Genomic DNA, 127,662 nt, shown 5'->3' on the forward strand with positions numbered 1-127,662 from the left:
CATTTCATAACATGTCAAATATGTTCCATTTATTGTAAAAAACGAAGACAAGTGTTTCAGAGATTTAATGCAAAGTTCTACCTGTTGCATTTTACTGAACAAGAGTTTGCCAATTGATGGTATAAAGTAAAAATAAAAAACCAACAACCCGCAAGCTCTTCATTAACCTTTCATGCCAGTAATGTTCATGTCACTTAGCTACGTTCAGTTTTGGATGGCAGTTAAATGCATCCAGCAGGAGTAACACCTGGACAGGGGACAGGTAGGTTCTATGCTTTCTCATAGTGGCGAACAGCAACCACATCACCAAAGGTGAGAGTCTGCAAGTTGGAGAAGAAATAGAGAAGTTAAAACACCATACCACGTTTCATAACCATTTTCTACTTATTGCTAAATCTAAAGAGGTTGTTCTAATGCAAGGGTTCTCAAACTGTGGGTTGGGACCCCTCAGTGGGTTGCAAGGTTATTACATGGTGGGGGTCGCAAGCTGTCAACATCCACCCCAAACCCTGCTTTGCCTCCAGCATTTATAATGGTGTTAAATATATAAAAAAGTGTTTTTAAATTATAAAGGGGGGTCGCACTCAGAGGCTTGCTATGTGAAAGGGGTCACCAGTAAAAAAGTTTGAGAGCCACTGTTCTAGTGGATGTAAATCATATAAAAGTAAACAAAACATGATCGTGCACCCTTAATATTGAGTGAAAACATTCAGAGTTGTGGTTCCCACAGCAACCATACCTTTCTTATTGCTGTTTTCAATACAGAGTAACTCATGATACACTAGATCAGAAAGGGGACCAAAATAAAGGATGTCTAGGAACCAAAACAGAATTTCCTAACTTTTGTGCATTTAAACTCTCAGCCATAACATTGAACCTATATTAAAAAATTTTATTAAAACAAAAACAAACAGACAAAAACCACACTGATCCCATATCAGAATGTGCAATGCACTATGTGTATATTTCAATGTTCATATGCAATACTTATTATATGTAGGGGGTATATGTAAAGGGAATCAAGTGTTCAATAAATGTACCATGTCCACTGATTGTATATGTAATCACTGAATATGGCTGGTAATTCTAATGTATGGAACTCCCAATATATTGCCTCTTGGAGGTGCCAATCGTGAAGACTGAAATTTTCCCAAGTTACTGGGTGGGGGCTCGAGCCGGTTTTGGTTATATTGTTGAAAAGGAACGCCCTAGATATTAAACCCTTCTTGCTGCCCACTCCCACTGGCAGAAGGGATAGCTGTTTGCATATCTGCAATTTTGCATCCCAAATTCCTGTTCAGATTTCTTGTAAGATAGCTTGCTGCACACGGGCAAATATCATCGTTACTTGCTTTATAACAAGCAAACTTAAGAACACATATTTCTCATTGACCAACTACATATTGTGTCTGCACTTTTAAGTTTAAACTATTTGGAATTCTCCACACACGAAGAGAGAGAGAGAGAGTGTGTGTGTATCTGAACAAAAACAAGAGTTAAAGAAAGTAAAGTAGCTGAACACACTTCTTTTTCATGCCAAGAACAAACATGAGAAATTTCAGCCCAGAGGCTACATTTCCAAACCCCCTTCCTCCCAGTGTTATAAAGGTTTAGAACATGTGCACTTTTCAGCCATAGCTTTAGTATCACTGCCACGAGGGCAGTCTGTAGACTTCCCACCACCTGGTGAGTGCAGGGCACACCCGACCCCTGCTGCAGTGCCCAGGGACATAGCTCAGGGGAAGGGGTGGAGTGGGAGCATGGCTGGGGACGGAGCAGGGGCGGGGGCTATGGGGAAGGGGTGGAGTGGGCATGGGGTGGGAGTGGCGGCAGCTTTCCTGGCCAGATCAGGCTGGCCATTGGAGCAGCACGCAGCTGTGTAGTTTGTGTATGGGTAAGGATGGCCCTGACTGCCACAACATTATAATCCTATTCCCAAAGCATCACTGGAGGTAGGTGGGTTAAAAGCATAAAATATTACTCTTTACATGAACCTCTTCCCCTGGTCATCATTTTGGAAAATAATCTAAGCAGGAATACTCCATTCATTATGAAATGCAAAAATCCTCAAGATATATTACCCCAGAGAAATACTTATTCTAAGTAACTAGTTGCACATGGAAGTATAAGACAATTTTATTTTAGTGATCTAAAGTACCACCTGTTTAAAATGGATTGATGCACATTTAATCAAATAGTTCATATTTTTGCAGTTCCAGAAGAGTATTTTGTTTCATTTGGGATTAGTACAATGCTGTATTTAACTCCCCTCCCCTCAAAAGTCTAAAATGTCATTGACTTTCTGAAGACTGTTAACTAGAGCTGGTTGAAAAATGCTGAAAGTTTTCCATTGTCCATAAACAGATTCAGAGCAGCATATATATATATGTGTGAACTTTTAAAAATTCTCAACCAGCTTTACAGATAACTAGCTCTAGATTTTAAATAAAAATAGCATGCTCTCGATAGATCTAAACAAATAGTTAACCTGATACATATGAGCTCAGTGATCATTTTACTTACCATTACCATTTTGCCATCCTTAATTTCTCTAACAAAGTTTGTCTCTTTGCCGTCCCATTTCTGTACATGAACTAGTTTGTCTCCATCCAGGGTCACAACTGACTGGGATATCAAAATATACAAAGAGAAGGATTAATTTAAAACAGTAGCAGATACTATTCAGATTTCTAGGGAATGTATTCAATAGCCTCTACTAGATTCTCTTCAACAAACTTACTCAAACCTGGCATAATAAAGGAGTTCTAGGCATTTTAAATCCAAACCCACGAACCCTCCTTGTTTAAAATGAAAAGTCCATTTGATTCTTGTTTGTACAAAAAGGATTAAATAAATCCTGCTTTGTGTGTCCCAGTGACATTTAAATGATAATTTCACATTTGCTCTGGTTTAGCAACTTTTTAAAGCCCCCAAAGTTCAGGAAGGATGTACTTCCTCATTTCAGTTGAGAATGATGTCTCCTAAACTGATTTTTGGATTAAAGTGACTGGTACAAAAATATGGATGGGGTATCTAGCAGAATTCCTTCATACTGGAAGGCCAAAACGTATGTCATAACATCCAGACATACTTTTGTGTCTCTAGATGAGTAAAATGCGGTCTTGTCTTTCCTTACACTCCCTTTCTGTGCTACAAAACTAAACTAACTGTGACAAAGAAGTTGAATCATTCTCCCTAGTCCCTCCCCCACCAAAAGATAAGACTTTTCAAATGCTACAGCCTGAGAGGGTGTTCACTTACTTTGCAGTTTCTGTCATCTGGGGTAGTTTCCTCAAACTCTTCTCCAAGCTTGAAGCTGATTTCAGTGTTCTTGAAAGTGCTCTGGGTCCTGATCACTACTTTGTCCCCTTCATTGCTGATTATCACCGTGGGCTTAGTGACGTTCCCCACCTGCCGAGTAGCAAAGCCCACTCCTAACCCGCCAAATGAAAACAAAAATCCATCAGACCCTGATTTCTTTTACACCCTGTTTGCCAAACAATGAGGTGAAACCTCCTATCCTGTTCTGCTCCTTTCACTATCACACTACACTTTACACTTCTCTGCCCAGTCATCCATAACTCATCTATCCACTGTCCTACAGTCTAGCTCACTGTATATATTTCTGAGTCCTCAGGTATCCACTTAAGAAACACAATATATTGTAATAATGACCCCTTAGGTCAACAGTGTAGTACATCAGCTTCTTGTCACTGAATTAGTGACAGTTACTTTTTGCTTATTTAGATGGCAATCTTTATCATTCCTGTACAATGACAGGGACCTGTTTGTTTATTTGCAAGCAACTTTTGTTGATACAGTTGATCTCATTGTCTTTTCCTAAAATAAAGTTTTAAAACAGGCTCAATGCATTACCACTCTGTTCCCCCGCCTTCCCCGCCCCCCCTTACAAACCCACCATGCAAATTATATCTATATCACGTTAACTTTGATAAAGAATGAAACAATGATGGAAATAACAGAGCAGGCAAAGCCAGGGCACTTTCACATTCACATTCTCTGCAGCAACATTCAGCTCAGCTAGACAATGATTCTTTTTTTGGTTCTACTCAGAAATCACTCAGAAGCTTTAATCCAGTGCAAAATCCCAAATCCCACGATCACTCTCCAACCTATCTGTGCTGGAAAACATCATCAAAACTTCAGGAACAATTTCAGCAGCCCAATGGGTGATTAGCAATAGCTCCTTTTACCTACCCAGCGCCTTCATGTATTCATCAAAATTCTGGCTGTCAATCAGCTTCCAGGTAGCACAGAATGCCTCAACCATTGTGGCCGCAGGAAGGGTTAGACAGTTGGAATGAAGCTGGCAGGTGGGAGGCTGTGTCCAGTCCTGTTGGGATTTTAAACCTAAGAGAATCTCCTGCACCTCAACTACAGCTCAGCCCCCTTCTTATTGGGACTCGGAGAAGGGGCGGACAAAGAAGAAAGGACCTACATTGCCACCCTCGCCTCCTCCCCCCGCCCTCTCCCTCTTCCTTTGAAGTAAAGGCGAGGAGGGGCTGAAGGGTTTCAGTCCTCTCTGTGATTGGATCAGGCCACTGGGTCAGCAGAGCAAGTCTTGTGCCGCCCACCCTTTACCCTGAAGCCCTCTCCTGCCTAAGAGGGGGGGCGGGGGAGGGCTCTGCTGCTGCTGGGGGAGCAGAGTGGGGGGTGGGGGGGAGAGAGAGAGAGGGCGTCATTCAAGTCCTACTTGAAAACTTGGCAAGAGCAATTTCAGCCTCAAAGAAAAGATGCACAATAAGAAATTCAGCTTCTCTTCCGTTGCACTGTAAACTGGTGACAATTTAAAAAGACACTAAGGAAACCGAAGTCTTATCCTCTTGCAAAGAAAACTCGGTATTTTCTCTTACACATTCAAATAGCAAGGCATAAAAGGGAAGTGTAACAGGCAGGGATTCAGCAAAGAGGCTCTACAAAAGGGGGGATTACACTCATGTACCGCGAGAATTATGTGTGCCAAGTCTACCCCAGTAGACATCCCAGTTAAGAGAGGAGACCATTTGAAACGGAAAACCAGATACTGAAATCAAAATAAGATGCTTGACTGAATACCCACAGCAGGACGAAAAAAGGGGTTCTGGCTGCATTTCACTTTATCTTTATTTGGCAATTTTTGTATTAAGATCAGAGTTTAAATTTTCAAGCCCATTTTTACCACCCAGTTTGGCATTAGCTAGTGAATCCCCTACATGAAATTGTGCCAGTGCTATCCCAATTACATAGCAATCACTCTCCTTCGTTGTCACTGCCTGAAAACATCTTCTCTACTAAACTGACAGCGTTTGGAAACTATTTTTAAAAACTGATCTTAAAATTATTTCAGTTTAGCACTTTTTTGTTTGTTCAAGATACTAGGTGGTGACCTAATCTCCTGCAGGTTTCTCATAAAGCAGCCTGGTTCTGTCGGCCAAGATGATGTCAGCCAGTCAGACAGACCTAAAACTTGGAGGGATTCCAGAGCCCCCTGGGCTAACACCTTACAACTTGTTAGGAAAACTCAGGGACTGAAAGAATGAGCTATTCTGTAATTCAAGGAAGCAAAGCTTGGGGACCCTTTGCCTCGACCAGGGTTAAGAGCTTGTACCTTTATTGAGGTATAAACAGATTGGGAACAAATGGGGAGATAAGTTTGAATTCTCTGTAAATGGATTCTTTGTAAATGATTAACATTTGTGTTACTTTCAGGCACTTGAAATACCGCATAGTCCTTAGGGCTAGGATGCCTAATTTGGTAAGTCTCTGTCATTCGGTGATCAGGTGTGTCACCCTTAGGGTATGTCTTCACTGCAGAGTCCCAGTATACAGAGTGCAAAGATGGCCTTAAGCCACCTTTGCCTTCCCACCCATTCCATTCCTGCCCCACATGCAGGACCAGAGTAACTGAGAATCAGGCCCTCAGCCTGGGGAGACAGACTTCAATCCCCCATTCACACGTCAGCTCTTGCAACAACATTTCAGGTGTTGAGACAGTGGGGGCAGGGGTGCAGTACTGGGCAGCTCAATATGACTACCAGATTCACATGGTCAGGAGAGTTGAGAAAGAGGTCCACTGCCTTGGGTGCTTGCTTAATTACCTTGTTGGGAACTTGATCTATTTGGCCAGTTGCTTAATATTCAGGTTGCTGAATATATTTAGATTGGAACAGTCACTGCCCACATTCAACCCCCCAGTTCCCCGCCCCCTGACAACCACCCCGAACTCCACTACCCTCTATCCAACCCCCCCTGCTCCCTGCCTCCTTACTGTGCTGCCTGGAGCACCAGTGGCTGGGTGCTACAGCCACACTTCCCAGAGCACCAGGACAGGCAGCCGTGCTGTCCGCTGGAGCCAGCCACACCACCACGCAGCACAGAGCACTGGGTCAGGCCGTGGCTCTGCAGCTGCGCTGCCTGGCAAGAGCTCGCAGCCCTGCTGCCCAGAGCATTGCACCAGCAGCCCAGTGAGTTGAGGCTGCGGGGGAGGGGGAACAGCCTCCCGGGACAGGAGCTCAGGGGCCAGGCAGGACGGGCCCATGGCCAGATGTGGCCCATGGGCCGTAGTTTGCCCACCTCTGGTCTAAACCAAAGATTTCAGAGAAATTCTAGCTGGAGCTGACTTGAAGGCAATGACCTACAGTAACTCCTCACTTAACATTGTAGTTATGTTCCTGAAAAATGCGACTTTGAGTGAAACGATGTTAAGCGAATCCAATTTCCCCAAAAGAATTAATGTAAATGGGGGGGTTAGGTTCCAGGGAAAAATTTTTCACCAGACAAAAAACTATATATTATATAGATATATATACAGTATACGTTTTAACCAACAATTTAATACTGTTCACAGCTATGATGATTGTGAAGCTTGGTTGAGGTGGTGAAGTTAGAGGGTGGAAGCGGGAGGGATATTTCCCAGGGAATGCCTTGCTGCTAAATGATGAACTAGCACTTGGCTGAGCCCTCAAGGGTTAACACACTGTTGTTAATGTAGCTCTCACACAAGACAGCACGAACACGAAGGAGGGGAGACAGCATAGCAGACAGAGACAGACACACACCTTGTGTGTGTGTGAGAGAGAGAGATGCACACTGCCCCTTTAAGTAAGCTGACCCACTCTTAAGTGCATTGTCTTTTTAAGTGGATCAGGAAGTTGAGACAGCAGCTGCTGCCCCAGGCTCTCTCTGTCCATGTCCCCTCCCTGCTCTATATGGAGAAGGGGTAAGCGGGGTGCAGGAGCAGGGGGGAGAGGGACACCCTGACATTAGCCCCCACACTTCCCTCCCTGCACAGCAAGCAGGAGTCTCTGGGAGCAGCTCCAAGGCAGAGGGCAGGAGCAGCACTTGACAGTGGCAGGAGGGACAGCTGAACTGCCCAGCAATTGATAGCCTGCTGGGCAGCTGCTGCACAGGGAACTTAGGAGAGCGGGGAGCTGAGAGGGGGGCTGCTGGTCCACCCTGATTACAAGCCCCCACCAGCTAGCTCCAATGGGCTGCTCTTCCTGCAAGCAGTGGACAAAGCAGGCGGCTGCCAAACGACGTTAGAAGGGTGCATTGCACAACTTTAAATGAGCATGTTCTCCAATTGATCAGCAACATAACAACGAAAAAATGTTAACCGAGACGACTTTAAGTGAGGAGTTACTGTACCTGGTTACCTTCCCTGCCTTCTCAGCAGGACAATAGCCCCAATAAAACAGAATCATTTCACTAGTTGGGGTCAGACCATCCTTTGTAGGTGGTATTTTTTTAATTATTTGGGTATCTTTACATGTTGTAAGTCACTTTGATAAGACAGTGATGGCTGCATTATCTAAACGCATCCATTATACAAAAAACTTACTCCATTTTTCCTGTTTAAATTCTGCAGTTAACGTGTTGTTTAGAGCATAGCAAAGCCTGCCTAAAATGAGACTAAATAAGACATCCTGGGACAAAGAAATATGCTTTCAATTCAGATTAAAATTTGATGCATTCTGGAGAATGACACATATTTTCTATTCCCTTTTGTCTTGGGCATGCTGCCAGACTCTCACTCTGCAGCATTTCTAGCACACATTTTATGACTAGAATTTTTTCAAACTCTTACTTGAAAAGAGGAACATGTATTTTTAGATTATTATTAATGTAACCCATAAAGAGCCCAGTTCAGATCAGCGCCTCATTGATACCTCAGTCATCAGAGATGCAGAAACAAGGGATGGATTAAGACAGGAGCTGTGGATTCATGGAGTTGTGCTTTGGGCTGTGAGGATGTCTGTGTATCCACAAAGCATCCTGCAACTTGTGCTGTATGCGCACAGGAGTCTGCCTGTGTCAAGGTTCCTTCCCCACTCTGAACTCTAGGGTACAGATGTGGGGACCTGTATGAGAACCTCTAAGCTTAACTACCAGCTTAGATCTGGTTTTGCTGCCACCACCCAAATTATTTATGAGTTATTTGGGAAACTCTGTCTACCTCCCACCCAGAGTATCTCCCTCCCAAGTACTATAACCCTTCCCTGGGTAGCCTTGAGAGACTTCTCCACCAATTTCCTGGTGAACATTGATCCAAACCCTTGGATCTTAAAACAAGGACAAATCAATGAGATTTTTAAAAAGAAGGATTTTAATTAAAGAAAGAAAGGTAAAAATAATCTCTGTAAAATCAGGATGGAAAATAACTTTACAGGGTAATCAGATTCAAAGAGCCCAGAGGAACCACCTCTAGCCTTAGGTTCAAAGTTACAGCAACCAGAGGTAAACCCTCTAGCAAAAGGAACATTTACAAGTTGAGAAAACAAAGATAAAACTAATACGCCTTGCCTGGCTGTTACTTACAAGTTTGAAATATGAGAGACTTGTTCAGAAAGATTTGGAGAGCATGGATTGATGTCTGGTCCCTCTTAGTCCCAAGAGCGAACAACCCCCAAAACAAAGAGCACAAACAAAAGCCTCCCCCACACCAAGATTTGAAAGTATCTTGTCCCCTTATTGGTCTTTAGGTCAGGTGTCAGCCAGGTTACCTGAGCTTCTTAACCCTTTACAGGTAAAAGGATTTGGTGTCTCTGGCCAGGAGAGATTTTATAGTATTGTACACAGGAGGGTTGTTACCCTTCCCTTTATAGTTATGACAGCCTGCATGGAACATTTTCAAAACAGACTTAGGCTCAGATTCTCAAAGGTACTTAGGTACCTAATTCCCATAGAGAGTGAATAGAATTTGGGAACCTATGTAACTTAGGCACATCTGAAAATTTTAATTTTAGTCCTTTTGAAAATGACCCAGCCATAATTGAATTGCTGACTCCTCTGATTCGTATGTTGAAACACATAATGGGTTTTCTTTTGAATTAAGGTGTATGAAAACATTCTGCATGGCTGAATACATGATATAGTTCATATCTTTTATTGTCTCCTTGTTCAATGGCTCAGCCAATTTTCAAACCTGGTTTGAATCTCTGTTGTGAATCTCAGTATAGTTTTATTGTGAGTAAAGAATGCACATAAACTGATTTTAACAGCAAGTTTGGAGCATACACCCATACAATAGGAGGACAGAATTGTGTTACCTGAGTGCTGAATCTTATTCGATCTCATGTTCTGCTTTTCACCTTGGTTGCAGACAGAGAATCTTATGAAAATCCAGGCAGTAAAAGTGTCCTCGACTGAAATTATCTCAAGTACCTTCCAGTTGCCTAAGTGATTGGCTGATTCCATTAATAAAGATAAATTATTTCATTGCTGCTGATGAGTCATAGAAAATAACACGGTCTAGCTTACTGGTGTGCTGCTCTTTTGAAATCCAAATTTAAACACAGACAAAAATGTCTTATGGACAAGGCCACATGTGCTGTGCAATTATGCAGCTGCACAAGTGATCATATAATGCTCCCGTTTATAAAACTGCTGCATAAATCCATTTTTGTGCTCCATAAATGCCAACCAAGGGGCGTGGTAGAAAGAGGACCAGACAGAGGGCAAAGATGCTGAAGAAAATGCAGATGGATTGGGAGTAAGGCGGGCGGGGAGGTACTTGCTTTGCAGAACCCTGACAGAGCAGAGTCATAGCTCAGGAACTTTGCAGGAGAGGAGAGGAGCTATCTCTTACCCACCATAGACGTTCCCCTGTAGTGATGCCAAGGGAGATTAGCAGGAGCGCTGCCAGCTTTTTTGCCGCCCTTGGTGGTGGAAGGTCCCACCTCCGAAATACCGATGATGACTGGGACGGCCGAAGATCCGGCTGCCGCGGTCGCCGCCCCCCAAATGTTAGCACCTAAGGCGACCGCCTAGGTCACCTAATGGATTGTGCTGGCCCTGGGGATTAGCTAGGAGTAGGACAGGCTGGTCCTTATCTTTTGCACTATAATTCTGGGTCTTGCTAACTCTTGCTGAACCAAATTGATTAATGATGATGGTATGACCTCTAAGCATCCTGTGAGGTTACAAGTTAAATGGCACTAGGAATTCCTTGAAAAGGAAAGAAATGGCCATATATGAACTTCCAGACATTTGTTTTGCTCAGTCAAACTAATGGGACAGTAAGGGTTGACCATGCCTCTTCCAGATATTTTAAAGAGGGAAGCATAATGGGATGTTTAACATCTTCAGGATCTTAGAGTCCTGGAGGTCCCCATCTCATCCAACAATTAAGCAGCATCGCCTTCCTGACTCTCTACACCACCTTCCTGAGATCCAGATATTTTACCATCATAGCACTGGGCCTTCTTTTTGCCTGATCCTGAAAGCTGTTCTGACCAGACCAAATGAGGCAAGAGAACCAGATGATACCATCACCACCACCACCATTAGGTTGGCTGAATCCTAAGAAGCTTGTAGGATGTAGTATTTTAGTTTCCTGTCAGGCCCTTCCACTATGTGTCACCTTCATCGTCTTCCTGTTCTATGAAAGAAAGAGGAACTTTCCCAGAATTAATGATCATTTAACTTGAATTCCAAGTATTTTAATGTTTTGTTTTGCTCTTCTTTTCCTGTGTTTAAATTGAAAGCAGTAATATTTTTTTTTAATCTAACAAATGGAGAAAAGGGAAAAGGATAACAATGGATATAAATTGGAAGCTAGGAATTATAGAAAATTGATAAGGTAGCAGAAGGACACTAGGAGAAATATGTGGCCAGCAGAGTTAAGGACAATAAGAAGGCATTCTTTTAAGTATATCAGGAACACAAAGAACATAACAATGGTATTGGGCCACTACTAGATGGAAATGTTAGAATTGTCAATAATGCAGAAAAAGCAGAAGTGTTCAATAAGTATATCTGTTCTGTATTTTGAAATAAAGCCAAATGATTATTAAATATTTTCCATGCCAACAGTAACTAAGTAAGATGTTAATCAGCAGCTACTAAAGTTAGACATTTTTAAGTCAGCAGGTCCAGATAACTTGCATCCAGGAGTTTTTTAAAAGCGGGCTACAGAGCTCACTGGACCATGAATGTTGATTTTTTTAAAGAAGTCTTGGAACACTGATAAAGTTCCAGAGGACTGGAAGAAAACCCATGTTGTGCCAATATTTAAAATGGTAAATGGGATGACACAGATAATTATACTCCTGTAAGCATGACAACAATCCCAGGCAATGTAATGGAATAGCTAATACAGGACTTCCTGAATAGATAATTAAAAGAAAGTGATATAATTAATGCCAATCAACATAGACTTATGGAAAATAAACCCTATCAAAATAACTCGATATCTTTTTTTTGATGAGATTACAAGTTTGGTTGGTAATAGTGTTGATAGGATATACCTACGCTCCTGTCAGGCATTTGACTTGGGACCACACAACATTTTAATCAAGAAACTAGAACAATATAAAAATCAACATGGCATACATTAACTTGATTAAAAAGTGGTTAATGGATAAGGCTCAAAATGTAATTGTAAATGGAGAATCATCGAATTGATGTGTTTCTAGTCGGATCACACCTGGATTGATTGGTTCTTGGCCCTACTCTATTTAGCATTTTTATCAATAGCCTGGAAGAAAACATAAAGTCATCACTGATAAAGTTTTCAGATGACAAAGATTGGGAGTGGTAAATAATGAAGAGAACAGGTCACTGATACAGAGTGACCTGGATCACTTGGAAAGCTGGGCACAAGCTAATTATATAAATTGCAGTGGAGCCAAATGTAAAGTCTTATGTCTAGGAAGAATGGATGTAGGCCAGTGAGCCTACCTTACCGGAGGGGGTACTCTGATGTGGGAAGAAGTGACTCAAAACTTGGGGGTCAGAGTGAATAATCAGCTGAACATGAGCTCCCAGTGCAATACCTTGGCCAAAAGACTAATGTGATCCTCAGACACATGAATGGAATCTCAAGTAAGGCCTGGTCTACACTATGACTTTAATTCGGATTTAGCAGCGTTAAATTGAATTAACCCTGCACCCATCCACACAACAAAGCCATTTATTTCGAAATAAAGGGCTCTTAAAATTGATTTCTAGACTCCACCCCGACGAGCGGAGTAGCGCCAAAATCGATATTGTCATTTCGAATTAGGGTTAGTGTGGCCACAATTCGATGGTATTGGCCTCTGGGAGCTATCCCACAATGCACCATTGTGACCGCTCTGGACAGCAATCTGAACTTGGATGCACTGGCCAGATAGACAGGAAAAGCCGCGAACATTTGAATTTTATTTCCTGTTTGCCCACCGTGGAGAGCACAGGTGACCACAGATAGCTCATCAGCACAGGTAACCATGCAGGCCGATAATCGAAAAAGAGCACCAGCATGGACCGTACGGGAGGTACTGGATCTGATCACTATATGGGGAGAGGATTCAGTGCTAGCAGAACTTCGTTCGAAAAGACGAAATGCCAAAACTTTTGAAAAAATCTCCAAGGGCATGATGGAGAGAGGCCACAATAGGGACTCAGATCAGTGCTGCATGAAAGTCAAGGAGCTCAGACAAGCCTATCAAAAATCAAAGGAGGCAAACGGTCGCTCCGGGTCAGAGCCGCGGACATGCTGCTTCTACGCCGAGCTGCATGCAGTTCTAGGGGGGGCCGCCACCACTACCCCAGCTCTGACCGTGGATTCCAAGGCGGGGGTAATCTCATCAGCTACACCTGAGGATTCTGCAGACGGGGAAGAAGAGGAGGAGGAGGAGGAAGACGAGCTTGTGGAGAGCACACAGCACTCCGTTCTCCCCAACAGCCAGGATCTTTTTCTCAGCCTGACTGAAGTACCCTCCCAACCCTCCCAAGCCAGTATCCAAGACCATGACCCCATGGAAGGGACCTCAGGTGAGTTTACCTTTTAAAATATAAAACTTGTTTTAAAAGCAAGCGTTTTTTAATGATTACTTTGCCCTGAGGACTTGGGATGCATTCGCGGCCAGTACAGCTACCGGAAAAGTCTGTTAACGTGTCTGGGGATGGAGCGGAAATCCTCCGGGGACATCTCCATGAAGCTCTCCTGGAGGTACTCCAAAAGCCTTGCCACAAGGTTTCTGGGCAGTGCAGCCTTATTCCATCCTCCATGGTAGAACACTTAACTGCGCCATGTTTGCAGCAAGTAATCTGGTATCATTGCATGACAAAGCCTGGCAGCGTATGGTCCCGGTGTTTGCTGGCATTCAAGCAACATCCGTTCTTTATCTTGCTGTGTAATCCTCAGGAGAGTGATATCGCTCATGGTAACCTGGTTGAAATATGGGAATTTAATTAAGGGGACAGAGGTGGCCGTTCCTACTGGGCTGTTTGACTGTGGCTGAAAAGAAATCCTTCCCTGCAGTTAGCCAACCGCAGTGGGGGGAGAGGGAATTGGCCCTGAGCTTTTCGCGTTTGGCTAGCAGGAATCTTCCCTAATACCAGCCACGCAGTGTGGGGAGGGGTAAAGCGATCATCCCAGAGAATTCATGGCGGGGTGGGGGTTGTCAGTTTGGTTCCTGCAGGGATCTTCCCTGATACCAGCCACACGGTGGGGAGAGGGATAAAGGATCATCCAGAGAATTGGATGTGGATGGAGGGGGCGGTTAGTTTGTTTTCTGCTGCTGAAAGTTAACAGGAAAATCGCAACACTTAAAGGGCTTTGCTTGGTATGTGGGAAAGGAGGGCGCAGAAGCCGAAAGACAATGGCTTACCATGGCCGCATGCAAGCCGAATTCTGTTGCCCGGACCTGCGTCTGTGATCTCTAGCAGCAAAGCCACAGGCATTCAATTTTAAGAGGCAAAATGCGACCTTGCACAGAAATCACATGTGCTATGTAATGTGAATAGTGTTGGTCACCGTGAAAGAGTATAAGCATTGTTCTGCAAAATGTATCTTTTTAAAAAATTCTCTCCTTTTTTCCCTCCCTCCAGCAGCTGTTTCAAATGTTTCAAGCCTCCCTCCTCCGTCCCAAAGGTTATCTCAGATAAGGCATCAGAAAAAGAAGACGCGAGACGAGATGTTCGCGGAAATCATGGAATCCACCCGCAGTGAAAGAGCTCATCTGAATGAGTGGAAGGACACGGTTTCAAAGTATAGGAAAGAAGCCAGTGAACGTGAGGACAGGAGGGACCAACGTGAGGACATGAGGGACCAATGTGAGGAGAGGAGAGACGCTCGAGATGAGAGGTGGCGGCAGGAAGATCAGAGGAGGCAGGATGCAATGCTGGGGCTGCTGCGTGAGCAAACAGACATGCTCCGGCGTCTGGTGGAGCTTCAGGAACAGCAGCAGGATAACAGAGTGCCGCTACAGCCCCTGTATAACCCCCCTCCCCACTCCCCAGGTTCCATAGCCTCCTCACCGAGACGTTTAAGAACGCGGGGGGTGGGGAAGGCGGCTCCGTACACCCTCCCATTCCACCCCAGTGGACAGCCCAAGCAAAAGGCTGTCATTTTTTTAACCTTTTTTTAGTGGCCTTTTCCTTCCCGCCGATCCTCCTCCCAAACCCCACCCGGGTTCTCTCCCGCTTTTTATAATCAATTAATAAAGAATAAATGATTTTTAAACGATAGTGACTTTATTTCCTTTGAAAGCAAGCTGGGGGAAGGGGGAGGGTGGATTCCTTACAGAGAATGAGTCAATAAAGGGATGGGTTTTCATGAAGGAGAAACAAACAGAAATTTCATGCTGTAGCCTGGCCAGTCATGAAACTGGTTTTCAAAGCTTCTCTGATGCGCAGCACTTCCTGGTGTGCTCTTCTAATCGCCCTGGTGTCTGGCTGCGCGTAATCAGCAGCCAGGCGATTTGCCTCAGCTTCCCACCCCGCCATAAAGGTCTCCCCTTTACTTTCACAGAGATCGTGGAGCACACAGCAAGCAGCAATAACAGTGGGGATATTGGTTTGGCTGAGGTCTGAGCGAGTCAGTAACGATCACCAGCGACCTTTTAAATGGCCAAATGCACATTCTACCACCATTCTGCACTTGCTCAGCCTGTAGTTGAACAGCTCCTGACTCCTGTCCAGGCTGCCTGTGTATGGCTTCATGAGCCATGGCATTAAGGGGTAGGTTGGGTCCCCAAGAATAACTATTGGCATTTCAATATCCCCAACGGTTATTTTCTGGTCCGGGAAGTAAGTCCCTTGCTGCAGCTGTTTAAACAGATTAGTGTTCCTGAAGACGTGAGCATCATGAATCCTTCCCGGCCAGCCCACGTTGATGTTGGTGAAACGTCCCTTGTGATCCACAAGTGGTTGCAGCACCATTGAAAAGTACCCCTTGCAGTTTATGTACTAGGTACCCTGGTGCTCCAGTGCCAAGATAGGGATATGGGTTCCATCTATCGCCCCACCACAGTTAGGGAATCCCATTGCAGCAAAGCCATCCACTATGACCTGCACATTCCAAGCCTTTCGTAGCAGCAGCTCAGTGATTGCTTTGGCTACTTGCATCACAGCAGCCCCCACAGTAGATTTGCCCACTCCAAATTGATTCCCGACTGACCGGTAGCTGTCTGGTGTTGCAAGCTTCCACAGGTCTATCGCCACTTGCTTCTCAACTGTGAAGGCTGCTCTCATCTTGGTATTCTGGCGCTTCAGGGCAGGGGAAAGCAAGTCACAAATTTCCATGAAAGTGCCCTGAAGCATGCAAAAGTTTCGCAGCCACTGGGAAACCTCCCACACCTGCAACACTATGCGGTCCCACCAGTCTGTGCTTGTTTCCCGGGCTCAGAATCGGCATTCCATGGATAGAACCTGCCCCATTAACAACATGATCTCCAAAGCACCGGGGCCCGCAATTTGAGAGAATTCTGTGTCCATGTCCATGTCCTCATCACTCTTGTCGCTGTGCTGCCGCCACCGCCTTCTCCTCTCCTCGTTTTTCTGGTCCTGGCTCAGCATAAACTGCACGAGAACTTGTGAGGTGTTTACAATGTTCATCACTGCTGTCTTGAGCTGAGCGGGCTCCATGCTTGCCGTGGTATGGAGTCTGCAGTGTTCACCCAGGAAAAAAGGCGCGAAATGGTTGTCTACCATAGCTTTCATGGAGGGAGGGGTGAGGCTGTACCCAGAACCACCTGCGACAATGTTTTTTGCCCCATCAGGCACTGGGATCTCAACCCAGAATTCCAATGGGCGGGGGAGACCGCGGGAACTATGGGATAGCTATGGGATAACTACCCACAGTGCAACGCTCTGGAAATCGACGCTAGCCCCGGTACATGGACGCACACCGCCGAATTAATGTGCTTAGTGTGGCCGCATACATTTGACTTTATACAATCTGTTTCCAAAATTCGAATTATGTAAATTCGGATTAATCCCGTAGTGTAGACATACCCCAAGAATAGGGAGGGAGGGTGTATTGCCTCTGTATTTGGCACTGGTGCTACCACTGTTGGAGTTGCTGTGTCAACTTCTGGCACCTACAGTTCATGAAATATTTTGAAAAATTGGAGAGGGTTCAGAGAAAAGCCACAAGAATAATTAAAGGATTGGAGTGAGAGACTCAAGGAGCTCAATCTATTTAGCTTATCAAAGAGAATATTAAGGGATAACTTGATCACAGTCTATAAGCATCAACATGGGGAACAAAAATTTAACAACAGAGGATTCGTCAATCTATCAGAAAAAGGAGTAACGTGATCCAATAGGTAGAAGTTGAAGCTAGACAAATTCAGATTAGAAATAAGGTGCACATTTTTAACAAGGAAGGTAATTAATCCTTGGAACAATTTAACCACTGGCCATTTTGAATCAATCTAGTTCAACCAGAGCCATTGGACTTGAAGCAGGAATTAATTCAGGGAAGTTCTATGGCCTGTGTTATATAGGAGGTCAGACTAGATGATCACAATGCTGCCTTCTGGCCTTGGAATCTCTATATAAATGTTTAAATGGGTTTCCTAGTGATGTGCTTGCTATGGTAAAAGCAGGCTAAAGTCTCCCGACACCAAGTGAGATGTTTAATTAATGTTATATTAGTAACATGAGGCTTCTAGTAACATCTTCACACCTTGGAGCCAATTACCCCTTCATCAGTACAGCATCTTAAGAGATCTACGGCTGACATTTGCTTGGTCTGCAGAGTTTCTAAGCTCTACCAGAGCAGGCAATCTGTTATGGCAGAGCTCTGAAGCTTTGCAGCACAGGAGCCTATTCCTGCAAACCTCCCCCATGCCTAATTTTAACAGCTCCTAAACTCTGACTCCTTTCGTAGGCTGCCTTGCATCTGACTATTGGCCTGATCCAAAGCTCACTGAAGCCAATGGGAGCCTTTCATTTCACTTCAGTGGGCCAAAAGTTGTGTGAAACAAGGAAGGTCAAGTGAGTGCAACAAAGAACTAATAATTAATAATGGAATAAAGCAGAAAAAGTCTTTCATGTGTTCATTATGCCAAAAAGGTATACGCTCAGGGGTTTAAAAATCCTGGCTCAGCTTCTCCTTGCTGCCCCTAGAGAAGACCAAGTTGCCCATCTTCTCCACTACAGAGCAGACGACTGCTCACTTCCCCTGCCCAGGAAGAGAATGTCCTTCTTCAAGTCCTAGTCGAGCCCTGTTGCTCGGCATAATTTATTAGTACAATTCCAAACCTTAGAAGATCCCTCCAAGTAAAATAAACACCCAACCCAAAGTAAAACAAGTAAAAAGGCAGTAGTTCTTCATCCTCACTCCTGGGACATCATCTCCCAGTCACCTACCCAAAAGTCTACAGCTGGTTTGTTCCCTAGTTCTTCTGCCATTATTCCAGGGGGCATTCTCCAAACCATCTACCTGAGTGTGAGCAAGCCCATTCTGTAATTCCTGTCCCCCTGTTCCAGGCTCTCCACACCACTGGCCATTCTTCTAATTGCTGTTCCAACCACAACCCTCCCCTCAAGCTATTACAAGAGGGCTCCCTATATGATTCCACTCCCCAGACCCCTTTATCTATGAGTCCTCTGAGCTTGTCCAGAATTACCATCTTAATTTTAGGGTCAGCTAGCCCGTGGCTGAGCCACTTCTTCCCCTGAACCTAGTGGCCTCTGCACAAACCTTCTGCTTGGCGGGGTTCCTCAGCTCTGGCCAGTACAGTCCCACCAACACTTTTCACTGTTGTCTTTGTGCCAGCTCTTTTCCTCAGCAGCTCCCAGCTACTGTTCACTGGTGCTGTTCATGCAGATCTCCCACGGAACTCTCACTAGTGCCCTGCTACTGCATCCTGTTCCTCCATTTACCACCTGGCTCTTTATAGAGGCCATTGGCCTTTATCAGGGCCCATTGGGAAGCAGCTAATTAGTCACAGGTGAGCTGAACCTATTATCTCTGAAGGGGCCAGGCAATTTGTGACACTGATCCTTCCACAGTTCATCTGAAAGGAATCCAACTCTGACTCATCAATGAATTGGGTATCACTGGTGAACCTCCTCAGGTTTGCTGGAGGTGGGGAGAGGGATATGGGAAGTTGAAGGTTGGGGGGAAGACCGGGTGAGAAGCACGGCTGGAGAATGATGGATATGGCGATATCTGTGTAAAAGGAAAGGGTTGTGATTAGAGGTACATAGAGGATGGAAGTTCTGTTTTACAAAATATTTTGAGATTTCAAAATCTGTCTTCATTCCAAATCAGAGCAAAAACTGAAAATTTGGAATTCTCCATGAAGGAAAATTCCAAAGTATTTTCATTTCTCATTGAAAGAAACATTTTGTTTTGACAAAAATCAGAACATTTAGTTTCACTTTAGACTTTTTAAACTTTTGGATTATGATATATGATAAAAAACAAAACTTTAAAAATTTGGAAATAATGTAATTTCAAAACAAAGAATTGGAACATTTCAACACTACCAAAACTTTTTCCAATGGTTTTTGTACTAAACAAAATTCCAGTAAAATTGACACCATTTTGCAGAGCATTTTGATTTTAATAAAATCCCATATTCTGATGTAATTAGGTGCCATCGAAATTCCTCCAACCAGCTGTAATTGTGATGAAAAAAAGTGAGTAACTTTCATAGATTCATAGATTCATAGATTCTAGGACTGGAAGGGACCTCGAGAGGTCATCGAGTCGAGTCCCCTGGCCGCATGGCAGGACCAAATACTGTCTAGACCATCCCTGATAGATATTTATCTAACCTACTCTTAAATATCTCCAGAGATGGAGATTCCACAACCTCCCTAGGCAATTTATTCCAGTGTTTAACCACCCTGACAGTTAGGAACTTTTTCCTAATGTCCAACCTAGACCTCCCTTGCTGCAGTTTAAACGCATTGCTTCTTGTTCTATCCTTAGAGGCTAAGGTGAACAATTTTTTTCCCTCCTCCTTATGACACCCTTTTAAATACCTGAAAACTGCTATCATGTCCCCTCTCAGTCTTCTCTTTTCCAAACTAAATAAACCCAATTCTTTCAGCCTTCCTTCATAGGTCATGTTCTCAAGACCTTTAATCATTCTTGTTGCTCTTCTCTGGACCCTTTCCAATTTCTCCACGTCTTTTTTAAAATGCGGTGCCATTTCTTCCATTCAATTTTAAAATCTCTATCGTGACCTGTGTTAGAGACATGATGATCATCATGTCTGGGCGATTTGACTTGAGGTTGTGTTACTGTTGGTTAGTTACAGAGAGAAAAGGAAGAAGGTGAAATTCTCTGTGATGGACACATTTCAAATCTGACTGTTCAGTCATTGTTTTTTGTTGCAAACTTAATCATTATTTTATGAAAAACTAATGGAAAATTAAATTGTCTTGGACCAGAAATTGTAGTAAATTTAGAGATTAAATTCAATCCCTGAACTGTGAAATTGAGGGATTTTAAATCCTGCTTTAGGTGAAAAAATTAATATGATTAAACTGTGAAGTCAATAATTAATGTCTCCTTCATATGTACTCCTGGCACATGTAAGATGTGTTAGAGTGCCCTCTGCAGACAGCTGTATTGCATTTCTTACCTTAAATTCCTAGCCAAAATAAAAGAAGAGAATCTAGCTGCTCTCTCTCATTTATTCTCTGCCACACTATGAGTTCTTTCTTTCTTGGTTTTAAACTCATACAAAAGGAGTTTCAAACAAATGAGAGAGACAATGTGCATGAGGTAATATCTTGTATTGGACCAACTTCTATTGGTGAGAGAAACAAGCTTTCGAGCCTACACAGAGCTCTTCATGTCTGAAGAAGAGCTTTGTGTAAACATTACCTCATCCATCTTGTCTCGTTAATATCCTGGTACCAAAATGGTTACAACAACACTGTATACGTTCAAACAAATTGTCACTTGATAAGACATCTCAGACATTGGAATAAGATTCCCTAGTCTGGATGCGAAAAACATTTGGATTGCAGATGTAGGTAAATTGCAGTGTAGCCATCCTTCTGCTTGAAATGTGCTTGGAGTGCCACCTAGTGTTTACTGTCATGTATTCTCCTGGTGCATTGGGCACTGGTTCTGCAAATCAAATACAGCTTCATCATTAGAACATTCCTGATTACAATGCAAATGTGATACTTTCATTTCAGAAAGAGCATAACCATATATGTCAATCAGACAGTAATGAACTGTGGAAGAAAGATATTAATATGGAGAAGGGCTCTACTGTGTTTTTGTTTGTTTGTTTGTTTGTTTGTTTGCTCTGGTTTATGGTAGTTGCTCATTATGGCATTGCAAGAGCAGATCCATGAGGATACATATATGGATATCCATGGGTGTACACAGAGGGTACATCTAGACTACAGGGGGGAGTCGATTTAAGATACGCAAATTCAGCTACGTGAATAGCGTAGCTGAATTCGACGTATCGCAGCCGACTTACCCCGCTGTGAGGACGGCGGCAAAATCGACTTCTGCGGCTTTCTGTCGACGGCGCTTACTCCCACCTCCGCTGGTGGAGTAAGAGCGTCGATTCGGGGATCGATTGTCGCATCCCGACGGGACGCGATAAATCGATCCCCGAGAGGTCGATTTCTACCCGACGATTCAGGCGGGTAGTGTAGACCTAGCCAGAGACACACACACACAGACCAGCACCAACAGCACCAGCATTAGATTCACAAGGCTATGATGTAGCTGTGATAGCACTTAGAATCGACTACCATCTTGAATGGTCCCTTGCAAGTGTTCTTTCTTCAGAAAGAATCAGTATGGGAGAATTTAGGTTTCTCAAAATTGTATCTTCCAATCTCATTCATGGTTGGCCTGGTGTGCTACTACCTTCCACCTCAGTTCTATACAGCTTCTGTAAAAGGGTACCTTCTTCTACATGTTGGACATGAATCCTACCATTGCAGTTGTCTTGTTCTCAACAGATGCAAGACTGGAATTTGCCAAGATCGTCTAAATATCTCTTTGTGACAAACTCAGACCAACAGATGTTAAGAATACACCATAACTTTTAACACTGAAAAATGTTTAGTTTCCTCACTTAAACTGTTTTTAATGGCCATGTTTCGGCTTCATATAACAGGCTTGTCATCACCACCACAATGAAAACTTGTATATTAGTTGTCACACAGACCTGTCACTGTCCAAACAGAGGCCTTTCAAGATGCTGAAATGCCATTGACACAAAACCAATCTGATATGACTTCTTCATATTTAGAACCTGCTACTATCAACCGACTACTCAGATAGATAAAACTATTCACCCATTCAATGCCACTGCTTTCTACGTGCAGTGTCAGCACGCCATTTGTTTCTGATTTATAGGAGGCATGCACAGCTTTGATTTTATCATCCTTGATCTTAAGTCCCATGGAATCTGCAGTCTTTCACAGTTCTTCCAGCATTAGCTGTAGTTGGTCGGCAGCTTCCAAGAAAGGCAATAATCCATATACTTGAGATCCTCTAAAGACGAATCTTTAAATTTCACACCTTCTACTCATACACCTCAGTCAATTTTGTCATCAGATAGTCTATTAGAACATTAAATAATGTAGGTGAGAGAATGCATCCCTGGAATACTCCTGATTTAACAGAAACCAGTCTGTAATACAACTGTTAAATACACATAGCTAAATGGCCTGCGGTACGGTTCCTCCACCAGATACATTAAGTCCTCTGGCACCCCGTATTGCTTTAGTAATATCCACAGTGCTGATAGATGCACTGAGTCAAAAGCAACTGCAAAGTCTATAAACACAATGTTAACTTCCTGTTGTTTCTCTAGCTGTTTAACATTCCGCAGAGCATATATAGTATGGACTGTAGATTAACCTGTATGGAAACCACACTGGTTGTCTCTCATTTTTGGGCTGAGATGATATTTCAATCAGTTCAGGAGTACGATCATAAACACTTCTCAGGGATTGACAGCAGGGTTATTCCCCTAGAGTTTGAGCAAGCTTATCACTCTCCTATTTTGAAAAAAGATTTCCAATCTTCTGGAATGTGACCAGTTTCTCAAACTTTTAAGACAACTCTATGAAGGCAGAGAACTAAATCCAGGCCTCCACTCTTTAGCAGTTCTGATGAAATAGCAAGACAACTGTTTGACCACAAGCATCACTTCCTTTAACGTCACCAGCCTGTTTTCTACTGGATTCATTTTTTGATTACACTGTAGTTTACCTGTTGGTGGGGATCTGTTCATTAATTCACACATATGCTCACCCCAGCATTTAAGTTTGCTTCAATATCTTGGCAATATTATCTATTTTTGTCCTTAACTGGTGGAAGGCACAACAATGGCCGGGCATTTAGCACCTTTAACATCTCAATTACACATTTCTGGTCATGTCTTTCAGAGGCTTCCTTGATGCACGGCACCATACTATTCACACACACACTCTCAGGGCTAGTCTACACTACTGTGCTACATAAAACCTTTATATCACACTGCACCATCATATATTCTGGATTCATGTCTCTGTGTGACGGTGCACAGACATTTAGACAGACAGGGTGGGTGAGGTAATATCTTTTATTCGACCAACACTTTGTCTCTCTAATATGCTAGGACTAAACACAGGTACAATTACACTTCACATATCCAGACATTGTCACTATATGGGAATGATAACAAAGGATGTATAATGCCTTGTTATGTAACTCTGATCTTCAGCCATTAGGACATCATGACATAACCGTGAATATGTTGACAATGTGAAAATTGCTGTAGTAATACTAATTCCAGCTGTGTGATGTTTACACAAGAGCATTCAAACATTTTTTAAATGACCTGTCAGTGTAAATGCTACTGACATAAAGTAGTAACACAGATTGTACAGAGTATACAGTACATCATCTGACATTTATTTCAATAGCATCCATTCAGGGAAGATAATAGGATGATATTGATTTCTGTTGAGGTGCATTTCAAGATTTATTGAGGAGCATGGTAAACACAGACTTAAGCAAGGTTCAGAACTTCTTAGCCAAATCACCCTTCTTTGTATTGTGCACTGTTAGCAGCCATTTTTGTCTGTTTAGAACGCATATAAGGTTTAAGCCACCGCTACTACATCTGGGTTATGATCCCTAAACAGCAGCTGCAATTACACCCTGAGCCAACTTTGATTGTAGTCAATGGGCAAGACTTCCTTTGACTTCATTCCCTGGGAGCTGAATGTGACCTTTAGTTAGATATAATGTGAGCTAGTCTGGAGTCTCTTTTGAAATGTACTGCCATACAAACCTTGTGTACTTTGCCCATTCCATCAATCACCTATTTTCTAAGCATGGTGGATACAATACTATACCAATACAAAACATATGGCATAAGTCCAGCTGAGGAATAGATCTATTAAGTGCAGATAAGTTGCTTTTTAGAAATTCAAGAATTCTACTCATTAAGTTGCTTTTTCTAATTTGAGAAAATTATAATAAATCTCCCCAAAAGTATATTTGACCATTTATTGCCATGCAGGATGTAAATGGAAATACATCTATTTATACCAGGAGAAGATCCAGCCCAATATGTTTGCTATATATATCATATGTGTCTTCTGACAGTAAAGCAATAGGTCATAGCCAAGGCCCATTAGCTTTCCAATGAGATATGTGAGCGTTCATGGCTGACTCTGTAAGCACTCAAAATATCCAAAACATATTAAATATATCTACAGCATAATGAACTAATGCTTTTTTCCTATTGAGTAGTTGAAAATGAATAATTGCTCCATTAAACTCTAAAAGCCACATCAGAATAGATACATTTTTCCTGCTTTGTAGCAGAATTGCTCTCTTTGCTCCATAAATCCACAGAACGCCATGCATCATTTATGCTGACAATAAGGAAGCTTACAATAATACACAGCACTTGGACCAAATTGGCTGGAGTGGAAATTGGGTTCAATGCTTTGCAATATGTATCAGACTACCCCTAATAAAGGCTTAAGGCTTTGATTCAGCTAGGATCTTAAGCATGTACTTAATTTTAAGTATGTGAGTAGTCCCATTGACTTCAGTGGGATTAGTCTCATGCTTAAAGTTAGGCATCTGCTTAGAAACCTGGCTAAATCAGGACCTTAAAGTGGTTACTGTATAAATGAGAAATCCCATTGCTGACTGTTAGCAATGTTGCTCCTTGTATATAAAGCTGGCACCAAATACTTTCCAGATAGATTAAATATGTTGACCCTGTTGAATTTAGTCATGTTAAAAAAAATCCTGTTTTGTTACTGTTTCATTTTTTCTTCTCCTTAGATGAAGGTAACCAGTTTTCTATTTTAGATTTACTCCTTTCCCTTGTTTATTTCTTTACTACATTTTCTCACTGGCATCTGTAGCCTGGCAGACCAGGCACCAGCTCATGCCAAGGTCCCCATGTCTCAACTGAAGACTGACAGATACGTAGCTGAAATCTGTCTGGTTCACTTGTGGTTTAATAGTGATAAAATAAGTATTAGAATGACAGGAAGTTTTTAGTCTTTGGACTCAGTTGAATATTTGTGAGTTACTGCATGCATTAACTTTAGTTGTAATATGTGTATTCCATATTATAATGTAATATTTGGGCCGGTGTAGTGTGACCCCCCTCTGTGACTGTATGCATAACTGTACAGGAGAGAGACATTAATTAGTGTGAAGAGCTGCTCTTCTACAAAAATTGTTACACCCCTTCCCGAAAGAGGAGTCCCATCAATACCAGACAGGCTATTGTTGGATCTTACAACTGGAAACTCCCTACTTCTAGTTTGAGGAACAGTCAGCAAATGGACTAAAGACTCTTATTGTTCTGATCTCCTCCCGATGAATGTGAATCATTCAAGTGGACTCTTCCCACCACCAGAGTGTGCAGTTGAGAGCCCATGGCAGGCGTGGGAGTAAAAACCCCAAACTAAAGGAACTAAGGATCTCTCTGGTGCTGGAATTCTGTGGGGGGCAAGGCATTTCCTAGGCCTATGCAAGAAAGCCCCAGCTGGTTAGCTGGGGTGAACCCTAAAGAACAAACAGAGCTTGCTGATTATAGAAACCTCTTTTACCATTTAAAACCTATAACTCATTCATGTGTCTATATTCACTTGCTTTACCCTTGTAAATAACTCTCTAGTTTCCTTTTCCTATTTAATAAATCTTCATAAAATGTATTATAGGATTGGCTACAAACCTTGTCCTTGATGTGCAAGGTACAGCGCAGTTGACCTGGGGTAAGTGACTGGTCCTTTGGGACAAGGAATAACCTGAATATCACTGTGAATTTTAGTGTTAAGGGCCATCCATCACAGAGATATGCTCATGTGGGTGACAAGACAGACTGGAGTATCCCAGGGGACTGTCTGTGACTCCATTGTGCCCCTGAGGAGTTTGCACTTACTGCAATTGGTTGGTGAAATCTCAGTTTAGAACTCATGACCAATTTGGGGTTTGGGCCCTAGTTTTTTAACAGTCTGCCCTGAGGTTGGTACCCAGGCTTTTGTGTCCCTCTTGGGAACGTCACAGCATCTTTTTACGCATCCCAGAGAAATTAGGGCCCAACCCTGCAAGGTTCTGAGTGCCTCATGTGAGTTTCTGAGCATGATCCTAACATTACACATGTGAGCAATTATGGGACTACTGTCATGTAAAGTTAAGCACATGCATATGTGTGTGCCGTATTGGACCTTACGTCCCATTGATTCATTTCATTAGCATTCTAATAGAAAACTCCTGCAAAACACCTTTGGTTAATGAAAGCATTTGTTTAGCATCAATGTACGTAACCCGGATTTCACTGTCAATGTCAATGTCAGTGATTCTCAAACTTTTGTACTGGTGACCCCTTTCACATAGCAAGCCTCTGAGTGTGACCTCCCTCATAAATTAAAAACACTTTTTAATATATTTAATACCATTAATAATGCTGGAAGCAAAGCGGGATTTGGGGTGGAAGCTGACAGCTCGCGATCCCCCATGTAATAACTTTGCGACCCCCTGAGGGGTCCTGACCCCCAGTTTGAGAACTCCTGGTCAAAGTACTGTAAGGTGCAGTTTTCAAAATAGCCAGTGCTCCAAATGTGAAGAAAAAGGAGAATTCATATAGGCTAAAGCACCTGCTTCACTTTAAGCATGTGAGCAGTCCCATGTAACGGTACTTCACTGCTTAATTTCAATGTGACTTCTCAGGTGTTCAAAGGTAGGCACATGATTAAGTACCTTGCTAGAGCAGGCTGTCATAAAGGCCTGAAATGGGGACTGGAACACAGAACCAAGTCAAAGCAGGCATTGCAAGTGCAATACAACTTTGAATTCCTCTTGTCTAATCCTTCTGCTTTGCTTTTCTGTTGCCATTTCCTTTGCTCTTTCAACCTTTAGCAGTGCTTTCATCTTGTTTTAGTGGAACAGTGCTTTTATAACTTGTGAAAAGCTCTAGGACTTAGTTTCTGTTGGACAGGGGTCGGGGGGAAGTGGCGGAGCTCAGCTCCCACTCAGTTCAGGGGAAACTCCTCCTTTGCTGAAAGGCCCACACAAGGCATGCCTGGACTGGAAGGAAAGAGATGTGAAGGCACAGTATTTGTGCAGGGGTGCCTCTGCACACTCTGTGCACCAGGAAAATGTACTCTGTGCAAGCTAGGAATGAGCTAATGTGGAGGGAATATAGTAGTTGGGTTATGGAAATAGCAACTGAATTTGCACTTATGTAGTTCAATGGCCAGTGATGTCTGCATAGGGGTTGCACAGACACAGCAGTCACTACTAGGGCTTGGCAAAGTTTTGGGGAAAATCATTTGTTTGATGAAAAATTCAGTTTTTGTTGGCCAGAATCTAGTCACCCATTCCATATGCCCATTTTGGCAAGGGAAGAGATTTTCAGATCTAGCAAACAGCATATGTCCCCACTTTATAAACTATAGCCCAATAGCTAGGGGATTTGCCTGGGATGTAGGGAAATCTACATTTGAATCCCTGTTCTGAACTAGGGATCTGAACTTGGAATTCCCCTAACAACTAGGCCGGGGTGGCTATCCTGAGCCTGAGAAGGAGCCATAATTTACCAATGTACATTGCCAAAGAGCCACAGTAATACGTTAGCAACCCCACATCAGCTGCCCCCACCCCCACTCCCAGTGCCTCCCACCCACCGGCAGCTCTGCCAATCAGCTGTTTTTTGGTGTACAGGAGGCTGGGGGAGGGGGGGAGGAAAGGGGAGGAGCGAGGGCATGGCAGGCTCAGAGGAGGGGATGGGAAGGGGTGAAGTGGGGGCAGGGCCTGTGGCAGAGTGAGGAGTTGAGCAGTGAGCATCCCACAGCACATTGGAAAGTTGGCGCCTGTACCTCCAACCCCGGAGTCAGTGCCTATACAAGGAGCCACATATTAACTTCTGAAGAGCCGCATGTGGCTCCGGAGCCATAGGTTGGCCACCCCTGCTATAGGCTATTCTAAGGTGAGCTGCTCTCAGTTTCTCCTGTTGAAGTTGTTCCACTTTGAAGAAATACTTAAATATACATTGAACCAAAAAGAGAGAGAGTGTGAGAATGATTCCGTATAGGGTTACCATATGTCCGGATTTTCCCAGACATGTCCGGCTTTCTGGTCCTCAAATCCCTGTCTGGGGGGAATTGCCAAAAAGCCGAACATGTCTGGGAAAATACTCCCAGCTTTGTTTTGCCGGCACCCCTGTCCGAGTCCCCCGCTTACCTTAGAGCGGCTCCAGCAGGCTGCTGCTGCACCCCCCAGACACCTCAGCTTTGTGTAGCTGAAGAGGCGAGCTGCCCAAGCGCTACCGGCTTCACGGTTAGCCGGGCAGCCCTCAGACCTCCAGACCCTGCACCCCCGGCCGGGCGCTTCCCCAGCACAGCCGGAGCCCGGGAGGGGAAGCACCCAGCCAGGGGCGCAGGGTCTGGAGGTCTGGGGGCTGCCTGGCAAACTGTGAAGCTGGTAGCGCTCGGGTAGCTGTTTCGCGTGGCTGGGAGGGAGGAGGGGGAATGAGGGGCGCTCAGGGGTGGGGTTGGGGCAGGGACTTTGGGGAAGGGGTGGAGTTGGGGCGGGGTGGGGAAGAGGCAGGGCCGGGGCCCCGTGAGTGTCCTCTTTTTTTAATGTTTAAATATGGTAACCCTAATTCCGTAGCCTGGTGATCAAGGCATTCACCTGGGAGGTAGGAGATGTGGATTCAAATCCCTCCTCTGAATTAGGCAGAGAAAAGATCACTTTGCCATCTTATAGACTGGCCTACTGATTGTGATGCAGCTCTGCATCTTGTCTCTAGGCTAGGGTACGCATCATGCCCCTATCCCTCTATAGGGCAGCCAGTACATAAAGCCCCATTACTCTAGCTTCATGTGGGATTTATGATCATCATCCTTTGAGTACTGCCAATACCCATGTATCATTAATACCTCCACCTGTAAGCCATACTCCAATAGAAACACACTATGCAAATAGAAGTGCCTGATTATCAGAATTAGCTGCACTCTATACCTTTGTAAGAATTTCAAATGACCATTGACTCCGATTCCAACACAAGTGCATGCATTTATGTGACTCTATATCCTGAATAATAAAGGGATCCATACAAAATATTTTCAGGGATACAATCTTTGTAACAAAACATGAATGATCTTTTAGTGCAGGCAGAGAGTCTTTGTTTAAATATGTTTAGTAAACCCAGAATGAATGGAATAGCTCCGTCATAAACGGACAAACCAAAAAATCACAAATGAAACAAAAACATTGTGTATTATGGTACTTCTGATTCATTCCTTGCCATACAGGAGAGACATCAAAGATTCAAGAACACAAAAGAGATGGGATCTATTTAATATCCAGGATGAGAGTAAACAATTTAAATCACTTACAAATGTTGTTATTTTATTTTAAATACATCTGAACAAATAGAGTATTGAGGCTGTGCACAGAGAAGACAGAAGGAGTATGATTGTTGGGAATAGAAGAACCCAGAAATTATCTGCCTGGGGATAGGGCTGAATAAACTGAAGAGATTTTCAAAAAGTTTTTTTTGTTTTTTAAGAAGAATATAGAACATTTTGGAAAAGAGGAGGTGAAAAATGGTTTTGTTTCAGGCTTTTTCACCCTATTTCTCTTCCCAAAGAGAACAAAACCTCTGAAAGTTCCAAAAGTTTGTACATCATGGATGTAGGTGTTTCTTCTATCTTTAAAGGTCAGAAAAATCCCCTCCCTATCTGCATCCCAATACACTTGACATAATCTCATCTTGGATGGGAAACAAGACTTGGTGTCACTGAAAAAAATAATTTGGAAAATTAATTAGGAGTTATATTTAGCACAGTTATTGTCTTTTGTACAACTGTTAACCATAATCATTGAAATGATCAAAAAAGGTTTGGTTGGATTAGTATCAATATGGTGCAACTGATAACAATTAAAAAACACCACATACATTCTTTAGCTTTTTCCTGGTTGTGATTTGTAGATTACTTGCTTTTTAATGGACTACAGTAGAAAACAGCATGAAAACCCTAAGTAGTAGCTGCAAGTTAATGTCATCCAGATACAATTGTGCTGAATAGTCCTGCCCAGACCACTACAGTTTCTACTAGGGCTTGGAACCTGTGAAAAGCAGAACATTTGTAAAGTCTGTCGATGGACATTGTAAATCCAGCAATCTCTAGAGATTAGGAGGCACTGCTTTTTCCTTCTATCTCTGGGTTTTCCAACATGGCTTCGGATGATATTTCTCCACCCTCTGCTTCTTCATCTAAAGAGACATAAATACATGATAAAACACCTCGCACATGCATTCTCATGCAAGAGATTGGCTATTTAATCAAAGATAAATATTTATTGATCACTGCTAGTATCAAGTGGCTCTTAACTACCACAGTGACAGATGTTTTAGCAAAACCATTCAACAGCTAGAATAGATAGGACTTGCATCTCATTTTCCAACAGCAATTCCCTGTTGATGCTGAGTTGCTTGTCCTGTGCTTATACTGATCAATGGGTATTTGGTTGTAAGATTAAAATTGGAGATAATTTCTTTGATTTTTCTCTTGTCATTTCCAAAGATAAGAAAGAATTTCATATCTCTGAGTGTTGCTTGGTTGCAGATAGAGAATGTTACAATGTATGGGGGTGCCAGTTATGGTATGATTGACTTTTCTTAGCATTGAAATGCTTCATAGACTCCACTTTGCCTTTGCAAGGTGAAGATTTTCTTTCTGATTTAGAAAGTTCACTCTTTCATGGACTGGGTTAGAGTGATTGTTTGAATACAACAAAACCATGGTAGCCTGAAAAGATAATTAAAATAGAATTCCACTATATAACTTCGGATGTATTGTACTGTTAATTCTTTACTACTGATTAAATATACAAGTAAATGTAAACTGCCCTCTGTTTTGTTTTCTTTACTGCTCAGCAACCGTTTCTAAAACTATACTGCCCTCAAGCCACATGTGGCGCAACCACTGATGTCAATGGGATTTGCACACCCAAATCTAGGCCAGACTATGGCTTTTAGGGATCTGTTCAGACCAGGTAGTTCTGATTTAAACATACAGTACTTGCTCTCTGAGTCTTATGAAGTTTGACTGTCAGACCCTAAGGGGTAAATTTTCAGCAAGCAGTCCTGAGAACTTGCCATAACACTAGCATTAGCAAGAAGAACTGTGTATCTTATATCTGCCAGAGTGAAAATATGCAACTAAGCATAATTCCGGAGCCAGTGCTCCCTAGCATTACAAGCTCCATTCTGCAGGATTCTGATCAACTGCTGTAGGTGCTGAGCCCCCTCAACTCCCAGGGAAGTGAGTGGAAGTTGAGAGCAGCCCCTTCATGAGTTGCTTAGCACCCTGATTGAGCTGCTCATGCTTGCATCCAGCTGCAATGAGCTAGCTCTAATTCTAGAGCAGGGGTTCTCAAACTGCAGGTCAGGAAACCTCAGGGGATCATAAGGTTATTACACTGGGGGCCGCAAGCTGTCAGCCTCCATCTCAATCCCACTTTGCATCCAGCTTTTATAATAGTGTTAAATAATAAAAATGGTTTTAATTTATAAGGGGGGGGTTGTTATGTGAAAGGGTGCTATGTGAAAGAGGTCACCAGTACAAAAGTTTGAGAACCACTGTTCTAGAGTGACTGTGGTGACAGCTCATTTATCCTCTGCTCTTAGTCCTTGCTCAGCCAGCGCTGATTGGCTGAGAAAGAAGCCATATTGAGGTCATCTGCCAGTAAGAAAGAACTTTATTGAGCTGACCACTAGGTGGTTCCTTCACAGGAAGCCAATTTCTAGGTAGGCACAGAATAAGTTATTCCCACAAAGGGGAAGAATCTGAGCATTAACTTGATGTGATCTTTACAGCATACTGGGCTACACCATAGACCAATGTATGCAGCTCCCATCCTTTGCTCCATGTGGAAGAGCATCTGCAGATCCCATTCTTGGCTTTTCACCAGTATTACGGTGGTTTACAGCATCCTGGAGACAATGTAAAACTTATGGCCCACAAGCATTAAGGAAGGACAAACCTATTTGGATAAAGTCTCCAAGATCACCACCCACATTTAAACCCAAATTGAATTTCCTTTCAGGTACGGAAAAGTATGGCTTGCTTTAAAAAATAAAATCATTCCCCTCTTCTCCTCTCAGCTGGAAAAGAGGCTGTTCTTGAAGTATTTCTCGCACAACTGGATGGAGGAATTGCCAGAAACCTTGTAAGAAAATCCTTTCATTGTGAAATTTCCAGCTCTGTTTTACAGACACAAAAGGTGCAGATGAGGATCCAAACTTTTGAGTATTTGACCCTAAAAACTTTCTGGCCATTGTCTTGTCCTAAATTTACTTTCCAACAATGTATATGGGCTACAATCTGTTGCATACATTGAGAATTCTTGAAATGGGTTTATGTGGCATTTACTAGAACGGGGTCAGCAACCTAAGGCACACGTGCCAAACACGGCACGCAAGCTGATTTTGAGTGGCACACTGCTGCCTGCCGCGGTCCCGGCCCCCGGCCCCACTCAGCCCCCCTGCCCACCGCTCTCCCCTGCGGGGACAGGAGGCAGAAGCTTGGTCCTGTGGCAGCCAAGCTTCCCCCTCCCCCACTTCTTCCCCCAGTGTGGTGCTTTCCTGCCCCTCCTCCTCTCCTTCCCTGCACCGATCAGCTGATGGCCCTTGCGAGGGGGAGGGGGACGAGTGGCAGCATGCTCGCTGCTCCATAGAAGAGGCAGAGAAGAGGTAGGGACGGGGCCTTGGGGAAGGTTGTGGAACAGAGCATATCCCTTCCAGCCCCCTGCCATGAGCCGCTCAGGGCAGAAGCCTGGGAGCACCCCCATGAGCCGAGTACTCCAGCCTTCTGCCCTGCACCCCGACACACCCCCAGCCCTCTGCCCTGACCCCTGAACTCTCCACTCACCCAGCCTTCTGCCCTGCACCTCCCACACACCCCCAGCCCTCTGCCCTGACCCCTGAACCCCCACCCCAGGTCTGGGGTCCTGGCTGCCAGCCCCTTGTCAGCCGGCGTCCCGGCCGCAGGCCCCGCTCAGCCCACTGCCGGCCGAGGTGAACAGAACCCCAGGCTGGAAGGAGGCTGAGCAGGCTGGCGGTGTAAGATCAGCATTTTAATTTAATTTTAAATGAAGCTTCTTAAACATTTTGAAAACCTTGTTTACTTTACATACAACAATAGTTTATATAATATAGACTTATAGAGAGAGACCTTCTAAAAAATGTTAAAATGTATTACTGGCACGTGAAACCTTAAATTAAAGTGAATAAATGAAGACTCGACACACCACTTTTGAAAGGTTGCCGACCCCTGTACTAGAATGATACAGAACCATTCTGTAGCTAGTGTCAGGGAAACCCTCTGAGAACTCTCTGCTCATACAGCACCCCTGAGTCATCCCTAAAGTTAGAGCCAAATTGACCCCCATCCTGTGCAAACTTCCTATTACCTCATTTTCACCATTGCAAATTACTGATATCAGAAATGGAGGATTCAAAAGCAGCCCTTTTCAGAAACAGCACTGGTCTACAACAGTGTTAAGAGCAATTGATAATTCATTGTTCTTCCAATCTCTGCAGATTACATCCCTGTATTCATGTGAAAGAAGCAGCACATTTTGCTGGAGCTACTGTATCTCTGTTTTATTTGTTCTTAATAATAGATTGGATGGGCACCAGGAGTGGATGATTATTCTGTCTCGAAGCCTAAATACTTATGTCATTTTGTGTAATGCCTTGGCATTTCTTTTAACAAGGTGATCACTCTTTCATGTTCATTTTCATGTGGTAAAAGACCAAGGGGAGAGGCTCTGTGCTGTAAGAAGCACTTTTCTTTTTTCAACAACTAAGCTTTCCAGAGGCTAAAATTAAACAAATGGGAGGAATCTTTCTTGATCTCCAGTTGTTTTGTTAACTCTATTTCATTCAAGTTAGTTATGTGTCTTTCTCTTAAGGGTGATTGTGCTGAACTATATAAAGCTTAATAAGATTTTTTTAAGCCAATGAATATTTCATTGGGCTTGGCTAATGCAGTGTTTCCACCTCCACAGCTCCAGCTGTGACTAACAGCCCAAATCCACATTGTTCTCAGCTACATCCCATTCAGTAATGGAAATGGCAGCTCCCCAGTGGTGTAGTGGTAAAAAAAAAGAAAAGCGGGTAAATGAACCTAAACTACACTCTATATTCCCCAAATGTGAAGTTGGTAATCTCCATTTACCTGCATTTACCCTCATTACACTATTGCAGCTCTCCTTTCCCCAGTCTGAGCATAAAGGGAACCATGCTGAGCTCAGAGTAGAAAGATTTATCACAGTTCTTGTCAAATGAAATCTTATACGTTGACCAACATAAATAATTCTCATTATAATATGTATCAAGAATGTGGTGGAGTGGATTCTTGGGGTATGTCTACATTGCAATTAAAAACTCATGGCTGGCCCATGCCAGCTGACTCAGACTCAGGCTAAAGGGCTGTTTAATTGCAGTGTAGATGCAGGGGCTTGTGCTGGGGTCTGGGCTCTAGGATCCTGTGCGGTGGGAGGGTCCCAGAACTTCAGCTGCAGTCTGAGCCTGAACATCTACACTGCAATTGAACAGCCCAAGTCAGCTGGCACAGGCCAGCCCTGGATGTCTAATAGCAATGTAGACATACCCGTAGTGCTACAAGTACTAAGGCCAGTCTCTTTTATAATGCAAATGCCTGCAGGGAGAGGTTAAGATCTCAGTTTCTCTAGAGGTCTGATCCAGCTCTCACTGAAGGGGAGTTTTTCCATTGACCTTAGGGCCTGATTCAGTTCCCATTACCTGCCTTCACTGCTGTCAGACTCTTAGGGCTGCCAGCACTAAGGCCTCCGCTGCCCTCCCCTAAACCTAAGGCAATATCTTTGGACCACTCCTACTGTCTTTCCCTTCTAGCTAAAGCAATCTTGGAGCCATCATCAATTATCTTTGAAAACTCATGGAAGACGGGTGAGTTCCCAGAGGACTGGAGAAGAGCAAACATAGCACCTATCTTTCAAAAGGGGAACAAAGGGGACCCAGGCAATTACAGACTGGTGAGCCTAACTACAGTACCCGGAAAGATATTGCAACAAATTATTACATAATCAGTTTGTCAGGATCTAGAGGATAATAGGGTTATAAGGAATAGCCTGCACGCATTTGTCAAGAACAAATCATGCCAAAACAACCTAATTGCCTTCTTGGACTGGGCTACTGGCCTAGTGGATAGGGGAGAAGTAGTCATGATATATCTTGATTTTAGTAAGGATTTTGACACATTCTCACATGATAATCTTATAAGCAATTTAGGGAAATTGGGTACAGATGAAATTACTACAAGGTGGGTGCACAACTGGTTGAATGACCATACTCAAAGAGTAGTTACCAATAGTTTGTTGTCAAACTGGGAGGGCATACCTAGTGGGGTCCCATGGGTCAGTCTTGGGTCCAGTTCTATTCAATATTTTTATAAAGGCCTTGGATAATATAGAAGAGAATATACTTATAAAATTTGCAGATGACACTAAACTGGGAAGGATTGCAAGCACTTTGGAAGACAGGATTGGAATTCAAAATGACCTTGAAAAATTGGAGAATTGGTCTGAAACAAACAAGATGAAATTCAATAAAGATGACTGCAAAGTACTACACCTAGGAAGGAAAAATCAAATGCACGACTACAACATAGGGAATAATTGGCTAGGTGGTAGTACTGCTGAAAAGAATCTGGCGGTTCTAGTGGATCACAAATTGAATATATGTCAACAATGTGATGCAGCTGCAAAAAAGGCTAATATCATTCTGGGGTGCATTAACAGGTGTGTCAAATATAAGACATGGGAGGTAATTATCCCGCCCTGCTCAGAACTGGTGAGGCCTCAGCTGGAGTATTATGTCCAGTTCTGGGCACCAGACTTTAGGGAGGATGTGAAGAAATTGGAGAGAGTCCAGAATAGAGCAACAGAAATGATTAAAGGTTTAGAAAATCTGGCCTATGAGGAAAGGTTAAAAATATTGTGCATGTTTATTCTTGAGAAAAGAAGATTAAGGGGAGGACCTGATAACAGACCTCAAATATGTTAAGAGCTGTTATAAAGAACTCCTTGTCAGAGGATGTTGTGAAGGCCAAGACTAACAGGGTTCAAAAAAGAACTAGATAAACTCATGGAAGATAAGTCCATCAATGGCTATTAGCCAGGATGGGCAGGGATGGTGTCCCTAGCCTCTGTTTGCCAGAAGCTGGGAATGGGCGATGGATCATTTGATGATTACCTGTTCTGTTCATTCCCTCTTGGGCACCTGGCACTGGCCACTGTCGGAAGACAGGATACTGGGCTAGATGGAACTTTGGTCTGACCCAATATGGACGTTCTTATGTTCTTATATTCTAAAGAGGACAGTGATCATTTGTTTTCCATGTCCACTCGAAGTAGGACAAAACGTTATGGGCTTAATCTTCAGCAACGGAGATTTAGGATAGACATTAGAAAAACAAGTTGGACAAATACCTGTCAGGGATGGTCTAGGAGGTTTATTTGGTCCTGCTTCAGCATTGGGTGCTGGACTCGATTACTTTTCAAGGTCTCTTCCAGCCTTACATTTCTATGATTTTTCTTTCTGTGCCCATCTCTTTCTCCCTCTACTTTATAATGCTCTGCCCTTTAACTTTGTGCTTCTGTTCGCCAAACACATACATCCTACATTTCTGATTCTTTTTCCACCCTTCTCGTTTCAAGCCAGCAGGTGGCAAATTGATACCTTTTTACTCCTCTACTCAAGTGCTCTATCTTCCTGTAGGATCTGCTGAGAAAAGGTCTGCCTGTTCATTACCCTCTCACAAGTCCCCTGTGATCCGCAGTGGGTTAGAAATATCAGTTATAGAACCTCAGAGTTATATGAAACTGCAGATAAGACAATCATGGAAAATAAATAATAGGAACAGCTTCTCTCTTTGAGAGCACCAAAGGGCCAGAAACTAGCTGAAAATCCCCGTTGGTTGAGCAAATTCTCAGCTGAGGTAAAGCTGGTGTAGCTGTCTCCTCACCACCCCTTCTCCACCCTGGCAGAGGGGGACAAGGCAGAACACAGCTCTCCTCCACAAACTTACAGCTGGCATATGGTCTCCTGGGGTGATAGGTACATCCCTAGATGGCTCTGATTTATGCTTGAGTTGGGGCCAAAGCTGCGGTGGTTTTGGAATTGGGGTGCTGTAAGTGGCTTCATGACACCTCTTGCCCTCCTGTGCTGAGACCCCAGTGCAGAAGAGAATCTGGCACATAAGGCGAGTAACCAACTAACAAGATGATCAGAGGCACAACGGTGTTGTGGTGTGGGTGGTTGTTTTTTGTTGTTGTTGCTGCATGGATTTGGAATTCATCTTTTAATTCCAGCTCCCCAGCTAGTGACCAACAGGGTGGATATGGCAAGTTTAGCTGAAGTCTGGTATAAAATTAACCTTTCCCAATTAATGGGCACAACTAATGGCTGCTTTGGAAAACAGATGCAGATTTAGTTCTAGCTAGAGAAGAAATACTGCCATTGCACTTGACATCATAACTGAAAGAAGTGGTAAAAGTCTTGAGAGAAAATGGAGGATAACTGCATGTTATCTCACCAATTTGTAGGCATTACCTTTTGACACAGAAAGTTCAGCTAGTTTGTGTGGCAGGTCTGAAGTCCCTGCCCCAGCCCCAGCTGGAGAACCCAGAATATCTGGTAAGGCATTTCGGCGGCCTGCCCTTCCCGATGCTGCAAAATCTGTGACCACAGGCTCCACATCAGTCATTTCTAACTTCTTTCTTCATAGCAACATCTGCAGACAGAACACACACCAAAAAAAAAAAGGCTGTAGTCTGTTTTGAAACATGCAGTAATCCTGTTACTTAACAATGGAAGGTAGTCAGCTTCTGAACAATCAAATACCAATGGCTTGTGAAAAGTGACTAACTAGTGCTTTCTTAATAAATGTCACATACTTCAATACCCTGCTGCTATAACTTTATCTATGATCTGAGAAAACATTTCACTGTTCATTTCCTTCTGTTTCTATTTGTACTTTAGCATCACAAACACAGACTAGCATAATGGATAGCTCTCAGTACCAACAAGGTACCTATAAATAGAGGCAGCCTTTCTATGAGCCACTTGTATAGGGTGTGTGTGTGTGTGTGTCCTGATCCCTTTTCTTTTTTTTTCTCTTTGTAGGTGGTTTTACCACACAATCACTTGGAAGGGAATTGAAACTCTGCCTTGCTATGTTGTCTCTGAGGAACAGTCAGTGGGTTGTATTAATTAATAATTAATCATTATTATTATTGTCCTTATTTAGGCTGAAACAAAATCCTTCCACAATTGGAGCAAGGTGTAAAGAAAGGACTCTGTGCTTTAGTTCTGACAAAGAACTAAACATAAAACCTCACAATTCCACAAAAGTCCTTTATCCTGCAAGTACAGGTGCTTTTACTTTGCCCTGTTCCCATAGAAATACTTTTAGTAGGTTTAAATAAGACATGTTGTCTCTTACAAATAATGTCCTTGTGTAAATAAGTAGAACCAGTATTTCCCTATGCACTAGAAGCCTGCTTCAAAGCCCACTGAAGTCAGTGGAAAGGCTCCCATTGACCGCAGTGGGCTTTGGATCTGGCCTTAGGGGACTGAGAAAAGTTATTTGCATGCAAAAGTGTTTGCAGGATCTGGCCGTAGCATATCAGCTGAGGTGGGAGTGTCTGCCCCCCCAAAGGGGCATGACAGGGTGGGGTGGGGGGAATAGTGTTTCAAAGTGTAATGTGTATGAATAGTTTGTAACAATTACAAATAATAACTGAAATTAACAGCAACAAAACAATTTGTCCATGATATAAATAATTTGTGGTAACAATAAAAGTAATTTTTATCAAATATTAATTGCTCCATTTAAAGTAATATTTACTTCCTTTTGGGGAGTTTGATTGTCTTTTTTATAAATATGGTCAATTGGGGAAGGGAGAGGAGGCGTGATCTGAAGACTAGGAATTTTGAGGTTCTTACCCCGACATTATTCATGGCAATTGTCCCTATTTAAAGAGATTTTTTTAAAGGAAAATATAAATCATCTTGCCACTCTATTTCTCCTGTCTAGACTGCTGCTTATAACATGTTTCATTTCTATAGCACTTTTCACTTCAGAAGCATATAGCATTTTACAGTCACTAGTACTGTCAGCTTCACAACACCCCACTGTGGTAGGGCAGAGTTAGTATCTCCAACTGAGGCAGGTAGATTAAACATGATTTGCTCAAGGTCACACAGGAAGGCTGTGGCAGAGCCAGAAATAGAACCCATTTCACCTGACTCCTAGTCCTGTGCTTCAGCTACAAAGATTATTCTTCCTCCCTTCTTGTAAACTCCTTGCAGTTGTTTAGCTTCAATTTCAAGCATAAATATTCTAAATTCATCTTTGCATTTGTCAAGAGCTAAATATACTTTAATGGCCAGTAGTGACAGGCATGAGCAAATTGTTTCACACAACATGAATGTGTAAATGAACCACGCTATTTAAACAAGTGCAGCCACCATAAGTGCAGGTTTGGTGGGCTAGTGGAACCTCCCTGCCTTGAATGCAAATGGTTATAGGTTCAAATCCTCACCAATCTTGCCCAGATATGATTTAAATAAATATAAACTGATATAATTATCTATCTAATATGCTACCCTGACAAGAAATACTGAGAGGAGAGATTATGTATTGCATATACATTATTCATCATAAATATTTGTCTGTTTTTACTTACTTCCTAGAGGAGTTCTGCAGTTATTGCTCATGTGCTTAGTCTTCTCATGGCAGCAAGGAAAGAGGCTGGAAATCAGATTTCAAAACAGAAAAGAGCAAGACTCTAATCAGTGTCTTCCTTAGCCATTAAACTTTTAAACATTGTTACTTATTCCTGGTGCCCAGCCCACAATACCACAGCAGCTCCTTCCTCTTTTGAGCTAGCCAGTCAGGTATTGTGGTGGATCTAGCCAGTCCAGTATTGTTCCTCTTTGACTGCTGTTTTTTAAAGATAAGTAAAATAAAACAGATGCAAACTGTATGTCAAAATGCTTTCCAGAGTTACAGAATACAATTACAGTCATGTTGGCCCCAGGATATTAGGGTGGCAAGGGGGATGAGGTAATATCTTTTATTGGACTAACTTTTGTTGGTGAGAGAGATGAGCTTTCAAGCTGCTTAGCTCAAAAGCTTGTCTCTCTCACCAACAGAAATTGGTTAAATAAATTATCTCACCCACATTCTCTCTCTATTTATTTAAAGATGCAGTTCAAAATTGGCCTCTGTTTTTAAAGGCCACAATGGAGGTCTTCCAATCTACGTCATGTACCTGATCTCTCTACTCTTTTCTCTCAGGAACTGGCACCTCTGTCCCCCAATATAATTTATGTATAGGAACCTCCCCAGCTACAGCTCCTACCATCTGAAACAAGCTTCCTGTATGGTATAGTCTCCTTTCATCTACCTCGTTTCAAATTTCATCTGAAAACCTTTTTTCTCCATTATTCCCTCTTTTTTCTCCCTGATACAGTTTATCTGACTGTAATTGTATTCTGTAACTCTGGAAAGCATTTTGACATACAGTTTGCATCTGTTTTATTTTACTTAGATTTAGATTTATACATTCAATAAAAATATATCTGGCTCTAGGCACTTCTGAGAAAAACTGAAAACACAGCCCCTCAGTGTCCACCAGTCCAGCATCCTGGTTTTGTGGCCAGTGTATTGCAGTGTAGCCAGCCAAAAATTAATCAAAAATACCCCATGCTACCCACAAACACCTCCACTCATTTCCTCCTCCCTTTCCAGCATTGCTGAAAGGTCAGTAGATTTAGGATATTTCAGATCAAAGGGAGGAGTGAGCCAAAAAGTTGAGGGCCACCCAAAACTTCCTGCCTGCAGCCCCTTCTCTTTTAACCCCAGGGTGCTCCAGCTCAGACTCCTTCTCTAATTACAGCTGTGGTTATATGGCATGAAGAGAGAGGTTGTCCCTCAGGTAGGCAGATTCTAAACTTTATAGGCCAAAACCAACACCATAACTCCACCTGGAGACCAACAGGCATGTATGAAAGACCCTATTCAGAATAATAAGGCATTGTATTGTGTAAAAAAGCCCATATTTTAATATTGTCAGAGATTTATTTTCCTAACTCTCTTTTACTATAATGCCTTCTGTGGCCCACTTCCTCCCCTTCCTATGGTACCCTTGTACCCCTCTATTGTCCTAGCCTGTGTAGGTAGAGCTAGGAACTACTATGTCACTATCTATTGTAGCCAAGTATCTGAAAAGATCTGGTGTACCGTAATGTCTCAGTTTCAGTCTCTGGGCGGGGGAAAGAAATAGTCAATTACAGTGTGATTTGTCCATAGTCCAGGTAAAATTCATTATTGTAGCTATCAGAAATTAAACAGGTATATTTTGGATACTTGGACAAAATATTGACAGGCTGTCATAACTATAAAGGGAAGGGTAACAGCTCTCCTGTGTACAGTATTATAAAATCCCTCCTGGCCAGAGATTCCAAAATCCCTCTACCTGTAAAGGGTTAAGAAGCTCAGGTAACCTGGCTGACACCTGACCCAAAGGACCAATAAGGGGACAAGATACTTTCAAATCTTGGGGGAGGGGGGAAGGCTTTTGTTTGTGGTCTTTGTTTGGGAAGTTGTTTGCTCTTGGGACTGAGAGGGACCAGACATCAATCCAGGTTCTCCAAATCTTTCTGAACAAGTCTCTCATATTTCAAACTTGTAAGTAAACAGCCAGGCAAGGCGTGTTAGTTTGTCTTTGTTTTCTCAACTTGTAAATGTACCTTTTGCTAGAGTGTTTATCTCTGTTTGCTGTACTTTGAACCTAAGGCTAGAGGGGGGTCCTCTGAGCTCTTTAAGTTTGATTACCCTGTAAAGTTATTTTCCCATCCTGATTTTACAGAGATGATTTTTACCTTTTTCTTTAATTAAAAGCCTTCTTTTTAAGAACCTGATTGATTTTTCCTTGTTTTTAGATCCAAGGGGGTTGGATCTTGATCCACCAGGAGTTGGTGGGAGGAAGGAGGGGGGATGGTTAATTTCTCCTTGTTTTAAGATCCAAGAGGTTTGGATCTGTATTCACCAGGGAATTGGTGAAGAATTTCTCAAGGCTTCCCAGGGAAGGAAATTAGCTTTGGGAATGGTGGCAGCGAACCAGATCTAAGCTGGTAGTTAAGCTTAGAAGTTTTCATGCAGGCCCCCACATTTGTACCCTAAAGTTCAAAGTGGGGAAGCAGCCTTGACACAGGCAAACAACCAATATTCTTTTTTAAGTGAGCTCGCTGGCTTATTGTTACTTAGCTGCAGGACTTTCTGTCAGTGGCATACCCACCATTCCAGTCTCCTGAGAGAAATGATTCACAGAAGCTGACAGGGTTTATTAAAAACAAATGCCAAAGGAAGAGACCAAATTACTTTCTTTAAAGTCAACATCACTCTCAGGATCAAGAATAAAGTGTTTCATGGTGAATGGGAGTAATAGATGCCCTGACCCATATTCACTGTCAGCAATGTCTCTCTCTCACTCTATCAGGAAGCAGACAAATCACTGATACACATATTTTTGAAGCCTTTTTTCTCCCGTCTTTTCCCTGAATGCAAGGCTTACTCACAGACACATTACTGTGGTTATTCTGCTTGGGAGGACTGACTAATCCTCATGAAATGTCATAGTGCCTGACATTGGTATTGCTGCCAGTTCACACAAGAAACAGAAAGAAAAAAAACATCTCCACTTGGTATTCTTAAACATGTCTGTCTTTTCTAAATCTTTACACCTGGTTCTTAGGAAAATACACTTTCTGCCCACCATCAAAGAGAGAATTATATTCCTTAACACTGTCACCTTTTGAAAGTCCATTTTTTAAGAAGCCTTCCTGTATCAGAGAACTACACTCAAGAACATCTGGAAAAGATGGTATATAGTAACTAAGAGTTAATGGACCAGAGCCATATTAAGATTTATTCTGTACCTTGATGGACTCTCAATGCATGGTCAGCATCATTTAAGTCATAATTTATTCATGAAAAGCTTTGCATTGTTTTCATTTGTAAATAATAATAATACTTTGTGCTCTTATAGCATTTTTCTCCAAAGTTCTCTGGCTACAAGAGGGTTTTCATGTGACAGCAGCCTAGGCCCCTATTAAATGATATACTGCCTGCAGTGCAAACGAGAGGAAAATGACACCTTTTTAGCTATGCAGTTCCTGTGTTTTCATAACCTCTTATGTTGTGATACGCTCTGATGGCATTACTACCTACTCCTAAGAATTTCTTCTATACTTAGGACTCCCTCATAATATATGCTAATACTATTGCTGGTGGGAAGAGGGAAACATTTGAAGAGCTTGCCACCATCATTGTATCTCCCACCATATGAGGAGTCTGCTATCAAATATTCCAGTTAGACTGTATCCTGGGAGTTTGTCTCAATTCTTCACTGTTTCTGGATGCCAAATTAGTTACAGCTGCCAAAACCCTGTCACCTGAGACCAGTAAAGTGGCTGCAGATGATGGCTTAGCCAATTCTAGCCATTGTGACTTCCAGGCTGGGTCCATGCATCTCGCTGTACTTGGCAATGAATGTCCTGACTTTAAAAATACTCTGATTGTTCCAAAACACAGCAGCCTGGCTCCTAGGCAACACCGGCTTTAAAGAGCTCATCAACCCACTGCTCTGTTCTCTCCACAGACCTCCCTCCCCACAGAAAACCAACATATTGACCCTCTTTTTTAAGACCTTCTATAGCAAGGAGCCAATGTGTGTTCTCAATAAGGGACCAAGACCTCCCTCAGTGGTGACATTCCACAGGAACAATGACATTTTCACCCTTGAAGTTGACACTCACAAGAAAAGGGGAGAGATTGGTCTAAGCAACAGTCCAAAGACTCTGGAATTCCAGAGGAGGGAAGAATGATCACAGACCTCAAGGCCCTTACAAATAAATGTAAAACTTATTTCTTTATCCTAATCTTTCCCCAATAACACCCAGAGCAACACCAAAGAAAAAGAAGAGAAGAAGAAGAGAGGAAATTACTTTCCAGCATCTTCCTATGCAGAAGGGAGAGATTGAGCCAGGGTCCAACAAATGAGTTCTCATTAGTTCATTTTGGGGAAATATTCAGCTATCTATAGTGATGGGTACCAAACAGGAACCTAGACAGATAGATACATGGATAGCACCTTTCGTCAGAGGATCTCAGTGTGATTTTCAAATGTGAATAAAACTCACAACACACTGGGAAAGAGAGCATTGTAACTATTTTACAGATGAGTAAAGGGAAGCACAGACAAGTGTAAGTGACTGGCACAATGTCACACATGGAGTCAATAACCAAATCCAGGTGTCTTGAGCTATGCTAACCACTGAACAACACCCTTCCCAATAACTAACACGCAAAAGTGACTCAAACCACAGAAAAATTAAAGCAGAAAGGAAAATAAAACCCTCAACTTGGATTTCCCCCCATCCCTTTAGTTTCTTAATGAATGACGACAATGAAAGCAAGGACATGGCAAAGTGGTTTTCCCCACATCCTGAGCGCTGACTACATGGGCCTCTGCACTCTACTTTGTGACTCAGAAAGAGAAAGCACAAGTGCCATTCCACACAGTGAGACTGAGTTACATCCCTGTGTCATCCTTTTCAATCCATTAACAATGAAGCAGCATGTATGAGTTTTTCCACAACTCCTGACATATTCTTAGTCTTATGTAGTTATACTGGTTACTTATAAGCTTGGGGATAACATTTAACCTTTGTTATTTGTACTCAAAAAACTTTTCATTTCTTTTGGCTCCCTCTGTTCTCTGAAGCTTGACATGTTTGTGTTCCTGCTTGGGTCTTATGTTCTGGACCTGACACTTACTTGTTATGGCATTTGTGCACTGTGGAATTTCCAGCTATAGGGCTTCTTTTGGATCTGCTCCAAGCTGATGGAATGCATTTCCATATGATTCTCTTAGTGTTTTTAAGGTCACACTTAAAACATGGTATTGTTGGTATTGCACTCCATATGTTTTATGGAAATATGCTTATGAGTATGAATATGATGTAACTAGAATATGCTTTATGCAAAAGGCCTCTTGTAATGTATCATAACAAAGGTTATAAACAATTCTTCCTATTTGCATGATTGTATCATTCTTGTATCTGAAGCTAGAAATATGAAGTATAACTCTGAGGTTCTATTGTAATTATGCAAAGTGTGGGCCATTAATGGTGGTTTAGAATCTTAATGCTCCCACTGACTAGAAAAATTGGTTGTAAATGGTTTATTTACCTGCATGCCTTATTGTGTATGTGTGGGCCAACACAGGAAAAATGGAAACTAGGGGTCTTACAGTGACATGTGACCATGTCACATGATACTGGAATCCATCTTAATCCTTGTACTTTTCCATTGATGAGGCAGGGGTGGGGACAAGCACAGAGAAAAGATTCCCGCCTTGTGCCAAAGCTATAAAAGGAGATGGAGCAGGACAAAAGGGGCGGCCAGTCATGAGAAAACCCCTGCTTACCACTTGAGAAGTCTGCTGGATTTAACAAAAACTGTACCGGGGAAAGGATTGGGTCCAGACTAGGAAAGAGTCTAGTCTGTGAAAGAAGCTTATTGGAACATCTTTGAGGCTGAGATATTACCTGTAATCAGTTTCTTAATGAATTAGGCTTAGACTTGTGTGTTTTGTTTTATTTTACTTGTGACTTACTTTGTTCTGTCTGTTATTACTTGAAACCACTTAAATCCTACTTTTCATACTTAATAAAATCACTTTTGTTTATTGATAAACCCAGAGTAAGTGATTAATACCTGGGAGAGCAAACAGCTGTGTATATCTCTCTATCAGTGATATAGAGGGCGAACAATTTACGAATTTACCCTGTATATGCTTTATACAGAGTAAAATGGATTTATATGGGATTTGAATGCCATTGGGAGCTGGGTGTCTGGGTGCTGGAAACAGGTAACCTGCCGAGCTGTTTTTAGTTAAAGTCTGCAGCTTTGGGGGCGTGATCCAGACCCTGGGTCTGTGTTGCAGCAGGCTAGCATATCTGGCTCAACAAGGCAGGGTTCTGGAGTCCCAAGCTGGCAGTGGAAAATGGGCTCAGAGGTAATTTCAGCACATCAGGTGACAGTCCCAAGGAGGTCTTTGTGACCGAACCCGTCACATTTGGTAGTTGTCCAGTCCTCTCAGCTGGATTAAAGCAATGCAAAATACCTGAGGACTTCAGTGCTTAGGAAACTCCAGCTAGTACAGAACTCTGCAGCATATCTCAGCAACGCTGGCTATTGTGAACGTATCAGGCCTGTCTTCTGCTCTCTACACTGGCTTCCCATAGAATGTTGAATCAAGTTCAAGCTCTTAGTCCTTATGTTCAAGGAGCTGCTGGACCCAGGGTATCTAAAAGAATAACTAAAGCTCAGGGATGAAGACTGTGGTCAACAACTTTCACACCTCTGGCACAATGGACCTCTCTAACATAAGGGTAAAGCTTGTCTGTACGTGAGACAGCTTCTTGCAGACCAGTCCAAGACTGTGGAACGAACTCCCCTGGGAAGTAAGGACCATCACAAGCTTCAGCACATTCTGCTCTAAGTGCAGGGCACATTCCTCTGACCTGTCCGTCTCTAACAGAAAAACACAGCACAGAGAGAGAGAGAGAGAGAGAGTGAGTGTGTGTATTAGGAAAAATTTTTCAAAACAAAACACTCCACTGCACACACACTCCCCCTTGGGGAGAGGATGATAGAACAAATGCACGACAGATGTGTGGTCATGTTGCTTAATGCACTACTGGAAGGCACACAGATACTACAGTGATAAGCATGGTATAAAAAATCCATATAGAATAGAATAGGTTCAGTGTGGGTTGTGGGTTTGATATTTGGTTTGTATAGCACTGATACACTTTGAAGTTACTAATGTTATTTCATTTTATAAAGTAACTTTCCAGCTTTTCCACTGAAAAAGAAAAAATGGGGAGAGGCATGATGCTGAAAATTATTTCACAAATGATTGTCAGTAAGTAAAATTTAGGCTAAATACAGTGACATTTGCTGAAGACAGTCAATACTAGCCAAGAAAGCAATCACATTCCAAATGACTTTGGAAGGGTACGAGCTGTGACAGATAAGAGCCTTAGTCACATCCACAAGTGAGGTAATGCAGTTAGAGAGAAAAACAAAAAACAGATAAAGCCTATTGTATTTGCACATGGCTGAAAGAAATCAATCACGCCCAGACCCTGTTATATAATAAGAAATTAAGCCCAGTGGCAAACCGAGCCAAATGCTGTCTCCAGTGCTGTGGCCATCCAGTCTTAGAGTGTTTCTGTTCCCTATTGAATAAGTGGCATAAATATATAATGTGCTACCTATGCATGTATCATGGATTTATAGAGGCTGTGTAATGCTCCCAGCCTTTCAACCACCTCCCAGGAGTAACCCCATTAGCATGCCAGAACCCAAGGGTCCACCCAAAATACAAGGGTGAATTCCCGAGCTATCTACATCCAAGATTGTACCTTTTGGCTCCAGCATCCTTTTTTTCTCTCACTCTGTGGCTCTCCCCAGTGACTCCAACTGAGATCAGACTGCTGAAAGAGGTTTTAGCCTCTGAGGGAGCAATGCAACCCAGCAAGCATCTGCAGCGATAGTAGGCAGCCTTTTCAAAACAAGGTAGTATTATTAGCCAATAGGAGCATAGCATGCAAAAATTCTTAGATTAATATGGAAAAGCCACGCTCAACTGGGAGTCCAGTATTAGTAGAAGAAATGGCCACACAGTGGTAGGCTCATCTGGGAGCCATCTTGGCTCCCTGTCTCTGTGTCTCTCTGTCTGTGAGCCCAGATTTTAACAGCCACCGGAAACCTCGTTCCTTTGTTCTCCTGACTCCAGCTATGCTGTGTTCACATGTTCAGCCTGCTTTGGCTTCCCGGTTAGAAAGCATTTATGTCCCAGTCATTGGTTCTTTCGTTGTCTCCTCTGAGCCGTTCATTCATATACATGGATTCCAACCAGTCCTTGTTAAAGTATCTGGTATCAACCCAGATAAAATATATGACACCTTGCTATGCCTCATTCCCCTCTCCCCTAGGAGAAGTCAATCCATGTATATTCTGTGTATAGCAATACAAAGGGGTGGGTAAACTAAGGCGCACATATGGCTCCTAAACATATTCCCAAAAATTCCTACATTCATCACAGCACAGAATACACTTCTTGAGTGTATCCCAAAGGCTACACATATCCTTACTCCATTCATGATCCACCTTTGCCCTGATTCCTATTGGAAAACTTGCTGACTGGCAATGACAAGCTTGAGGAGTAGTTTGGATATCATTTACATGTCCTATTTAATAGGCCAGATTTATCAGGATACTCTGGATGCTATAGCCAGTCAGCTAAACTAGGCGTGTGGCTGCTGTGCATTGCCAGAGCAGGACAAAGCAGCCAGAGAGTACCACTGAATTTGGCCTTATATGTATTGCATTTATTTAGCGCTGATAGTATACTTGTGTGTGTATGTACATATATAGTGCGCCTCAAGCTGTTTATTTGTCTATTGTTGCTTTATGAACTCCTTTGTGCAGGGATTGAGCCTTCTTTTCTGTCTGGAAAGCGCCTAACTAAGATCTTGTGGATGCTGCCAGAAAATCAATACAAAGATCCAGCAATGAGTTATACCATAATTAGATTTCTTAATATACGCGGCAAATGCCACCATTCTCAAATTAGCTTACTCCATTGCTGGAGAAAAAAACCCTACTAAACAAGATGCTCCACTGCATGCAGTTTTCTCCCTCGATGTGACAGATGTTAGTCATATCACTTAGGCCCCAGATCCACAAAGGGACTTGTGTGCTGCAACACTGAATGTCACTGAATGCCTAACTTTTAGGTACCTACAAAAATAACAGAAATGACACTGAGATCTACAGAGTCTGAGCTAGGCAACTAGACTCCCTATATAATTAAAAGGGAAGAGCTAGCACCTTAGACTGTGATCCACAAAGCCAACACATTAGGCGGGGAGCTGCCTAAGCTAGTCAATGGGAGATGCCGACCAGAGGGGTGTGTGCGAAGACCCACCCCATCATGGAGATAGGCACCTAAGTCTGGGCTGCAGAGGGGTGCTTATCTCTGCTTGCAATCCACAAACTGGGGGAAAATATGCACTTGTCCAAGTCACGTGAATCACATCCTAAGTATCAGCAAAATAGCTATTTCAATGCTTGATCAGCATGCTTACAATAACATGTCGGTAACTGGCCCAGCATGCCCACATACAGACATGTAAACCTGAGGACTCTGTATTGGAATCACAGGTAGAGTCAATAACTTTAAGAAATAATGTGATCCCATCATTTTATTAACTGTTCTTATTTAAACCCCAGCTGTCATTTGCTATATTTTTCAGAGGGATAGAAATCATTTCATAAGCATGGTGCATGCTGCACATTCCACAGTCTGCATCCTGCCTACAGAGTCATCACATGCCTGGCTAGCCACCGTAAACAAACATCTAACATCCCCATCACAAAATCAGACAGCTCCCCCTGCTCATCGATGGATGAGGTCCTAGTCAGATGGAAAACACATTGTGAAAGCATGCTGAACCACATGCCTGCTGACAACTGTCCAGAGCTACAGGTCTCGGCAAACTGCACAGCTGAAGACCCAGGGATGAACATTTATCCTCCATCATCCGAGGATGTGCTGCTGGACCTGATGGTATTCCACTTGCGCTCCTCAAAAAAAAAAAGGTGACTTTGGAACCAGTGAGCATCAGCTTGCACCAACTTTTCTTAAAAGTGTGGGCTTTGAGAAAAGTATCAGCAGAATGGAAGATGGCATCATAGTGTCCTGTACAAGAGTAAAGGATCCCTCTTCGAGTGTGGCAGCTGCAGGCCAATCTGATAGTTATTGCTCCCTGGAAAGGTCTTTGCTCAGATTCTGCTTGGTGGGATGCAGCCACTCCTTAACAGATATCATCATCCACAGCTATCAGGTTTCACTGTTGGGTGGTCAACAATGGATGCTGTCGTTACCTTCCAGCTTCTGGATGAGCTGCACCGAGAATGTAACTGCCCACTTCACGTTGCATATATTGACATCAAAGTGGCTTTTGATTCAGTCAATGGGCCAGCATTTTGGCTCTCACTGAAAGGAATTGGCGTCCCAGATGTTCTGCTAAATCTGATGCATGATCTTTACATTGGTACTGGTGCAAAAGTGTTGGTTCCTGGCTTTAACTGCATTTCTATACAACTTTAGGTGTGCAGCAGGGATATATTCTTGTCCCGGTACTATTCTGTCAAGCTATCAACTGGATATTAAGACTCACTGCTCCACAGGTCAGACTCAAGATTGGCCAAGAAGCGTTCACCGACCAAGATTACACTGACAATGCTGCCTTGCTTGTGGAGAAGAAAGAAAATTTCAGCCCCAACTTCCGAAGTCTCTAAGATGCTGCTCATATTACAGGGTTGAACATCTCGTAGAAGTAGACCAAGGTCAAGAATCTCAGAATTGGGCCATCAGCTACACCAGTGCAAGTGGGGTTGAGTACCATGGAGAGTGTTGATGAGTTCATCTACCTAGGCTGTAAGCAGGGTTCAAATAGTCTCAGCAAACTGGACATTCTTTGATGAATAGGTCTTGCTGCCTCCTGCATGAAGTCCATGTCTCGCTTAGGGATGCAAAAACATCTTTGCACTGAGACAAAGTTTGGGATCTGTGAAACCTGTGTACTACCTGTATTGCTATTTGACTTTGTGCAAAATGTCATAATTTCACAGAGATCTGGCCTTCCTTCAATGACTCATTATATTCAAAAGTGGCATGGCATGCTCTTTGGCTGCATCTCCAAGATGGACAAAGACACCCAGAACAGTATGTTCTCAAACTCTCCATTGACACTTGAAGAGGTGAACTTTCTGACCCTACCTGGTGCCACTCACAGGGCCACCCCAGAAATTTATGGATTCACAGGATTGAGCCAGATCTAGGAACTTCACTACACAATGCCTGGTGCAAAGCCATCAACTGTGATCACATTCGCTGGTGCAATGGTCCCTTAGTAAACTATGCATGTTCGATGATGATGCACATGTTGTCATGTCATTTTCTACTCCCTTAAATTGAATATAGTTCTTGTGAGAGATTCTGGAGTTATTGCCCTAAAAGTGAAGTCTTCTATTGGTCAACAGAACAGGAAGTAGCAATCCAAGTTTCTGCATTATTGTGCCTAAGATCTGTTCTGTGGAGATTGCCTTCAAGGATTAGAAGATATTTCATTCTCCACAGCTACCCAGTCCTTGCCACCTCTTCATCTTGAGGCTTCCTGCAAGACTCCCAACTGTGATAGTACGTTTTATGAAGTGGATGCTTTCCATTATGAAATGGACTGAGAACATCAACTCATTTCATGTTGGCCACCAAATAGTGATCAGAGAATAATGATTCTTATTAATTGCCAACCTAAATAGGTTTGAACTAGTAATCTAGGTGTGAAAGCCTCTAAATTGCTCATTACTGAGCCATCAGGCCCTCAGATTAATTTTTATTTTAAAACAAACAAAAAGCATGAACCCTTTGTGGTTTTAATCCCTCAAATTAAGTAGATCAAGCCCAAGTTCATGGCCAGATAAAATTTGACAGTAAAACCTATCACATTTATGATCCTCATCAGCAGGTTGTTGGGTTTTTTTTATATGTTAGAATAAGAATTCTCCCTGCACCAATTCAATAAATTACATAAGTAATCTAGGAGTGGGTTAATATTTAAAAAAAAATCTAATTATGGGATTGTAATTATATTTTGATCAGTGAAGATATTTACTGCATTTTAGTTGGTAACACTGATTATATAGTTAAAGTATTAGAAGTATTTAATATATTGGTTTTGCTCATGGATATTTGTTAAAAATATAGGGCCAAATTCTGCTCTTGGATATTGTGTTGTAAATCCAAAGTAAATCCACTGAAGTCAATGGAGACACTTTGGATTCACATTGGCTCAAATGAGAGCAGAATTTTTTGCATAGTGGTGAAGTATTCTCTCATGTAGAAGCTGATCCAAAGCCCACTGAAGTAAACATCAGAGGGCTTTGGACCAGTTCATCCTCTCTCTTATTCTGGGCCCAATTCTACTTACTGATGTGACAGTTCTCATCCTCAGTCATCTTTACAATCATGTCCTTTTAAGACCCCTTTGCCTGAAGAGAGATAGGGAGGAGAGAATCTTTTCCCTCAGATGTAATATTTTGTGTCTTGGTAAGCACAGTAGATGGACACAGGTGTAACTAGATCTATTATACTGGAGTGCCAACTCTGCTAGAGGGTAAGCAATACTTTTGATTCAAAGTTCTCATATTCTCATTCTGACTCCAGCATAGGGTGGGCACACTGAAATAGAAACCCCTACACCTGCAGACCAAGAATTATTCACCACAATTATTTGGAGAATAAAATGAACACATTTGAGAAGGGAAGATAATTTGATTCAGAAAGTCACAAGCTGTTCTCAGACAGTTTGAGGTGTAACTTCTCAAATATACTGTTCACTATCAATTACTCACCCAGTTCTAAAGGAGAACGTGTAAAGGACTGGCAAGCTAAACCATTTCTGGTCTTTACAGTCCAAGAACATAAGCATATGGATGACTTTATTTTTTAGGGCAGCAATCTGCTTACACCCCCTTGTATAAATTAGTTTTTTAAATCTAAAACGCTTCTAGATTTTATTGTTTGGCCAGATTTCATGAGAATCAGCTTTATGGGTAAAATGCTGGCACTTGTTACATTAATGGTTCACAAATTCAAAGGATCAGTGAGTGTGTCTTCATCATCAAGTTATGATCCTTTGTTGTGCATCACTCCAATCTCTTCACCCCCATCTGAATCCCTCCTCTGTCTCCCTCTTCTCCATGGCATCAAGTTCATGCTTCCTGTTCTCACTTTGAATGCCCTACAAAATTCTCTGCATCTCTAATTATTTGTTCTTGTCTCTTACAAGCCCCACCCCTTCTGCTCCATCAATGATATAGGCTTCACTGCCCCATTTCTCTGCTTGTCCCATTAATGTCTACAGAAACCCTGAAAAAGCCAATTTATTTTGCTGCTTTAGGAAGATAGGGCATTGGACAGTGATCCTGGCATTTCATTCATGTTGTAGAATGCTAAGTCAGTGGTTAATAAAACATTGACCGTCCATAAAGTTGACGAAGACCCTTGCCTTTGCATATAGAACTGCGCTTAAGGAGGTCAATTCAGCTGGATCATTTTGGTGCAGTTGGTTCCTGGCAAGAACTCACTGAAACACGAACCAACAGGGGGTCATTGTGCTGGTACATCTGACCTGAAGTGTAGGAGGTCTCCTTTGTGGAACCAGCCCTGATAGAACATGTCCATTTGGAATGTGAGCCCTGTAATAAAGGCAAAATGGGACTAGTGTTGCTGTGCCAATCACTTCAGTACACTGGTGAGTCCCTGTGTGAGCTGATGAAGTTTCTTACTGCTGTGACATTAGAGGCACTGACTCTGACTTTAATATTCATGTAGATGACAAGTAACCAGGAACATATAAGGCTGATTTAGGCCACAGTCTTGTTGCAATTTCCATAGGCTACACTTCAGGAACTTCTGTTCTAATTCTTTTTTGGTTTGTTTTGTTTTTTGTTCTGAAATCAGCTTTCAAACTTTTTTTCTTCAGCCCTGCTCTATAAATCACATTTACACTTTGGTTATATTTTAACCCATTTTATATATCTCAAACCCAGCTGTTGCTGACTATCAAATGAATCCTAATTTATAAATGTTCCATTGTTTTCCTGCATACAGCATGTGTACTCTGCCTAATACAATTGCACTCATTACACACCTTCTAAATCATATTCATTTAATCTCCAGAATCTCCTGCTTCAATCATTTTAATAAAATTAACCATAGAAAAATCGGTCTCATACTAGGGTGACTAACCCATGAAATTTGATTTCAGATTTTATTATTCAAAATAGCCTAATCAGAAATGTGTCTATGCAAAGCCTCATAATTTGAATTAAACAGTTTCAGCTATCCTCGACTCACAGATCTTTAAATCATATTTTTGGAGAGTTTTAGCTACAGATAGAATATGTGCAAACACTTTCAAACCTTTTGAAACTTCTGATAGATGTCCCCATGAGTACAACTTTAGGCTCTGATCCTACAATTATGCAGTGCTTAGCTTCCGCATGTGGCGTCAATGAGTAAAAGTTTAGCACATGCCCCTAAGTATTTGCAGGATCAGTGACTTCAGTGGAACTGAAGCACGTGCTTTGCTGAATTGGAGCTTCAGTGCCAGATCCCATGGGCAGCTTTAATTCAAGCTTTTTCCATTCCATATATGGGACTGGATCAGATTTTCATGCACCATTATTTTGTGTTGAATGGATGCACAGATATTGGTCCTTGGGAGACTCCAATTCTCACATGGAGGCTCTCCATCGGATTTCCATCACGGCATCTGCCATGGGCAGTTTACAAGGGATATGGAATCAACATTATCTCAGTATGACAATCAAGTTCAGAATTTATTTGAGCTGTATCCTTCCCATACTGTTGTACGACTGCGAAACATGGAAACTGCGCTGCTCAGACTGTACAAAACTGGAGGCTTTCCACACAAAATTCAACATTGTATATTGGGCATATAGTGGAATGACTTCATCTGTGATGCACATGTCTATGGTCGCTAGGGTCTACAGACTACTGGGGCCATTGTCCACAGGCAGCACCTTACGCTTTTCGGACATGTCACAAGGATGCTACAAGACGTTCCAGCAAACGCCGTTCTACGGGTGGCTTGTAACATCCGGGATAAAATTCCACCAACCAAGAGGTGGAGGCGGCCCAAAGGCAGACCCCCTATTACATGGTTTCATCAAGTCTGTTCCGATGTTGGACTTTCGGGCCGTCAAGCCTTTGCGGTTGCAGGTATGGACAAAGTTGTCTGGCTGAGTGTTGAAGAGAGACTCTGGGTATCTGCAGGAGGGATTGATGATTCATTTGCAATATGGAATCATTTATAATTAAAGAAAACCAAAATATCAAGCTAAGCTCAGCGTTTTGGGTGGTCATCTTGATGCGTCCCCAAGTTACGCAAGGATGCAGAGGTTGCAGCAGTTTGTAGTGACAGGCAGTAGGGTTAAAAGATAGTAGTTCCAGTCCCTAAGCAAGTCCACAGCCATGTAAAACTGTATGTGTATATACAATGCGTTGAGATGAGGGAAGAACACAGCTCTGATGCTTCCTGGCTCCAGTCTAAATGCTGTCATTTAGAAGAGAGCATCCTGGAAACTCTACTGATGTAACAAAATAAAAAGAAGCACATGGGTCCCGCTGGAAATACCTGTTAGAATTTCCTGCTTTTCAGAAGAAAGGTTTTTTTTTGGTGGAGGGGGGATCAAAAATAAACTTCTTTAATATTTAAATTTGTAATTTGTCCAAAGCAATTTTGGTTCTACCCAAACATAAAAAAGTATGCAACAAAGCTACCAAAAATAGTAGGCCTCCTGATATAAAATGTGTATGGGCTATCCCTTCCACTGTACATCAGAATACTAGCTGTCTTTGCTTATCCCTCACGTAAAACTAGAACTCTCGAGCCCCCTTCTCTTACACAGCCATATCTCCTGACATCTATATCAAATACCAGTATTTTGGCAACAATGAATTTAATTGCCATGTCTCCCAAGGTTTCTGTTCTTCTTTTCCTTAAATCACTCCACTTCAGAACTTTCTTTTTGTCCGATGGACTTTTTTTTTTTTACCCCTTTTCTCCATCTAAATTTTCAGCCTCCTCAATCCTCCACTTTTGTCCCATTCCAGTGTTGTTATTGCAGGTGCACTGCTAGACATGGTACCTACTAAAGGCCTCCTCCACATAACTTATTCTGTTTAGATTTTACCCTTTATGTAATAAAGGGTAACTGCAATGCCCTATTTGCTCTTCTCTTTCCATTTGTAGATGACATCCTTTATTTCCTAAATCTCTTCTTCCTAAGCCTCCTTAATTTTTATCGTATTATCACAGTCTCCTCTTTTCCAAGGGCAACAGACCTAATGGGCCAAATTCACCTGTTATAAACCCAAAGCAGTGGAGTTACACCGAGGATTAATTTGGTTTAATTTAATTAACCTTTCACCATACCATCATTTTAAGAAGGTATGAATCATTTTGATTACTCTCTGCTGCCCACACTCCAGGTCATTACAGATCCTGTCCTAGCCTTCCTATCATAGAGCTTCCATTATAGAATAATTTGATGAAATAGTCAGTCTTCAATTAAAATCCTTAGTAACAAATATTTAGGGAATTATTTTAAAGGCTCCCTATGCTTCTTAAGGGAGAGAGAGAAATTATTGTCCAAACAAAAGCCAGCCCTAGCAAACCCTAAATTTAAACAGTATGGCCATCAACTCAGACAAGCAGTCATCCCACTGGCTTGTGGAGGACTACCTCCACACAATCTACACATGTTCAAATTAATGTAGTACGAAATTATTTTAATGCAAATAAGTTCTAATTAATGCAGATGACTTTCAACGAGCCTTTTCCCTTTTGGTAAATGATCCTTTGGAAAAAAGTAACCTAGTATCAAAATACCTGAGTAAATATTCTAAATGGGGACTGAGAATACTAAGCAGGGTGCAGAGCAGAGCAGTACAAATAGGGCCATTTGAAAGATGAAAGGGGAGAAAGAAAAGGCACTAGTTGAACTTGATTCAAGTCATTTATAAAAAGCTAGGCTCTTTATGCTACTTTTAGCTGGAACACAATCAGGCATAGAACTTTTATTTTGCCTTTTTTTCCCTTCATTTACATGGACCATTGAGGCTTAAAGGGGAGGAAAAAAAGAACAGAGCAAAAAGGCAATTGGGTCTTCTCCTATCTCATTGAAAATTAGATTAATCCTGTCTCTGTCATACAGGGTAATCATACTTGGCAGCCAAATATATTGATCTCTCTGGTTTCTTTTCTTAATTTCTTAAAATTTCTTAAATTTTTTAGTCATGATTTTTTATTGGATATTCATGTGCTGTTTGCTATATTCTGGGTTACATCAGTGTTTGCTCTGGCATACAAGACCAGAGGTGTTCTCCCATACATGGTCCAAGGAGCAAGCAAAGAAGGTCCCAGCAAGTGTTTTTACTTAGATTGCCTACTGAGTGGTTCTTCAATGTTTTCATTCAATCACTTAATCAGACAAAGGTGCTTTTCCTGGATGATTTACCTTCCAACATCCCAATCAACTAAGTCTTGAGGGTCAGAGAGTTTCAGTCTATGAACTACCAGTGATTTGTAGAACATAGTTTGGGGGGCTTACAAGATTTTCTCAGAAGAGACAACATTCAGGATTCATTTCAGCAAAGCATTTAAGCATGTTGTTAAGTCCATCTCTAAACTTTACTGATTTAATGGGATTTAAGCACATGTTTATGGTTACGTGATCAAGTGCTTTGCTGAAGTCAGACCTAAAGTTTTTGCCATACAAGATTCCTGTCCCTAAAGGTCTAACCAAAGAGAGTAGCATGGGAAATTGCATCTCTACTGCAAGACCCATCGCCTATAGAGTCCCAGAAGGATCAATTCTCTCTCCATTCCTATTCAGCATCTACATTCAGCTGCTAGTTGGACTGATCAGACCACATGGACTTAAGCACCAGCAATATGCAGACAACACACAGTTCTGCCTATCTTTCACCATGCAAGCCCATCACTACCAATGATTCATTGCTTGTATGGGAACAGCTCATGTATGAAAGATAGCTGGTTGAAGCTGCATCTGAACAAGACAGAGATTCTGTTGGTGGTTTGAGCTACTTTGCGCCATGGCTGCACGCTCTCCAGTCTCCTTTGGCTTATGGTACACACCTACAATTGGTCAATTGATTCTGTAGTTTAGGAATGCTCCTGGATTCCTCACTGACCCTGTACTCTCACATAGCAGTATCCATGAATAACACTTCATCACCTCTCAGCTGGACTACAGGAATGCATTATATCTGTGCATGGAGTCATCAACCCTTAGGAAAACTCCACTATGTACAGAATGTTGCAGCACATCTTTTCAGCAACACTGGCTACCAGGACCAAACCAAGCTTGTCTCTGTTCTCTACACTGGATTCCCATAGAATATCAAGTCAAGTTCAAGGTCTTGGTCCCTATCTTCAAGGTACTCAGTGTCCTGGGCCCAGCATTTCTACAAGATCAACTAAAACATGGGATGAAGACCATGGTCAACAACACTGCCTTTCAGGCACAATGAAACTTTTTAGCATGTGCAGGAGATAGCATTCTTGGGGGCTGGTCCAAGACTGTGGAATGATATCCTGCCACCCAAAGAAGTAATGACCATCACAGACTTCACAGCTTCCTGCCCCAAGTACAAGGTGCACGTCTTTGTCTTTACTTTCTAATATAAATGTACAGCAGGGTATATACACAGACACACACGCATGCACAGAAAAAATACCAAAACAAAAACTCTACCTAACACACACAATTCTCCCCTTAGAAAGAGGATGAGAGAAAGAATGAACCATACATGGCAGATGTTAGTCATGTAATTTAATGCACTACTGAAAAGCACTCAGATACTGTGGTGACGAAGCCAGTATAGGAATCTATATAGTGTAGACTTAATCAGACTTTTTGTGGTATCTGTGGTATAGAGTTACCAATAAGACTTTATGTTAAATTCTAAGCAGGACTCTTGAAAACCACAATTAGGATTTTATGACTGTCATGAAGTTTAACCAGTTACAGGTACCAGCATTAATGCATGCTAGCTCTCCTGAATGATCAAAGTTCTCTGTCCATCTGCTGTGACTATGACCTATTCCAACTTCTCTATAAGCTGTGAACATTTTCTTTTTTTAGCTCTGCCTGCATAATCTTAATACAACCTGACACCAGGCAATGAAATTCATCTGTCTTATTTCTTATGCACAACTCCACACAAATGGATTTTTCCCCACTGCATTTATTAAATAAAGATAGGGTGGGAGGAGGGAGGAGCGATATCCTCAGAGATACATGCATCACCAGCTAATCTTTCTGTAAATTGATACTTCTGCTTTGATATAAATTGGATCCCACACAAAGTGAGCTGAGCGTTGAAGGACATATGCTGGAAAAAAGATTTTTCCCTCTCAAAAACATGTTCCAAAGGGCCCATATCTGCATTCTTTAGGGGAACGTTCAGAGGGGTTTCGGTGTTTTATTACAGGACTCACAGATCTGCTCAAATGGTTCAGGAAAGACAATCAGCTTTTGGTATTCAGTTCTGATTTAGGTAAACACTTGTAGTGATTGCTGAACCTTCATTGATTTAAATATTGATTTAATATTTTATAAGAACCCAAGAGTAGTGGCTGATGCTGTTTTTCCAGCTCAGTTGGAAATTGGAGTTGAATACAGCCCTTCTTTTGGTATTTCTGCACTTCTGCTTTCACTCTTCATTAGTTACTGTGCGTGATGGAGGAAGGAGATGTGGTTTGGGTGGATTTTCCCTGAAAATCACTACCTGTTCTTGAAAATTTTCAGAAGATCATAGAAACCAAGTGCAAACATATTTTCCTCTAATTTTCTTGCTACATTTTGGTGGCTCCATTTAAAGCAGAGCAATAAAAAGTGTTGACTTCCTTTGTGTCCTGTGTTTTCCTCAATAAACACAAGAGCAGTTCTTAATTCTTACTCGTGTGCATATACAGGGTTTGTCTATATATATGATGGAGTAATGAGCACTGGGGATGTGATTTCTAAGGCATGCTGTGTTGCACATTAATAGGTCCTTGTAGACCCCTGCTGATGTGCACCAAATATTCCTTATTGCACTTGGGAACGTTCAGTGTGCACCTGCAGGGTCTACATGGACCAATTAATATGCATCATGGGAGTGCGCTTTAGAAATCACATCCCTGGTGTGCATTACCCCACTGTATGATGATCCTTTCAATCCTGAGGCAGAACTTGAACTGGGCAGTTATAGGTAGTTATGTCATACCCACCCTTCTCATTGGTGCTGGTAAAATTCCCATTGACGTCAATAGGGTTAGAATTTCACTTTAGGAATTCAGATGTTATTTTTACTGATTCAAACCCCAAGTCATTTCCACCTCTCTATATTGCGCCTTAGCCGAACACTTTTTCCCCAGCCCTTTCCCATATATGATAATCTGAGATACAGCTTAGTTAGACTCATTTATATTGCAACAGGGCTGAAGTGCAGTTGGCTGTTTCAGAGATGTGACTGTGTGTAAGTGTGCTAATTTTAAAGACAACTTTCTTGCTAAGATAAAGACGTTAGGGTCTGCATTTTGCATTGGGTATTACATACAACTTTATTAAGGTGTGACTACTAGATAAAAAACAATTGCAAAATCTATTGTACTATTTCCCAACCTCCACCCCCAAAAAGTATTGTGTCAGTAAATGGTACGATAAAAGGACACATTTTAAGAGAATTAAATGATACAGCTTCCCTGCAGCTTTCAGCATTCTGAATCATTAGTTATTATGGTCTTGAGCCTGCCATTAAAAAGATAAATTTTATTGGTTTTGCTTTATTAGCATAATGCAGAAGATTTCAAAGATGTAACAACCTTTGTGTGATCTGCTTCGTTTATTTTTCATGTGTAGTTAGAAAGCAGAATGCAGAAAGGCTAGACTCATTAAAAACATCTGAAGAAACTCTTATAAATGAATGGGGCTTTTAAATGCTATTGTGTAATACAAGACCAGTTTTATTATTAGAAGTAATCAAAAGAGAGGAAGTACTGGGTTTTCCAACTCTGGGACAATCCTCACTTTGTGTAAATTGATATAGCTCCATTGCAGTCAATGAAGCGACACTGATTTACACCAGCTCAGGATCTGGCCCATGTGAACAAACAATTAACAATCAAAGCTTTGAAGCATGTCTTTATTCTGAAATTCTTTCTGTGCACATGTGCCCTTTAAATATGACATTTCTTGTGTTGATTTTAGCAAGATGATGGTTATTTTAGTTCTGGAGAATGAAACATGAAGAGACTATTGGTTGATTCTCACTTATCTCATTTAAAGTTCAAATGTGTGTGTGTGTGTGTGTGTGTGTATATATATATATATATCCTTGCAACTCTCCAGGGTTTCCATTAATGCCAGCTAAAGGAAAGATTTCTTGACCTGTGACTGTAGCTTCTAAAACTGTGACTCAACAACATTTTCACACTGAGCAGTTTGCCATTTGGATTTATGCCAGACACAGCAACTGGTCTATCAACTTCCTGTTTCTCAATGTGATGTTTTAAATAAAGTTTGCCAATTAAAAATATAGGAACAAATGCTATTCTTTCTTATACTGGTGTAAATCCAGAATAACTATGGACTTAAGTAGAGTTACTCCTCATTATCCTAATGTAAATCTAAATAGAATCCAGCTCATCATCCAGATTACATAAAACAACTATTGGCTCCAAAGTTCCAAACAGAACTGTTCCACCCCAGCCTAATCTGGGGTGTCTTTACTTATTCAGACACAGTGCAAAGCATTTGTCATTCTGAAGCCTTTATTTGTTTCCCAGATAAGATTGCTCAGGTTCTGCCTTGTTGACTTCCTCCATGGTAGAAGGACCTTGTTGAGAACAGATGTACCTAAAAATCTGGCTTCTCTCTGGCCGCTGGCTGTGCGGCTGCCCCTGCTCCTCTTGAGTCCTCCGGCCCATGCTCGCAGGGCCACATTCTGAAAGGGGCTTTAGAGATGCAGGCCAGGGCCCTGGGGCCCCCTTAGCCCAGGGCCCTGCAGCCCCTAAAGCCCCTGCATTCCAGGTGGCCCTGCCTGCCAGGGGCTCCCAGAATCGCGGCCATGGGGGCGGTGCCGCGTTGTGCAAAGCCACCTGCACACCCCCTGCACCAAATAGGAGCTGCCCCAGATAAGTGCTCTGCACCTCCTGCCTACCCCAGCCCTGAGCCTCCTCCCACACCCTCACCCTGAGTGCCCTCCTGCACCCTAACTCCCTCCCAGACCCCACACACCCACCCTGAGCACCCTCCCACATCCTAACTCCTTCCCAGACCCTGCACCTCAGCCCCAGGGGTAAGCCAGGGGCACCTCCCCACCACAGTACAGTACTGTACAGTATATAATGCCTTTTGTCTGCCCCCCAAAAATGTCCTTGGAACCTAACCCCCAGCATTTGCGTTCAATCTTATAAGAAAATTGGATTCGTTTAACATTGTTTCACTTAAAGTTGCATTTTTCAGGAACATAATTACAGCGTTAAGTGAGGAGTTACTGTATACAGATAAATGAATGTCACCACAGTAACCTTGTTTGGTCACTATAGTAACCTGAAGCATACTATGGTGTTATCCTAGTTTCCTCTCAAGGCCTGTTTAGGCTTGCAGAGGTTTATTGTAACTGATCTGAAGCTATACGTATTCTTTTTTATTGGCCTTTTCTTCTCCTCGATGACACTATGGTTATCTAAAGAGAAACCCACTCACCCCCTTTTTTATTTTTTTGGTAAACACAAAATACCAGCAGAATAAATGGACATATGTGATGTTCTTGGACAACAGCGGGCTATTTGTCAGCCTGGTAGACAATATCAAACCATTAACTTAGAAAATATTCACTCTGGATTTTCAACCTGTGTCCATAATGTACAAAAATAACCTTATTTTAATATGGCTGTAACCCATTTGTGTTATCACAGCTTTTTTCTTGCTTCTGAGGACTGAATATAAAAGGCATGTTACAAATATACTAAAGAACTATGTTTTAATCCTGCTAGATACCAGGGTCTGATTCTGATCCATCACTGGTGAAAATCAGAAGTAGCTCCACTTAAATGAATTGAGTGTCATCAACATAAAGGACATCAGAATCAAGCCACTAGTCTAATATAGGTGTCTTTAACGTGGTCGTAACATGTCCACACTGGCAAAAGAAAAAAATGTGGTAGTAGCACAAATACATTGAAATGTGGTGAGGCAGATCCTTAGCTGGTGTACATCAGCTCCAGTGAAGTCAGTGGTGCTATGTGCAATTTACACCAGCTGAAAATCTAGGCCACTTATTTTTGGAGTGTAGACACTGGTGAATTCTTGGCCTTACTGAAGTCAATGTGAATTTTGCCATAGATTTCAAGATTTCACCCTTTAAAGAACAATAAGGTTCTTTCTCACTCATGGTTTCCTGAAAAAAAGTGTTTTTTATGATACTTGGGGCCAGCACTAATGTCAGTCTATCAGTGGAAACCCGATAGGAAAAAAAAGAACCAAAAGGACTACAAAGATTTACTAAAAGATCACAAAGATTTACTAAAGGTTTCAGGCTTAAAGATGACCTGGAGATGGGGGAAAGGGTTTATGTCCTTTTTTTGCTGCTTTATGTTAGGGCCATCAATTAATTGCAGTTAACTAGCGATTAACTCAAAAAAACTGTAGCCAGCATTGCAAGGTATTTATGTGCCAGATGTGGTAAACATTCGTATGCCCCTTCATGCTTCGGCCACCATTCCAGAGGACATGCTTCCATGCTGATGACACTCGTTCAAAACAAAATGGGTTAATTAAATTTGTGACTGAACTCCTTGGGGGAGAATTGTATGTCTCCTGTTCTGTTTTACCCACATTCCGCCATATATTTCATGCTATACCAAGTTGAATGATGACCCAGCACCTGTTTGTTTTAAGAACACTTTCACTGCAGATTTGACAAAATGCAAAGAAGGTACCAATTTGAGATTTCTAAAGATAGTATAGCACTCGACCCAAGGTTTAAGAATCTGAAGTGCATTCCAAAATCTGAGAGGGATGGAGGTGTGGAGCATGCTTTCAGACGTCTTAAAAGAGCAACTCTCCAATGCGGAAACTACAGAACCTGAACCATCAAAAAAGAAAACCAACCTTCTGCTGGTGGCATCTGAGTCAGATAATGAAAATGAACATGCGTCGGTCTGCTCTGCTTTGAATTGTTATTGAACAGAACCGTCATCAGCATGGACGCCTGTCCCCTGGAATGGTGGTTGAAGCATGAAGGGACATATGAATCTTTAGCAGATCTGGAACATAAATATCTTGCAACACCAACTACAATAATGCCATGAGCAGGCCTGTTCTCACTTTCAGATGACATTGCAAACAAGAAGCGGGCAGCATTATCTCCTGCAAATGTAAACAAACTTGTTTGTCTGAGCAATTGGCTGAACAAGAAGTAGGACTGAGTGGACTTGAAGGCTTTGAAATGTTACATTGTTTTATTTTTGAATGTAGTTTTTTTGGTACATAATTCTACATTTGTAAGTCCAACTTTCATGATATAGAGATTGCACTACAGTACTTGTATTAGGTGAACTGAAAAATACTATTTCTTTTGTTTTTTTACAATGAAAATACTTGTAATCAAAAATAAATATAAAGTGAGCACTGTACACTTTGTATTCTGTGTTGAAATTGAAATAATATATTTGAAAATTTAGTAAACTTACAAAAAATATTTAAATAGATGGTATTCTATTATTAACAGTGCAATTAAATGTGATTAATTTTTTTAATCGCGCGATTAATCGCGATTTTTTTTTAAAATCACTTGACAGCCTTTCTTTATGTACAAAGAAGATCTGAAAGTTACGGGGTTTCAAATTTCCTGATGCTTGTTTTTTAATTGTAAGTTCAGGTCCTGTTTAGCCTGGCAGACTACAATGAAATGAGAACTAGTGAAATGGCATCACAGAAAGCATGAGAATGTAAGCTGAGCAACTGAGAGGGGAAGGGACTTTCAGTCAAACTGTTTTAAAGTCTTGGTTTGTTTTTGTTAGCACTGGGATGTTTAGGTGTTGCTGTAATACAAATTTTATTCAAGCCAAACCCAACACTAGAAATATTGTTCTACAAGAAACTGTTGAATGGTTTGCTAAAATATAATTTCCTCTTGCTTGGTGGATATTTAATTAGCAAAACAGTGAAGAGCAAGGCATGTACAGGTGAGCCAAGTACCATATTCAGGTTCTCCTGGAGACAGGTGTTGCAAGATGCTTAGCAATATTTAACATTCTCTGTGAGTGAAAGTAAATGGGATTGGTATTTTTTTGTTGGTTAATCTGTCTAAAGGACAGCTATAATTGTCTTGGTTGCTGCCCTTTCTATTGGCTCAGTGTAATGAATATCTTATTTTCACAGGGCATATTTACATGAATTGCACATGACAATGAAAAGTTACCATTGTTAAAAGGAATCAATGGTGAGTTTTCAATACTGGCCTCAATTTTATCTAGTATTTGCATCTACCAAATTTTCAAGGGACAATAATTCTCCCTTGGTAATTAATAAAAAGCAGGTGTGTAACCAAGAATTGGAAACACAGGCATAGTGTAACCCCATGCCAGCCTTCAGGGAAGTTCAAACATTATACACACATTTGTATGCTAGAAGTTTTGGATCACAAAGCATGAAAAACAACAAATGAGGTCAAATGTAAGCTGTTGGGTGTTCAGCACTTTACAAAACTGGGCCATTTAGTTAGGTGCTCAAATATGGATATAGAAGCCTAATGGTAGGCACTACTTTTGAAAATCATAGTTATCTTGTATGTCCTCCACTTTCATCTTTCCCATCATAATCATCATAGTAAGGACCAGTTTTCAGTCTCAAAAATGGGTCAGTTATTTTTGTTTGAAGTTTTTAAAAAAATTCACTTCTGAGAGAAGAACATATATAGCAAACTTCAGCCCCAAAATTACAACATTGAAAAGTGACTACAGGCACCTGAAAATGTCCCCTTAAAACTAAAGTGTTTGTACAGCTATGCACTGCACTCACTATACATGCATACAGTACTTTTTAATTGCTGCAGAAGCTCACTAATTTGCAGGTTGCTAATCCACATTTTCAATCTGATTTTTATCTTGGTTACGTCCCCCTCATTTCACAGTTTTCTGATTATTTCACATAATTTCATTAGCCAACTCATTGTCTCAAGCTACTCACAGGAAAAGTCTAGACTGGCTTTTTTGTGTCTCCTGGTATGGATTCTGACTATGCACATGACAAATGCTGCTGAAGAAATTTAGGCACAAATTTTCTGAACTTTAATCAGAGCCCAGTTAGGATAGAAAAGAAAAACAATACGCTTCAACGTTATCTTGTCTGTCATTAAAAAAAAGTTAAGCAGTAACAGAACAAGTCTACTTCTTAGCAAGAAAAATCTTAATAAATGTTCAGTTTAAGGTAAGTGGATTTGGCAACCACGTTGGGACTCCTTCAAGTGATTTAATTAACCTAAACTTCCCACACATCACAGTCAGGAGGAAAAAAAAATCAGGCCCGATTTATGAAGTCTTATAAATAAACTCAAGCACATTTTCACAGGGGTGTAGAATCAGTTGAAGCCAATGATCAGGCAGGTGATGCTTTTTTCAACATTGGCCTCCACTTCACCAATTCCAACAGATGCTACATTAAGTCATGTAGATTTGTCTTGCCAGTGACTAAGCAATTGTTTTGCTTTCTGGAGCCCAGTGCTTTATTTCCACCTGGCTTTCAGTCTAAACAACACTTATGTTTGTTTTTGGTTGATTTCCTGGTTTCACTCCAAGTGATATTTCCAAGATATTTGTGCTCTGGATGTGCCTTCCTTCAGCCTGAATGTAGTTGATCTCAGTCAAAGCCAGCACACTGGATCAGTTCAGTTCAGCCAAATGCACCCGCTATTCTATGTTCCTGCTAATTGCCTCTATATTTTCATTGGTAGCTATGGTTTTGAGAGTTCCTAGATTAACACACATGTTGTGGACAACAGAATAGCATAACTGAGGGAAACTGTGGCACAATGAATGGATATAAAACATTTTCTGGAAAGCTGGGTTCAATTCCTGGATAAGTGACGCTAGTGATAATTTGGGTTTTCATCATAATGGAAATTTGTGGGCATCACAAAACCACCAAACAGCTCATCACAGCAATCTTGGCTTGGCGAAAAATAGCAGTGGTACTGCAACTCACTGTGTGCATCATCAGGCTGTGTGGGAAAGCCTGAACAGCGCTTTCCCAACAAATGCCTAGCTATGATCAAAAGCTCACCTGCAAACTGGCACATAAATAAATACTCTGGTCAGTCCGTCAGATCTGAGATCCTTCTGAACTCTACTGTGCATAGTTTTCCCCTTCTCTTGCTCTTTATACAGTGAGCTGGGGAACCATCCGGCCAGCAATGGGCAGGATGACTCAGGGAAAGCATGGGGTAACACCCAGTGGGTGCACTTTACTGCTGCTAAAAAGGAGCAACACACACACACACCCCGGGACATGCATTTGTGCATTCAACTCAGCCCTTTTCTCGCTCCCTTACCAATTCCCTTTTTCAATTCCAGCATCCCTACAGTCTTCTGCACCCTGCCCCACACTCCAGTTCCTCTCTCCAGACAGATATGCAGTTCATTCGTGTGATTAATACATAATATAGATAGAAGCAGACATTTGTGCTGGAACTAGGGATGCTGGGGGTGCTGCAGCACCCCCTGACTTGAAGTGGTTTCCATCATATACAGGGTTTGCAGTTTGGTTCAGTGGCTTTCAGTACCCCCACTACACAAATTGTTCCAGCACCGCTAGAAAGAGATGACTTAGCTCATGTCTTAACATATGTAGCCAGGAAGAAGTGGGTCTCTGGGGAGGGTTTGAACAAGGAGCAGGAGCACTGCCAGCTTTTCTGCTGCCCTAGGCGGCGGAAGGTCCCACCCCGAAATGCCGCCCCCCACAGAAGTGGCGGAAGGTCCCGCCACCGAAATACCACTGCAGTCGCTGCCCCCCAAATTGTAGTGCCCTAGGCGACCGCCTAGGTCACCTAATGGGTTGTGCCGGCCCTGACAAGGAGAAACTAATAGCTTTGCAGACCTGCTCAGGAAGGGCATTCCATGTGCAGTGGTGGCATAGAAGGATGTGCAGATAGTTGTGGGAGAAACAGACAAACAGGACAAAGCTGGTTTCACTGGTGGAGCATTGAGAGCAAGGAGGCAATGTGACAAGAGCAGATAAATAGGAAGGTTAAAACGTGATGTGTGCTATTTCATGGTGCTGAGCATTTACACTACTTCCTTTTCTACTCGCCTCAGGGTACACCTACATTGCAAAACAAAAAAAGTGTGTTCTTAACTCTGGTTAGCTAATCCATGTTAGCTAACTCAGGGTAGTAGCATGTGAGTTAAAGCCTCCAGGGAAGTTAAAAGCGGAATTGTTGTGTCTTCCATGCTATTTTAACCCAAGTTAGCTAGCACAGGTTTGCTAAACCAAGCAAAGAACACACCTTTTGCTGCAGAGTAGACATACCCTTAGTAAAGATTGATCATTTGAAAAATAATATCTATAAAACATGTGTGCAAGTGACTGAGAACCCATCAACTGTTAGAGCTAATAGGCCCAGTATTGAAGGAAAATCAAGATTTTGGCAAACTGGGGATGGCACCACGTACCCATCAGGGTTTGGTTTATGTATCATAGAACACATGGCAACCCAAAGCAGATCACTGCATAAAAACAAGCTCTCTTGTCCTGAGTGAAACTGACTCTGCATTCAATTTCAGTGCCCAAGTGGTGATTTTTATTACATGTTTCTACTCCTCTGAGAAACTCAACAGGACTGGAAGGAGAGAGGGCCTTTCCTTACACACAGATATCCTGAGACTCAGGAACAATGAGGAAAGGAAACAGAGAGTGAACGCAATAATATAGTCAGTCACAAAAAAAGATTTGTAACTGTTTTCACAGGTGAGGTGGGGCTTGTGGAAACGCCCGATTACATGGGTGCTGGAACAGTTTTTTATAGTGGGGGTGCTGAGAGCCATTAAACCAAACTGTAAACCCTGTATATAATGGAAACCACTTCAAGCCAGGGAGTGTGGCAGCACCCCTATTTCTAGCACCTATGCCTGATTATATGCTCAGTGTTTGAGTTCTCCTGCCTGTTGTGGGTTAGGTTGGTATTTCCAATCCTATGTCCTTGTAAAGCCAAATGCAAAGTAGTCAGTGTGCTTGCTATTTCTTTACTCATCAATATCATCTCTAAGAGGACAGATGCTCTTGTTTACCATTTTCTCGTTTGTCAAACCCTCTCCATTATGGTTGTTGGGCTCCAACTTTTAGCATACAAAGCGGTCTCCTTTCTTCTCTTTATTTGTTTTTGCTATCCACTGCTATTGACAGATTGGTTACTGTTTAAATAGTTTCCATTTTGCATTTGGAAATGTTCCTCACAGCTCAGTGGGCTCTCAGATTCTTAGGTTTAATTAAGAGTCAATGGGACAAGTGAGTTACTGAGGGACTGTAGGAAAAGCTCTTCAGTAAATGAGATACACAAAATGTTTGTTCACATAGCTCCATTATATTCACTTGAAGCTCATCTGTTCTGTAAGAATTTCAGGAGACATAACAGTTACATCCACCATTTCGTTTGGATATTGACTGTCTTCCAGTCACTTAATAAAGTGGAACTTGCTTGTTGTTAGATTGAAGGCAATTCAGTTTACAATGATGTAGACTCAAAAGACTGAACTGATTAAGTACATTGTAGTGCAACTCAAATTTCATTCCCAGTTTTAGTAAAGCTGCTTCCTGGGAAGAATTACTTCACTATAAGAGCACTAAACTGGATGGTTCCAGTTAAGAAGAGGACTTGACTATGTGCTTATCTTTAATTTGTCTTTAATAGGAATATTCATATGCTTAAAGTTAAGCACATACTTAAGTGCTCTGATCAGTTGGGGCCAATACCTTTTAATGGTTACATTATTTTATCTAGTATGCCATATTAATATCTATTCAAAACTTAGACCTATTACCAGGTCATAATTGGTCCAAATTTTAAGCTTTACAGCCCTAAATCTGCAAGCTGGTGCACACTTTTGACTCCTATTGAATGGGAACTGAGGGTTCTTGGCATTTGGGGGGTAGGGTTCTGTAAATGTAGGCATTTGCCAAATCTAAGACCGAAAGGAATGTTTCCACCAATTTATAAAATTCCAATGGAACTTTTGTTAAACAAATATACATTCCCCTGCTACTTGCAGCCTCTTGTTGCAAGTTCATACACAAGTAAGTGCATTCTTGCAAATCCAAATTATAGTCTTGGCCAAGAAAAGTAAAATTGACTAGAACACAAAAGTTAAAATAAGTGGCCAGTTTAATTGTCCAAATCACAGTTGCTATGAGCAGCTTTTAAAATGCCATGAACAATATTTCAAGTGAATTGGTGGGTCCCCAGCTAGCACATAGCAGATAGTTCTGTGCACATTCTGGGGAGCTTTGTGATAGGTTTTGGAGGTTTTGTTTTTTTCATCTTTAAAGATAAAAAAAAAATAAGTGAAAATTCACCAGAACAAACAAGAAACTCCCCAGCATCTTTCAGACCCACCCGTATTCAAAAAGTCATTCCTTGTAATCATTTTGTTCACAGCTCTCAACCCCATGGCTCTGTTTCCTTCCTGGATTCCCTTTTTCCCATCCCTCTGGCTCCCCTGTTGCAGGGAGTGTAATTAACAGCTGGACCAGATTACCAAGCGATGTGGTAAATTCTTCATCTCTTGGAGTCTTAAATATATACTGGCTGACTTTTTAAAAAGCAATTTTTAGTGCAACTGTGAGTTATTGGCCTAGGTGTAAGAATGACTGGGTGAATTATGGCCTTGACAGGCAGTAGGTCTAACTATATCATAATGGTCCTGCTCACCTGAAAAATCTGTGACTCTGATCCTGCATATGCTTATGCATATGTTTCACTTTACTGCTGTCAGTAGGAATAGTCATGCTAGTAAAGTGAAGCATGTGCATAACCATGAAGCATCAGGGCCTTAAAAAATATATGTATTAAATGAGAAAAGAAGGCAAGTAGCTGTGTGAAAAGTAAATTAGATTTAAAATATTTTAATTTTAATAATCAGAGATGCTACCAGTAACAGGGATACAGAATTCTTTCAACTATAATTTTTAACTTCACAATGTCCATATTATGTTTTATAGCGGTCTTCACAATAAAAACAACATTTTTAAATAAATAGTCTCACCTTTGTTTATAAACGGATATCTTCATGTTATGAATCTTGAGCCAGACTCTGATTTGTGGTACATCAGTGTAAAGTAATGTGAATGGAGTTACACTGGTGTAAATCTGGAGTAACTAAAACCAAAATCTGCACCCTTAAGACTAGAGTTTGGGGTGGATCCCTCCTTAAAGGAAAATGGGGAGAAAAACACCCCAAACACCAGCCCATAACTTCAAATGTAGGATATTTCAGGATACACAGGCGTAGTAACTAAGCTTGAAAGAGTAGAGGAAAGAGAATGTATAGAAGCCTGTTTATGCACAGCTTATTCTACTGTGCATTGGATTTTTGTTAAGTGCAAGTATACTCTATCATCCTATCTAAAAAGAGTAGTCACCATGGCAACCCCTAAATCACCTCGCACTGCACGCTTGACACCAATCTGGCTTGAAAACATCTTTTTAAAGGCACACACACACACACACAGCATACTTCATATTTGTGTATATATTGCAGTGGATCCAGTATAAAATAATTGTTTTTTTGTATTATAAAGAAAATGTTTCCTTATTGTGAAAATGGGAATTTTAAAATAAAATCATGTTCTTCACAAATCATTTCTGATTTCAGATCCTTTCCCCACTACCTGGATTTTCTCCTTATCAATTAAAAATATGAAAAGTATTTGGGTGTAGAGGAAAAGAGTGATGGCTGCAGTAAAAAGCTGGCTTGTTGATGTATTATTTTTTTCTGTACTGTAACTGCTGTGGGAGCACAGCTTCATTCTGTCTGCTGGAATGTGTACTCAGACTTTTTAGGGATCAAATCTAAATATAGCTTCCATTCCAGGGTTCTTCAGCTCCTCCCAAGCACTGAAAAAATAAAAACAACATCTCACTTTCTTTATTCTTTCCCAGCTTGCAGGAGTATCAGCTTGTTTAAGTTGGTGTTTATTTGTGTGTGTAGAACTTACCAAAGGAAATTAATTTAAAGAAATGAGGTTTGCATTTAGCACTGAAAAGGAGTTTTGCCTCCAACATGTGCCTTGTCCTGAGATGCAGTCCTCTGCTGAGCAACAGGCATCCAATCTGATACTGTGCTCGGAACATCCTAGAAGTTTGCTGATGAATCTTTCCAGTTTTCATGGCCCAGTTCATTCCTATAGTAGCCTTCAGTTCTTTTCCGGTTGTCCCTGTTACTTTCCGGTATCTTTGCCAAAAGCCTTATCTCCCTTTTGTTCCTAGCAAGGACTGGCAACAAAGGTGAATGAAAACAATCCCCCACTCTGACCTACATACGGACCTCAGCTACCCATCAAAATATTTTCTGATGCACTGGGCTGGATATTTTCTATTTTATTCTTTCCCAAATTATCATCCCTTTTATTATTCCAAATAATGTTGTTTATATACTCAATTTTCTTTTCAAAATAATCATTGTGAGATGTATGAAGCATTACCATGTAAAGAGTTTGTACACACACACACACACACACACACACACACACACACACACACACACACACACACACACAGAGGAAATATGTTCCTAATAAGTCTGTAGTAAGGCAGAGCTGACAAGCAGGTTTCTTTCCAGATAGGAGATAAGGTGCATCTCTCAGTCAAATGTGAGTTATACATTGTAAGTCAGATCTACATAAGGAATAAACAGGGGGACGGGAAGACCCCACAGACTAAACCTCAGGGGGTTGTCCTGTCTCTGGTGTGCAAAGACAATGAATGTTGGGGGTAGAAGTAGAAGGCACAAAGGCAGAGGTGAAAGTAAGCCGGTATGGTCCAGTACACCGGCAACAGCCAGTACGCCGCGCTGGACTGGACTGGCTTCCGTGGCGGTGATTTAAAGGGCCTGGGGTTCCAGGCACTGCAGGGAGCCCTGGACCCTTTAAATCACTGCCGGAGCTCCAGCAGCTGGATTTGGGCGGGGAGTTAAAGGGCCAGGGCTCCGTGGTGGCTGGAGCCCCGGACCCTCTAATTTGTCCCTGAGCTCCCAGCTGCCTCTGCAGCTGGTAGCTCTGGGGTGATTTAAAGGCCCTGGGGCTCCCAGCCACAGCCGGAGCCCCAGGGCCTTTAAATCTTGAAAGGCCCCACCTCTTCCATTTGAGGCCACGCCCCCCGCTCAGGACTCCGGCGTACCGGTAAGTCCTTTAAGTTACTTTCACCCCTGCACAAAAGGACACAATTTTATCCTTCACTGAGGTAGCCAAAAGCCCAGCACTTTTTGCATTCATGAAAGTTGGATCCTAGCCACATTGATTAGCAGCACTGGGAGCTTGCTTTAGGTGAGGATTTTAGCATGTTCAAATTAAGTTTAGACTCTGAAGTGTAAAAAGCAACAGAGAGTCCTGTGGCACCTTTAAGACTAACAGATGTATTGGAGCATAAGCTTTCGTGGGTGAATGCCCACTTTGTCGGATGCACCCACGAAAGCTTATGCTCCAATACATCTGTTAGTCTTAAAGGTGCCACAGGACTCTCTGTTGCTTTTTACAGATCCAGACTAACACGGCTACCCCTCTGATACTCTGAAGTGTGTTATACCTTTTGTTTTATATGTAATCATTTTTGTTTTCATTATCCTTATTTGCTCCCTCTTAAAGCTTAGTCTTTGATAATAAACTTATGACTGTTTCATTATAATACGTCTCCATCAGGTGATGTTATAGAGGACCTTATCCTGAGCTGTACCAATTAAACTGTTTGTATTCTTTTCCCTTGGGGACAGCAAACCTGTAATTTCTGGGAGTGTTAAGTGACAGGGGCTGGATACTACAGGGGGATGCTTTCAGAGGCACTCAGGGGCTAGGGTGCATCTATTGTTACCTGCTAGAAAAAGGAAGGGCTGGCAGAGCCCTAGGAAGATAGTTTGGGTGGCCAACAGACTGGTGCTAACAGGAAGCTGACATTCAGTTAAGCACAAGCAAATCGGTCTCCCGCTAGAGGCAGGGAGGTAACAAAGTGACTCACAATCCTGTGTACCCTGAAAAAGTGTCACCAGGAAAATGACTGAACATGCACCAGGTCATTCCATACAATCATTCAGGATCACCTGGCTGCAAAGAGCCAAGTCCCAGTGTTAATAAGAGATTTGTTTGGCAATTTTTCTAGCATGATAAACAGTTACTGGAAACAGGATATGGACAAAGAAACACTTTAGAAACACTGGGACTAGATACTACAACAGTACAATAGTCAGAAACCTTTAATACTTCATGTAAAGACGAACAGATATCAAGATTTCTGCCATTCAGAAGGTGCTGTGACCGAGAATCCAGGGCTTATATGAATGAAATTGAGACGGGGAAGCTGCTGTGTTACCTTTTTACTATATATTGCACATAAAATGTTAAGATAATATTATAATATACCATCACTTTATGCACAAACACTGCCATTGCTGAAAGTCATGGTAAAGTGCAGGCCATGGAATACTTGTTTAGTTTAGGCAAAATGATATACTATAAAAGTAGAAAGGGAATGAGCTAGTATTCTGGCATATGTGCACGTCGCATACCCTGTAAGTATGCCCAAGAGCTTTCAAATCTGAGTAATGGCTTGTTTGGAAAAACTGGCCTCCAAACTGTAAAGTTTCATCCAGTAAGGATGCAGATTACTGAACAACATCTCTCGGACTACTGAACTTTGTTGAATGTAAATATTAACTATAGAACATGTGCTGTTCTGAAACTACAGAAAGAAGAGCTGATTGTATGTGAACATTTATGCTCTAAGGACAGAAAATCTACCAGAAATCATTACATTTAGAGTGCTGAGTTTGTTCTGAATGCCCCTTATAGTATTTTGCACAAATTAAATTTTGCACCAAAGCACCCAAGGGATTACCTAGGGTTACCATACGTCCGTTTTTTCCCGGACATGTCCGGCTTTTCGGCAATCAAACCCCCGTCCGGGGGGAATTGCCAAAAAGCCGAACATGTCCGGGAAAATGCCGGCCGGGCACTTCCCCTCCCGCGGCTGCTCTGCTCCTCCCCTGACTCTTCGGCTCTGTTTAAGAGACGAGCTGCCCGAGCGCTATGGGCTTCAGGCAGCCCCCTTNCGGAGGCATAGGGGCTGCCCGAAGCCCAAGCGCTACCGGCTTCACGGTTTGCCGGGCAGCCTCCAGACCCTGCGCCCCCAGCTGGGCGCTTCCCCTCCCGGGCTCCAGGTGCGCTGGGGAAGTGCCGGCCGGGGGCGCAGCGTCTGGGGGCTGCCCAGCAAACCATGAAGCCGGTAGCGCTTGGGCTGCCCTTTTTGCGTGGCTGGGAGTGGGAGGGAGGAGGGGGCAGAGTTGGGGCGGGGCTGGGGGTGGGAAATGGGCGGGGCCAGGGCCTGTGGAGGGTCCTCTTTTTTTATTTGTTAAATATGGTAACCCTAGATTACCATGCGATACAGATGTCCAAGGTTTCACCGAATGGGAGTAAAAACATTTGTGCCATTTGTGCAACATGCAAATTTGTGAGAGTATTATCACAATTTCCCTCTAGCTTTACAGTAAACGTATATATGCACTCTACAGGCCCGTTGTTAGGCATAAGGGTCCCATTAACTTTAACAGTGTGGGATCAGGTCCTGTTTGCATAAGGAAGAGTTAAAAGTTAGCATTTAAAAAAGTGTTATTTTTTGTATCTGTTTATCTTCCATAATAGGTTGTTATAAATTTTGCTGACAAAAAGACTATGAAAATTAGCTTCATTCAATTGTATTGTTTACAAATGTTCTGTGTATAGATATAGTTCTGTAGTAAATGGTACATTAGTTTGGTAGCACATAAGATCCTAAATAGAATGATATAACACAATATCCTAATATACTCAGAAGTCAAAGTAACAAATTATTAGGAGATTATTGGAAATTAATTTCTTGAATAGGAAATGGAATTTTAAAAAGTCTCCAAAGGCCTGATTCTGATACTTTTACTCAATGAATAGCACTTTACTCCATGAGAGGCCCCATTGCCTTCGATGGATATTAGAACCCAGCCTTTGCTAACATTTGTTATTGTGATCTTTGTATATTTCTTGCGAGTTTTAGGAGTTGGAGTATAGGCTGGTAAATCAGGTGGGATGATCATGAGGGATGAAGGGTAGTACAGCCTCCGGCTCTTCACTGACAGCGAAGGGAGTAATAGAAATAAACAAGTCCTTCCTCAATGATTTGTTATGGGACAACAATATAATGAGTGTTGTGAAATGCGCAAAAATAAAAATAGTCCCTGCCTTGAAAGAAGTTAGTGGTGAATGACTAATTAATTACACAGCGCAATGTAGTCTGGAAGATATTTTAAAGTAAATACTGAGGAGAAGAGAATGCAAATCAAATCAATGAATAGAAGTTCACATTATATCAGCAATGTCAGAATGAAGATCTATTTGTTTTTATGTTAGTTCTTATATTTAGGGTCAATGTAAAAACAGTGAGGGTCAAAAATCTGATGAATGTATCCGTGTACCTTCTGTAATAGATTATAAATGTTGCTGACAAGACTATGAACTCTTCACTTTGTGCAGTTGCGTTTGTAAATCCACCTTCACAGAATCTTTGTTAACACAGCAGTCTTGTAATGCATTGTAAGCTGCACAACACTTTATTTTAAGGTCATTGTCCATTGTTACTATCCAAATATACATGGCTGTTAGATACAAAAGTGTGGACAATTACATATGTTCACTTTGCATTTCTATGAACACACTTTATGGAAGCACTAAACTGCGACCTTATGTTTTCCAGCAGCAACCAGTGAAGAGAAAATCACTGTAATAAATAGATGACTAAAGATTTACTCACACAATAAAACTGGAAAAGAGCTTCTGAAACTATAGTAATTTCATTGAAGTCTATTCGGTTACACAGATGTAAAACCAGCATGAGGGCAGAGTTAGGCCTGGTCTGCCTAAGAGAATTAACAGAACAGAACAAAAAGCTGCCTTCTGGGCTCCTCTTCTGGATTCAAATGGCAGCTAAGGATTTCATTTCCTGGGTTCTATCTTAGTGTTAATGCTCAGATACACTTGATAGATGTTTCTGTCTCATAGAGAATGACAAAGCCAGTGATAAAGCCTGGATTCTCTGGGAGATTTATCTTTGAACTGTCACAGATGATGCAGAAGCTGCTTTGTTTTTTATAGTTGAAAACAGCACACAGAAACAAAAAGAATTCTGCGAAGCATGAAGGAAGAGTGGGACAAACTCAACCCACTGCTACTGCAAAGTGGGGTAACTCAAACTCATGTGATTGCTTTGACTAAAAAATGAATTAAGACAAACAGAGTAATGCATTCCTAGAGGGGATCTACAGTATTCATTCATCTGGCAGAAGACCTGATGAAGACTGGTGACACCTTGGAAAGGTAACAGGAACTGTAATCTGTTAAAACTCTAACACACCTCTCCACAATTTGTTTGGGTAATCAGTGAAGGATCCTGCATAATTTATTAGGTAGTGGATGTTTCTTATAATATGGTAAATTGGAGAAGAGTAAGTGATACAGTCAACATGCTCTTTGCTTTTTCAATTAGAAGACCAGTCCATATAATTTAGCTATGATAAGCTCTCCTTGTTCAGCAAAGGCTTCACAGCTAAAATGAGGAAAGTATGTGGACAGCTTAACCTCACCTGTGATTCTTGTTCTACAAGGGTTTGTGAAGATGTTAATGGTGTTGCACAGGTGTAACAGAAGGAGGCCACTGACCCTCCTGGGCCACAGAGAGGTTGGGCTCTGGATAGCTGGAATTTAAAGGAAGCCTGGAGACAGAAAATGCAATTCATAGGTCCAAATTCAGACTCATCTGGAGTGGTGCTTTACTCAGCCAGTAGTCCCATTGATTTCAATGGCATTTTTATGGAGTAAAGTGCAACTTGACATGAGTAAGGGCACCACAGTCTGGCCCATAGTACACCTAGTTTAACCAGGTGGTGAGTACTTTTCTAAGAGCTTGACTCTGTATAGAACTCACTTTTATATGGTTTATTTTTTTTCCACATCTGGACTCTTCTGGTATCCATTGAAATAGCTTTGGTTTAATCCAAGTAAAATGAAATTTTCACTGATTTTGATGTGGCTGTTGGTGAGGCCTGTCAAAATATAGTAATAATCTTTTGCATAGCCTTCAGAACCAAGGAGTCGGATTTATGTTTTACAGAGGATTGCCCAAACAAATATGAATATACTTTTCAGACTCTTGTCTGCCTCCCAGCCACTCCTCAGGCCTGGTTTACACTGCCACTTAAGTCAATGTCAGTTACGTTGCTAAAGGTGTGTGTGTGGGGGGGAAAAATCACATTCTTCCCCCCCCCCCCCCACCCAACGTAGCTTCCATCAACCTAACCTGCCAAATTACCTTACGCTTCTCAGGGAGTACTGAAGTTAATGGGAGTGCGCTCTCCCATCAACTCATCATGTCTTCACCAGACCAGCTTAATTGATGCCGCTGCATCAATCGCAGCAGTGCCAATTTAGCATGCAGTATAGACAAGCCCTAAAATGAAATACAAAAAGTTACTGACATAACACTGGCATGGAGTGTGTACCCCACACAGGCCTTGAATGGGCTAATGTGGGCCTGAGAGGTCAATTAACATACCAGGCTGTAGCCATGCTTAATTAAGCATGAAGCCCAGCTAGGCAGGAACAGGCTGATAACTATAAAAAGAAGAAGTTTGTAGCAGAAAAGGGGCTAATAATTGTTCCTATCTACGGAAATAATGCCAGCAGGTATCTGTGTAACAATAGCATTGATTCCGGTGCATATCAGAATACCTAGAACTGAGATGGCTGACAAAACCGTAAAACAAGCTCTAAAAAAGGAAGAGGTGGATATTAAATATACCTTTAAGTAAATAAGAATTTAAAAGTGTGGCCATGGAGGAGCTTGCAAAGGAATGGCAAGACCTATGGACTAAGGAAATGAAAGGACTAAGGTTTTATGATGTATGCTCAAAAAATCAAAGATAATACTGTACTCCACAGTCATGACAGAAAAAGTGTGACAGAGTCATTTTTAGAGTGGTAACAGCTCATTTTCCCTTAAATGAGAAGTTAAACTTATTAAAAAGACACAAAGATGGGCTGTGCAATGTGTGCAAAACCAAAGAAGCTGTTAATCATATTCTATGGCATTGTGGGCAATATTCTATGGAAAGACCGTTTCTTTCTGAAAAATTGAGTCAGCTTGGAATCAAAGACTTTTCCCTAAAGGGGCTAGTGAGAACATCTGAAACAAGCAAAAGTGAAAAAAAAAAAAAAAAAAGAAAAAAAAAAAGCCTGACTGCACTAGAGCAAAAGGATACATATAAAAAACAAACAACAACATCTGGCTAAAAATGAATGAAGAAAGTGGCAGTCAGAGCCTTATATGATGAGTCTACTGTGCCAAACAAAAAACAATAGACAAAGAAAAGGGGTTGTAGGGAGAGAATCTGCAGTCACCCTCTGGGAATAGAGGGGTAATGAGGAGCAAGCCCAGGAGGAGAGAAAAAGTCCTGGGATCCTAGCCAGACTAGGAGAGGGCTGGGCAGAAAAGCTAGACTTCAGGGGAAGAGAACATCCCTGGACAGTGGGCCCAGAGAAAAGAGTAGGACTGGATGTGGGCTTTGAAAACACAGTTAAACCCAGAAGGGCAAGGCTAGGAATGCTGGACTACAGAAGAAGGCTCAGACTACAGAGGAAAGAAATAATAGAGGGGTTTGCAGGAAGGAACTTGTACCCTGAAACTGTCGCTGAAGTGGGCAGCCGGAGAGAAGGAGACTCCTAAAGCAGGCCTGGGAGAAGAGAGGTTCCAGGGAAGAAGCCCCTGAGTGTCAGAGGCTTGGGAGGAGACAGGAGTCCAGGGAGAAGGCTCTGTAATAGAGTGAGGAGGAACTCTGCAGAGCCTGGGAGTGGGGCAAAGAGTGTGCAGAGGATTGATTCTGGGAAAGATAAGAGAGTTTTGTGTCCCTTTGAGCTGAACATTACTACCCCAGAAGGGGACTGAACTTTGTGACTTGGTCAGAGGGCGAGCCACGGAAGTTCCAGCAGGAGGCCCTGAAGAGGAGGACCCCTTGCAGCATAGCACCTTGACACAGGGGATTGCTATGGGTGGTGAATATGCAACCTTGCAAACACATATAAGGAAATTCCAAATTATGGCTACTCTTGTCACAAAGAACACCATGTACATGTGCAGCCCTGGGCACAGATCAGGATCCAAATTGTGCCTCAGAGTCACAATCTGATTCCGAGTTCCCATTTGCATTAGGGTGGAGTGAAGTAATCTCTGCTCATTCCCTGCCCAGGCCTAACCAGTTCCCATCCACCTGCACAGGAGGAGGCTGTCCTCCTGCTGCTCGCAAACACAGGTAGCCTGGGCAAGGGACTAAGGAGATGCCTTACACATTAGGCACCTCACAAGTGAGCTCTTTGTTATAGTCAGCAAACACGAACTACAGGTCAGCTTGCATCTGTACTATGGGCCAGACTGTGGTGCCCTTACTCATGTCAAGTAGCACTTTACTCCATAAAAATGCCATTGAAATCAATAGGACTACTGGCTGAGTAAAGCACTACTCCAGATGAGTCTAAATTTGGACCTATGAATTGCATTTTCTTTCTCCAGCCTTCCTTTAAATTCCAGCTATCCAGAGCCAAACCTCTCTGTGGCCCAAGAGGGTCAGTTGCTTCTTACTTCAGAAGGAGAACTTAATATTACATAAATGTACTCTGTAGGTTTCTGTTAGATGATGTCCCTAAAAGCGGTTATGTATAGCCATTAAAGATCGCATGACCATTTTCATAAAATGTTTATGTTGGTCTCCTTGGTGAAAATTTCATCTTTCTACCCTACCCCCACAGCTGCCCAATGTAATGTGCCCTTGGTGACTGCCTTTCCCCTCAGTGTATTATGCACATTTAGTTTGTGAAGATTTGAAGATAAAAGATTCTGTATATGTGTAAATTATTATTATAGAAAGAAAATTGCTTCAACATGCAGTAAGGACCTGATTCAGCTCCCACTAAAATGAATGGGAGCCCTTCCATTGACTTCAGTAGGCGCTGGATAGGGACTTAAGAGAAAGAGATTTGTGGCGATGGACTCCCAGCAGTGAAGAATTCTGGCTACAATCAGGCCTGTCTGACCTTTCAGTTGAAGCATCACCCTTTAATCCTCCTTCATACGGACTATTCTAAATATGAAGGATATTGGAAAGCCTGCTTTTCTGTATTGTAAACCCACTTTGAGGCTCTTATCTGCCAAGTGGATGGAACTTACCAATTCGCACACTTTTGCCATTTCCAGAAGTGTACAAAGATATGTGCTGTACATGAAACCAGATAAAGATTCATTTTATTTCTGAACCCATGTCATGCAAAAAAAAAAAAAAAAAACCACTACAACTTTTATCATGTGCATTATCTTCAGTGCAATAAACAGAAAAATTATATTTCCTATGTAGAGTAATGCTTTCATTGAGTTAATGTCAAGTTCTGTGTAGCTGATTGGTAGGTCAAGCTTATGCATAGACCAATTAAATAAATCTTGCAGGTCCCTGACGGGTACAGTTCTGTCCTTTCCCAATAATTTTACAGGCAAGATAGTCTCTTCTTTTCAGTGAGGCATGCTAGGAATTGCCTTGTGCTTTTATATCTAGAAATTGTCCCATGTACGAGAAGACTTTGCCAAACAAACAGAGAGGAGAAATCCATTTTTCTCTTTTAAATCCCTACTACTAGCACCTCATACTCACGTAAATTATAGAACACATTTAAAAAGCTTGGAAGCCTGGAATTAGCTATTTGAGCAAAGATTTTCAGAAATGACTAGTAATTTTGGGCCTCTCCATTTTTAGGTGTTCAGCTGGAGACTGATTAAAGGGGCATGGTTGATCACCCAACTTCTGAAACAATCAGGCTGAGTTAAGGAGTTTCAAATAAGAGCTCCTTAAAAATCTTGGCCCTAAGTCCCTGTTTAGTTAACCACGGAGGGGACTGAGGGCTTTGAATGCTCAGCATCTCTAAAAATCAGAACACTTAACTACGTGCCTAATTTTAAGTATCCAGACTTGAACATTTTGGCCGATGCCTTTTATTTCTTCTGATTGTCAAATGTGTAGTTCTTTGCTAGGGTAGGGAGGTCATGCTTCCACTGTCCTCTTCTGAGTTTCTCAGGACCAAAACTCACAGAAAATCAGCAGGAGTCTTTCCACTGATTTCAATGGGCTTTGGATCAAACTCTTAATATCTACTAACATGAGAGTGAAAAAGATCAAAACCCCTACAATTCTTCTATCTATTAACCAAAATCCTTTGTGTGTATAAATCAAAGTGACTGTGTATCTATAAAATCTAATGCTCTGTATCTATCAGACTACTGTGCTTTGTTTTAAATTGAGCTAGTGTATAATCTTTTTAACTCCCTTCATCTAGTCCAGATGCTCAGGAAGGAACTTCTGGCAACTAATTCTAGATGTCTATTACTACAGAAGTGTGTTTTAATAAACAAGAGTGGGTCATTGATAAGGGGTGCTTATGGTCTAATTATGTTCTGTGATTGATAAGAGCTACTTGTTATTGCAGATGTTTTCTGTGATTTATGAAACAATGACCCATGGAAAGATGTTTTTAACTTGTTAGGAATGGTTTGTCATCACAGCTGTTAATAATAATTGGATTAGAAATCTTTTTATCTTGTCAATCATGTAAACTGAGATATCAAAATAAATTCCATACATAATGAGGTAAATTAAGATATTGAAAACAGAACACATGGTGGGATCAACTGTCAGAAAGTAAATTTTCCTTCCCCCAAAGGAATTTCTTTGTCTCACACTCTGTAAAAGGAAAGTTTTGGGGAGTTGGCAACTTGTTCACTCCCAGCCTCTCTTTTCCCCAGGTACAGAGGAGGTGAACAAGTTGCTCTCTCTTCACCATTTCAAGAAGGCGGGAACATATACTCTCTGTATTCTGTACAGTGCTGTATAAATCGTTGACTAATAATCTCTGATTAAAAATTCCGGTTGAGCTGATTCTTTGACATCTCATTGTTTATTACTGGTATTAAATTCAATGCACAACACTTCTTAGGCTAGGTCTACACCACGGGGGGGGGGTCGACCTAAGATACGCAACTTCAGTTACATGAATAGCATAGCTGAAGTTGCGTATTTTAGGTCAACTTACCACGCTGCCGCGCCGCCGTCAACTCCACTTCCGCCTCTTGCCGCGGTGGATTTCCGGAGTCGACAGCAGAGCAATCAGGGATCGATTTTTTCGCGTCTAGTACCCGATCCGGCGGGTAGTGAAGACGTGCCCTTAGACTTGTATAGTACCCACATTTATACCCTTTGAGAGTGACTCAGCCACTACTCCCTCCAGCTTGTCCTCACAATCCAGTACATCCTAGCTCACACCAAACAATATTTCAGCAGTGAGGAGCATATTAGTGATTCTCTTGCCTTTACTCAAGGTGTTCTTGTATTCTCCTTTGCCAGGACTTCTGTCAGAAATGAACACTCTGCAAATCTCCACACCTGCACAGACACAGTCTTTGCATTCGTGATCTACCACACTAAGCATTTCCAATCCCCCCAGAATCAATAAATAATAAATCACTGCTGCTCCCAATGCAGAAGGTGCTAGGTTGAGGCTGTTGCTAATCTCTAACAATGTATGAATGTCTATGACAAACCCATCCTGGGACTTAAATACTAGACGAAAAACAAACTGATGTCCCTGCTGTGTTAATTCAAAGCAAGCTGAGCTACCTCCATGTACCAGGAAAAAAGTCCAATATGCATCAACAACTGTTGACTACAGCTCCATGCCTTTGCTTTGCAGATGCCTCATTGGGTCAGGAGTAACACACCTTGTCTTGGGTGGGTATGTGGGGGGGGGGATGTTCAAGTTTGGATTTTGTTCTTTCAGGGTGGGGCAGACTGTGAAGGAAGAATACTGGCCTCCTATGAGAGGGAGCCCCAGAAGCAGAGGTAAAAGTAAGCCGGTCCGGTCTGGTACGGCGTACTGGCACGAGCCAATACGCTATGCCGGACTGCACCGGCTTCCGCTGTGGGGATTTAAAGGGCTTGGGGCTCCGCGGTGGCCGGAGCCCGAGGCCCTTTAATTTGCCCCTGAGCCCCGGGGGTTCCCAGCCACCTCTGCAGCTGGGAGCCCCGGGGTGATTTAAAGGCCCTGGGGCTCCCAGCCACAGCCGGTGCCCCAGGGCCTTTAAATCTTGAGAGGCCCCGCCTCTTCCAATTGAGGCCACGTCTCTTCCAGGTGAGGCCACGCCCCGCTCAGGACTCCAGCTGTATCGGTAAGTCCAGTAAGTTACTTTCACCCCTGCCCAGAAGCTATACGCCCTACTTCCACTGCATGCCCAACTCCTACTGGAGCCGCCCACATAGTAAGAGAACAAGATCCTATGTGGCCAGCAGAAGTCAAACCTGTCTGGGGTGGGGAAAAGGAGACATTTTAATGGAAAGATAGGGAGCTATCGGCTAATCACCCTCCCACAAATAAAATGCCACAGTTTTCAAATGATAGTAAAACAGGCCCTTGCTAATTGTTCAGTTCCAGGCCAAAAGGCAGCATTAGAGCATGAAAAGGGGCTCAGTCAGGAGGAGGAATGAAAAATGTCATGTTCCTGTTGGAATCATGTGAGCCCAGTACTCATTATGTCGAGTCCAGCTTATCTGGAGAAATGAAAGTTTCACTACATGGTAACCAGCCAGAGAAGCCACACTGCAGCAATCATTAAAAGCCTTGTGATTCGCTGGCAACAACAGCAGTCCTGTAACATTGCAGGGTGCTCTTCCAAAGCACAGCAATGCTAGCAATCGATTGGTAAGCGGTCTGTGTGAAGAGCAAGGTTATACAGAGGAAGCTTAGGCCTTGTCTACACTACGAGAGTAGTTCGATTTTACTTAAATCGAATATTTGGAATCGATATTGCAAAGTCGAACGTGTGTGTCCACACTAAGGACAGTAATTCGACTTTGTGAGTCCACACTAACGGGGAAAGCGTCGACATTGGAAGCGGTGCACTGTGGGCAGCTATCCCACAGTTCCCGCAGTCCCCGCTGCCCATTGGAATTCTGGGTCGAGCCAGCAATGCCTTCTGGGTAAAAAAATGTGTCGAGGGTGCTTTTGAGTAACTGTCGTCATCCATCCATCACTCCCGCCCTCCCTCCCTCCCTGAAAGCGCCGGCGGGAAATCATTTCGCGCACTTTTCAAGTCATTGACAGCGCGGACGCCACAGCACTGTGAGCATGGAGCCCACTGCAACCATCGCTGCAGTTGTGGCCGCTCTCAACGCCTCGCAGCTTATCATACAGGTTGCCCTGAGGCAGATGCAGAAAAGTCAGGCGAGGAGGCTACGTCAACGCGGTGATGACCTGAAGTCTGAGAGTAGCACAGACCTCTCAGAAAGCAGGGGACCCAGCGCCGAGGACATCACGGTGGCAATGGGTCATGTTGATGCTGTGAAACGGCGATTCTGGGCACGGGAAACAAGCACTGAGTGGTGGGACCGCATAGTGCTGCAGGTCTGGGATGAATCACAGTGGCTGCGAAACTTCCGCATGCGGAAGGGAACTTTCCTTGAACTTTGTGAGTTGCTGTCCCCTGCCCTGAAGCGCAATGACACCCGGATGCGACCAGCCCTGACTGTCCAGAAGCGAGTGGCCATAGCCCTCTGGAAGCTTGCAACGCCTGACAGCTACCGGTCAGTCGCGAGCCAGTTTGGGGTGGGCAAATCTACCGTGGGGGTTGTTGTGATGCAAGTAGCCAAGGCAATCGTTGATGTACTGCTGCCAAAGGTAGTGACCCTGGGAAACTTGGAGGCGATCATAGATGGCTTCGCAGCGATGGGATTCCCAAACTGCGGTGGGGCCATAGATGGAACTCACATCCCTATCCTGGCACCGGACCACCAGGCCAGCCAGTACATTAACAGAAAGGGCTACTTTTCCATGGTGCTGCAAGCACTGGTGGACCACAGGGGACGTTTTACCAACATCAATGTCGGATGGCCGGGCAAGGTTCATGACGCTCGTGTTTTCAGGAACTCTGGTCTGTTTAGACGGCTGCAGCAAGGTATTTACTTCCCGGACCACAAAATAACTGTTGGGGATGTGGAGATGCCTATAGTCATCCTCGGGGACCCAGCCTACCCGCTAATGCCCTGGCTCATGAAGCCCTATACAGGTGCCCTGGACACTGAAAAAGAACTCTTCAACTACCGGCTGAGCAAGTGCAGAATGGTGGTGGAGTGTGCTTTTGGACGTCTCAAGGGGAGATGGAGAAGCTTGCTGACTCGCTGTGATCTCAGCGAAACCAATATCCCCATTGTTATAGCAGCTTGCTGTGTGCTCCACAATCTCTGTGAGAGCAAGGGGGAGACCTTTATGGCGGGGTGGGAGGTTGAGGAAATTAGCCTGGCTGCTGATTACTCACAGCCAGACAGCCGGGCGATTAGAAGAGACCAGCGGGAAGCGCTGTGCATCCGGGAGGCTTTGAAAGCAAAGTTCCTGAGTGAGCAGGGTAACCTGTGACTTTCTAATTTTGTGTACAGAGAAGCCTTCACCCCACTTCCAACACACGTTTCAAAATAAAAATAGTTCTACTTTGTTAAAGCACACCGTTTTCTTTAATACTGTTTTCGCGGGAATTTTTTAAAACTGGGACGCAGACTGTGGTGCGGAGCGGGTGTAGTGTAGTCGCGCGAATGCAGCTTCTAAACTCAAGGACTGACAGGCTCCGCTGCGGTGGGATGGTTCTTTCAACGGAGCCTGTCACCCCTCCTGATACGGACTGTGTGTATGGGGGGTCTATGTGAGTTTGTGGCAGGGGTGGGACGGTTACAGATCCCCTGCTGTGTGGCTCTGTGATCCTGCCTAAGGACCGCCGCTTAAGATCTCTAACTGCCCTCCCCTGACACAAAGTCACAGAGCAACCCACCCCCCACCACATAACATGAAAAGAACCTCCCAGACTAACCAGGGTAAGTAGTCACTGCATCACTGCACTATGTATGTGCCCTGCTGCTGTGCCTGCCCCCTACTATGTACCCTGCCAAAGGTGACTGTCCTGTCCAATTACCAACCCCCTTTCCCCCCCCTCCTCCAAAAGAACATGATGGAAACAGTAGTTAACAGAAACATATTTTTTATTATCAACTACACATGGGACTGGGAAGTGAAACTTGGACGGGGGCTTGTGTCAGGCGGGAAGGAAAGAACTTGTCAAACTTTGGGGAATGAGAGCCTTCTGCTGCTCGAGCTCTCTGCAGGGGTGGAGTGAGAGTTAGCAGGGACTCTGCCGCCTCTCCTTCTGTGCACTTTGGGTGAAGGGAGTATGGGACTTGGTGGCGGGGGAGGGCGGTTAGAGATGGACTGCAGCGGGGCTCTGTCCTCCTGCCTCCGTTCCTGCAGAACATCCACAAGGCGCCGGAGCGTGTCCGTTTGCTCCCTCAGTAGTCCAAGCAGGGTTTGAGTCGCCTGCTGGTCTTCCTGACGCCACCTCTCCTCCCGATCCATGTTGGCTTGGTGCATTTGGGACAAGTTCTCCCGCCACTGGGTCTGCTGTGCTGCCTGGGCTCGGGAGCAGGCTATAAGCTCTGAGAACATGTCCTCCCGTGTCCTCTTCTTCTTATGCCTAATCCTCCCTAGCCTCTGGGAGTGTGATGACAGGCTAGGTTGTGAGACAGTCGCAGATGGGGCTGTGGGAATGGGAAAAAGGGAGTGAATTCCTCAGAAAGATAAATGTAGTTGTGAACAAAGAACATAGTCTTTCTCTGTGAACAGGACCATGCACAGCACCTATCACATGCGCACTCAGCACAAGGTCGAATTCTCGGCCTTCGCATTCAGTGTCTGGGGTTTTGCAGAGCACTTTTGAGAACCCTGTCAGGACAACGGAATTGCTCTTGCACGCAGACATGGTAAGCCGTAGATTCGTGGCAGCTTAAAACTTTAATATTAGCAATGGCCTCATTTCACATTGAAATCAATGTCGGTCCCTGCTGCCAGCAATCCGGCAAGCAGGAAGTCTGCTCCTGTCCCACACCCTCGCGGCTGTCCCCGGGAACGATCCCTTTCGGCTGACCCTCTCCCGCCTCCACCGCGTGGCTGCAAACCAGCGGTTACAGTTCTGTAAAGGAACGGTAAAGCAGTCCCAACACTAACATTCCCCTACCTCATTCAAAGCAGGTCATCATGAGCGACATCACCCTCATGAGGATCTCTGAGAGCGACAGACAGAGAATGCTCCGGGAAAGCCTTCAAAGACCAGGGCCGTATGCCGCCATGCTGTGCCAAGCAATGATTCCAGAGTACTTGCTAGTCTCGTGGCGCGGCAACGTGTCCTACTACGGAGGACCCAATAAGGCCGCTCTCCCCAAGAACCTAATGCAGCGGATTTCAAATTACCTGCAGGAGAGCTTCCTTGAGATGTCCCAGGAGGATTTCTGCTCCATCCCCGGACATATAGACCGCATCTTACTGTAGCTGCAGTAGCAGGGACTAAACAGTAGAGCGGCTTGGGCAGGACAATCATGCAAAACCGGACATTGCTAGATTTTTTTCAAATAGTTGCACTGCCCATGACTGAACCGTTAAGTTAATCAAACTAATCATGAGAAACCCATTTTTTAAATTGTTAATAATCATGTTCTGTTACAAATAAATGTTTAGATGTTTACAACACTTACTGGATGATCCTTCACCAGATTCTGTGTCTGGGGTAACGGCTGGGGAGGGTTGGTAGGGGATCTCTGTAAGGGTGATGAAGAGATCCTGGCTGTCGGGGAAATCAGCGTTGTGAGCGCTGTCGACTGCCTCGTCCTCCTCATCTCCTTCCTCATCTTCCCCGTCCGCTAACATGTCCGAGGATCCGGCCGTGGACACTATCCCATCCTCAGAGTCCACAGTCAGTGGTGGGGTAGTGGTGGCGGCCGCACCGAGGATGGAATGCAGTGCCTCGTAGAAACGGGATGTCTGGGGATGGGATCCGGAGCGTCCGTTTGCCTCTTTGGTCTTCTGGTAGCCTTGCCTCAGCTCCTTGATTTTCACGCGGCACTGCGTTACATCCCGGCTGTATCCTCTCTCTGCCATGTCTTTAGAGATCTTCTCATAGATCTTTGCATTCCGTCTTTTGGATCGCAGCTCGGAAAGCACGGACTCATCGCCCCACACAGCGATGAGATCCAAGACTTCCCGATCAGTCCATGCTGGGGCCCTCTTTCTATTCTGAGATTGCACTGCCATCAGTGCTGGAGAGCTCTGCATCGTTGCCAGTGCTGCTGAGCTCGCCACGATGTCCAGACAGGAAATGAGATTCAAACTGGCCAGACAGGAAAAGGAATTCAAATTCAAATTTTCCCGGGGCTTTTCCTGTGTGGCAGTTCAGAACATCCGAGCTCTTACTGCTGTCCAGAGCGTCAACAGAGTGGTGCACTGTGGGATAGCTCCTGGAGCTATTAGCGTCGATTTCCATCCACACCTAGCCTAATTCGACATGGCCATGTCGAATTTAGCGCTACTCCCCTCGTTGGGGAGGAGTACAGAAGTCGAATTAAAGAGACCTCTATGTCGAACTAAATACCTTCGCGGTGTGGACGGGTGCAGGGTTAATTCGATGTAACGGCGCTAACTTCGACATAAACGCCTAGTGTAGACCAGGCCTTAGAAGCAGCAGCCACCACTGTAAAGAAACACCACTCACTCTCCTGCCTCCGTAGTCATTACTAACGTTGGACAGTCAGGAGATGATCGGTTATGCCCTATACCGGCCATAAATAAAGCAATCAGTCTATATGCCAGAGCTGAAGTCAGCAGTTTCAGTATCCATCCTCCCTTTCAAAAGAATGAATAGAAGAAAGAGGACATGAAAAGCATAACCCTCCATTATTGTGCACCCATGCATGCAGCTGTTCAATGCTTATAAGAGTTCAGTCTAAACAGGCTGCTGACGTGTGCTACTGCCTGTCATTCTGGCAGTGCCTGCCAAAGGCTTCGTTCCTTTAGTGGTGTAGCCCCTGAACAGCTGGTACCAAGGTGCCTGGCCCCTGAGCAGGTGCACAGAGGAGGGGTGGGATCAGAAGCAAGGAGTCCTTCGCCCCTTGTGCTCCTGACACAGAGGCTAGCCACAAATGCAGTCCCAGTGCTCTCTCCTGAGCATCAGTGCTGCTCCTTGCTAGGCTCCCCCGAGGTGCCAGCAACTTACAAGGGAACAGAATGGACAACAGAGGAGTCGGGGCCTTGGCCCTAACCTCTCTGCACCAGTCAGCTGAGTTGCACCCACTGAAACAGTGTAAACAGCGGGCAAGCTACCCATTTGCTCTGAGGAGCTCTGGAAGGTATTGTGCTTCCTTGAGGGATAATCTTTCCTGGTACTCGCATGGGGGAAATGCAGCTCTGCACCATCACCTCTCCAGGAAGGCCCAAGATTTGCACTTCCATACAACCAAAGATCAGCTCCATCTATATGACTCAGATGTGTAATTGGTATCAGTACACGAGTGGCAGGACAGGATATGACCTTGGTGATAAGCCTTAAGAAACCTTTTTATAATTGCAGTCCCATAGCCCATGCACGTCCAGCAACATTACCAATTTTGCTGCCGGTTTCCATGCTTGAGAGACTTTTGAGATTCCCCCTATCCATTTTCAGATCTTTCCTGTTACCTCAGCATCTCTCCTTAAGCACCTCTGCACAAAAGCCTACTGCATTATTGGTGAAAGTAATTCACTCCAGCCATTCAGGTTCTCTCAGCCCCAATCACAACACATTTTGCTACATTCCTTTTAATCTAACGGATTTTGACTGATGACATGTCATCCTGTATAATCCTCTAGAGAGATCAAACTTCAAACCAAACAATCAAAGGAATCTCACAACATCTCAGAGCAGAAGATAAGTCATGTTTATGCTAACTAAAACAGATGGCTGTTTGTGTATTCAATCATTTGTAAAGACAAACTAAGGAATCCTAACCAATATTTTCTTCTTTCCTTTTCAGTGAGATATGTACTGAATCCATCTAATAGGAGATTATTGGTTTACAAAGCTTTTAACAGTTTGTAAGTGACTGTAATTACCATGAAAGGCGGTGGATATACATTATTGGAGAAAAGTCCCCCCAGATAACAACAGCATGAGAATAGCATAGGAAACAATGGTGGAAGCATCCACTACATCATTGAGCTAATGTGCATTCCTACTCTGCGCTTAACAGAGCATGTGCACAGGATATAATCTAAACATACTTCCTACTATTTGTTCATTATAATAACTTGATATTATTTTCCATGAAAATGCATTCACTTCAATGGAAGCAGATGGGATCCAACAGACAGTGTTTGAAAGAAAAACAAATCATCTAGGGAAATTCTCTCTTCTGTCTTTATTAGGATGACTCAGATTCTGTCTTTTTAATATGTCTAACCCCTCCAGCTGAGTTCTCGACCTGTCTGTACACCAGTTCAGTTACACAAGAGATCAGACTCGATGATCACAATGGTCCCTTCTGCTCTTGCATGGAATACATGGAATAGCTGTATGTATGCATATATGTACAATATAACCAACTATATTGTTGGTGTAAATTGAAACAGTATACAACTGCATCACTAATTTAAAAAGCTTCCACACCAAGGGTTAAATCTTCCCATAAGGCCCTCAGTACAGACATCAAGGGGGAAAAAAAAAACAGAACCAACTGGCTTATCCTGGTTACAGTACATAAATGTCAATCTTCTGGGCATTCTCGTGCTTCAAACAGGGATTTGTTCAAGCTGGATATCAGGCATGCATTCAGGCAAACAATCCGCAAAGGTAGAGCATGACTTGGTCAGAAAGAAGGGGGTTTATTTATTACTGTTATTGTCATCCTGATGCACCCAATTTAGATTCTAGTGTCCCAAAGCTGCCTGAAGTAAAGACCAGACAAATACCTTCTGTAGGATAACTGATGTGCAGCAGCCTCCTCAAATGCACATTGCAATTAGATAGCTTTACTGTAGCTTTATTCACCAGAGCCGGCAGGAAAATGAGATTTTTTTTCCCCCATTAAAAATGCCATTTTATCAAAACCGAAATATTTCATGGAACAGAATTGTTATTTTCCAGCCAGCCCTATTATTCACCATTACTTGGTGGTGAGTACATGCATTATTACTGAAACTGGGATTTTCAAATGACCTTGCATTGGCCTAGCTCTGCTCCCATTGAACTCAATGGGAGTGTTACCACTGACTTCAAATGGGAACAGAATTAGGCCACTGCTGAGCGCTCTTGAAAATCCCAACCCTACCTACTTACTATACAGGACTGGAAGAGAAAATTATAGAGCAGAACACCTATGGACTTCTATATACATTTTGTCACAACCCCTGCCATAGAAGGTGTGATCAGGGGAAGGAGCATGGCTGGAACACTTCTGTGCTCCTGTGAATCCCCCACTGCCAAATGGTCCCCTAGGTAGCTGATGCAGCTGGGCATAATTTAGAGGACCGCTGAGGCTACTCTAAATCATGCCAGGGACCAAACTGAAAATGATGGTGGACAATCAGCTAAACACGAGCTTCCAGTGTGATGCTGTGGCCAAAAGGGCTAATGTGATCCTGATATGCGTAAACAGGAGAATTGAGTAGGAGAACAGAGGTTATTTTACCTCTCTTTTGGCACTGATGTAACCACTGCTGGAATACTGTGTCCAGTTCTGAAGCCCAAATTTCAAGAAGAATGTTGAAAAATTGGAGAGAGTTCAAAGAAGAGTCACAAGAATGATTAAATGATTAGAAAACACACATTCTAGTTATAAAGTCAAGGAGTTCAATCTATTTAGCTTAACAAAAAGACAGTTAAGAGGTGACTTGATTACAGTCTATAAGCACCTACATAGGGGACCAAATATTTAGCAATGGGCTCTTCATTCTAGCAGAAAGGGGTATAACACAGTCCAATGTTTGGAAGTTGAAACTAGACAAATTAGGACTGAAAATAAGGAATACATTTTGACCAGTGAGAGTAATTGACCATTGGAACAATTTACCAAGGATCAATTGGATTCTCCATCACTGACAATGTTTAAATCAAAATTGGATTTTTTTTCCTAAAAGATCTGCTCTAGGAATTATTTTGGGGAAATTCTATGGTCTGTGCTATACAGGGGGTCAGACTAGATGATCACAGTGGTTCCTTCTGGCCTTGGAATCAATGAAACTGACCTCCAGCCAAGCGCAGGTTCAGAAGGGTGTAAAGGTGGCACGTAGCCACCTTTGCCCACCATTGGCCCTTGAATCCTGTGCCAAGCATGGACTTGAGGATTGGGCCAATATGAGTGCAAGTCTCTCTTGACCCAAGAAGCTGTTCCTGCAAAAAAAACATTAAAAGCTGTATGAAAAGTTGCTTTTCCTTTACAATGGCCGCTCTGCTTTTTCTGCTCTCCTAAGAAGCGCCTAAAAATCTCACACAGATGAGTGCCGCACAAGACAACACCAAGAACGTTGCACAGAGGTCAGGAAGATGAGGCAGCATGTGGGATGGTCTGTACTTTTCCAGAATACGAAGGGGGATTCCTTTTAGCATCTGATTTAAGCCAGACAAACCATTCAGCACCATGAGCGGGAACATAGCCGTGCAAGTTCCCATTGAAGTAAATGAGATTTGTACAACTGACTTCTTGTCTAGGGCACTGTGTATTTCCCCACTCATCATCATTTCTTGTTCATTCTGGCATTATCAACAATTCTCAGATATGTGGAAAAATATCTGAGGACTAGGCATGAGTTCTGCCTACTAAAACATAAGAGCTTCACCACCAGGACTCCAAGAGACCAGATTGTTGGGCTTAACATTCAGACCCTGAGCCTCTTTTACTACAAGATTCACTCGGCATCAGAGTTTCATCTGGTCACAAGCCACTCTCTGATTTTATGCCTATAAACATTTAAAGGCAAATATATGTTCCTACAAAATTGTGTGTTCATCTGCATTGGCAGATGCAAATCAGGTACCCATGTGTCAAGACATCTGAGGTTCATAAGGAAATGCCACTTTGCCACTGTAAAAAGGGGGCAATTTGGTGGTGCATTTTTGCAAACATACAGATTTGGAGGCCGTAGCTTAAAAAACGGTGTTTGATGACAAAAATTGTCAAGGACTATAAAGACAGGGGAAACAGTCAAATGATAGTCAGCTGCCTGTATTGGTAAATGGCATCAAGTAGAGTATCACTGATATTATAAACACAACTACAAAAGAAAGCAAAGAAGTAGAATATACTGGTAGAGCCTTCCTGAGATTTCATACACCAAGAGAAGATGCGGAACCTGCAGATCTGGAAGAGCTGTATTTATCAGACTGTGATTTTGGATTGCTTATTAAAGGTGAACTGAAATAGATCAAGAGAAATGGAAATTCAGAACAATAAATCAAGTGAAATAATAGAACACCGGAGGTGCAAAGGTAATATATTTGCTTTGCGCAGAATAATTTATGTATGCACCAAGATATGTTGCTTGGTTAATAAACTTTTTCAATAATTATGATTTTCCATTGGCACAACTGAATTCCGGGCACATCATTCACTCGCTCTTAAAGGAACAAATTCTGCCTCCTTTCAAGAATCTTTCTTTGCTATTCTGCATTTTGAGTTTTTGTCACACAGTTGAAAGCCCAGTGTCATATTCGTTTCTTGGCAGGCTGAGAACTATGCTGGGAACAGTAGATGGTTTGAAATCTACTGGTTAGCATATGCATGGATCACCACTACTGTTTGTGAAGAAAGCCTATTTTGCTTCTTGAGACTGAAAACAATATCTTTGGCCTCTGTGTTCTTCTGCATAAAAAAGCTGGAAAGCAAACAAATAAATTAGAAACCTGTATCAATTTGGCAGCAGCTGCTGGGCTGCATTCTCTTCCCTTTTATGTGGCACCAGTGGAGAGGCATAAAAGAGAGAGAGAGAGAGAAAAAAAAGCAGAATTGTGGAAAAACAGGCTGGGGATCCATAAGAAAACCTGTCCCAACTTCACAGATCCCTGACCAGATGAATGGGAGAAGAATTCCATTTCCCCCCACCACACACATTCTCCTTCCATTTGCATTTTGAGAATGACATTTATTTTTAGGCCTGACTTGACACGAGTAATTGGACATGTGTGAGGCCTCATTTCTTGGGAGACAAGATTAGGGGAGGTAAATGGATCAGCAGGCAGGATACAGAATGTCTGTGCTAACTAAGATAACGGGGAATTCCCAGGGAACCATTTACAACGGATAAGATAACAACAGATAAGATCAACCTGAAACATAAGATGCGTTAAAGAGTAAATTGTGCATGGACAGTGTGTGCTGTACAATGACCAAGCCAACCCCAAAACGTATGAGGCGCTGTATAGTAAATCCAATGTAATGTGCAAATGTATATAAAGGAAGAGGTTTACTGTGCAATTTTGGGTGTGTGGTATGCCCTATATCCTATGCTTGAATCTGATCAACTCAGCATAGCTTTGCTGTATGCCAAATAAAGGAACCTGAGTGACAAGACTGGAGTTGAACTGAGTTCTTGGGGAACCAAGTGGAAGAGGGAACCCTAACATCATTGATTCTTACAGAAAAGCTGTAAGAATTTCTGACTAACTATAAAAAGAACAGGAGTACCTGTGGCACCTTAGAGACTAACAAATTTATTAGAGCATAAGCTTTTGTGGACTACAGCCCACTTCTTCGGATGCATATAGAGTGGAACATATATTGAGGAGATATATATACACACATACAGAGAGCATGAACAGGTGGGAGTTGTCTTACCAACTCTGAGAGGCCAATTAAGTAAGAAAGAGAAAAAAACTTTTGAAGTGATAATCAAGATAGCCCAGTACAGATAGTTTGATAAGAAGTGTGAGAATACTTACAAGGGGAGATATATTCTGAAACCTGACTAACTATAGTCCAAGTAAAAACTGGCTTATGCATCCACACAGGGCAGTAAGGGGAAGAAAGATCTTCCTCACCCAACAACCTGAACCTTGGCCACAGTGCATCGGAGTAAGCATACTTAAGAGGTACTCCCCTTCCAGAGCAGTGGGCAGGGGATGCATGGGGCCTCAAATCCACCCCGCAGCCCTCAATATGCCCGCCAGTCAGCACCACTAAGCCAACACAGGTTTGCTATAATTTGCTGCTGGTATGTGCCAACAGTAAAATTATTACACCTCATTATTACACCTCCCCATCCCCTGGGACAAGAAAGGGAATTGCAAGTCCATATACAATGTCTGCTGGGGCTACCTTTGGGTGTCTGAGCTCACGCAGCTCCCTTTCCGGGCCTTTAGCCCTAAAGGCCTGATTTTGCCATCCTTACTGACTATGATTACTACCTCACTCTGCAAGTAATTCAATTCAAATAATTAGGACAATGCACAGAGTAAGATACTACTCAATGTGAGCAAAGTTAGCATGATCAGGCTCTAAAATAATTACACTGAATTGATTACAGCCTCAGTTACTGAATTGCCCTGGAACAAAATGGTCTCATAGGGAACTAACAGGAATATTAAGTCTGAAATTACATTACGAGAAAGAAATATTCATACAGAGAATTGAACACAAGCTAGTCCATCACAGCTATAAAGGAAAGTATATTGATGGTGGGGAGGGGGGATGTGCAAGTGAAAGGTGAATTAGATAATTAGAGATTAGTATTTGGAGAACTGTTAGATGTTCCATACAAATAAAAACCAGATACTCCAAACAGGAGACAAATATCATTTATGTTGACGCAGAGCTCACATACTACAGTAAAGATGAACAAGCCAAGATTTCTCAGAGCCCATTCAAGATCAGTGAAGGCTGGTTGGGTAGCATTTCACCGAATCCAGCCCCCCAAAATTTAAAAAGTGTCTCAAAAAGCCAATTTGATAAATTCCTCTGAGCCTTTCCATCCGAGGGGTAATGAAAACAAGAGGGATAACTGACTCTGAGAATTAACAAGTAGCCTGCTGCCATGTTAGAAATTTCTTTTAATTGAATGAGTCTTTACTATTAAGTTATATAGTGATTCCTATACATCTCAATAGCTATTGTTGGCTTGGGGCTGGGACAAGAGACAAATCCATGAGACCTAGGATCCATTAACATGAAGAGCTGGTGGAGGGGAATAGGGCAGGAAAGATGACAATAACTAAGTCACATTTCTTGTGAGTTTCTAATGTTCAATTTCCAGTTTCCTTCTCCATTTGTTTACGTTTGTGCCGAATACTCACAGTTTTTGTTCAATATGCTGGAATCTCCTGCGATCGTTTGTTGAACTTACATAATAATTAGACACCCATTTACCAGGATGAAGAGAATGGTATAAAACTGAGAAGCCAGATATGTTAAAATGATACATGACACCTTCTCTTGCCCTAACAGACATACCCTTCATTTTATCTTCTGCTCACCAATAGATTCTCCTCTAAAATCTCCCTCAGAGAGACATGATAGAGGCTCTTCACACTAAATCCAAGCTACTGCATCTCTGCTCTGGCATTAAAATCCTTGGAGATTCAGCAGCCTGGCTGTGAGTAATGTATTCTAATTGAATATACCCATGAATAGAGGAGATCTTTACCAGTTTTATATTACTAATAACAGTTTGAATAAGTTCTTGAAATCTTTGACTGTATTTTTTGAAAGTGTCCTCTGCCTTGCAAACAAACATGGCATTCTGATAGTTCCCAACAGGCTGCATTGGAGCAGTTCCCACAGCTCTTGAAACATGTGATTACAATTATGAACAATTATTGTCCCAAGGTACATTCATTTTGGTACCCAAAGTTCTCATAGTTAGACTGAAAAATATCTGCAAGGGATTATTAGATCTATACTTCACATTTTGGTTATGAAAAAGACCTTGACTGTTGCACACATTAAAATATAGACATTTTCCATTAGGTCTTTTCAAAGTGATATTATCTGTTCCATTTCCTAATAGCAACAAAGTTTGACATCAGCATCTTCAAGCACAAGCATATTACAATGGATAGTTTTAAAAAGAAACACAATACTGAAATCTTTTTCAAAGACTAGCGCATGATCACAAAACACCCCTTCTCTCTCTCTATGATCACTACTGAATAAGTAAGGAATATTTTGTACTTATGGAGAACCTGGCATCTGAGACTCTCGAAGCACTTACTAGCAATAACCCTCGCTTGTGTGAATAATTATAACCATTCCACAGACTGATAAACTGAGGCAGAGAGATCAAGATCACATAGCAAGTTAGAAAGGGAGCCAAGAACAGAAACTGTGGACTTGATCTCACAAGGTGCTGAGCACTCTAGCCCAATCCATCAGAAGACTTATGCACATTACTTCACATGTTTTACTTTAAGCATGTGCTTTAGTGTTTAGTTGGATCTGGCTACAGTGCTCAGCACCTAGCAGGATTAAGCTCTGAGTCCCAATTCCTGGTTCTCTAATGGTAAGACAACTCTTCTGTACTTTGCATATTGTATAAATTTTGCATCAAGAGTTCCCAAGCTGTGGTCTAAAGAGGCCATGCTGGTGGTCTGTGAAGAGTTAGCTAGTCATATGGCACGGGCCCCTGCCTCTTGTTTCCAGCTGCTTCTCCGAGGTGTGTCTGATATGTAGGAGGAAGAGAACAAACAGGAGCCAGCCTAACGGACTGGAGCCACCAGCATGACTGAAACTGGTAGCCACTATCAGGAGAGGAATGTAGAGAGCAACAGAGTAAGGGAACTCAGTAGCAGGAAGGAAGAGAAGAAGCAATAGCGGAGGAAGAGGACAGTGAGGCAAAGGGGAGTGGAAGAGTGTGAGGAACAGAACAGATGGAAGTAGGAAAATTAAAGAACAATTTAGTGATGAACTGTTTTCAAAAGACACTAAAGATTTATTGGATTATTCAGGATAATTAAAATACATAAAATTTTTCCCGTGTAAGCACCTCTTGTAGTTGCCACCTGGAAGTTGCATGATCATGAATGGAAGAGGAACTTGGCAGCAACAACACAGTGAGGATGGTCCATGGGGCAATCTCTGTAAGAAGATGTGGTCCACACTATGAATTGGTTGAGAACCCCCAATGCTATACTGCTATGGTCACTATTTACCATGACGATTTAAAAATCACTATAAATAAAGCTCTCCATAATGCTCTGGGCCAGATTTTACTCTGGCAAATGGACATGCTGACAGTCCTCAAATAGGACTAACCTGGACTTTACTACAGTGAGTTCCTGTTACATCAGCTCTTCAATTTGTCCATTATTATTTACGATCAAAGCTAAGTCCATATTAACCTGACCTTTTGCTTCAGTTCTCCACCTTGTATAATGAACCCTGCTGTCAAAAGCATTGTCCACAACCCCATGGGTTGATGGCACAAAATAAGTGTTCAAGCCTTTTTTGGCTTCTGCAAACTTTGCTGCCTGAACAACTTGTTCACCTGTCAAGTCAATGATGTGCTCCATTAAGATGTACTCTGCCCACTTACCGATTGCTTTCTTATACTGTAATCTACAGGGGGAAAAAACACTGCTCAAATGAAAATGCCACAGCCTGAAAAGCACAGTCAGTTTTTTTAGAAAAAATAACATCTAATTTAGTTAGCAATTGCAGCACAATCAGAAAAACAATTTTAGTCATTTTTACCTCCTCCCTCTGTTTCTTGTTTTTCTGATTTGTAGAAAGGGGATTAGTGTCCTCCAGAAATCTGTGGCAGCAGATATAGTGGTATTTTGTTCAGATACTTTGTTAGCAGTGTAAATATTTAAATTGGATTCCCAGTGACTGCATACTAAACGCTCACCGCAGTTAAACTTTGTTTTTTCTAGACGAATATCATTTTAGCTGACATATTTTTGTGGCAAACCTTATAAACTAACAACACAGTGTAGCACTTCTGTGTGGAACTACAGATCTAAAGCAGTTATCAGAAATGAGTTTTCCTGCTGAATGACAATCTTCTGCTGACACGTAATTAAAAAAAATCAGTACATAACCCCAGTGCATTTCATCTGCAGCTTCCATTTGCAAGCAGTTATAGTGCTCGAGTTTATCTTGGCCGAGCGGAGGCTTCTGTGCTTTTCTGACTTCCAGAAGAGAATATTCAAAGATGTGTTCCTCACGTACATAAAGGAGGGAGTGCAATCACTGGAATGCTGCTCATTCAAAGCTACCGCTGTGAATAACTGATTTTTCAGTTTGCTGGCAGTTATGAAAAATACAAAAAAATGTTTCAGGTCAACCTAAAACAAACTATTTTTTTATTCTTCTGTTTGCTGAAAATTTCAAAATATTGTTTTGAGTCAAACAAAATGTATGTTCAATCCAGAATGAGGCTGTAATGATGCTGCCTCTGGTGGGACACAACTGAAAGTACCAATTCAGGACAAATAGCTTAGAGCAGGGCAGTTACAGCCCAAAGCTGGGGTTTCTCCACCTTTAAGGCACACCAAACCAGCCAGACAGAGAGGACTTTGGTTTTACCCCACTAGCTAACCATAATCCATACAAGCAATTCCCTTAGACACTCCAGTTCCCCAGTATCACCACCAGTGCCACTTGCTGTAGGGATGAATGGTTATGAAAACCAATACCCCAGTAAAAGAAAAAGGGTTCTCCTGATCCCAAAAGACCAAGCCCCAGACCCAGGTCAATATACAAGTTAGATCTTATCAACAAATCATGCTGTTGCCAATCCTTTAGAATCTAAAATCTAGAGATTTATTCATAAAAAGAAAGAAATATAAATGAGTGCTAAAATTGGTTAAATGGAATCAATTACATACAGTAATGGCAAAGTTATTGGTTCAGGCTTGTAGCAGTGATGGAATAAACTACAGGCACAAATAAAGTCTCTGGAGTACATCCACACCTGGGATGGGTCATTCAGTTCTTTGTTCAGAGCTTCAGTTTGTAGCAAGGTTCCTACAGAGGTCATAAGCAGGACTGAATACAAGATGGAGGGGTTTTCAAGGCCTTTTATATTCTCTGCCCATGGAAGGACCCCTCATTGTTCTTACTGTGGAAAATCACAGCAGCAAGATGGAGCTTGGAAATGAGGAAATGTCAAAAGGAAAAGACATTTTAAGTCAAAAAATTGAAATGTTTTTGTTTCAAAAATGTCAAAACAAAATGTTTTGACTTTTTTGGATTTTGTTTTTGTTTTTTTGTGCAACACAAACAATTTGGCAAAACCAACAGGAATTCGTGAAAAAACTGAGTTTCCCTGACTCTGCACTTTTCACCAGCAGAAAAATTTCACCCACCTCTACTTCAGGAAAACTTATGCACCTTTTTGGAAGCTCATATTCTACATATGTGTCTCATTGTGAGTCTTAGCAAACAGTGCATAGACATCAGACCTGGTCATGTTGTAGCATTCCTTAGCTTAATTCTTAACCAGGGATACACTCCCCAGTAGCATATATGCCTCTCAACTGTAGCAAGTTATAAGATACAGTTGACCACCCTTTCTAGCCCCTCTGTCCCACACAAACCTGCTATTCTCTCACTGAAACTATACCAAAGAATTTCTATTCAATGTCATTAGGCTTCCTCTATACCCATACTGACTGAGGTTAGCACCTTTTTCCACACCATTTTGAGAAGGTGCCTGTGCCTTTGACCAAGTGATCCCACGCTATCTGAGATCAGGGTCTGGAGTTTCTCAAAGAAACATCTAGCAGTTTTTGCCTTCACTAAGGCAATAGTTACCACTGCCAATGGACTGAAATGCATCAAGGTTTATTTGACATGGATAATAAAAATCAAGCCAATACAAAGGTGAAGCAGAGTAAAACCTAATAGTATGGATACTGAGTCACAGCCTAACTAGCCAGGTCATATATTCTGGTTACAATCTATTGCTCAAGTAGGATTCAAAGTCTTACATCTTAGCAAAGTCTGTCTTCTCCTTTCCAATGCCATGCTAGTACAATAGGTTGCAGCATCTTTTTCCCCATGTTCAGTCTCTCTCTTCTAACAGCACAGACCTCCAATAAACATCCTTCTATATTTAACACTGACACAAGTTCTCCACGTTATACTTTGGGATGTAACAAGCAATCAATATTTGCTCATATCAAAGAGTTCTTTAGACCCTACCAATTGCCACTGTTACCTTATGCAGCATCTGACCAACATCTCCTTTTTGTGAAGAGTTTAGTTTCAAATGTCATTTATGTCTCACCTCAACCTAAATTGCCAAACTCTCTGACTTTTTATACACACGGTTGAACAACTGGCTATCATTTATATACCAAATCATCAGATCCACTGGTATTATTATATAAATTATTGACATCAGAAATATTGAATGAGGAAACAGATTATAGAAAATTTCATTCACACTAGAGAAAAGCATTAATATAAGCTACATCCTCACGGTAATGCTTTTCTTCACTGTTACGTCTTTGAATGTTGGAGAGTTGGGAGCTATAAAAAAATCGATTTCTTAATTCCCACCAGGGCCAGTAGAAATCCACATAGTTGAATTAGACAGGGGCTAGAAGTGGAACTTTTTAAACAATCTTTCCTAACTATTGTTGATTTAGGTAAAAAGGAACCTAGATTTTAAAAAAATCAGACCACATTTTGGTTTTTCAAAACCAAAATCTAAATTGATTTTTTTTTTAAATGCTCATTGACTCTTCTGGAACAATAAATATAAAATCACAAAGTTTTGGACAGCTAAGTCTCAAGGGAGAAGTATAGAAATTAGGTCAGGGCATAGATCTGACCATGTATAAAGGGCCTGCTTCAGATCTCACGGTTCAGAATGTATTTTTGAAGAATTTACAATTAAATCTCTCAATGAGTTCATCAGCATTAAGCATTTTTAAATGGTCTCCTTAAGAATTTTTTGTGTAAGCCTCATCTCCCCCCCCCCCAGATCCCTCTACTGATAAAAATATTGAATTCTGAGGTATGAAATTTGACTAACTTCTACATTTTATCACAGCTTAAGGTATGGGCTACTTTAAATTCACTAAGATGACAACTACCAATTTATATAACAGAGAACAGCATCAAAAGGAGGATGTCAACTCATGTGAACTTTCAAAATACACGTCTGAACAAATTGTGCAAGTTTTTTTAACAGCTTTAAAAGCTTTGGTTCACCTGTTACCAACATTTTGAAAGATGGACAGACTCCAAAATGATTTCTTTTTTCTTTGTGAAATATAATTTAGTTGTTTTTACAAAGACTGGCCCGTTGACCAATTAGTTCATCAATATAGTAAATACTGAATTAAATACATTAGGAGTTCCACTCAGAATATATAACAAAATTTCCATAATTATGTTAGCTTTTCATTTTTAGGCAAATCAAATCAAGTGACTGATTCAGTTTTCTTGTCAATACTCTACATCAGTGGTTCTCAAAGTCAGTCTGCCCGCTTATTCAGGGAAAGCCCTTGGCGGGCTGGGCCGGTTTGTTTACCTGCCGCGTCTGCAGGTTCGGCCGATCGCGGCTTCCACTGGCCACGGTTCACTGTTCAAGGCCAATGGGGGCTGCGGGAAGGGCGGCCAGTAAATCCCTCAGCTCGTGCCACTGAGGATGGCAAGACACAGAGTTACTTGCTGGGCTATGTCTCAGTGAGGGGAGTGATATGACACACAGACTTTCAGAGGGAAGCTGAAACTCAGAGGTAACAAGCTGGGAGAAGGCCCAATAGCCTTCAGGTGAAGAACTTTACTTCACAATGCTGTAAAGAGTCACTCTCTACTTTTGTAACAAAGGCTCTGTCCTATTTTTGTTATCATATCTGACCAGATGTGTCTACTTGCAATTGTCATTTGATAGTTCTCTTTGTAGTCTACCCCAGGACAAATATGTTTTGCTTTTGTTTAAGGTAATCGGAACTGGCTGCATATGCTCTTCTATTGAGGACAACTGCTGGTAGGCATCCCACAGAGGCACCCCGCTTGACTTCTGACCTTAACAGAGCAGGAGCAGGAGCAAAGTTACTATTTGGCCATTTGATCAAAGGTCAGGAAATTGTGAGGGAGCTGACAGTGTGAGCCTGAGGAGAGCTGAAACATCAAAGAGGCAAGAGGCCTGGTTACAGGTGCCCTTTGGGAGATGCATTTCTTTGCTGTTCTACCTGCTCGCGTTTTTCATGGACCCGATCCAACACCTGTTTAAGTCAATGAGAGTCTTCCTCTCGACATCACTGGGCTTTGGATCAGGCCTCCTAGGCACAAATCAGATCAAAATTTGATCAAAAAGAGAGCTGCAATACCTAGTCTCAACAGGGTGAGACAAGAACAGAATTCTCAGCTTTTCAGGGCTTTAAACAAAACCCTAAATTTCCTCTCTCTCTCTCACACACACACACACACACACTATAAGATAGAACTCCAATCACAGAAGTATATGCTCTATGTAACAAGTAAATCAGTGTCTAAAGAACAAGAAAACAAGACAATTGCTTCAGATAGTAAAAGGATCACGTAACACCTTCTACCCTGTACTGAGACACAGATTATTCAGCTGAGCAAGGAAGCATACAAAGGCCATTATTCAGATAAGAAGCACAGAATTCCTATATTACACTCACCAGGCTCTAATCTAGCAATGTTGACTCACCTCATTACTTTACTTACCTTCTCTCACTTAGATAATTTCTTTAATAAATATAGGGAGGTTGTAGAAGAGAGCAGACTTTCCTGACCCAGCTGCCATTGTTAAAAGTTTGCCATTCAGTTCCTAAGAACATAAGAATGGCCATACAGGGTCAGACCAAAGGTCCATCTAACCCAGTATCCTGTCTTCTGACAGTGGCCAATGCCAGGTGCCCCAGAGGGCATGAACTAAACAGGTAATCATCAAGTGATCCATCCCCTGTCACCCATTCCCTGTTTCTGGCAAACAGAGGCTAAAGACATCATTGCTGCCCACCATTGATGGATCTATCCTCCATGAATTTATCTAGTTTTTTTTTTAACTGTGTTATAGTCTTGGCCTTCACAACATCCTCTGGCAAGGAGTTCCACAGGTTGACTGTGAGTTGTGTGAAAAAATACTGTTTGTTTGTTTTAAACCTGCTGCCTATTAATTTCATTTGGTGACCCCTAGTTCTTGTGTTATGAGAAGGAGCAAACACTTCCTTATTTATTTTCTCCACACCAGTCATGATTTTATAGACCTCAATCATATCCCCCATTAGTTGTCTCTTTTCCAAGCTGAAAAATCCCAGTCCTATTAATCTTTCCTTATATGGCAGCCATCCCATACCCCTAATCATTTCTGTTGCCTTTTTCTGAACCTTTTCTAATTCCAATATATCTTTTTTTGAGATGGACTCACTTAGATCACTACTTTATATGATGGGGACAGATTTTATATACACATGTGAGCTAATCCTCAGAGATACTGATCACTCACATCCTCCATTTAAGTTATTAGAGCTTTATTGATCTCAGCAATTCGGGGGGGAGGATCAAGTCACTAATAGATATGAATTATATAGAACAATGTGTAAACTGTCCTTTATGTAAGGATTAAAATGTATCAGAGCAGAAAAGTTAGCTACTAATTCTAATTAAGTTCTTTCTTAGAGACATAGTGTCACAGGATGCACCACTCATCACCGGACTGGTGCCTTTTCCAGGCACTCTGGAGATTAGCTCGAGACCGACACCCCCCGGCCACGGTTGGCACACTACCACTCTGTCCGCCTGCAGCTCCTCCCACAGCCTCAGAAACCACAGCGTATTCATCATGGCTCGGCCCCCCAGCCGCATAGCTGTCAGTGTTCCCCCCTCCTGCGGGAGGTTTAGCTCCTCAATACTCATAGGCACTCTTCCCTCTCACTGCCTCTGTGCCACTCGACCACTGGCTGGTAGGGGAACCTGGGCCCACCCTTTTCTCCAGATTCCAGCCCAGGGACCCTCAGCTCAGCAATCCGGGCCTTCTCTCTCTGGCCTCACTACTCTATCCCTGGGCTTCTTCCTACTGCTGGTTCCCCTTGTCTTCCTGGGCCTACCAGTTCCCCAAAACCTCCTCCCTTTTCCCAGGGAGTGACTGTCATCTGCAGTCTCCACTCACTCCTCTCTTTCTCCTGGAAATGTCTGCCTTTTTCCAGCAGCCCCCTTCTCCTTTCAGCTCCTGGGCTTTATAGGCCCCGCCTATTCCTGCCCAGGTGAGCCTCCTTAATCTGCTGCCTATTGGGTTAATTGGCCCATGTGGATAAATGTGAGATAGTCACCCCATCACACACAGCATATTCAATTAAATGTTTTATTTTGTCCTGATCCAATGTTAATATTCATCATTCAGATGAATAGCCTGCAGCCCACATCAATACAAGAACATTCCCATAGTAACTGAGAGATGTATATTGTTGTTGGTTTTTTTTATTAAACTCACCTTCTTTCAGAATTCTGACTTTTCCTGCATACAAATGAGTCTAAGGTAAAGAAATGAATATTCCTGTAATGTACACAGAACAAAGCCTCACCTTTAAATTCTTTTAAACTTCTAAACCCCTTTAAGGCAAACAGCCATGAGTGAGGCCTAGTCTACACTATAGAGCTAGGTTGATGTAAGGCAGCTTACACCAACCTAACTCTGTAAATGGCTACACTAAAATGTCGCTCCCACCAATGTAACTTGCCCACTCCACCTCCACGAGAGGCGTAGCACTTGAATCGATGTAGTTAGGTTGACTCAGTGTCGGTGTAAGACACTGCATTGCTTACATTGACTGTTGCTGCCTTTCAGAACCTGTCCCAGGTTAAATCAGTTAAATCAGTGCAAGTGCTCCTAATGAGGATGTGCACTGCCAGGGTTGTAGTGTGGATATTCAAAAGCAAATTAATTACTACGATGGCTGTATGTCAACGTAACTTAGGTTGACTTAATTTTGTAGTGTAGACTTGCCCTGAGAAGTTTCAAGCTACTGATGGGAGGAAAAGGAGGGGGCGGACGGAAGCAGCACCTGCTTACTAATGCAAAAGCTTTGTTATACCTCTCAGAGAACACATGTTCAATTACTTACCTAGGAGCCCCTGGGCACTCCTGCAATTTCACAATACAGAGAAGAGCTTTTGCCTGATGTTTACATAAGTGTGACCACATCCATAATAGAAGTAATCACTCTTCATGGAGGCAGCCTTAAGTCCTAATAGTATTAGTGAAGAACTATACTTTCTCTGGAGACTTCATTAGCATGAGCTTTCACTATACTTGAGCTCTCCTGAGAAGTCATTTAAAGACTGTGTTAAGAGTAAAGAACATGAAAGCTGCTCTTACTGAATTTTTAAAATTTGCTCTTCCCAGAGAAGAAAAAATCACTTGTCAGATATTAAAAAACCACCAACCTTGTGCAGAAGTCCCTTCTTTAAAACCTAGACAATATCCTATTATAGCCTATGCCTGATGATGGGGGAAGTGATAGGATTAGCTTTTCACTTCTGAATAACAAATGTAAATATTTGATTGTGCTAACACTTCAGCAAAAAATATTTTTACAAAACTTTCACATTTTCCTAACACTGCATCTTGCCTTCAGGAACACTCTTAATCTAACAAAGGCTATAGTTTACAGAATACAATTGTGACAACCTGGACACAGCAGGTACAGTAAATGCACATTTGATATCACACAAACAAGCCCATATTTAATTAATATAATTTATATTAGTGAATGTGACCCAGAGACCCCTTCATGCCAAATGGCAGAGGGAACAAGAGGTACATGGGGTTTTACAGGGATCCCTGGGTCAGATATATGCATAATCCTTCACCAAAAGTTGGCACTTGAGGGCTCTACAGAGAGCTAGTAGCCCACTGGTTATCATAATCATTGCAAAATGTATGTACAGATAATATTTAAGAAGTTATTTATGTATGCTAAAAACTATCTTCTTAAAGCCTTAGAGTTAAGGCAGATCACCAGGAGGTGAGACACCTCAGAAATGTTCCTTTCGGGCAGGAGGTAGCAGATAACTATCTCCCTGTCTGGTCATTTGTATATTGTATGCCTCTCAATGGAGGCTTATTTGCCTACTAAGTCAGGGGCAGAATAAAAGACTGAAATCTACAACAGAGAAAATGTACAGGTTGAAACACACAGCAGGAGGATGTCCTGTTCATGAATAAATTACAAATTATTGTTCTGACATATTCTAGAGTGCAAGGAAATACACAAAATCCTTCACCTAGGAGGCAAGCTGATAGCATGCAGGTGTCATGAAAGGAGGGTCACAGCCAACCTGGCTGTAAAGCACTGCAAGGATTTGGGGTGGGCAATACTCTAAGACATGATAAAATCTTGTTAATTAAGTTTAGGCTCCAGAATACATGTTATGATGTTATTATATATGTAACCATTTGTTTCCAGTACTTCTTCCATTACTTGAGTCTCTGCGCTTTGTTAAATAAATGTATTCTTATTTCATTGTAAACAGACCTAAGTGCAGTGTGAGTTAAGTTAGGCAGAGCAGTGATCTGAGGTGGAGCTGGTAAGCTGGGGTGTACTGCTTCTTTACGAGCAGCAGATCGGTGAATACTGCGAGTAGGGTGACCAGACAGCAAATGAGAAAAATCGGGACAGGGTGGGGGGTAATAGGAGCCTATATAAGAAAAAGACCCAAAAATCAGGACTGTCCCTATAAAATCGGGACATCTGGTCACCCTAACTGTGAATGTCCAGTGGACCAGGGGAGATCCAGGCTCAAGAGATGGGGTGTACCAATCACTAATCTGTAGAGTGGCAGCAGGCCTAGAGAGAAATGTTTGCGTTGCCTGTGGCCAGTAGAGTGGGAAGCTGACCCAAACTAAGGATACATACAAGGCTCCCTCATGCTAAGGGCAGATGGTAATGAGGTGTATCACAACTCTGGATACCCCTGGAAAATATCACAGTAAACTCTATAGAGCAGGGGCTGTCATTTACTAACTCTTTGTACAGTATCTCTCTAGCACAATGGGGCCCCACCTGGTTGAGATACCTAGGTGCTATGGCAATATAAAATGTTGTATATCAAATATTATTAAAAGTTCTATCATCTATCTTCACTTACGCTAGAGAGAAAGAGTCCCTCTGTATGGGGAAACTTTGGCAAACCAGTAAAGTGCCTAAAACCACTATGGATTATTGTTAAAAAGCAGCCTCGTCAGCAAGCTGTAAATTGGCCATTCAGCAATCTCAGCTTGACCAAGGCAGGAGGGGAGGGGGTTTTGGGGTGCCACAGAAAGGGCAGCTTGACCCCGCGTCCTTCCTCATAAGAATTGTGTTGAAGTTGCTGATACATGCATTTTAAAAGAGTAAGGTATGCCCCAGGAATGTCTACTGAGGTCTCAAGGCTGCAAGTTCTGGAAAAACCCACACCTGGTTAATCAATAATCAGAAGGAACCTCTTGCTTGAAACTGCTTACTTAACACGGTTTCTTTATGGGACATGTCATTCTATTACTAATGTATAAATAAGGGGACTCCTCTGGGGGACTCTTCAGGACTGGTCTCTCCCTCTGGATGCATCTTGTGTTCCCCACTGGCAGATGGGCTGCCACTGTGCCACTCGAAAGCCATACTCAGCTTTGGAAATTATCAAGGGTTGGGGGTGTTTTACTAATCTTCAGAGGGGTAGCCGTGTTAGTCTGAATCTGTAAAAAGCAACAGAGGGTCCTGTGGCACCTTTGAGACTAACAGAAGTACTGGGAGCATAAGCTTTCGTGGGTAAGAACCTCACTTCTTCAGATGCAAGTAATGGAAATCTCCAGAGGCAGGTATATATCAGTGTGGAGATAACGAGGTTAGTTCAATCAGGGAGGGTGAGGTGCTCTGCTAGCAGTTGAGGTGTGAACACCAAGGGAGGAGAAACTGCTTCTGTAGTTGGATAGCCATTCACAGTCTTTGTTTAATCCTGATCTGATGGTGTCAAATTTGCAAATGAACTGGAGCTCAGCAGTTTCTCTTTGGAGTCTGGTCCTGAAGNGATCCAGTTTGCTGGAGTATAAATTCAGTGCCAGTCCTCTGCAAAATTGCTGTCCTACCACTAGATTACAATTGTCAGATATGGCTGAAATATGAAAAATGAGGGGAGGTGTTATCTGGGGTTCTTTCAACCCAAAGCTCTTGGTAACTTTACTCTGTGCAAGGCGGTGTCAGGAAATAAATCAGGGGAGACACGGCCGTCCGACCGATAGATGGCTGGCACAAACAGGACAACACAAGAGTGCTTTCACTTAAAGCTAAACTTTACTAGTCTCAAGCACTTACACACGTCTGCAACAAGATTAGTAAAAAGCAACAGAGGGTCCTGTGGCACCTTTGAGACTAACAGAAGTACTGGGAGCATAAGCTTTCGTGGGTAAGAACCTCACTTCTTGCATCTGAAGAAGTGAGGTTCTTACCCACGAAAGCTTATGCTCCCAGTACTTCTGTTAGTCTCAAAGGTGCCACAGGACCCTCTGTTGCTTTTTACTAATCTTGTTGCAGACGTGTGTAAGTGCTTGAGACTAGTAAAGTTTAGCTTTAAGTGAAAGCACTCTTGTGTTGTCCTGTTTGTGCCAGCCATCTATCGGTCGGACGGCCGTGTCTCCCCTGATTTATTTCCTGACACCGCCTTGCACAGAGTAAAGTTACCAAGAGCTTTGGGTTGAAAGAACCCCAGATAACACCTCCCCTCATTTTTCATATTTCAGCCATATCTGACAATTGTAATCTAGTGGTAGGACAGCAATTTTGCAGAGGACTGGCACTGAATTTATACTCCAGCAAACTGGATCTTCTCTGGAGAAAAATCCATCATGTTTTACAGAGAAAAAATTGGTAATGGAAGAGCCAGAGTTCCAGGATTGTGGACTCTAGTCGTCATCCCGAGACTCTGCTTCAGGAATGGAGTTATGTTCCAAGGTCTAACAAGGGCTCCTGGAGATGCAATAAATAGCTAATCTTAGGTGCCAACTCAGCTTCAGTAGATGTTCAATCTATATGTAGGACCTGAGGAGAGAAGAGCAGGCAGGCTAAAAAGTGGGCAGGCTTACTCTGAGTAGTTCCTGCAAATTACAGATGACACAATTTCTTTTGGTTCCAATTATTTTTGGTTCTTTTATTTAGCAGATCCAAAAACTAAAATGTGGTGCAACAAAATATTATTTTGTTTTTAAATAAATTCAGATAAACACCAATCCACAGATTTGCAGGCACAAGTACAGTACATTTATTTACAGTAAGTCGCAAGAAGGACCAATGTCCTCCATCCCCCTACATGGGAGTAATCTGGATATGGGACAATATAACTGGATAAGTGACTAGTTGTCCAAGGCCAAATAATGAACCAGGAATAGAACTTAGGTGGTCCTTGCTCTTATTCACTCTAGCAACTGTACTGAACTGCTTTCTAATATTACACGCTACGTTTTTAAATATTCCGGTACTTCAATTTAGCCTCTAATATTACAGGTGTCATTTTGTACTGTATTTAACTGAAAGAAAATGTGAGAGGCTTTATCAGCCTACCTGATTTGTGGGAGTGAACATGTTAATATCTAATTCTTATAATTGTGCCCAAAAATAATTGCACAGGCAAAAATAGCTTTCAAAATAAGAACTAACATTATAGTTGGCACTAGGAATAAAACTAAATAAATATAAGTAACAAAAATTAATTTCTGTAAACCCTCAAAACAGGAAACCCGAACAACAACAGTGTTGGGAGATACTCATCTTATTTTTTTGTTGCATTTCTTCCACCAAATAGGACTTTCATTATATGTCATATATTAGTTGCTGGAAGAATTGGTGTTAGAAATTCAGCACTATTTACAGCAATAATCAGTGTGTATTTTACTCCTCAACCCCTGAGCTGTTCCTCCAGCCAGAATGGCACAGAAGGTTTATAAAGCAGCCTCAAAATCGTTTAGCTTAGGGCTTGTCTTCACTGCACGCTAAATCGGTGCTGCAGCAATCGATTTAGCAGGGTCGATTTAGCAGATCAGGTGAAGACATGATGAATAGATGTGAGAGCACTCTGTCAACTTCAGTAATCCAGCTCAATGAGAGGCGGAAGCTATGTTGACGGGAAAGCATCTCCCACTGCATAGCGCAGTATAGACACCACAGTAAGTCAATGTAAACTACGTCGAATTAAGTTATGTAGGGTGGCCAGCACATCCCTCGGCCAACGCTGCTTCCCGCAGCCCCCATTGGCCTGGAGTGGCGAACCGCAGCCAGTGGGAGCCACGATCGGCCAAACCTGTGGACGCGGCAGGTAAACAAACTGGCCCGGCCCACCGGGGGCTTTCCCTGAATAAATGGCGGACCAGCTTTGAGAACCACTGGTGTAACTTACATTGACTTAAGTGTAGACAAAGCAGAGAAGCCCTCAACACACCAGCTATATCCTGGATGAAAATGAACTACTATAAGATTGTTTAAAATCTGATCATATCATCTGCCATCTCAGTACAAAACTATTTCACATCTGGTTAAGCCCTGGGGGAGCATGAATACATCCCTAAGATATTGCCAGGCAATATCCAGCCTTTACTGTGTACCACTGAGGAAACCCCAGCTGAGTTCCAAACACTATTTTCAGAGCTGCATGCCCGATCAAAAGCCCAATTTCTAGATAGATTCTTCCCCCTTTCTCCTGCTGCCTTTCCTGCTCAGCTCTAAACTACTATGAGCAGTCACTGGACATAGGAATCCTTTCCACAACAACATACATTTTAAGTTCTCCAAATAGTTACAGACCTAATCCCACAATTCCTATTCAATGGAAACTCCCATTGACGTCAGTGGGAGTTTTAGCTGAGCACGGACTGTACGATTCAGCCTTGTTACCTGTACTTACTAATTGCTTATAACATGTGCACAGCACAGTACATATGCCAAAGAACCAAAGCTAGATTGTTGCAAAGGACGAAGACTATAATTATAGGCTCATTTTAATGTTAACCTTTCCTGGGTCATGAAATACTTATTAATGAGGATGAAATATCTCACAGCTACTAAAGGCTGCAATTCTGTCTGAGCAGATATGATTTAGTGAAGAAATCCTAAATATCCACAGGCCCTATTTCCCTACCACAGGACTGAATAATACTGATAGCAAAGAGGGCTTAAGTTGGACTTAAATGGCTCCATGCAGAGAGGTGAATTTCATAATGGTGTGATATGAAGATTTCATTGGCACCCATTTAGTATCAGCTGAATAACTCAATCATGGCTTTATCCCTTTTAAGCAATATGGTCATCACAAGTTCATTCAGTACCACACCATCAGGTATTCTCTGTAATGTATACGAATATACTCATATACAAATATACTCCAAATTAAACCTTTCTAGCAAGCATATAAGTGGTTTCCTTTTCTGAACTTTCATTATGTCACAGCAAATATTTATATCTCTGTCGCAAACTCATTCACATTCAAGTGTTCCACCACAGCCACAACCTATGTTCCCAGCACGCAAACTAAGATTTACTTCCTCTTTGATTTCAATCTTACACATTTTCATTTTTAGTATGCAGTTCCTTATCTTATCTAATAAGTTCCATCATATCAACAATGCTAAAATTATTTGAATTCACAAATAATGTAAAATGATATAGCACTCTAGCAGGGCTATATGGTGGCATAAATTAACCCTCTTTATGTCTCTGTGCAGACTTGGATCTGGATGCTTAGGCAAAACCGGATGCTATGTACCCATTATTCCTCTCCCCTCACTCCTGGAGCAGATGGGCAAGCAGTGGGAAGGGAAGGAGTGGCACCTTGGCTCTGCATCCCCAATACACTGGCCAGCAGAGATGGGATACAGAGGGGGCAGAGATTTGGCACAGGTAAGCAGCAAATACTGTCCCACTGGATTAAGGGAGGAACAGAGAGGGAATTGTGGATCCCTGAGCCATGATTTCTTTCCTGGGATTCTCCCAAGGTAATGCAGCAACATGCCACCCCCTGCTGTGGGTTGTGTCTTTGTAGCATGATCTGGTACTGAATTACAAGTGTCCAGGAGATCATCAAGGGAAGATCTGTAGTATATATATTATACTCTCATATCCAGAGACGTTTCCTTTGCATATGCTCAGCACTCACCATGTTTGACAAGCTAGGTGGAACAACCCTGATTGATGGTGAACTCGGATGTCTTTGCTAGCATCAGTCTGCCCGAGTTCCATTTTCAGAATCTGCTCTTGATGTATGCATTTTTAGATCCATTCATACTTGATTTAAAAGGAAGTCATATATCTGCTTTAGGTCATAAAAACATTGACTTGCTTCTTTTATACCTTCTTCTAAGTAGTGAATGCAGAGTATCTGTACTGTACAGTACTAATTGACCAGACAACTGTCAGAAGATCCAACTAGTTAAAAAGGAGGAAAAATTTTGGCTACAGCTATCTAAGTACAAGAAGATGAAACAGAACAAATGGTTATGTGTATGGATATTCTTCTCATAGTCCACTCAAAATAGTTTTAATAAGCGGGCCTGATTCTCCCCTCATTAGTGTAACACTAGTGTCATAGGAGAATAAGATCAAGTTTAATTATTGTACAAGCACAGCTGGTAGTTTGAGTATTTAGTGAACAAACACAGATGTTAATATTTAAATCATTTGTAATGCATGTTAAGAAAAGCTTAATGCACTTTTGGTGCAGATCAATATTTTTTTAAAAATAGCCTCTATTCTATAGTAAACTATTTTTCATCTCTCTCTCTCTCTCACACACACACACACACACACACACAAAGGGCAAGTTCAGATGATATATATTCTACTATATTAAAGAAATTAGCAAATGAACTTACTATCCCAGTGATACTCAAACCTCAATGGTTCTGAAGCCAAATTAGTGATCAACATTACCCAAAAGAGCCAGGAATAGTGTGAATTCATTGTTGCATTTTACTATAGTAAAATTTCGTTTTTATTTATATATTATTCTCACAGCAAAATGACTAACCAAGTATTATTTTATCAACTACAATTATCATGACAGAAATCTTAATGTTATTTAAAGCATGCTTATTCAGAATTATGGGTTATCCATATTTCAAATGAGGATACTTCCAGTGTTGCAAAATGAGATTCAGCTTTCAAAAACCCAAGCGGATACATCTGACAAAAAATACTCCAAACACAAGTATTGACTTGGAGGGGGAAGTATGGAAGGCAGTAATGATATAGTAAAGAAATGATGATAGTAGAGACTAAATAAAAGGGATTACCTTTTAAAAGTCAACATTTATCTGCAGTTATTACACAGTGGCAAATGAGATACCACAGTTATTTCCTATTCAAAATATAGGGAAATGTTATGTTCTCATAAATAACACTGAGCAGTAACTATTTATGAATGTTGACTTTCTGACCACCGTAAATAAAAGATAACAAAAAAGTTAGTCCAACTTTGGCCCCCCATCCATAGAAGTATCAATCAAGTAAGTAATAGGCCCCCTCTGTGAGCCTGTGGTACAACTGCACATGGAACATGGTGTTCATTTCTTGGAATCTCATTGTTAAGATAATTCTGGCAAACTGGAGTGCTAAGATGACTACTGGGAAGAGGAGGAATAACCAAACTCTACAAATCTTTGATGACACTGAACTCGAAGGAAGAGAAGATTGAGCATAATAAAAAAAGTAGCATAACTAGGAGTGATGGGATGAAATTAACAAAAGGAAAACTTAAACAGGAAAGATTTTTAAAAGAAAGCTATTAGCTTGTTGAGTAATCTTCAAGAGATGTTGCTTCATCTGTTTAAAGCTAAACTGTACCAAACATTATTTGACCAGCTGTGTTTCGTAAGCAAACTGATTTGTGAAAATGTTCACAAATAAATTGTCATGTTTGGTTTGCTATGATCCTTGGAGGGCCATTTGATTAGTTGTCCAAATACTCATTGCTAACCACCACATACTCATGAAAATACAAATTCAAGTAGTTTCACAAATTTTAGCACAAATGTTCATTTATCCAAATATTTGTGCTGGAAGGGTTTTGTTTGTTTATTTTTTTGTGCTTGGTGTTGGTCTCCCATTTCAAGGGTTTTAATAATCCAGGGAATAGAATACCACCATTCACAAAACATCAGTGTTGAACAGCAAACAGTAGAAGCAATCAGTTCACGAATACTCTGTAGGATGAAAATCGTTGAGCACAACAATGTACTTTTGAATAGTACATATAGGGCCCAGAATGGGCTTAGTACCTGGCATTTGGGCATGCCTGCATTTATTTCATGCTGACTTCTTGTTCTCCAGAATCTAAGCTTACTTTAAAAAAAAAAAAAAAAAAAAAAAAAGGAAATGTCTAGCTGAGAGAGTCTCAGAAACATGACCTGAATCTCACTGATGCTATGACCTCTGCCTACATTTGTAAAAACTGAAACAATAAGTCTAAGAGCTGTGATCTGCCCTATTCATTTCAATGGGTGCTAACTCTGTTGCCCAATACTAATACTTTAAAAATTAACATTGTTAACTATTTCACTGTTCCTCAAATCATGTAAAAAAAGGGGGGGAGGGAAAGGTTCAAGTTAGGAAGATCTTCACAATCTACTCTGTGACAGCTCATTGTGTCATGGGTGAGAGAGTTGGGAGGTTACTGTCATTTTTTTGCCTTCTCCATCCACCCTCATCAAGGATTCATACCCAAGGAGCCTCAGCCAAGAAGAGCCAAACAGGGCCCTTGAGTCCCATCAAGGAGAAGCCAAACCCAGAGAGACCTGCAGAGTCCCTGGGTGTATTTGGGTCCCACTGAGGGCAAGCCATGCCCAAGGAGTACAGAAAGCATGCATAATAATATTTTGAACATCTCCACCATCTACTATGAGAAACATCTCTTGTGGGCAGAGATTACAAGAATACATATACCTTTGCTTTTTCTAACTTATCCCTGAGCACAAACATTTATGAAAATCAGACTTGCTCATGAATGATTCATTAACCAAATGTGGGGTTCAAATCTTGTTTGAAATAGGTAATTATACTAGTCTATCAATAAATGGACAATAGGGGACATTTTTGTACTGACAGGCAGTTAACTAGACGACCTAACAAGTCTTTTCTATCTTTGGATTCTATGGTTCACATCAATATCTTTCTTTGAGTTTGTCTGGATTTCTTAAAGATCATTTCTGTTTTTATAGCACATCGGAGTGAAAAAGCCTAACCTGCATGAACTTGTAACTGCTATGACATGATTAAACTTAATTAAACTGGAGTGGTATGCATATTCCAACCTACATGGAATAGAAAGCATAAGATTAAAACTTTCATTCTTATGGTGCACTAAAGGATTGGTTTTTGGAAATTACTTGCATCTTTCTAGGAATGTTTTAATTTAGGTTTGTTTGTTTTTTAAAGAAGCTTTCATCAGTTACGATGCAGCATTTCATAAACAACAGAATATAGACAGACACTGTAGTCAATTATTTCACCACTTCAAAAGGGATATTAGCAATTCAAATGAAAAAACTGGATCAGCTTGAACCCCAAGGTATCTGCAATGAACAGAAGTAAACAAGAAATAGTCCTTATTTTATCTCAGTTTTTGGGTTTCCTGTTCTGCTAAACACTTCATCAAGATTTTTTTGTTAGCAGCTAAAAGCTTTGAAGACATAAACAAGTCTATACACAGATCTTCATATTCTTACACTGACACTGCTAAACCCAAAAGGGATTTTATTCTCTGCTCACACTGTTGGAACAATTAGTATAGTCTACAGACTGAAAATTGAGTTAGTAGGGATGGCTGAAAAATAAAAGTTCTGTTTCATGAAAATTTTGAGGTTTCAACATCTTTCATTCTGCATTGGAATGAAACCTAAACCTTTTGAAATTTTTCACAAAAACAACCACTCACACAAAAGAGACAGATACTTAATAGCCCAGTGATTAGGTCACACATCTAGGATGTAGAAGATCCAGGTTTAAGTCCATGCTCAGGCTCATTTGGAATAGGACTCAAATGTGTGTCTCCCAGGTGAGTAGGAGCTTCTCTCTCTCTCTCTGCTTTTTACCAGAATTTCAATTGTAGAGCTGAGAAACCTTCTGTTTTCACAAAAAGTTGCAGTTTCCACAAATCAGCATTTCTGACAAAAAATACTTTATTGAAAAATTCCTGACCATCTGTAAGAGTTAAAACCTTCTTAGAATTACCAAGGTCTATTATTTTTATTATTATATTTTAAAATAAATCTATGGGAACTGAATGTGTCTATAGATACTGGATATACAGTACAGTGTATTGTAGCTCATTTACATGCCAGCTTCATGTTAGGTGACCAAAAGAATCAATGGATTTTGCATGTTTTCTTATTCCTTCTTTTTAGAAAAACTCTTGTTTTCTGTCCAGAAGCCAGGGTGGTAATGATGGTGTTGTTTTAAACATTTGCACGGGGGGAAAAAAACATCATAACTGATCCAGGGAAATTTTCTCTCACTGCAATTACTTTGTTACCATTAGAAAGGAGAGGAAATTTATGTTAGCATTTGAACATTTTCTACTTGATCAACAGACCAAGATATAAAGAAATCTCTTTCAATCACAGATAGCTGAAATTTTAAGATATATTTTATCCCATTTTCCAGAATTGTTGTTTGCATAAAAAATGCATGTTGATTTAATCTATATAGCATCACTGTTCATGACACAATAGTTCTGGACTTCCAGGTTCAAATTTACTGTTCAGAGATTTATTTTAATTAATGTTATTGTATTATATTCAAATAAAGCATAACAAATAATACTTCTTGTTTACTTTCCCATATTTACATAACTGAAAACTGACTAACTTCAAAACTAAATTTGGTAAAGGATTAGAACATAATAGCTTTGGAGCACTTTTGACCATTTTTGCATGGGAAAATTTATTATATCTGATTGAGAAAGAATCCGAGGTACTTATGACCCTTATTAATCTAATATCTGAGCACCTCAAAACCTTTAATGAATATAGCCTCACAGCACCCTTCCTCAGATAGGAAAAGACTGCTAGCCCTACTTTACTAATGAGGCACTGAAGCACAAAGAGACTCTAAATAAGTGACTTGCCCAAAGTCACCTAGAAAGTCTAGGGTGCCCTGAACCCAGGTATTCAGAGTCCCTAGCTAGCCCCTAAACACTGAACCATCAGCTCTATTTTAGAACCAACTGAGTCACCCTTCCCCACTGCTTGAAGGGTAACTTTTTTCATGCCACCTTTCAAGAGAAATTTTAATTATATGAACCCAGCCTACATGTGTGCTAGTGCCTAACTGCTGCTGAAAAGATGGTAATAACTGTTGCAATCTTTTGATTCAATGATCTGTGAACCATGATGGATTTAGCCAATAATCAGTTGTCTGGAAAATCCATTTTTTAGTGAAAGGATAGAGAGTCTGAGCCATTAAACTGTAACACTTTCTTTCAAACCATTGTTTCCTGTGCTCTCAATTTCCATACACATATGTATTAATTCCCTGGGTACGCTATTGACCCAAGAGCCACACCCATTTACTACAGCTTTTAGAGATTTTTTTTTTTTAACGGTAACTAAGGCTATACAACATACATCCTTAAAGCACTTTGTCACAGAATGTATCTGCTTAGGATATTGATTTTTTTGAATAAAGAAACAATTCGGACTAAAAACCTGTTGTGCCCTTTTTCTACTCTAAGGCCTGTGGGAAGTTCTATTGGAAATACAGTCTCAGCTCCCAGAGTCAGCCTGATGTAGACGTGTGAAAATCTTAATGTTATTTCAACGCGAGGAGGGAGCTGTCCGTGGGCACGTTTTAGAGCCAAGAGAATAATTCCCGTAAATGACATTTAGGCCACAGAATAATCCTGGCAGCGGAGTTTGTGGGATTTTTGCAGATGCGAATGAAAAGAATCAAATAGAAAGCACATGTGGCGGGCTGTAAACAGAAGAGTGCACTGCTCTGAGCTCCTTCTCAGCCTCTCTTCATCGTTCCAGGATCAGCAGAAAGCATCTAATCAGCGATGGGGGGAGAGGAGGGGAGTCAGGTCCTCTCCCCCGATGTAAATTATCCGGTAGCACAACACGATCTGGGTCCACACCAGCAGGCAACAGTACCCCCCTCCCAGGGTCCCTTCCCAGCACTTACCTGCCTACCTTCCAGGCTAGGGAAGGAAGGATCTGCCCCCCAGCTCCGGAGGAGCTCAGTGCCTGCTCTAATTGCTCCCCGTTTCAATCCCGTGCGGAGAGCCACAGCTGCGCCGGACTTCAGCACTTCCCCCAGCCCCAGGGAGACTTTTCTTCAGCTGGCATTTAACAAACCTGCCCGGCAACGAACCCAAAGTGCCACGCTCGGCAGGAGAGAGACGCTCCCGCGCTGGGAGCCGCCAGGGCATCCCCAGTTGTGCAACAGAGCGCCTAAAAATATGGATTTGCGTTGAAATCACCGGCTAGGGAGGCAGGCGGGCGGGGGTGGATTTCAGCACTCCGCGGGCAAGATTATGAAGAATCAAAGTATTTTTTTAAAAATCCACGACTCCCAACAGCTCAGCTGATGGGAAAGCTCAGTTACACGGCACCAGGTGATAACAGACTGTGGTGGTGGGTTTTAAGGGCGCGCTAAATACAAATCTGAGCCCACCACGCAGCAGACCTTAAAAACTGGGGGACTTTGGCTTGTCCCAAGCAGAAGCCCCTGTACTCACCAGTCATTCGGTGGAGCAGAGGCACACAGATGAGCTCCCAGCGGCGATCGAAGTTTCCCTGCTTTGCCCCCTTCCTGACTGACAGCCTCAGGCTTGCAGCCTTTCCAGTCCAAGGAGGGCACCGCGCAGCTAACAATCAGGGAAGAGCAGCTCACACTCCTGTGCCAGCTGGAGAAATGAGCATCGACGCGGAGGGAGGGAGTTACGGGGACGCACCCTCTCTCTCTCTCTCTCTCTCTCTGAAGATCCCACGAAAGCGCTCCAGTTAGCGCCCGGGCCAGTGAATTATATACCCTCCCCTTAACCCTTGAGACAGCGGCGAAGTCAGAACACAGGCCGTACCCATACAGCATGTATCAAGAGGTGGCAGCAGCCATCGGTCCGGGACTTTCCTGTCTGCTCTGACAGTTTCCTTCAATCTGCCCTCTCCGTCCCACCCCCAGTGTGTTATTAAATCCCAGGCTGATTAGGGGCGGGGCTGGATAAAAGGGGCTGTTGCTGGAATTTTTGAATTCCTGTGCTTCTAGGTGACAATGGGAAACTCTAGAAGGTAGAGATTAAAGAGACCAGGAAAAGGTAAAGAGCTGGACCCGCAGGCAGCCTGGAGCATGTGCCACACACACACAAATGGATCTGACCCAGGGATCCTGCCTGAGTCGTCCAATTTTTGGCCCTCGCACCCCAAATTCCATGGAATAAGTTTAGCCATTCCTACCACACACACACACACACACACACCCCTGACTCTGATATAGACAAAAAAAGCACCATAAAAACCTGGATCAATTTTTGCCCCCTTCCACAACACGAAGTGTACAATACGTTATTAAAGAACACAAGTACCGCTGCACCTTGCATTAGTGGGAAAAAGATTACCCTGGTGCATCTCCACCCAATAGCACTGGGAAAATATACCTGTTACTTGGATCCCTCTCCTTTTTAATTTCAGTTCACTAAATTCCACAGTCTTTGTACAATCGGGAGGATATTGGTCAATCAAAACCAATAGTACATCTCCTGGATCCTACATGATCAAAAACTTCAACACATTCTGCTGCATGAGCAAAGCAAAACACAAATAACTGGCATGTAGATGTTGCCAGACCCAACCTTTTTTTTTTTTTTTTTTTTTTGGCCACAAACCTGCACAGTCTACTACATGTATTATGAAAATCTAGCCTCTAGTACATCCTGATACACAAGAACTTGAAAAGTCCAAATATGGACCCACCTTCTTCCACCAAAGTGTAGATTATTTTTTCACTTAAACCCCAAATCTCCTCCCTCCCCCAGATAGACAGCAATTACAGCCAACCTTTAACATCAATTAAAACCTATATCTAATTAATCATGTTTCAGTGAAATCTTAATAATGGAGATCCTCACATCTTGATCTTTCTCCATACAACCAAATTTCATGCCAACAGAACTTGTCTAAGCAGATGTGGATGACATGAGAGTTTAGCTGATCAGCTCTTGACTTAGATTTTCAAAACAGTTTAGGGGATTTAGACTCATCTTCCATTAATTTTAAACATATTAATGGAAGATGTGTATCAAAGTCCCCCTAGACAGCTTTGAGAAACTCATTGCATGGGAAACAGATTTTTCTGATGTATTCCTCTGTCTATTTAGATCCAGGTACAGTAGGAGCAATTAACTTGTTCTCTATTCACACCATGAATTTTGTAGGCACTGGTCCAGCAAGATTGATGTGCTTGATCTGCATTCTTGCAATGTTCACACTCCAGAACATGTCAGAGTGTGTGTGTGTGTGTTCTGTTTTGCTAAAGTTTGGGGTTTGAGGCCAAAAACCAGCAGGATTCAACGGTATTCAGAATTTACCTTATACCCTTTTCTGAAGTGACCTGGTATTTTAAATACTAGGATGATCCTAGAATTCTTAACCTTATTGTACTAGGTACAACACTACATTTCCCTCCATACCTAGCATAAATTGTAACATCTTGTGTTGTGATGACATAAACTAAGCAAGGATAGGCTGGGCCAGTATTTAGGGTGTCTCTTCACTGTTGAGTTAACTTGGGCACTTAACTCCTGTTACCCCAACTGCTTCCCTCCCCTCCCCCAACACACACACACACACACACACACAAAAAACTCACTCACCCACTTTTAATAACACTTTCAACCTGGGCTAGCTGTCTTATTTGAGGCTGTAGGTGAAAACCCGAGTGCAGCTTCCATTTGGGCTGGTAATCCAGCCGTTTAGCACTGAGGACACAGGCTAAATCATTCCAGTGCTGATAGTCCTCCAGTGATATTCCACAATTCCCCTTTGTGCCCAGAAGGATAAATTCTCCCACAATTCACTGGGGGGAAATGATTGAGCAACTCATCTTACTGCAGCAGAAAGAACCTTGGGATATGCCCTCAGAAGTCCTAGTGACACACATGGAAGAGTACAGCATCAGAGAAGACACAGTAACTCAAATATGGCTTTGCAGCATAGTTTTTTACACCCAGTCCAGGCTAATCTGGGGCTTGGACCAGTTTGTTGATCAGCTCCAAGAAAGGAGCACTTATTACCTTGTCTGCAGCACCTAATGGTGAATCAGTTGGTGGCACTCTCCCATCTGATACAGACTTTGTACTTTCTCAGATTCATAGATTTTTAAGGCCAAAATGGCCCATTAGATCACTTAATCTAATTTCCTGTGTTTCACAGGCCATTACATTTCACCCAGTTACCCTGTATTGAGCCCAATAACTTGTATGACTAAACATATCTAGAAGCCCAAATGCAATTGATTTTCACTGAGACTTAGGTTCCTAAGTGCCTATGTCATGTTTGAAAATATAATTTAACCATCTAAATCACTTCGCAATTTTGAGTGCATCAATACCTACCCACCTTTAAAAATCTGGACCCAAGTGCATAAATCACTTCTAAAAATGGGCCATGCACTCACTTGGGTAACATTTTCAAAAGCACCTATCTTCAATTCTGTTATTTGTTAAAGAAATCTCTGTATGATCATATATTGATTGGCTTGGAGTTATTTTATTCCTCTTACATATTAAAATACATGTGTTTTGCTTAGAAGTCATGTTGCTGTTCTCAACAAAACCTTTTCTCTTCTGGAGGTGACCTATTATATCAATTAGTTTAATTGATTCTTCCCTTTATCTTTTGATTGTATAATTTGGGCATGCCATTTGGTTCCTTAGAAAGACTTGTGTGACTGACTGCATTGTGCTGTTTTTCTTTACTTATGCAAACTGACAGGTTTCCCCTCCACACACCCAGGGTGCCACCTGATGTACTGGGGTACCACTGAGCCCACCTGTTCCACCAACCTGGGCTCCCTTACTGTCTTGCTGAGCCAGGCCCTCAAGCATCCTCCAGCACACACACAGGTAGGGACACACCCAGCTGCAGAAAGACACAGACACTGAAACCAGTACTGCATGGGAGGACTCAGGGAATTGCCCAGCACTCAAGTGCACACACCTTCTGGAGTGTAAGCCCCAAATTGCATTGTCTTGCATTGCACAGAGAACTATACAGCGTAAGCTCATGAAATTCACTCCCTCCCTCAGTGTGGAAGAAGACGTGCACAGCTTTTTGCCCCCCAGTTATGAATTCCACAAACTGGTTTCAGAGAAAACAAAAACAAGTTTATTAACAACAAAAGATAGATTTTAAGTGATTATAAGGGTTAGCAAACAGATCAAAGCACATTACTGAGCAAATAAAACAAACACACAAGCTAAGCTTAATACACTAAAGAAACTAATTACAAGTAGTAATTTTTACCTTAAATGTTGTTTTAGACAAATTGCAGAGGTTCTTGAAGGCAAGCTGCTCTTGCCTGCAGCTTAAAACTCCAGGTATTTCTTTCACAGGCCAGACACCTTCACAGCCTAGGCTCAGTCCTTCTCGCCCCCCACCATCCTTTGTCTTCGTTTCTTAGATGTTTCCAGCAGTCATCCTGGGTGGGGATTCGGTAGAGATACTGATTAAGTCACTCCTTGACCTTAAATAGGTTTTATATATGGTGGGAACCCTTTGTTTTCCAGTGTGGTCCCACCTCACAGTGGAAAAACACTGATATTCTATCATGGAGTCCAGTACCAGGTGCCATGATCACATGACCCTGCAGTGTCAAAGCAGCCATGAGTCAAAGGTTGTTTGTAGCATCCCAGGAAACTTCTCAGGAAGGTGGGAGATTAGCATCTTTAAAGAACTATTGTTCTCCCTAATGGCCCATCCAGACTGATTGCACTCTGTCCGGTGGGCATTCCCCAGGTGTAAACCCACTTGTAATTGATACATAGTCAATATTCCTAACTTCAGATACAGAAATGATACAGGCATACAAATAGGATAATCATATTAAGTGTGAGGATTATATGGGAAATTTATTCAGAGAAGTTAAAATATACCTGTAATTGTTCTTCTGTGAAAATAATATTCAGATAAAAATTTATACTCACCCACTCACTTTCCCCATCCAGGAGCTAGAAATTAGTGAGATATAAGTGTGACAGGTTACGTTGTATCTAAATCTTATGGGGGCACATGAGAAATGGTGAGGTGTGGACAGGAAGCCCAGAGCCTCCCCGAGTGTTGGACTGCTGAGCCAATGACAGTTCCACTGTGGATAAATTCTTAAATACTCATTGGGCCACAGACAGAGACACAGATAGAGAATGAATGATTCTGTAATCCAGTGGTTAGGGCACCTACTGGGAAGGTTGGAGACCCCAGTCCAGTCTCCCTGCTCCAACCACTCTTTCATTATTTATCCATAGTGGAACAGCTTCAACAGGAGGGATGGAGAGACCCCCTACATCAGAATATCCTGTAGCTCAGTGGTGTGAGCACCCTCCTGAGAGGTGAGAGACCCCTGTTCAAATCCTCTCCCCTCATCTGGTAGAGAGGGTGGCATTGAGCCTGGGTTTCCCAGATGAGTGCTCTAACCACTGGGCTAAAAGTTATGATGGGTGGCAGCAGCACTTCCTCCTTCTGAATTTTGAATGGGACCTGGTCCGGTAGGCATGCTCAAATGGCCCCTCCCAAATCGGACCCTGCATGCAAGTCAGTGGCTGAATGCCTGTCTTCCCCTGATTTGTGGATCACTCTGGGGCTTAGGTGTGAGATATAGAGGGGCAACAGTGCACATGCTCAGATGTAGAAACACAGACATCTGGGGAACTTTTACCCTAAAAACTTACATGCTGAGTGACATTAAGAGCCTACGGGGTCTGGTGGAAGGTTTATGGATTGCAAAGGAGCCAAAACAGATACTTAGGCATCTAAGTACTTTCAGGGATCCCACCCACGGACCCCAATGGGTAAAGACTATTTACAGTTGGTAGAGTGAGAAGATCTTCTAGAGTGTGTGACTGTTCCTGCCGCTGAACGGAGGGAATTGACTATGGTTTTCCTTCAAGGAGCAAGTCAGTTACACTTGTGCTCCACTGTAGCATAGAGCTATTGAAACAAAATGGACAAGATGTGTTTTCTGCCACAAGCAAGCCTTGAGAGAAGCATGGAGCATTACGTTCTAGAACCATAAACATGTTTCTTTATTACAAACTGTTACTCCTTTGATTTCTTTTCAATAAATTTCTCTCTGTAGCAGAAAGAATGTCACTTCACAAACAGGTTTTAGATCTCCAAAGGCTTGCCTGGAAACTTTTGATGTGCTGACTTCATAATGTTTGTATATTTTTAGACACCTAGAGGATTAGGAAAAAATCCTAACGTATTTGAGCAATACCAGTACCAAATATGTCTTTACTTATATTATACCATACGTATTGTTGGACATTTTTTATGGAAAAAACACAGGTTTAAATAAAGACTGCTCAATAGTTCAGCAAGTGATATCATGAAAAACCATACTCAATCCACCAAAGAAAACACGGTAAGTAATAAGTGTTGTTGGGATTCTCTGCCCCCCAAGGAACTTCTCATCCGATACAAACTGTAAATTATTGTTCTTACTGACGGGGGTCCATGATCCTCCTACCCAGGTCTGTATATGCCGGTGACAGTGTGATTCAATGTGAGATGGCTAAGATTCCTCTGTTGAAGGGGGGGTTAACACACAATGAAACACAAACATAGTGTGATATCTCTCTCACTGAAGTATCCCACTTTTGCCACTTTCAGTTTCATAACAATGAATTACAACAAAGACCTTTATCTTTGGCTGAATTGGGAAACAACCAGTTGTGGAATTCAATACACTGCATCTGTTTACACTGGGCTTGATTGTCAGAGGGGCTGAACAGCCACCGTTCCCACTGATGTGCATGCATAGCTCCAGCTGACCTTTAAAGATCAGGCTCATCTTTCAAACTAAGGGCAAAGTCTTGGTGGCCCAGTAAGGGTTAGTCAACTCTCACTACAGATCTGTGTTCACAGAGAAGTTGCAATTTTGCCCATATTACAGCCAACAGCTCTAATGGGGGCACCAGCAGTTCAACTGAACTGGCCTTCATTAGCAAAAAAGGTTCATGGACCTAACTCACATGTCCCAGAACCAGGGCCAGCTCCAGGCACCAGCATAGCAAGCAGGTGCCTGGGGCAGCCAAAGAAGAGGGGGGCGGCAGGTCTAGCTGTTCGACGGCAAGGCCGTCACTCCCTCTCGGAGCGAAGGTCCTGCCTTCCAATTGCTGCCGACCGCCATCGCGGCTTTTTTTTTTTTTTTTTTTTTTTTTT

The 127,662-nt window shown here is 42.1% G+C and overlaps 2 protein-coding genes across 2 annotated transcripts in view; both read right to left on the reverse strand.

Annotated features, from left to right (window-relative positions):
* FABP7 (fatty acid binding protein 7) overlaps positions 1-4,488 on the reverse strand; it is a 4,524-nt gene extending 36 nt beyond the window's left edge. Inside the window, exons 1-4 of the mRNA XM_034765760.1 lie at positions 4,219-4,488; positions 3,262-3,434; positions 2,524-2,625; positions 1-320 (exon numbers count right to left, since the gene is read on the reverse strand). The exon at positions 1-320 is cut by the window's left edge and continues 36 nt beyond it. Coding sequence (XP_034621651.1) covers positions 270-320; positions 2,524-2,625; positions 3,262-3,434; positions 4,219-4,291 — 399 coding nt within the window. The 5' untranslated portion in view covers positions 4,292-4,488 and the 3' untranslated portion in view covers positions 1-269. The remainder of the gene's footprint in view (positions 321-2,523; positions 2,626-3,261; positions 3,435-4,218) is intronic.
* Positions 4,489-29,216: 24,728 nt separating this feature from the next.
* Positions 29,217-121,354, reverse strand: PKIB (cAMP-dependent protein kinase inhibitor beta). The gene is made up of 4 exons (XM_034765761.1): positions 120,966-121,354; positions 39,974-40,038; positions 37,836-38,016; positions 29,217-30,449 (listed from the first exon to the last, which is right to left on the reverse strand). Exons 3-4 carry the CDS (start codon positions 37,987-37,989, stop codon positions 30,367-30,369), a joined length of 237 nt encoding a protein of 78 aa, XP_034621652.1. The 5' UTR covers positions 37,990-38,016; positions 39,974-40,038; positions 120,966-121,354; the 3' UTR covers positions 29,217-30,366.
* Positions 121,355-127,662: the final 6,308 nt, after the last annotated feature.

This window comes from Trachemys scripta, chromosome 3 (assembly GCF_013100865.1).
Source record: "Trachemys scripta elegans isolate TJP31775 chromosome 3, CAS_Tse_1.0, whole genome shotgun sequence".
NCBI classification, from domain to species: domain Eukaryota; kingdom Metazoa; phylum Chordata; order Testudines; family Emydidae; genus Trachemys; species Trachemys scripta.

What these genes read in the sequence shown, in the direction of transcription:
- PKIB (XM_034765761.1), bottom strand. Translation starts at nt 37,989, where the DNA reads ATGACTGATGTGGAGCCTGTGGTCACAGATTTTGCAGCATCGGGAAGG. An exon ending in TGAACTTTCTGTGTCAAAAG is followed by an intron (nt 30,450 to 37,835) that starts GTAATGCCTACA and finishes ATGTCTCTTTAG; the next exon opens with ATGAAGAAGCAGAGGGTGGA.